The sequence below is a fragment of the Mauremys reevesii genome, linkage group 9, assembly GCF_016161935.1.
Source record: "Mauremys reevesii isolate NIE-2019 linkage group 9, ASM1616193v1, whole genome shotgun sequence".
Lineage (NCBI taxonomy): Eukaryota > Metazoa > Chordata > Testudines > Geoemydidae > Mauremys > Mauremys reevesii.
In genome coordinates this window covers 46,001,021-46,108,893 of record NC_052631.1, presented here as the reverse complement: position 1 = coordinate 46,108,893, position 107,873 = coordinate 46,001,021, and the positions used below count along the sequence as shown (strand labels likewise).

Here is a 107,873-nt window from a genome sequence, read left to right as displayed (position 1 = left end):
TCCTCTTGCTTCTAATGTATTTGTAGAATGTTTTCTTGTTTCCTTTTATGTCCCTAGCTAGTTTGATTTCGTTTTGTGCCTTGGCTTTTCTAATTTTGTTCCTACATACTTGTGTTATTTGTTTATATTCATCCTTTGTAATTTGATTGAGTTTCTGCTTTTTGTAGGACTCTTTTTTGAGTTTTAGATAATTGAAAATCTCCTGGTTAAGCCACGGTGGTCTCTTGCCATACTTCCTAAATTTCTTACGCAGTGGGATAGTTTGCTCTTGTGCCCTTAATAATGTCTCTTTGAAAAACTGCCAACTGTCATCACTTGTTTTTCCCTTTAGACTTGCTTCCCATGGGATTTTACATATCAACTCCCTGAGTTTGCTAAAGTCTGCCTTCTTGAAATCCATTTTCTTTATTGTGCTGTTCTCCCTTCTACCATTCCTTAGAATCATGAACTCTACCATTTCATGATTGCTTTCACCCAAGTTGCCTTCCATTTTCAAATTCTCAACCAGTTCCTCCCTATTTGTCAAAATCAAATCTAGAACAGCCTCCCCCATAGTGGCTTTCTCCACCTTCTGAAATTAAAAATTGTGTCCAATACATTCCAATAACTTGTTGGATAATCTGAGCCCTGCTGTGTTATTTTCCCAACAGATGTCTGGGTAGTTGAAGTCCCCCATCACCACCAAGTCCTGTGCTTTGGATGATTTTGTTAGTTGTTTAAAAAAAGCCTCATCCATCTCTTCTTAATCTTCTTAGAACTCTCATAAGTAAAACAATCATGTTATATAAATCAGATTTTTCTTTTTGGTTTCATAACCTTCACCCTAGATTCCCAAAGGAAGTATTGGAGGTTCATCAGATTTATGTTTTATAGTTGATGTGGCTTACAGACTGCCCAAAGTAAAGGACTTTGCATAGGCCTGTATTGCAAGGTGGTCTGATAACTCCTACTGCAGTTAAGGCTATGTCTACACTACCGTGGTAAGTCGACCTAAGATTCGCAACTCCAGCTACGTGAATAACATAGCTGGAGTCAACATAGCTTAGGTGGACTCACCAAGGGGTCCACACTACGCGATGTTGACAGGAGACATTCTCCCTTCGACTTACCTTACTCTTCTCATTTGGGGTAGAATACCGGACTCGACTGGAGAGCGATCTGCAGTCGATTTGGTGGGTCTTCACCAGACCCGCTAAATCGACCCCGTGGCATCGATCCTGGAGCATCCATCCAAGGGGTAGTGTAGACGTAGCCTCAGTATTACTGTATTAAATAACCACACTCTTTGGCAGTCTGCTCTAATGAAGGTTCTGATACTTTGTGTAAATACTGTAGGCGGTGAGGTGGCTGTTTCCCTAGCTGCTAACTTTGCTACCCAGCAAACAGACTCCATACATAAAATAAATGTTTTGGGCTTTATTCTTCCCCGCAGCTATCCAAGTGCTGTGCTCATTGACTTTTAAAGAAGTTGCACCTGTGTATCAGAGAGTGGAATTTGCTCTTAGCATCTGGAATTGGCTGAGACATACAGCCAGCTTGGTTTCCTCTCTGTTATGTTCCCTAAGGGATCTGTGAAAACATTATAAATGGGGGGAGAATACAGGTTTGAGTTCAGTAGAGCAGCTATTCAAAGAGTGAAATGTTTGTATTCTGAAATGCTTCCTAGGAGACTTAGCTCCTTATCTTAGTATTCATTAATTTACCTTCAGATAAAACATCTGCTAGAGAGGCAAATGGGATCCTTCTGCATGGCAGAGCTTGGTTGAACAGTGCTGTCCTCACCCAGCACTGATGAGGAAAGTTAGGGCCTTTGGGTCAGAACCAATGTGGCTCACCCAGCCAGCACTTCCTCCCTCTGCTACAGGGTAGATTGAGAGGAGTAGCAGCTTGGGGAGCTACTGCAACCCAGAGGTCATGTTAACGGTTGTGAGATGAGGAAAAAGATTGTCTGTCTCCCCTCCTCAAAAAACTTCTTCAGCATACTTCATGATGATCATCATCATCATCGGTGATCCCTCGATTCGAGGGTAATCTCTACCATGGATTTACACATGGGTCCTGAGGTGACTCAGGAATCCGATTCTGGAGCCACAGATCTGACTGCAGTAGATACAGACATTTCCTGGCAGGTCAGCTGCCTGCTGGGAGAAAGTTCTTTCTTTTTTCTTCCTTCTCTCTCTCTTTTCAGTTTTGAGGGCAAGGCACTTCTCCTTGAAGCGGGTCACTGTCTGATGGAGGATGTGGTGCCATTGGGATTGGTTGGTGGCTTGCGCCTCCCAGCTGGTGGTATACACATCAGTTTTCTTGAGATAAGCTTTCAGTGTGTCTTTGTAGCATTTCCTCTTTCCACCATGTGATCTCTGACCATGAGTGAGCTGAGAGTAGAGGACTTGTTTTGGGAGGCAGGAGTCTGGCACCCACACACAATGTCCAGCCCAGCAGAGTTGGTGCATGAGGATCATTGCTTCAATGCTGGTGACATTGACTTTAGTGAGGATGCTGGCATTACTGCAGTGATCTTCTCACTTGATGCGAAGGATCTTCTGAAGGCGTCGTTGGTGGTACCTCTTCAGATTCTCTAGGTGCTGTCGATAGGTCATCCTGGTTTCGCATCCATAAAGGAGTGTAGGAATAACAATTGTCTTATAGACCTGGATCTTGGTGTCCTGTCATAGGTCATGGTGCGTGAAAATGCATCGGAGCAATTTCCCAAAGGAAGCACTTGTACATTGAATCCTGTGTTGGAGCTCACTGATTTTTGCAGTTTGAGAAAGTTGGCTACCAAAGTAGCAGAAGTGCTCACTGTCTCCAAGGTCTGTCCCTCAATGGTGATTTGTCAGAGCTGCATATTTTCACCACTACTTTATAGTGCAGAATACTGGGGAATGAGAAAGTATGACATGTCCAAACTTTCTTCATTCCATACAATCTGTCTCAGAAAAATCCTCTGTATCTTTTGGCCCAGAACAATCTCAAAACAAGACTTATTCACACAGTGCAGCCAAGAAGATATGAGCACCGTCATTACCAGGAGGCATAGATGGATTGGCCATGTGCTTCAAATGGAAACTGATTCCATCACCAGAGTAGCAATAAGATGGACACCTGAAAGCAAGCGAAAATGAGGCCGCCTGAAAACAACATGGTGAAGAGCTGTGGAAGCCCGAGCTGAAAAACCCGGGGCACAGCTGGGGAACCATTGAAAGACTTGCCAGAAACAGACAGGAGAGGAGAAGCTTCACCACTGCCCTGAACGCCAGAGGTGTAATAGGAACATGATCATGATGATGATGACTGATGATGTGCAAGGCCTGAAGCAGGCTGATGGAGCACTTTAGCATACAGCGTGTTTACATAGGAAGTTGACAGAGTCTGGAATTGGGGCATTAATAATGACTAAGAGTAAGAGCCCCCAATGTAAGTTTGGCATAAAGGATAATGATTCTGTTCTTTGTGACTAGAGGGCTTATCTTTACATGGTGCAGCATATTGCTGAGATGTAAAAATCCTTAATGCGTCACCACGAAAGAACCACGCCCTGAAGCAAACGTCTGCGCACAGGTCTAATGCATGAAGGGGGTGCTGTGGCACAGCTGGGATTTTCCCAAAGTAACTGTGCTTCGGATACTGATTTAGGAATTAATCTGTAAAATCCCGTGAACTGTCCTACCACATCAGCCTCTCATGATACTAGTGCATCAGACCTTAATATCAACACTATTTACTTTTTACATTACTGTAGGGCCTGCAGGCCCCAACTGAGATCTGAGGCCCATTTTGCTAGGGGCTGTACACACACACCATAAGAGGCTGTCCCTGCCCCAAACAGCATGCGACCTAAATAGACAGGACAAAGATTGGGAGAAAAGAAGCGTTATCCCTATTCTATAGGTGGCTAAGGGAAGCACAGAGAGATTAATGATACATCTACGCTGCAAAAAAAGCGCCCCCGGCAGCGAGTCTCACAGCTGAGGTCTATAGACTAGGGCTCAGGGGGCTCATGCTACAGCGCTAAAAACAGCAGTGTAAACGTTCCCCCTCAGGCTGGAGACTTGGCTCTAAAATTCACCGCCTTTGCTGGGCTTCAGAGCCTGACTGAGAACATCTACACCCCTGTTTTTAGCACCATAGCAAGAGACCTACGAGCCTAAGTCTGGAGACCCAGGGTTTGGATATGTCTACACTGCTGGCCTGGGTCAGCTGATGTGGGTTCATGGGGCTTGGGCTGCAGAGCTATAAAACTGAAGTGTAGACATTTGGGCTCAGGCTGGAGCTCAAACTCTGAGACCCTGCGAGAGGGGAGGGGTCCAAATGTCTCAGCTCCAGGCTGAGTCTGAGTGTCTACACTGCTATTTTATAATCCTACAGCCTGAGCCCAAACCCAAGTCAGGTGACCCAGGTCAGCTGCGGGTCTTTTATTGCAGTGTAGACATAGCCTCTGAGACTCACTACTGGTTGTTTTTGTTTGTTTTTTCCAGTATAAACTTTCTGTTAGTGACCCTTTTCAAGGTCAAACAGGGAGTCTGTGGCAGAGCCAGGAATTTGGACCCAGGTCTCCTGAGTGCAAATTAAGTGCCTCCTTGTAAATGATACCTACCTATTGCAGGAGGATGGTTGGCCATTCTTGCATGTATCGGTTTCTGCTGGGTGGGCAGTGGCTCTGCCATGGGAAATAAAGCAGATTCTTTCCTCTCTCCTCCATTATTGTAATTGCTGGGTTTTAGTTCCAGGGTAACTGTCTGGTGAGTGACACACTAATGAAAAAACACAACTGATATAAAAATGGGAATAAGTTAATTGTATACATTTGGCTCCCATTTCTGAAATATGAACAGAATGACACAACAGCAACATCCAAGATGCTTAAGAAATATACATTTTTATTTAAGTACTGTATTCATTAGGGAATGTGGGGCCATGTGGAGTATGAGGTTTTGTGAACTTCTCAAACTACTGGTGTAGGGGATGCTAAACTAGTTTAAATGTGCAAACCTTTTGTCCTACAATTTAAACGAGGTTTGATGTTATTTAGGTCCCTGTGCTTTAAATCACTGATTTTAATTTTGTTTTGCATTTTGTACTTTTTAGTTATTTTCCTTAAGAGAAGTTGATTCTCGTTGGTTAGTAACCATTTAAATATGTTGCTTTTGCAACTGAACATAGTCTTTACACTAAAAGTGGTGGTACTTTTGCTAATCAGGACAATATACTATATTTATATACATTTATTTAAGCAGTTCCATATCTTAACATACACTTATTCAGATACTTAATTTTTGTATTTTTGTAGGAAATGGTGAATGATATACTTATTAGATTAATTGTTTACAAGAAGTTATATTTGGATGGAAAATGGAATTCAAATAAAAATGCTCAAAAACAGCATTTTAAAACTTGCTTTTATTAGTTAAATATGCAGCACATTTTAAGGTAGTTTTTTCTTATGTACGTTTAGTAAAACATGTTTTGCATTTAAAATTAACGGATTTATTAAACAAAGGAAGTATTATCTGTAGTCTGTGAATTGAACTGATTGTTTCTGGTCACCATCCTTCAAAATTTCAGAAGCATTAGACCTCATCCTATCAGGCCTAATTTTTATTCATAGATTAGAAGAAGAAAACAAACTTTCCTGCTTTTTCAACTCCAGTCAGTTTTTCAGCTTCAAATGAACTTAGACATTGAATTTCTTGAACTTGTTGAAGAAACTGAAATGAAGAAAATATTCTCTCTGCACCTGTAGAAAAGACTACTGCTGTCAAAAGCTGGTTTAGAACTTCAACAACTCTGGTTTCAGGTGCTTAGCTAGTGATTTCCATCACTTGAGTGACTTGAATTTCTTTAAAACCTCAGCAGAAAACATGTACTGCTTGGATATTATTCTTTGTTTAATTTTAATAGATTATAATAAATTTAGTCCTTAATATTAGGTGGTTGTCATTTCAAATTTTAGACTTAAATAGGCTTGTTTTTTAAAAAAGAACAAAGTATTAACATTTAATAACAAATCCAATTTAAATAAAAACATCTGATTTTAAATAAAAAATCAATTTTAACAATCTTTTTTTTATCCTCCCTGCCCAAAGGTATTTTGAATTTGATCTAGCACCTACCATGATGTTGACTGAAGGTGCATCTTAATACAAATAATATTTAGACCAGCTTCACTCATCTATCAGCTTCTGCTGCCAAAGTAACTGGCATTAACAGATTTTTGAGGTCAGTGGCTCATCTGGATCTCCTCATTTTGTAGTTCCTTTTTCCACGCTGCTCTCTAACCCTACATCAGCCATCCTAGAGGAAAAGGGCCCACATTCCCTACCAAGGCATGGCTTCAGCAGTGGTAAATCAACTGTTTTATTCAAAATAAGACTAGAAAAGGGTTGACTGAATGTTTGAAGTTTGAACCTTAACTCAATCCAGAAAAAGTTAAATGGAAAACACTGTTAGGAGGTATACATTTTGCAATGCCAACCTACTGGTGAAGGGCATGATGGTGTAATGAACTCTGCTGTGCTCAAAGGTCCACCTGCATGGAGCTCATTGAAGGACTGGGTCTGAAAATAACAGGAAGGATGGCGCAGTGGTTTGGGCTGTAGCATGGGAATTTGAGACCACGTTCATCTCCCCACTCCACCAGACTTTCTGTGCGACCTTGGGCAAATCCTTCAGTCTTGCTGAACCTTGGCTTCCCATCTGTGAAATGGGATAATAGCACTGCCCTACCTCAGAGGAGGGTTGTGAGGGTAAATACGACAGACTGTGAAGAGCTCAGATACTACAATGATGGGCGCTGTAGAAATACCCGTGGCAGAGAGATGAAATAATTAAACCACCAGGTATCAAAACATTACAGATATGATGTAAATGAATTACAAGAAAAACAGCCTCTTCCATACTCCAGAATATATTCCTTAATTTATGTGAAATTAATTTTTGCACAGAAGTGTTTACATTGGATTAATGAACCAACATAAAGCAACTATAGAAGAGTCCAGCAGATCAATAAAAATTACTTGTCTTTTTATGAAACAGACACAGTTTAAACTCCAGGAGTTAACAGATAACACAGTTAAACATATGTACAAAGAAAAGAGACATTTAATCTCACAACCCATTGTAACAAAAGGATTTCTTGCTAGCTCAGCTTGTTTTAAATAAATCTCACTTTGCTGTCTTTTCTCAAGTAAGCAAGCAAGCTTGTGGTTTTTGGACTAAATCAAACCTATTGTAAGCAGCTGCAATTCCAGTAGCTTTAATGGAGATGTCGTCTTATACCAGAAATGAATGTGTTATTTATTTGTATTATATCAGGTTAAAGCCTCCAACCAAAATTAGGACCCTGTTTTGCTAGGCAGTGTACGTATGCAATGTATGAAAGAGAGGCAGTTTCTGCCTGAAGAGTATACAATCTAAATAGACAAGACAGACAAAAGGTGAGAGGGAAAACTGAGGCACACGCCTGTGTTCCGCCAATCTGCCCTATGGGGGTTTACACTTTGTCTGCTTGGAAGTTTCAATGGCACAGCATGTGTCTGCCTACTCAGTAAGTGGTTATTCCCCACAGGGCACAGGCTATAGCTGTCATCTTTGATCCCTAATGACTTCCAGGGCATTTTTAGATGTGAGTTTTTAAGTCTGCCTAGTCATAAATGGCTTTGGTATCTGGAGAGAGACTGCTTGTGTGATATTTTGGTGGCGAAGCAAGCAGCCCTCCAATTTAAATAATAGAATGCTAGAGGTAGGACTCTTTCAATGAGCAGAACTTGACTCTGAAACAGCTTTCTCCAGTATGGCCACCAATAAGGGTAGTAGAACTTGCTGAGCTTCAGCTCAAATTACCAGGCTTATATATTTGTCCAGGCTTTCTCTGGGGACAGAGGTGGGGTACTGAATAGACAGCTGCAGCAGCACAGGAGTCAGCAAACAGAGCTGTAAACAGGGGAGTTTCAGTGAGAGTTTGCAAGGGGAGTTTGTGAGGGAGACTAAGAGAGCTAGGCAGTGGAATAGACAGGCTAGTGAAGGGAGTGTTCTGCCAGTGTCCTAGTGCCCGTTGGGGGTTTGTTTTGCTGTGGGTGGTGGTGGTTTGGTTTGTGTTTCCTGGACTAACAGGTTTTAGGTGGGAAGGCTATGACCGATACAGAGGCAGCAGTGGAAGTCACAATGAAGATGACTGGATGTGGAAGCTGCGGCATGTACATGATCCTGGAGGAGGTACCTGATAAGAGTTTCGTCTGCATGAAGTGCCGCCTGATAGAGCTGATGGAAGAAAAGATCCAAGGATTGGAGATGCAGGTGGAAACTCTGAGTTTAGAAGGGGGTTCAAGCAGATGATGGAACAAAGACATGAGGAGGCTGAAGGGAAAAGCTCAGACTTGCAGATGGAAGCAGGACCAAAGAATTCTGAGGGGAGACTGCTGGGTGAGGAAAGTGGACGGTGGAAGCATGTGACTAAGAGAACTAGGCAGAGGAAAAGATGGGCTAGTGAAGGAGAAATAGAGCCCAGGAACAGATTTGCAGAGTTGGAAAATGAAGAAGAGGCACAGTAGATGGTCGCTGAAGATGAGAGGGCAAGGAAGAAGAGAAGATCAGCTAGTCCTATAGGAAGAGGGGAAGAGTCAATGGAGATAACACCACCAAATATGAGCCACAGGAGGATATGGGATGGGTTGCAGAAGATTGCAAGGGGCAATAGAAATCAAGAGGACTTGCAGCCAGAGGGAACAGGGGATAGACCGGAGAATCAAACTGTCACCAGGAAAAGGCAGGTCTACGTGATTGGGGACTCCTTAGTGAGAAGAATAGATAGGCCTGTAACTAGAGCTGTTCCGGAGAACAGAAGGGTGTGCTGTCTGCCGGGTGCTAAGATACGGGATGTGGACCTGAGGCTGAAAAGGATCCTAATGGGAGTGGGAAAGAATCCGCTGATTGTTCTTCATGTAGGAACAAATGATACAGCTAGATTCTCGCTGGAACGTATCAAGGGAGACTATTCCAGGCTGGGGAAGATGCTTAAGGAAATCGAGGCTCAGGTGATCTTCAGTGGGATTCTTCCTATTCCTAGAGAAGGGTGACAAAGGTGTAACAAGATTTTGGCGATCAACAGATGACTCAGGAAGTGGTGCTAAAAGGAGGGCTTTGGGATGTATGGCCACTGGGAAGCATTCATGGACAGAGGACTGTTCTCTCGGGATGGACTTCACCTGAGTAGGGAGGGAAATAGCCTTCTAGGATGGAGGCTGGCACAACTGATTAAGAGAGCTTTAAACTAGGAATTTGGGGGAGATGGTTGGGAGATGTCCAGGTAATCTCCACGCCGGAATTTAACATTGAGAGGGAAGAAAACAAAGTAAGAAAGGATACAGCCGTCGGTAGGAGAATGGACATAAGGAGGAAGTGTAGTGTAGATACCAGTCTAATAGGTGATACTGGTGGTAGAATGTCTGTGCCTAATCGGGTAAAGAATGTCAGTGAAGCCAATCGGCAAAAATTAAGATGTTTGTACAGTAATGTGAGGAGCCTAGGTAACAAAATGGAGGAACTAGAGCTACTGGTGCAGGAAGTGAAACCGGATATTATAGGGATAACAGAAACATGGTGGAATAGTAGTCATGACTGGAGTACAGGTATTAAAGGCTATGTGCTGTTTAGGAAAGACAGAAATAAAGGCAAAGGTGGTGGAGTAGCATTATATATCAATGATGAGGTAAACTGTAAAGAAATAAGAAGTGATGGAATGGATAAGACAGAGTCTGTCTGGGCAAAAATCACATTGGGAAAGAAAGCTACTAGAGCCTCCCCTGAGATAGTGCTTGGGGTGTGCTACAGACTGCCGGGATCCAATTTGGATATGGATAGAGACCTCTTTAATGTTTTTAATGAAGTAAACACTACTGGGAATTGTGTGATCATGGGAGACTTTAACTTCCCAGATATAGACTGGAGGACAAGTGCTAGTAATAATAATTGTAATCCTTCTGCCCCTCTGAGTTGGCAGCAACAAGGGCCGGGTTCAGTATCCAGGGGTTCTGTTTCAATAACACAATGCAAAACCGTCTCGAGCCCCCACCCAGTGACCTGGGACAATTACCTACCACCCCCCCGGGCGCCTCTAGGAGGCAATACTTCCCCACTCGCAAGCACAGAGTCCGAGTGTAGCAAAATCCTTTTAATAAAGGAGGGAAACAATGCAGCATCACGTTGGAGAGACACCACAAACAGGACTATACACAAACCATAAGCAAAAAAACCCACCTCCAAGTACATTTGGCACTGTCCTTTCCCCCTTAGAGTCTTAAGTCCAATCATCCCAAAGTCCAACAACCCAAGAGTCTCTGTCTCTGGTCAGTGCCACCTCAGAGTTCAAAAGTTTATCTGCAGAGTTTTACCACCCCCCCGCCAGCCTGGGTGGAAATGGGGGGGGGCACACGCAGGGTGTTAAGGGACACCTTACGTGGGCCAGGGCCGACTGCCCCGCTTCTCCGTGGAATTCTGCTGCAGCCTTCACCACGACTGGCTCCACTCCATCAGCTGTGCCGCTCCTCCAGCCAACCCGTGAACCGCATCAGCAGTCCCCGCAAACCGCTCCACACTGCTCACTGTTCCACGGGCTGCGCCAACGTGCTGCAGACTGCTCCGCTCTGTCAGCTGCTTAGCGATTGATCTTCAGGCTCCCCCACTCAGTGATCTCAGCTCAGTAAGCTTAGCTCTTTTAGTGATTTCAGCTCTTAGTGGTTTCAACTTGTAGTAGAGGAGCCCCAGTGCCACCTTGGCCCAACGTGAATTCAGGTCAGCAGCCTCCAGATGGACTCCTAAAGGATTCAAAATCAGCTCTGCTCTTTAACAGTGGAGAGAGGAGGATGTGCAATTGGTGTTCCAGGCCCTCAAAAGGGGCCCATACCATCAGGTTCACACACCAGTCCCCAGCCTCTCTCCCTTCACTGGGTTTTGGAACCCATGTCCCTTGTCTAGCAAGTACTATTTAATGTAGGTTGAGACATTTCTGTCATAAAGCAGTCTCATAGTTCCTCATTCACATAATTAAGGTAACAGCACTTTTTTTCCTTCCTGCCCCAATAACAAAGAAATTGGGGATTCCACAGTGTGAAAATAACCATCCCATGCTGCTGTGTGTTATGCCAAGTGGAGTGGGTTTACCAATACAAATGCACATTCCTAAAATTCCTTTGCCCACTCCTCATAATGTACCACCAGATGTCAGGGTAGATCTCATCCTGACTCTGCTTACATAATAATAATACTAGGGCTCAGATTTTCCTGGATGCGATAGCTGATGGATTCCTTCACCAAGTAGTTGAAGAACCAACAAGAGGGGATGCCATTTTAGATTTGGTTTTGGTGAGTAGTGAGGATCTCATAGAAGAAATGGTTCTAGGGGACAACCTTGGTTTGAATGATCATGAGCTAATTCAGTTCAAACTAGATGGAAGGATAAACAAAAATAGATCTGGGACTAGGGTTTTTGATTTCAAAAGGGCTAACTTTAAAGAATTAAGGAAATTAGTTAGGGAAGTGGATTGGACTGAAGAACTTGTGGATCTAAAGGCAGAGGAGGCCTGGAATTACTTCAAGTCAAAGTTGCAGAAACTATCAGAAGCCTGCATCCCAAGAAAGGGGGGAAAATGCATATGCAGGAGTTGTAGACCAAGCTAGATGAGCAAGAATCTCAGAGAGGTGATTAAGAAAATGCAGAAAGCCTATAAGGAGTGGAAGATGGGAGGGATTAGCGAGGAAAGCTACCTTATTGAGGTTAGAACATGTAGGGATAAAGTGAGAAAGGCCAAAAGCCATGTAGACTTGGACCTGCAAAGGGAATTAAAACCAATATAAAAGGTTCTATAGCCATATAAATAAGAAGAAAACAAAGAAAGAAGAAGTGGGACCGCTAAACACTGAGGATGGAGTGGAGGTTAAGGATAATCTAAGCATGGCCCAATATCTAAACAAATACTTTGCCTCAGTCTTTAATGAGGCTAATGAGGAGCTTAGGGATAATGGTAGGATGACAAATGGGAATGAGGATATGGAAGTAGATATTACCACATCCGAGGTAGAAGCCAAACTCGAACAGCTTAATGGAACTAAATTGAGGAGCCCAGATAATCTTCATCCAAGAATATTAAAGGAACTGGCACATGAAATTGCAAGCCCATTAGCAAGTATTTTTAATGAATCAGTAAACTCAGGAGTTGTACCGTATGACTGGAGAATTGCTAACATAGTTCCTATTTTTAAGAAAGGAAAAAAAAGTGATCCGAGTAACTATAGGCCTGTTAGTTTTACATCTGTAGTATGCAAGGTCTTGGAAAAAATTTTGAAGGAGAAAATAGTTAAGGACATTGAGGTCAATGGTAATTGGGACAAAATACAACATGGTTTTACAAAAGGTAGATCGTGCCAAACCAACCTGATCTCCTTCTTTGAGAAGGTAACAGATTTTCTAGACAAAGGAAATGCAGTGGATCTAATTTACCTCGATTTCAGTAAGGCATTTGATATGGTTCCATATGGGGAATTATTAGCTAAATTGGAAAAGATGGGGATCAATATGAAAATTGAAAGGTGGATAAGGAACTGGTTAAAGGGGAGACTACAATGGGTCATACTCAAAGGTGAACTGTCAGGCTGGAAGGAGATTACTAGTGAAGTTCCTCAGGGACTGGTTTTGGGACCAATCTTATTTAATCTTTTTATTACTGACCTTAGCACAAAAAGTGGGAATGTGCTAATAAAGTTTGCAGATGACACAAAGCTGGGATGTATTGCTAACACAGAGAAGGACCGGGATATCATACAGGAAGATCTGGATGACCTTGTAAACTGGAGTAATAGTAATAGGATGAAATTTAATAGTGAAAAGTGCAAGATCATGCATTTAGGGATTAATAACAAGAATTTTGGTTATAAATTGGGGACACATCAGTTGGAAGTAACAGAGGAGGAGAAGGACCTTGGAGTATTGGTTGATCATAGGATGACTATGAGCCACCAATGTGATAAGGCTGTTAAAGAAGCTAATGCGGTCCTGAGATGCATCAGGCGAGGTATTTCCAGTAAAGATAAGGAGGTGTTAGTACCGTTATACAAGGCACTGGTGAGACCTCATCTGGAATACTGTGTGCAGTTCTGGTCTTCCATGTTTAAGAAGGATGAATTCAAACTGGAACAGGTACAGAGAAGGGCTACTAGGATGATCCGAGGAATGGAAAACCTGTCTTATGAAAGGAGACTCAAAGAGCTTGGCTTGTTTAGGCTAACCAAAAGAAGGCAGAGGGGAGATATGATTGCTCTTTATAAATATATCAGAGGGATAAATATCAGGGAGGGAGAGGAATTATTTAAGCTTAGTACCAATGTGGACACAAGAACAAATGGATATAAACTGGCCATCAGGAAATTTAGACTTGAAATTAGATGAAGGTTTCTAACCATCAGAGGAGTGAAGTTCTGGAACAGTCTTCCAAGGGGAGTAGTGGGGGCAAAAGACATATCTGGCTTTAAGACTAAGCTTGATAAGTTTATGGAGGGGATGGTATGATGGGATAGCATAATTATGGCAATTAATTCATCTTTGATTATTAGCAGGTAAATATTCCCAATGGTCTGTGATGGGATATTAGATGGGACGGGATCTGAGTTACTGCAGAGAATTCTTTCCTGGGTGCTGGCTGGTGAGTCTTGCCCACATGCTCAGGGTTTAACTGATCACCATATTTGGGGTCAGGAAGGAATTTTCCTCCAGGGCAGATTGGCAGAGGCCCTGGAAGTTTTTCGTCTTCCTCTGCAGCGTGGGGCACAAGTCACTTGCTGGAGGATTCTCTGCACCTTGAGGTCTTTAAACCATGGAGGGAGGGATATCTCAGTGGTTTGAGCATTGGCCTGCTAAAGCCAGGGTGGTGAGCTCAATCCTTGAGGGGGCCACTTAGGGAACTGGGGTAAAAATCTGTCTGGGGATTGGTCCTGCTTTGAGCAGAGGGGTTGGACTAAATGATCTCCTGAGGTCCCTTCCAACCTTGATATTCTATGATTTGAGGACTTCAATAACTCAGACATAAGTTAGGGGTTTATTACAGGAGTGGGTGGGTGAGATTCTGTGGCCTGCATTGTGCAGGTCAGACTAGATGATCATAATGGTCCCTTCTGACCTTAAAGTCTATGAAATGGGTGATGTGGAGAGTCTTCAACCCTCTTCCTGTAAACAGTTAAGCATATGTTTAATTTTATTCACACAAACAGTCCCATTGTCTGTGTTAAATGGGACTGCTCACACCAGCAAAGCTATGCATGGTTTCCTGGATCAGGGACTTAGTCTGGGTGGTATTCAGGGAGGGTTTCAGTTCTGGACACTGGTCCAATATGTATGTTGTATGGATTTCATTTATACATGTGCCCAGGTATGTATGTTAGGTAACTCTGAATAAATATATAACAGTTTAGACGGTGAGCATGATAGAAACTCTGTTCAGAACTTAAAACTATAACCTTGAAGAAGTCATGATTTTAGGCATATGAGGCATTTTTATTAGCTAAGACTTACATTTCTTTCATCAGCAGATGTTACTTGCTATAGAAAACTGTGCTGAATTATGTACATTGTTTGTGTGATGGGAGATAACTGCTATCTACATGGGGCTGACGTGGCAGCATTTAGTTCCCTTCTCAAAGGAGCTTGAAAGCGTGGTTCCAAAGCAGAGAGTCTAAGGAGCGGCTAATTTGCTAAATTGGTTTCTTTTATCAATGTTCCTTTTCTGATATTCCACCAGGATCCAATATCAACAAGGGAAATCCGCAGCTCACCAGTGGGAGGGTGTTGCAGATTTAGGGAGTCTTTTGATTTTACTGTAATGTGTGGTGGATTTGGTTATGATTTTGGTTAAGATTCTTTCCTCATCTTCCTGGCTGTGAAGAGACTCTTCAGTTTAATTGAAGTGCATTGCTGACCTATTCAGCCACAGAGATGGTAACCCACACTCCTGAAAAGATATATGAAGTACAATGAGTTGTGATTGTACTCACATTACAAACCCAGATAGGAATTTGGCTTTTAATTATTAGACTCATACCTAGAAACCCCAGTTAAGATCAGGATCCCATTGAGATAAGCAACTGTACAGATGTAAGAGACGGTTTCTGCCTTGAAGAGTTTATACTTTAAATAGACCAGAAAAAGTGTAGAAGAAATGCAGTTTTATTATCCTCATTTTGCAGATGGAGAACTGACTAATTTTAAAAAGAAACATGAGAGAGGAGATTTTAGTCTGCTTTTTCTTTTTGAATTTAGATATTGCTCAGTAGGACTGAAAGTCAAACCACAAGATCATTGTAGCAGTGCATGAGAGATGGAAATGAAACAGAATATGAAACCAACCAATCTATTATTATTACTATTACAGTAATGTTACGGTAACACTTAAACATGAAAGCTAGTCTACAGGGATAAGGGATTAGCTGAGAATAATGGCACAGAGTGGGCCAGATCCTTGTCTCCCCCGCTATGCCCACACCCTACTCCTGCAGCACGAGTTGACAAAGCAACAGGGGATTCCTTCAGCGTGTGGGAAACCCCAGCTGATGCAGAGTGGGGTGTGCTGGTTCTATGCGGTCCCCTCCAGGTACAGGAGGTGCAGTGGGAAGGGGCATGGCTGAAGTGTTCTGGGCTCTGGAGATCCTTAGTTGCCTGGTCAGCCCCTTGCGAGCAGTTGACAGTCAATGTAAGTTAGAGACATTGTTCTAATGTATGCTGGGGAGTGAACTGACCATGGCTGTTCTCAGGTTGTGGGAAGCACTAAGGTGTCTGTATGAAACCTTTGCTCACAAACTTTGCGTCCTGCACTTCACATACACACAGAACAACCGGACCTCATCTCCACCTTCTTACTTCCTTTGCCTTATCTGATGCAATTCCCCATGCCAGCCATTAGGTGTCACCAGCAGTCATCATAACACTACATGTCATGAACATCTGTATTTTAGAGGCTTACATGGACAAAACTTGAGATGTTCATCCATCACTTGTTTGTTTGCCGCTGCCTTCTTAACTTCAGGGTGGCAGCATCTGTGAACCTGCTTATTTTCTATCTGCCGCAAGCCCCCCAATAAATATGCTGTTACTTCCTAGAAGGGTTTGCACCTGTTAATCTCCGAATGAGTGGTTCTCACAGCCTTCCTCACATGGACAGTCTGCAGAAAATAGGCTCGGGATTCTGCTGACATGGGTGGGAAATGTAGACATAGCTGGGGACAGCAGAAATCCTACTTGGTAGGAAGTAGCAGAAAAGAGCTAATGCTAACCAAAGGCTATAATTATAATGGGGCAGGGACACCAGCAAAATATCCGTATCTTTGGAGAGGGTGAATTATTGCATGTGCTGATTTATCCTCAAGGACTGCATCCATCCCTGTGTTGATATACATTATACACCCTTAAAAAACATTTCAGGGGTGATAACCATGCAAACTCTGTTTAACCCGTTCACTCACCACAACAAAGAATGTTGGTTTGCTTCTTTCTGTACCACCTGCACCGCTATCTCCTAATTCTTAAGCAGTGGAAACATCAGAGGCAATTAAAGTCAATGGCAAAACTTCCATTGACTGCAATAAGGTCACATCTGGTGTCTTTGTACGTATGTCTTTCTCCATCTCTGTTTTATCCTGCTTTTGGGTCATCACTACTGCATTGCATATCTCTTGGGTATCCTTGTCCATCATAGGCAATTTTGAGGCTCTCAGCCTTGTACTAGGTAAGCCATTTGTTCTGATGTACAGTCTCAGATAATACTTAACAATACCACTTGTGATGTGTGAAAATCGGTTTTCACTTAAGTTACAAAGAGATAATTACACTGCTGCTGTAAAAATGCTAATTGGTTAGTGTAATATCCCATTTTCCCTGGAGCTGAAAATACTGACATGATAATTTCACATTTGTTTCAGAGATGTTCTGCAGGCGAATAACTTACAGCGAATCCCTTCGAACATACAATGCAGAAATGCAGCAATTGGAATTGCTGACCTTTCACTCCCCAATCAAAATAGGTACAATTACATCAATTACCATTTTAAAATGGTGCTAAGCTGCCAGACCTGCCGACTGATACAAACATGAGTTGGCAGGAGCCAATTAAAGCAATTGTGTAATTAGAAATGCATCGGTTATTGCTGTCAGTAATTGTATGCTTGGAACTGTATGTGTTGATGTGAGTTCATTTAAATTTATTGAAATAATAATTCTGATTATATCATTTATTTAGCCTTGTGGAATTTGCTTGCATTTTCAAGGCCCTGCCATTCTAACTATAAACAATTAAACATTAAATAGAAACTGGTGAGGTTGGTAGACTACAGAACTCACTGCCAGTGTGTGTTTGGGTTGCAGGTGATACATGAGCATGCTGTTTCCCATCTTGTTTTGTTGGTTTGCTCCTCTCTTGTTAGCAGGCAATACATAGACATGTATCAAAATGATACACTGAGAATTCTGAGAATTTAAAATTGTGGTGTTGTACTACTAATTATGTGGTATGGTACCAAGAGCCTTGTATGTGGAGTCTTTTTATTATTTAAAGTTAAATAACCCCTGCCCCCAACTCCCATTCAAGTCAATGGAAAGACTTCCTTTGACTTCAGTGGAAGTGAAAGTGATCTGAAATTCTGGTCACAAGAATGCCACAGACATGCATAATGTAGGAAGAAGATGGTCTTGTGCTTAAGGGACTGGTCTGGGATTCAGGAAATCTGTCTGTTATCTCTTTGCATTCCAGTAAGTTAGGTTCCTCCATCTCTTGGGCACTAGCAGCCGGAGCTTTGTGAATCCAGAACAGACAGTCTCTCTGCAGTCACTTTACGTACCCAGTGCTGTAGCAGCAATTGCGGGGAAAGGGCTGCTCAGCTCTTGCAGAACTTGGGCTGGAGCATGCTTAACGCAGGCGGGCTCTCCTGGTAATTTAGCTGCCAAAACCAAACAAGTCTCTACTGAGCATGTGCAAACTGCTGTTTCACAGAAGCTTATAACTCTGCATATTTGGACAGATTGTCATGGGGCAGAAAAAAGCATAGCCCCGACACTAGGGTATCCTGCTGACAAATTTCAAGTCCCAGCTCCAAAACATGGGCGTACTAGAGCTTCTCAATGAAGCAGTTGTAAGAATTTTTTAACTTGGGCAAAATAATGTATTTTTCTCTGACCTCATTCTAAGAAACAGCTGATCTGTTTTTACTGAAATGTTTGAAAAAAATCAGCCTAAGGCAGACACATGGCATGGGAAATTTCAGTCCAAATGGTTGAAATTTGGCAAAGTTATAAGCAACTGAAAACAGGGTCTTATAATGGAAAGTGTTAACTAATCTTTATAGGTGGCACCGGCACAACCATCTATATTGTATTATTGAGGGGGGAAACTTTCAATGGCACAAAGGGGATTTAGGTGTCTAACTGCTTTGGATGTGAAATGAAACTCTACCAAGCTACCTCCCAGACTTTTTTAAATATGAGTTGGATGTCAAACTCTCTGCTGTGCCTTTGAACATAGCTCCCAATAATGGCTAGTATCTGGGGAGATCAAGAGTCAGGCTGCTAAAGAGTTATCTTCTACTGAGTATCTGTCATTAGGTCGGACATCTTGGTCCTTTACAAGACACAGAAGTTGATGTATGCACTGGGTCTATGACCATCTCCTGGCAAATTCCCCCAAATAAGCCTAAATATGCATTTTGAAGGACAAACAAATGTGCACACAAAGTATGCAATTATGAATGTGTAACCCACTGGTCAGTGCGTGGTGTTGCCCTCCTGCCTGAACCACAGAGGCTATGCATTGCTGAACAGCTGAAGCAGTAGATACTCATGGTTTTGAGTATGAGGTCCTTGGTTAATTCCCTGGTGTATTGACCAAGACTGCAGTGATCACATATACAATTCTTTGTTTGAATCCACATGCATATTTTGCATGAGCTACTGAGAAGCCTCTCTTGGAAAATGTGCTCTTATGTCGTCTTGGTTAAGAGACTCCTAAAAAGACTAACAAAAAAGCCTAGATCTGACAAGTGCTGTTGCATACAAATCAGTATGAAGAAAAGAGTCCAGTTCGGTATTCCCTGACTGTTCAAGGAGTTTTGTGGCATGTTAGTAGTGTAGCTCCCATCTGTCAGTGGAAGTAGCTCAGCTAAATCCCTACTTGCAACTTTGAATATGGTCCCAAGGGCTTAAATGATGATGACCGACCAACTGCCAGAGTATAAGCAAATCTGGGCCCTGCCACCACATTTCCCACAATCAAGTGGACTTTGGGGGCTGAGTGAGAACAGGTTGGATGAATCCTGTCACCTATTTTAAGTGTAGAGTGAGGAGCATTGCTGCCATGTTCTGTGAGGCTTCTCACAGATGAGTGTCACTGATTTTCCCCAAGCATCCTGCCCTGAACAGTGGAGGCTCTAGCACTTGGATCTGAACAGGACTTGGCAGCTGTGGCAGGTGGGTTCTGGAGGATGGCTGGAGGAGGGACAGTTGGATGGGGAGTATGTGGGGAATCTTTGTGTAGCTAGGTGGCAGGTGGCTGAGGGGTACTGTGGATGGCTGGAGGCTGTCTGAGGAGGTAATTGATTGCTGGGCAGAAGCTGATGGGACAGTAATGGGTGTCTGTGCGATGGGTGAAGTTCCTGTGCGGTGTGTAGGGGCTGGATGAGATCTAGCTTGGTATTTGAAGGTTGTTTAGGGAGGTAACTGATTGGGGGCTGCTCCAGGAGAGCTGAGGTCGGGGTGCTGGGTGGCAGGCAGCTGGGAGAGGGAGCCTGAGACCAGAGTTGGACTCCTCACCTGTCCCTGGGTTCTGCTTGCTGCTGCTTCCTCTTCCGGATCCATCGGGGGAGCAGCAAGTAGGGAGGCACGGGTCTGCCTGACCTGTGTTCTGTGTAGGATCAGAGTGGATGGGTGTGGGGTACAAATTTATGCCACTTTTACAACCCCTGACTAGGAGCAGTGGAAGTGCCCTAAAAATGGAGAGTCCATAGGTGCTCGAACCATGGCCCTGCCCCCCCTGCTCACCACAGCCCCTGCCCTCGCACCACCTCTTCTCCCCAAGCCCCTGCCCTTGAGCCTCCCCGTCTCCCTGAGCCCCCTGCTCATGCACTGCACATCCCCCCCCGAATCCTGCTCATGCACCTCCTCTTACAAGTGAAGGGGCCTGGTAGGATTTCCAGGTATTCGGTTTTTGACCGGAAAATCTGGTCAAAAGGGGACCTGTGCACTGTCCGGTCAGTACTGCTGACTGGACACCAAAAGTCCAGTTACCGCAGTAACTGCAGTTGGCAACTTCCGCTGGGAGGGCAAGAAGAGCAGCTGCTGCTGAAGGAGCTCAGGTGATGGAGAGAAGCTTAGTCTGAGGAACTGGCTCTGGCAGAGAGGTAGGTACTGGCCCCAGCCAGGGGAGGGATCCTGACAATGTGTGGCATTTGAGGAGTGGGGCTGGTGGCCGGGCTTACTGCCTGTGCTGCCCCATCCTGCCTTCTCTGATTCCCAGGGCCCCAGCTCTCTCTGGCCCTTCAGTCCAGGGACCAACTCCTGCTTCTGCCCTACTGTGCCACGATTGGGCAGGCGGGCAGGCTTCATGTTAGCTTGTACCAGCCCAGCTCTGGAAGTGGCAGGTGAGCCCTGGGGGAGAGGAAAGTGCGTGATTGGAGAGGGGGAAGAGACACACTGGGAGGCCTGTAGTGTCTGGTTTGAAAAATTGGAAAGTTGGTAACCCTACCCCTGGTCCCCCTGTTCCAGTGCCCGTTACATCCCCTAGGACTAGGTAGGGGCTGGTTTGCTCCTGGCACAAGTTAGAGTTGCTTCAGGGCTGCTCTGACACTAAAGGGGCCAATACAGCAGCAAGGGCTAGTTAGGGCACAAACCTGTGTGCATACCCCCCTGGGGCATGCCCCCTATATCTGGGGCTGCCTTGGAATCAATTGCATGGGTAGGGCAGATTTACAGCCTTTGTGCATTGCTGGAGTTGTACAAATGGGCTATAGCCAGGGCCAGGATCTGACTCATTGCATACAATCATGTACATAAACATCCTTTAAAAAAGGCAGCCTGTTCCCCACCCTTTGAATCTCAGAATTCTTGGCCAGGCAGGGCCCTCTGAATATTCCACGGGATCTTTGATCTGTAAATTTTGGCCGTGGGTAGGCTTTCTGATGTTTCAGTGTGTGGTCAATTTATACTGTAAAAGTGAAGATAAGCCATAGGGAAAAATAGTTTCCTGCTATTAAATCAGACATTAGCACACTTTATTTCTGATACTCCATTTTCATTTATCTTCAGTTTTCAATTTATTCTGTTAATGCACATTTGTTCATTGTCATGGCAGTCATGCACTGAGATCTATATGCAAAGCAGAGTGTAAATGATTTGCTTACCAACATCAAAGTGCAAAAAAAATGTATTCTTGATATTATATTTCTTGCTATTGAGTTACATATCTGTACATTCCTCTCCTGCAAAACCATTCACATTGCTGTACTTTTGGGAGGTAAGTCATTTCTGCATTAAAATCGGTGTGTAAAATACAGTTGATGGTAGATTTTCCTTCCAAAAGTCAGTGAAATTCAGTATTTGGTAATACTGAAATCAAGGTCAGAAAACTTCAGTTCTTTTGGTAGCTTTTCTACAAACACAAGAAATGTATTGTGTGATAATTATTATAGCTCTAAAAAGCATTGAGACACATAATTTATCATTGTGCAGACTGGGCCGGATCCATCCCAGAGTCAATGCCACTGGCAGCCATAGGGACTGTTTTGGCCCACTGTTACTATAAGCGAGTGTGTGAATGAAAAAAAGTGGCTTCACATTTGTTATTTGAGTTAGCTAGATTCAGGCTACCTTGGGTAGGTCTACACATGCTGCAGCCATACCTCTGATTGCACCGTAGACATGCCTTGGGTCAGGAGACATTGATTCTCTTCCTGGCTCTGCCACTGACCTGCTGTATGACTTTGGGCAAGTCAGCTACCTCTCTGTGCTTGTTTCCCCTCCCGCCCTTTTCTGTCTTGTCTACTGGTTTATATTGTAAGCTCTTTACGGCAGGGACTCTCTCGCATATGTATCAGTGTCTAACAGTGAGGCTCTGATCTCAGCTTACACCTTTAGTTGCTATTATAATACAACTACAGGCTTGTCGACACTCACACTTAGTTTGCCGCAGGCTGGGTGTATCTCTACCCCACACTAACCTGTCATATACTTGGTGTCTGTGTGGACCCTGCTGCCGCACACTAAAAGCTCAGTAGTGTGCTTTAATCTATGCCAGTTTCAGGGCAGGGTAGATCAAAGTGCATTATGGAGCTTTTAGTGCATGGCAGGCTAGTGTATATTTATAGCTCAGTTTGCTGCAAACTAAATGTATAGACAGGCCCTTAGAGCTGCTGCTACAGCATGTGCTGCTTGGAAGGAATTTTCTCTGCAGTGCAGGCCTTTGTGTTCTCTCCAGTACAGACCATGGCTTAAAAGTCACAATCTGTCTCTTCCGTTGCATCAGTGTTTCCATTGAAAACTCCCATTTTGGGTGGTGGTTATGATCATAATGAGTTACATCTGTATAGTGGCTTTCATCCAGCAAGAGGCCAGCAGAGAAACAAAGAGACGACTATGTATGATCTTTGAGTTTTCTTTTTGGTCTTTGAAAAAAAAATGTAATTAGAACGAACATAAAATTCTCAGCCTCTCATTTCACAGGGCTGAAGATATATTTTCCCTTTAAATAGCACGAACCACATAGGAGTAGATGTATCACAGGTTTACCATTTTGGAGATTGTTTTTAATCTAGGGACCATCCAAAAGATAGACAAGGTAGTTAGGTGCCTCAGTTTGCATTCAGCTGCTTATAGGTGGCACTGGTAACTGGCTAATTTAGTCTAATAATTTCCATGATAAGCCCTGTTTCAGTTGTTTATAATTTTGCCAAACTTTGACTCTTCAAGCGGTATTTTCTGTGCGGGGTGTCTGCCTTTTTTTGGAAAGTTTCAGCTAAAACTGTTCAGCTGCTCCCTAGAACAGGATTATAAACCTCTGAAAAAATGCAGCTCACATTTGCTCAGGTGAGACTTGTTAGAGGCTGCATTATTTTCAAAGATTGCATCTGCAGTGAACATACTCCAACACCACACGGCTCCCACATGCTGACGAGAAGGCACACGTGTCATCTCCACAGAGCAATGGAGCATGCTTCATTCGGGGGCTGAGCAGGACATCTCCTGCAAATATGCTGTTGCCAGTGCCAGGGGCTTGTGTGGTGCTAGGTACCAGAACCGAGAGCAGGGTGTCCCTTTGTTAGTGCCCAGGCATCATGGAGAAGGAGAAAGCAGCCTGATCTGAATGCAAAGGAGTGAAGAGAGGGCAAGGGGGAGACTGGGAACTGTCAGGGATAAGGAGCAGAGGGGAGAGGGAATGGCTGGGGATATAGGGACAAAAGGGTCTCTAACCACTAGAGAGATCACTCCTTTCCAGAACCTGGAATTGAACCCAAGATTCCAGAATCTCAGTATTCCTCTGAGGTCAGCAAATTGCCAGTGAGTTTTACAGCTAAGTGTCATCTCCCACTAATGGTTAGTCCTCATGGAGGATATCGGCCTACTACTATAATCAGTTGTTCTGTTAACTCAAGGGGTAGAGGTCTGTGCTGAGGAACTGAGGGTCCCAACTTTGCTAATAAGCCATGTGAGGATTACCATGTGTGGTAATAAAGCACATGATGGATTTAAAAAAAAGCTTTACAATATATTTAGGCCATTACATCCACACCAGAGAAGGACATTGAGTGATTTATCCACTTAAAAAGTGAATTAACTCAAATACTTACAACGTGCTTCACTTCAGCTGTTGGGACGGAAAGTCTTGTTTTTCTTGAGCGTTGTGTGGAATGCAATCTCCTTTTGCAGCTGCACTATCTGAAGTATGGAAGCTGTGCAGCCGGACTAAAGCACCTGGAAGGTAAGCGTGTCAGCCCTAAACCGTCACAACTTAAATCCCTTTCAAAAGCAAGCAGCTGTTTCTTTCTCTGGACAACGTCTGCCAAGTGTTTCCATTACTAAGACTCTCTTCTGTTTTCTCAGAAATTTCTCAATTTTGGGGCTGAAAATTTCCCAGCCAAATCCCTGTGCAAAGGTGAATTAAAAACCTGGGTGAAAAGATTCATCCTGTAACTTTTTGCATTGAATATTTTTTTTTCAAAAACATATATGAATAAAGTACCTAAGAGGAACATTTAGTGATGTGTACAATCAAGGTTGCATAAACCCTTTAATTTTAAGAGGTCACTTTTCAGCTGCTTAAGTGTTTCAATTACTTGTAAGGCTGAAATTTGGCAGGCTCAATCTCAGTCCAGGAGTAGCATTGCTGGGAAAGCTTGAGCAAAACTGGTTCATCCATTTTTGAAAACAGGGCAAAAATACTCTTTTCCTGCTGTAGAAGAAAAAATCAACTTCTGTTTAACAGCTATCATACCTCAGCAGTTTGAGGTAGAAACTTGGAGTTTGTCAGAAAGACACATCTTTGACGAAAGAACCTCCCTTCAGAGTCCTGGAGAAAATAGACTGTGATTTGTTAAAGATGCAAGAGTTTAAAAAGAAGTCTAGGATGCTCACTGAGGTTTGTAATGTGATCTCTTAATGGTCTGCCAATAACTCAGTTCTGTTTCCTTCTCTTGGATTATTGTGGGTGTGTTTGTTTCTATGGCTAGAGGGACATCAGCAACTTAAAAATCTCACTTCTGTTTTAAATATTTTGCCTATTACAGGAAACAATGAGGATTATCACTGAGAGGCTAGAAATAATTTTTTTTCAGTTTTACTTTGCGCATTTGACAACACTTGTGTTCAGTTCATTGTTGCCCCATCTAGTTAGTCAGTCTCCCCTGGTTTGTGTAGGTTGTTCTCACAGCAGTTGATTTTAAAAAGAGGAATATTGATTATAAAACCACACAATTTGTTGGGGACTCAGTGGCAGGTATGACACCTGAAATTCCTCTTAGCATATTTTGAAAACATCTAGATTTCGAGCTGATATAAGACATGGCCGCAGGCTAAGCCACTACCAACACATAAGTCAAAACTGCCTGCTTGAGTTCAGTGACTACGGTACTCGCTAGGCAGCATATATGTATTGTAATGAACCTGCTGGCTCATTCCTGGGCACTATTAACTCTCAGTTCAACAGCCAGGCAGTGGCAGGCTCCAGAACATCTGGAGTACAGGGAAGGGAGCAAACTTGAGAGGGAGATGGAGACTGTGTGAGAAGAGGAGAAGCAGCAGAGCAGAGAAGGCAGCAGATGGGAGCTTACAGTGGAAGAAGTTGGGTATAGGACAGTCTAGGAAGTGGGGCTGAAAGGTCTGAGATCTGGGCGGAGATGCATGCTGTTTATAGCCTGGGGCCAGCAGTAGCTATAGCTACAGAACACTGGTCTGCAGACAGGACAGTGCAGATGACTGGAAGGGCCCTAGGGGCTGGATTAGGAACTCCTTTGTCATAACTAGTAAAGTACCTGTACCTGGGGTATTTGCAGCGTTTATTTCTGGCAGCCCCAGCGAAGGAATCCTCAGTTATGCAAAACGTGTGAATGTTTTTGGGAACCCAGAGAGGGTTAGAGGCTGCAAAGGGTTTGGAGGGTACCGTTGCTGGGAGTGCTCTCATAGTGGCATGCTTAGCTCCCAGAGAGGACATGTCTTGTGTCACTTCAACAGCAACACTTCCTGCTAGCCCAAGAGCAGATTAAATAAGCATCAAACACAGCTCCAGGCTGAAGCGTTATGGAAGTGAAACTCCTGTGGGTTAAGAGGTTTCAGATGGGCTATTTGTGAAGAGATGCAGATGCTATTTTGCTGCACCACGGTTACCACCTGCCCTGTAGTCACTGGATCTTGCTCTCCTTTTGTAGAGTGGGACAAAGCAAACTGCCCGAGGTGTGGGAGCACTGTGCACACTGCTGGGTCCCTCTCCTGCAGCACTTCTTGTCCATGTTACTCAGCTCTTTGCTTGTGTGTATCATGCAGAGCAGGCAGACGAACAAGGCACTGAACCAGCAGAGCCAGTGCATTGGGGGCACGTTGCTGTCATGTTGTCTGGCTGATGCACAAAGGAAGGTGAATTGAGGGGGTTCAGGTGGTAGAGACACTGGCTGAGGATCTGCCTGCAGGGAGGGAGGAGTAGCATCAGACTACGCAAGCTCTCAGTCCAGGCAATATTTGTAGAGCAGCCCTCCAAGGTATATTTGGGGTAGCACACCAGCCCACCAGCGGTCTAGACAGGTGAACCTGACCAGTCATATTTATGCATGGGTAGGAATGGGCCAGCAATAGGGATTAGTATGCCAGGCAAATGGTTGCTTGTCGGGCCCATTTCAGGCCTGGGTAGGAGGCAGGTAGTTGGCTGGCAGATGTACAGAGGAGAGAAGTGGCTGTGGGGTTGTGGGGTGGCGGCCCGGTCTAGAAAAACTAAAAGGAATCCATTTAAAAATATGCGTTTAATAAACGTTACTGGCCCTAATTTTCTGTTGCCCTGTCCCTTGTCCAGTCATATACAGCAGTGCAAAATGTGCTCAAAACACAACTAAAATAAGCAAGGTAATGATTCACTGTTCACTGGAATAACTGACTGCACAAGAGTCAGGGAAATGGGGAATTTGTCCTGTAGACTTGAATTGTATTTTGTCTTTTTGTACTTTATATTTTTAATTTTTTTATTCTATTGAAGCAGCATCAAGCTTAGACATCAAGTTTTGCATTTCTTCTGGATGCCTTTTCTGCTGGAGAAGCCCTGTAATAACTTGACACTACATCTTCTCCCAGTTACAGTAAGCTGGCTGAGCTTTTATGGGCACAGTTTTTCAAAAATTTACTTCTGTTTTCCTGTAGTTTTACTCACAGCTTGTGGATTCTTAGTACTTGTGCCCATTTGCAAGATGTCCTCTTTGAGCATGTGTTAAATTTGCCCAAGAACTGAATAGACACTTGGCACTTAAGTTGTGGGCATGAAACAATAGTTCCCTAATGTACAAAGGTGAGAACCCCAGCAATAAAGGCACTGTCAGTGATATTTATTTAAAGGCATTTAGGCTGGAATACATTGCTCTGCAGGGACCTAAAAACGGAATGATTCTGAATATTTTCAATTGGAATGGAATCCATGTGCATTTGGAGGACAAAGGGAAAAGGATATTTGTCATACTGAAAGCTTGTGCAGTGGACATTTTTTATAAAAGACACAACTTCTATTAAAGTTTATCCTGACCTCACTTTTATCTACAATGCACTGCTTGCTGAATTGTGCTTCTATTGTTGTGAGCACTGAGATGAGGAAGAGTCAAGTTATAAGTAATTTAAGTATGAAAATTTCCTTGCAAGAAATAATGGGATCTAAGTGCAGTGCTACCCCATGGTGATGGGCTGGGATTAATTCAAGGCGTATTATGGAACATAGGCTGTAATTACTTTGCAAAGACTTTGAAGGGAAAGTGATCAGATGGCTGTAATCTACGAAGTGCCTTTGTAATTAAAGCACCAATCAACAATGGTGAATTGGAAGGATCACCAAATGTACAGGTTAGGGCTGTCAAGCAATTAAAAAAATTAACTGTGATTAATCGTGCCATTTAAATGCCTGTTCTCCCTTTCAGGTGACATTGTAAATAAGAAGTGGGCAGCATTATCTCCCATAAAGTAAACAAACTTGTTTGTCTTAGGGATTGGCTGAACAAGTAGTAGGACTGAGTGGACTTGTCAGCTCTAAAGTATGTAATAAAAAGACCCTACGCTTGTAAGTTGCACTTTGACAATAAAGAGATTGCACTACAGTACTTGTATGAGGTGAATTGAAAAATACTATTTCTTTTGTTTTCAAATATTTGCACTGTAAAAAGATAATCGGAAATAATAATATAAAGTGAGCACTGTACACTTTGTATTCTATGTTATATTTGAAACCAATATATTTGAAAATGTAAAAAAAAACCCTAAATACTTATAAATTTAAATTGGTATTCTGTTATTGTTTAACAGTGTGCTTAAAACTGCAATTAATCACCAATTAATTTAATTGAGTTAACTTGAGTTAACTGCGATTAATTGACAGTCCTAGTAGAATTATACAGAAACAAGATATGGCCTGGTGGGTAAGGCATTGGACTGGGACTCAGGAGATCTGGGGTTGCTTCACAGCTCTGCCAGAGACATACTGTATGATCTTGGGCAAGTCACTTATCTTCTCTGCCTTGGTGTAATAATAGGGTAATACTGCCTTTCTCCCATCCCTAGTCTGCCATGTCTTTTAGATTGAGATCTTTGGGTGTGCACAGCAGCTAGCACTGTGGTGGTCTTGATCTCATTTGAGGCTGCTAGTTGGTATTGTGACACAAAAATGGTAAGTAAAGTTGGAACTTTACTTCTTCTTCGAGTGCTTGCTCACATCGATTCCAATTAGGGGTGCGCGCGCCGCGTGCACGTTCGTCGGAAGATTTTTACCCTAGCAACACTCGGTGGGTCGGCTGGGCGCCCCCTGGAGTGGCGCCGCTATGGCACCAGATATATACCCCTGCCAAACCATCCGACCCTCAGTTCCTTCTTACCGCCCTTGTCGGTCGTTGGAACGGTGGAGCGCAGCTTAGCTGACCTCCACTTCCCTAGCTACTCATAGTTCTCTCGTTCCTTGTTGTGTATATAGTTAAAAACTTTTTATATAGTTCACTTTAGTTTATTACTTTATAGTATATTTAGTATAATAATAGTTAAGAGGGGTTTGGGGAATAGCTCCTTCCCCACACCCGGTGCCAGGGCCCATGCCCGGTTCACCAGGTTTCAAACCATGCTCGGCCTGCCGCAGGCCGATGCCAACAGGAGACCCGCACGACTCCTGTCTGAAGTGCCTCGGGGAGTCACACCTGAGAGCTAGTGCCAAATTTGCAAGGCTTTTAAGCCAAGAACAAAAAAGGAGTGGAACATTAGGCTAAAGCAGCTCCTCATGGAGGCGGCTCTCACCCCTCAGCCTTTGGCACTGAGCGCTGGTCACTCTTCGAACAGAAGCACCTCCTCGGCACCGGACCGCGCCGGTACGGCCAAGGCTCCTCAGCACCACCCGTCGCTGGCACCGAGGCCGGATCGACACCGCTCCCTGTCCCCGAGGTCGAGAAAGACTAAGACTCCTGCTGCTTCCGTGCCACCTGCACCGCAGCCAGAGAGCTCGTCCAAGTCGGACCGCCCGGCGCCGACACCCGCTGCGGCACCGACGACGTCTGCACCATCGATTCCGGTCCCACAAGGGCCGTCAAGGCCGGTGCCTGTCAGCTCCCCGGCTAGACCCGTGGTAGAGCTTAATATCCCGTCCACGCTGGAGATGTTCTCAACGGCGAGGGATCTGATTTTGATGACAGAGTCGATGCTGCCTCCGCCCCCGGCACCGCCGGTGCGGGCGATACAGTCTATAGGCAAGCCGGCCTTGATTCGGCCACCCTCTGTCGGCACAGTAGACTGGCACCGTTCTAGATCACGGTCCCGCAGACGTTCCAGGTCACGACGGCGCTCCCGCTCCCGTCGCCGCTCGCAGTCCCAGCACTGTTCTCCTCTGCGGTACCGGTTGCACTCGCGGCTCCGGTCGGCATCCCGGTTGCCGGCCCGATATTCTCGGCACCGCTCCAGCTCCCGGCACCGCTCCAGGCACCGTGACTCCCATAGCCGCTCCCGACGCCGAGCCTCGAGATCGCGGTCGACCTCCCGGTACCGTTCCGGTCGCAGGTCCCGATCTTGTTCCTGGTACTGGTATGCCTCCCGGTATTGGTATCCGGTGCCGAGTAGAGCTAGGCCTGCTAGAGACATGGACTCTGCTCAGGGCCTCTCCGCTCCTCCATGGCCTTCCAGGCATGCTTCAGAGTCGTCCCGTGCGGACAGCTATTATGTGCAGGACCGCGAGTCTGATGTGCTCACCGGGGTCTTCCAAGAGGCACAGGCCCAGGACCTAGGCCCACACCAGTGGTCCTTCTGGATGCCTTGGGCGTACCACCAGGCCCAAGGGGCACCAGTAATCCCATCCCGCTCGGCACCATCAGAGCACCGGGTGCCAGAGGCGACAGTCAGCCGTCCGCCTCCCGCGGGTACGGAGGAAGCTCCAGTCCACCCACCGGACTCCCCAGTCCCACTGGAGCAGGAGGTTGCTCAGGAGCAAGAGGCCACGCAGGACCCTCTCATCCCAGGTGTCTCCTCTTCCTCTTCTCCAGACGAGGCGGTGGCAGGGACATCTTCCTCGGGCCCTCCTCCAATCGACCTGAGGGCCCACCAGGACCTCCTCAGGAGGGTAGCACTCAACATGAACCTCCAGGTAGAGGAGGTCCCAGAGGTGGAGGACCCGGTGGTGAGCATTCTGTCGGCTGATGCTCCCACCAGAGTGGCCATACCGTTTATTCGTACCATCCAAGCCAATGCAGACACTATATGGCAATCGCCGGCCTCCATCCCACCTACGGCCAGGGGAGTCGAGCGTAAATATATGGTGCCCTCTAGGGGGTATGAGTATTTATATGTCCATCCTCCTCCCTGCTCACTGGTCGTTCAGTCAGTTAATGAGAGGGAACGCCATGGCCAGCAGGCGACAGCTCCAAAATCTAAGGAGGCTAGGCGAATGGACCTGCTCGGCCGTAAGGTGTACTCGGCGGGCGCCTTACAGTTCCAGGTGGCGAATCAACAAGCCCTCTTCAGCCGCTATAATTACAACACATGGGTGGAGGTGGGGAGATTTACGGAGCTACTCCCTCAGGATTCCCACCAGGAGTTCGCGGCCTTCTTAGAGGAAGGAAAAAAGGTGGCCAGAACTTCCCTCCAAGCCTCGCTCGATGCAGCCGACTCAGCAGCCAGGACTCTGGCCTCAGGTGTTGCCATGAGGCGTATCTCATGGCTTCAGGTTTCCAACCTCCCACCCGAGTTGCAGTACACCATCCAGGACTTGCCGTTCGATGGTAAAGGCCTCTTCTCGGAGAAGACTGACCCTGGGCTGCAAAGCCTGAAAGACAATAGGGTCATAATGCGTTCGCTAGGCATGCACACGCCAGTGACCCAACGCAGACCCTTCCGCCCCCAACCTCCCCGTCCGTATTTTGTGCCTAGAAACAGGCAGGACTTTGACAGGCGGCGCAGCTGAGGTGGGCGTAGACGCCAATCAGGACCCCAAAGGGGCCAAAATCAAGGTCCCTCGAAACCACCAGCGGGACCAAAATCTAACTTTTGAAGGTGTGCCCGAGGACAGCGTACCAATTACAGACCAGGATCTTTCTCCTCCCTTCTCCAACTGTCTCTCCTATTTCCTCCCGGCGTGGTCCCAGTTAACCTCGGATCTCTGGGTCCTACGCACGGTGGAATATGGATACCACCTCCAATTTGTTTCAACCCCGCCCTCCCACCCTCCCACCCCATCCCTCTTCAGGAACCCCTCTCACGAGCAATTCCTCTTTCAAGAGGTGCGGTCGCTCCTCGCCATGGGGGCTATAGAGCAGGTGCCAAAGAACGAAAAGGGCAAGGGGTTTTACTCCCGTTATTTCCTAATCCCCAAGTCAAAGGGTGGTCTCAGACCCATCCTAGACCTGCGAGGACTCAACTAGTTTATGGTAAAGTTGAAGTTCCGTATGGTATCCCTGGGGACCATTATCCCGTCCTTGGATCCTGGAGATTGGTACGCCGCCCTCGATATGAAGGACGCATATTTTCATATTGCCATTTTTCCTCCGCACAGGAGGTACCTCTGTTTCGTAGCCGACCATCAGCACTTCCAGTTCACAGTCCTGCCCTTTGGCCTTTCCACAGCCCCAAGGGTATTCACAAAGTGCATGGCCATGGTCGCTGCATATCTCCGCCGACGTCGGATACACGTGTTTCTGTATCTGGACGATTGGCTCCTCCGGGGGACCTCCGAGACACAAGTCGCCCAGCATGTGGGCGTCGTCAGGGACCTATTCACTCGTCTAGGCCTGGTGATCAATATAGAGAAGTCCTCTCTAGTTCCCACACAGAGGTTAGACTTCATAGGAGCGACCCTAGACTCCAATCTCGCCAGTGCCTGCTTATCACAGCTGCGGTTTCAAGCAATGGCAACAATCATCCGCGGTCTGCAGAATTTCCCGACGACCTCGGTTCGCACTTGTCTCGGTCTCTTGGGCCACATGGCAGCATGCACGTTCGTAACCAAGCACGCCAGGCTCTGCCTCCGTCCGTTACAAACTTGGCTCAACTCGGTATACCGCCCGAGCAGGGACTCAATAGACACAATAGTCACCATTCCCCCGAGCACTCTAGGCTCTTTAGACTGGTGGCTGACTCCCTCCCTGGTGTGTGCAGGGCTACCGTTCCATCTGCCTCAGCCCTCAGTGTCCCTGACGACGGATGCGTCTTCTCTCGGCTGGGGCGTGCACCTCGGGAGCCTTCGTACGCAAGGTCTTTGGTCATCTCAGGAGCTGACACTTCACATAAATGTCCGAGAACTGAGAGCAGTCCGCCTAGCGTGCCAGGCGTTCCTGCAACATTTACAAGGCCGCGGTGTCTCAGTGTTTACGGACAACACAACGGCCATGTACTATATAAACAAACAGGGAGGGACTCGATCTTCCCCCCTTTGTCAGGAGACCATCAGACTCTGGGACTTTTGCATAGCCCACTCGATAGACCTAGTAGCGTCCTTTCTCCCGGGGGTTCGGAACATTCTGGCGGATCGACTGAGCAGGTCATTCCTCTGCCATGAGTGGTCGATACGCCCGGATGTTATTCATTCGGTTTTCCAGAGGTGGGGATTTCCCCACAGAGACCTGTTTGCTTCCCGCGAGAACAGGAAATGCCAGATGTTCTGCTCCTTCCAAGGCCTCTCACCGGGGTCGATCTCGGACGCATTCCTGATGCCGTGGATGAACCGGCTGCTTTATGCCTTCCCGCCATTTCCGCTGGTTCACAAGGTCCTGCTGAAACTCCACAGGGACAGAGCGCACCTAATCTTGATCGCTCCAGCGTGGCCCAGGCAGCACTGGTACACCATGCTACTCCATCTGTCACTAGCCAACCCGATTACCCTGCCACTCCACCCAGACCTTATAACGCAGGACCACGGCAGTCTTTGCCATCCAGACCTGCAGGCCCTTCACCTCAAGGCATGGCTGCTGCATGGCTAAACCAGTCAGAGTTGCATTGTTCTGCCTCATTACAGCAAGTACTCCTGGGTAGCAGGAAGCCTTCCACCCGGTCAACGTATCTGGCCAAATGGAAGCGTTTCTCCTGCTGCTGCAGGACACACAGTGTTACCTCCACTGAGGCCTCAATCCCAACCATCTTGGATTACCTCTGGTCCCTCAAACAGGAGGGCCTGGCGGTATCTTCGTTGCGGGTACACTTGGCGGCCATCTCTACCTTCCATCCAGGGGGGAGTGGCCGCTCCGTGTTCTCACACCCTATGGTCTCTAGATTTCTTAAGGGCCTGGAGCGCCTATACCCACAAGTACGACGCCCCGCCCCAACATGGGACCTCAGCCTGGTTCTAACCAGACTTATGTTTCCCTCATTTGAGCCGTTGGCAACATGCTCCTTGCTATACCTGTCCTGGAAGACAGCTTTTCTCGTAGCCATTACATTGGCTAGGCGAGTCTCTGAGCTTCGGGCTCTCACGGTGGACCCACCGTATAGTGTGTTCCACAAGGACAAGGTGCAGTTACATCCACACCAGGGGCGGCTCTAGGATTTCTGCTGCCCCAAGCAGGGCGGCACGCCGCGGGGGGCGCTCTAGCGGTTGCCGGTCCCGCGGCTCCGGTGGACCTCCTGCAGACGTGCCTGTGGAGGGTCCGCTGGCCCCGCGGCTCCGGTGAACCTTCCGCAGGCATGCCCGTGGATGCTCCACCGGAGCCGCGGGACCAGCGGCCCCTCCGCAGGCACGTCTGCAGGAGGTCTACCGGAGCTGCGGTCCCAGCGGACCTTCCGCAGGCATGCCTGCAGGAGGTCCGCCGGAGCTGCCTGCCACCCTCCCGCTGGGATGCCGCCCCAAGCGCATGCTTGGCGCGCTGGGGTCTGGAGCCGGCCCCCCGGTCCACACCCAGCATTCCTCCCTAAAGTGGTATCGGCATTCCATGTCAACCAGGATATCTTCCTTCCGGTCTTCTTCCCGAAGCCGCACTCATCACGATGGGAGCAACAATTGCACTCCCTGGACGTCCGTAGAATGCTCGCATTTTATATCGAGCGGACAAAATCATTTTGTAAAACGCCCCAGCTCTTCGTCGCAGTGGCAGACCAAATGAAGGGTCTACCTGTCTCATCCCAGAGGATCTCATCGTGGGTAATGGCATGTATCCGTACTTGTTACGACTTGGCTCATGTACCCTCGAGCCACCTCACCGCACATTCTACCAGGGCTCAGGCTTCATCTGCCACCTTCCTGTCTCGTGTACCTATCCAGGAGATATGTTGTGCGGCTACCTGGTCTTCGGTCCACACCTTTGCTTCACATTATGCTCTGGTCCAACATTCCAGAGATGATGCAGTCTTTGGCTCAGAAGTTTTGCATTCTGCGACATCTCACTCCGACCCCACCGCCTAGGTAAGGCTTGGGAATCACCTAATTGGAATTGATATGAGCAAGCACTTGAAGAAGAAAAGACGGTTACTCACCTTTGTAACTGTTGTTCTTCGAGATGGGTGAGATTCTCTGGCCTGCATTGTGCAGGAGGTCAGACTAGATGACCATAATGGTCCCTTCTGACCTTAAGTCTATGAGTCTATGAGATGTGTTGCTCATATCCATTCCAAACCCGCCCTCCTTCCCCACTGTCGGAGTAGCCGGCAAGAAGGAACTGAGGGGCGGATGGGTCGGCAGGGGTATATATCCGGTGCCATAGCGGCGCCACTCCAGGGGGCGCCCAACCAACCCACCGAGTGTTGCTAGGGTAAAAGTCTTCCGACGAACGTGCACGCGGCGCGCGCACACCTAATTGGAATCGATATGAGCAACACATCTCGAAGAACAACAGTTACAAAGGTGAGTAACCGTCTTTTTCCCCTTTTGTAGCTCACATGTACATATAGCTTTATGCCCTCTTTCAGATGAAAGGGTAGCCTGTCTAATAGCAAACATGGACTTTTTCCACTGATGTGGTTGTTTATTTTCCTCTAAGCTTTTCCCTTCCCCCTTGCTTTCGATGTTTGCATTTGGCTGCCCTTAGTTAGGGCAGTGGTTTCCAAACTTGTTCTGCCACTTGTGCAGGGAAAGCCCCTGGTGGGCCGGGTAGGTTTGTTTACCTGCCACGTCTGCAGGTTCGGCCGATCGTGGCTCCCAGTGGCCGCAGTTTGCTGCTCCAGGCCAATGGGAGATTCTGGAAGCAGCGGCAAGTACATCCCTCGGCCCGCGCCGCTTCCAGCAGCTCCCATTGGCATGGAGCAGCGAGCCGTGATCGGCCGGACCTGCGGATGTGGCAGGTAAACAAACTGGCCCGGCCCACCAGGGGCTTTCCCTGCACAAGCGGCAGAGCAAGTTTGGGAACCACTGAATTAGGGTATAGAGCTGCATTTGCAATGCAAGAGCTAAAGATTGTTTCAGCATTTCAGGGTGTTATGATCACTTTACTGTAAAAAGCCCCTGCAGGCTGATTCTCAGCCTGGAAGGGAATTTTATTATAAAACTGAAAGATGAAGAAAAAAATCAGTTTTGTTTTGTTTTGTTTTTTTAAATCAGCCAAGAGGAACAAATAGCTATATTTGGCTCCAGATTTTTTTTTTGCTTGTGTCTGGAGGAAAAATGACTGATTTCTACAAGCTGGCTTTTCCCAGGCACTAATTCTTTAGCCCTCTTAGCACCACACTTATTGCGCAGTCTTGGGGTTACATTTTCCACTCACATGGCAAGAAACTAAAGTGGAACAATCCATATGTGGTGTCCGTTCACATGCTATACGGATGCTGCTACTCTGGGCAAATGCTCTTCATTAGCTATGAAAGGTTTATCTTGACTGCTGGCTAGTATCTAACAAGTTTTCTTGACAGGAAAAGAGAAGTGCATATTGTAAATAAAACTGGTTGAAAATTTGAATTTGAAAAATATGATTTTGGTGAAAACAAGTTTTTGTAGAAAAATGTAGCTTTTATTACATCTTTGAAGGTAGATTTTAAACCAAAATTAAAATGTTAATTTGTTTCATTTTGAATTCAAATTGTCACTTTTTTAAGCCATAATGTTCAAAATTTCAAATTTTAATTTCTCACATTCCCCTCTCTTTTTGGCACTGAATAATGTCCAGGGATTTTTCACTTTTTCCATTGAAATGTTTCCTAAATTGGAGAAATTCTGAAAAATTAGAGTGGCAAAAGGGAAAATGAAAGTGTAAAATTTTTACCATTCTCTAAGGCTATGTCTACACTACAGCTTAGGAAGGAGTACTGTGGAAAGGGATCTGGGGATCATTGGGAATTACAAAGTAAATATGAATCAACAGCGTTACACTGTTGCAAAAAAAAGGCAAACATTATTCTGGAATGTATTAGTAGGAGTGTTGTAAGTAAGACACAAGAAGTAATTCTGCTCAACTCTGTGTTGATTAGGCCTCAACTGGAATGTTGTGTCCAGTTCTGGGCACCACATTTCAGGAAAGATGTGGACAAATTGGAGAAAGGCCAGACAAGAGCAACAAAAATGATTAAAGGTCTAGAAAACATGACCTATGAGAGAAGATTGAAAAAAATGGGTTTATTTAGTCTGGAGAAGAGAAGACTGAGAGGGGACGTGATAACAGTTTTCAAGTACATATAAGGTGGTCACAAGGAGGAGGGAGAAAAATTGTTCTTCTTACCTCTGAGGACAGGACAAGAAGCAACGGGATTAAATTGCAGCAAGGGAGGTTTAGGTTGGACATTAGGAAAAACTTCCTGTCAGGGTGGTTAAACACTGGAATAAATTGCCTAGGGAGGTTGTGGAATCTCCATCACTGAAGATTTTTAAGAGCAGGTTAGACAAACACCTGTCAGGGATGGTCTAGATCAGGGGTCACTGACACACAGAAAAAATCAGTTGTGGGCCACACACAGCCCTGAGGGGTTGCAGAGGTTCAGGGCTTCCGCCCGCAGCAGGGCAAGCTGGTGCTAGCGGCGCCAGCCCTGTGGGGGGGGGGCACAGAGGCGCAGGGCTTCCCCTAGGCTCTGGGGTGGGGCCATAAATGAGGGGTTCAGTGTGTGGGATGGGGCACCAGGCTGGGGCAGGGACGGGGAGTTGGGGTGCAGAAGCGGGTGTGGGGTCTAGCTGGGGGTGTGGGCTCTGGGGTGGGACTGGAGATGAGGGGTTTGGGGTACAGGGGGCTCTGGGCTGGGGCAGGGGGGTTGGGTGTGGGTAGGGGTGCGGGCTATGGGAGGGAGTTAGGGTGAGGGAGGGGGTTCCGACCTGGGACAGGGTGTACAGGGTCCAGCCGGGCAGCGCTTATCTCAGGCGGCTCCCAGTCTGTGGTGCAGCAGGGCTAAGGCAGACTCCCTGTCTGCCCTGCTACGTGCTGCTCCCAGAAGCGGCCGCCATGTTCAGCTCCTAGGCAAAGGGGCTGGGGGCTCTGTGTGGTGCATGCTGCCTGCAGGCCCTGCCCCCGCAGCTCCCACTGGCCAGGGTTCCCCAGCTTCCCTGATCACCCCTGCGCCTAGGGCCCACCAGGGACATGCCAGTCGCTTCCAGTTGCAAATAGGAGTGGAATGTGTATAATGTCATAGCAGTTGCAAATGGTAGCAGAGATACTGTAATTTGTATTTCAGTAACACCTATTCATCACGTTTATTATGGCAGTGCCTAAGGGCCAACCAAGAATGTGGCCCCATCAAGCTAGGCACTGCACAGACAGTAATAGATGGGCTGATAATCTAAATAGACCAGATACACAAAGAGCAGGGGAAATGATGGAACCTACAAGCAGAGTGAAAAATGGGATGGCAGAAAATGTTGTGTAAGTTCCATGATTTTTTGGTGGGTTTACTTTGGAGAGTAAGAGGGGTAGATACGGAGTGAAGCAGAGGTGAAGAGATGGTCAGGGAAGGAGAGGGCTGTAACAAACAATCGATTAGCACAGGCCAGAGAAAATCAAGTCAAAATGGTAGAAAGTTGTCTGAATGAATGTCCAGAAGTCCCTGCTTTGGCTGCTTCTGCTCCTATGGGCTGGAGTCTCTGGCTAGCTGCTCCCTGCAGTCCTCCCCCGCTGCCCCTGGCTTTATGGTGATGATGATGGTGGGGGATGAGTCACCAAGACAAGGGAAGGGTGGCAGCTAAGCGCAGGTCTCCCCAGGCCCAGTCCAGTGCCTTACCATAAGATGATCGGTCTTCATGATTGCTGTACGGAATTAGTACCGCAAACAAATACAACTCATTCTTCAATATGGAAATCTTCTGAAGATCACTCCACCACTTATCTGTTCTGTATGGTCACTGTACAGCAGAAAACAGTGGCTTTCTTGCTAAGAGAGGCATGATCTTGTGGTTAAAACACAGGGCATTTGTATTTGTGAAAGAAAGCAGGTTGGCTTACTAATAGCAGATAGATTGAATTAATATAATTCCTTTGTTTCCCCACAGAACAAATATAGCATAAGGAGCAGCAATGCAAGATTCCACCAATATGCCTCAGACTGCAGAGGAATTTGAGGATTTCATTCATTAGTCTCTGAGGCCTTGCAAGAAAAGTTGCAATTTGGATACAGCTTTTAGTGACGTGGCCATTTGTCTAACAGGAATTAGAATGAACCCCCTTCCCTGACTGTTTCACATAGAGCACCACTCAGTAGTAGATCACAACTGAGACACTTCATATCCACTTGGACTGCATTGAAGGTAAGCAGATCTTGTCACATTTTACTTTCCAGTAAGTTTAGTGCCCTGTGCATTTTCACTTCATCTGCCTGCTTAGTACGGTAATCAGTTATGTACCATCCTTCTGCTTAGATTCAGTTCCTCCCAGCAGGGTTCAATCATTCACCTGGGATTTCGCCCAGACAAAACCTCAAACTGCTAGGAACTGTGACTTTTTCAATGTAATCCTTATTACTTATAATGTCAAGAAAGGGCAAAAAGCCTTCTGCAGTTGGGAGTTTTACTACAAAAAGTCTTAGACTATAGTTATAAAACGTTGCCTTTAAATCCAAGTGCAGCTTGGGTGTACTTTTTCCTGTTTGATCGATTTTTGAATTAACTTTCTTTCCTTCCCTCCCCCTTTCTGTACAAAGATGACAGAATATAAAGTTAATTCTAGCTCGATGGGAATCTATGTTTAATGTCATCCTGTATTCATGGACTCTAGTGTATTCCCACTGTATAGGTTAATTCAGATTAGCTCAACAGTTCCAGACACTGATGTTCACAAGTAGGCAAATCTAATTCAGATAGCGTGGTGCAGTTCTATTAGTGCAACTAGTCAAGCATTAAATAACCCCCAACCCCAGTTTAAAAAAAAAAAAAGCCTGTGGCTAAAAAATGCCTAGAAACCAAGTATTGGCTTTTCTATGTAGAGATTCAAAATGTACAAAACCAGTATTCGCTTTATCTCACCTATTTCCCCCTCTTCTGGTACATAAACCTGCAAGTTACATGGGAAAATGCAACATACCTGGAACTTTTGTTTCCTAACAATAGGATCTCAGGAAGGTGAATGAAATCGTGGGTACTTTTTAATTTACAGCCAGTATGGGGAAGATTTTGGAATACAAGCCCCCATTGAAAATCACTAGGACTGTGCCTCTAAATCACAAATGCTCCTCTTAAATTAAGATGGAGAATTAAAATACTGCAGATTTGTTCATGTTAGTCTCTGATGCAGTCTCTGATGCAGTTTGATGCTTTGTGCATGCTTGTAGGGCAATTAGGCTTTAATAGATATCACGGCAAAGTAATTTTTATATTAACTCTTGACCACCCGCACTGAGGGCACACAGCACAGATTTCTATCCCAGACTCCCTTCAGATTATGATTTGGGCCCTGCATGATGGTTAGTGGGCTAGATCCTGAACTCCTGGTGGACAAGATCATACTGCAATGTGAAAGTACTGGCTAGGACCAGGAAAGAAGAGGTTAAATAGTTTTCTCCATTTGTTACATTAACTTTTAAAAATGTTTTGTAAAGCTTTCTGGCACTTAGTGACCCGGTTAGCACTCTGGAGTTGGCAGGCTCAGGCTGGCACATGTGGGGCAGGGTGGGTAATCAGGAGTCCCTGCTAGCCTGCAAACACAACTCAGTGCAGGCTGAAGCTGTTCTAACTTGTGCTGTGTGCCCTCTGTGGTGTGGAATCCCCCTGCCTTTTTAGGGGAAATGGGTCTGCCCTCTGCCTCCTCCATGGGAGGGCACCTCCACCTCTTACTTGATAGAAGACTTCAGAGTTGAAATCTATAGTTTCCTCTCCTTTGGGTGGAGTATTTCCACCTGGGGGCACCCCTGTGATAATTGGGCCTATGAATTTACTCTCCTAATATAACTCATGGCATGAGTGTGTTAAAATCATGCCTGGTAAACAAGAAAATGTGGGTCCAGAAATTAATGAGCCAAAAGGGATGTGTCGGATATTAGGGCCAGTTGGTGAACCTGATAATGAGGGGATGGGCTATTCCACCCATCACTCCCTTTTTGGGTCCTTAAAGGAAGAGATTTTACGGGGAGGGGGGAGGGAGGAGGGGAATACTGAAACAGATGGAGTCTGCTGGAGTGAGCTTCACTATCATGGCTGCCACTCTCACCTTTCCTGGGATGCTGGGCCTCACTCATCCTGACTGTGAGGGGTGTCCTCACCAGACTGGGCTGGTTAGAGTGACGCAGATGACATCACCACCCCAGCGGCTCCAGCTGAATCCCAGACACTGCCTGAGATGAAATGGGATTGGACTTTAGCAACAGCTCCAGCCCATCTCAACTAACTTCTCTCTTTCCCCAAGGATGCTTATTGCTATCTCTGATGCCATCTAAGAGATTTGTTAAAATGAAAGCCTTAATTAATACTTTATATTTCAAATGCTTTAACTTGTTTCCCTCCTTTCCTGTATCTTTACTAAAAGGTTAAAAGGATTTTTAATAGGATGTTTGCCATGGTACTAAGTAGGTGGAGATCTTTCTATACCAAACCCCAAAACTTGCTTGTTGGACAGTAACTGGATTATGTGAATATCTTTGGCCCATTTATTCCATCTAAATGAATACAACAGACAATAAGGCCTACAGCTATTTGAGTCCTGTGTAGCTTAACCCCTGCATGAAGCTTCAATGACTTCAATAAAACTTTGTGGAGGAGCAAGATTTGTTAGCAAGGATGTTCTTCAAGGATTGGGGCCTATGCTTCTCTGGCTACATATGGAGATATGAGTTATCAGACCATACTGCAGTTTTTCCCTTGAACTCTTCTGCAAATATTAGTTGGGTTAAAAACAAACTGAGTGCAACTTCATATGCTGCTTTTGTTACTTTTTCACTAAAAAAGGACTAATTGACTTGAACAAAATTTTATAAATAAAATTTGACCGGCACATAGAGACAAATTCTGCCTGTGGATGCATGCACATATCTTCAAATCAAGTTAGCCACGTGCATGCATCAGAGGGCAAAATTTTCCCTTTAGGGACTTGACCTATATAACTTGGAAAATCAACCCTTGTGCAGGCACACAAAGGAATTGTTGTCAGTAGTGGAGGGTGGAAAAAGGTGGAGAGGCGCAAAATCCATAGGTGGAATGTCAGCTACAGCATTTTATTCTAGCCGTGAATATAAATGGTTGTAATTTCCTCTAACTAGGAGCTGTGACTTGTACAGAGCTGGAGGCAAGTAGGATTTGGCCCTAGGAGATTTACATTTTGATGCTTCTGTTAATACAATATGACCTGGAATGATGAGAAATATGAAATAGCATCTGTCCAGTTTAAATATATTATTCAAAATCCCATGGAGTTCATTATGAATTTGCATAGTAGTATTTCTATGGCATGTTTTCCCAACTTAGGCTAAAGCTTGTTTGTGCAGAACTTTCTTGGGGGGTAGTTCAAGACTGTGGAACAAACTCCGACAAGACCTAAGAGCTCCCACAAACCTTATCACCTTCCTCTCGAAGTCCAAGTTTCACTTCTTCAACTAAGTGTTGCTAATATAAACAGTATAGGTAATATAGGACACTACAGTTTCCAAATGACTTCCCCTGAGGTGATGAAGAGAATCACACTTGATAGGTACTAGTCACATGGCTTAGTGCACTTCTGCGGTGCTCTCAAACTACAGTGCTGGAGGCTGTACAAGAACCTGAATAGAACAGGGTTAAATTCTGCTCTGACTCAAATTGTGTACCACCCAAATGAAAATCTGGACAAGGTTTGGTCATTATTTGCTCCTAATAAAGGAAACTAATATAAAAATGCCAACTCTGATAATCACTGCTCTACAGCCAAAATGCTTCTGAAATAAATGAAGTCCAACTTTACTAATTCTGGGTCACTGAGAACGAAAATGATGCTTAAAATTGTTGATTGGCTCTAGTTTTCAATATATGCTATTGGGTCAGTATATACGACCCCTGACTTGGGAATAGCGGAGGATAAGTGAGGTATAAAGGGAAGGGATCTCAATTTAAACCAGAAATGACTAAAATACATCTTTGACTGGATCTATGAATAAATCTATGACTGGGTTTGGACAGTACTTGCTTTTTAGGCAAAACAATGAATGATGCAATCTGAAGCTGGTATTGCGTCATACATTATATGAATTGCATCGTGTTATTCCTAGAATAACGAATGGATGATGCAATCATAACGAAGCTTACATCACTCTGCTGAACAGATTGCCCTGTATCAGCTCTAGAAATCATACAGTGTCATGCTCTCTTATTTGTCAGTGTTTGATTTTGCAAAGGGACACATTTCTGTTTAGCCAAAGTGAGCAGAGATGCCTCGTACTTGTGTGAACAGTGCAGATAACTTCTGCTATGTTTGTGGTGAAGTGACTTTTGCATCACAAAAGCACAGTATAACCACTATGGTTAAGAAAGCCTATCACCTTTATTTTGGCTGCAAAACTGGAGATCAGGACAAGAGGTGTGCCCCACACATATGCTGCAACACTTGTGCAACAAATCTTCGCCAGTGGTTGAACAGGAAAAGGAAATCTATGCCTTTTGCAGTGCCAATGATTTGGAGAGAGCCAACAGATCATACCAGCAATTGTTACTTCTGCATGGTGCCTCCAGTTGGGAAAGGTGTGTCAAAGAAGAAAAAGTGGACTGTGCATTATCCAAACATTCCATCAGCTATACGCCCAGTACCCCACGGAGAAGGGCTGCTGGTTCCTGATGCACCAGAATCATTCTCACTTGAGTCAGACGAGGAAGAGGATGAAACTTCTGGTCCTGAACCATCAATGTCACAGGACCCACATTTTCTCCCATCCTCCTCCTCTGAACTACACCTCATAACACAAGGTGAACTGAATGACCTTGTCAGGGATTTGGAACTACCCAAGAGTAAGGCAGAGCTGTTGGGCTCCAGACTACAGCAGTGGAATCTCCTGGCAGGTGATGTTAGGGTTTCCATGTTCCGTGACCGTCAAAAGGATCTTGTCCCATTCTTCTTCATGGAAGGTGATCTTGTAGCCTGCAACAACATCAATGGTGTGATGGCAGCCCTCAACATCGTTCACGATCCAGATGAGTGGAGACTGTTCATTGATTCATCGAAGACGAGTCTTAAAGCTGTTTTACTGCATAATGGCAATGTTTTGCCATCAATTCCAGTTGGTCATGCAGTCCATATGAAGGAAACCTATGACAACATGAAACAACTTTTGAGGTGCATAAACTATGACCAACATCAGTGGCAGCTTTGTGGCGATTTGAAGGTTGTTGCTCTCTTGCTTGGTCTGCAGACTGGATACACAAAGTACTGCTGTTTTCTCTGCGAATGGGATAGTCGTGCAAGAGATTCTCACTACATCAAGAAAGATTGGCCACTCTGACAGTCATTGGAGCCTGGGAGGAAAAGTGTTCAGCATCTACCACTTGTTGAATCAAGGAAGATTTTGTTACCACCCTTACACATCAAGCTGGGTCTGATGAAGAACTTTGTCAAGGCCATTGACAAAACACAAGCAGCTTTCAAGTACCTCCATGGAAAATTTCCAAGGTTAAGTGAAGCTAAGATAAAGGAAGGTGTCTTTGTTGGTCCTCAGATTCGTGAACTTCTTCGAGATGATGCATTTGACCATGCACTGCGTGGCAAGGAAAAGACTGCATGGAAAGCCTTCCAGTTAGTGGCAATAAATTTTCTCTGAAACAACAAGGCAGACAACTACAGGTTGTTGGTGGAAAACCTCCTCAAGGCATACAAAAGCCTTGGTTGCAACATGTCACTAAAGATACATTTTTTGCACTCTCATCTAGATTTTTTTCCACCGAACTGCAGAGCAGTGAGCGACGAGCACGGCGAGCGATTTCACCAGGACATTGCAACAATGGAGAAACGCTATCAGGGCAAATGGAGCCCATCAATGCTTGCAGACTATTGCTGGACAGTGACAAGAGATGCTCCATTTAATGAATACAAGAGACAAGCCAAGAAGCGCCGAGTAGACACTGAATAGGACTAAACTATGTACATAATAGTTTTTTGCCTTTTGTTTCATAATAAATTTTATTTATATAACCCTTTTGCTGATTTTTAAAGTGTTACATAAACAGGACAGGTGAAATATTATCATGTAAAGCAACCATAAACACATGAAAAGACCTAGGTTTACAATTTATGATTAAAACTCTACTATCTACACAATATACATAGACATAAAATGTAAAAACTTAAATATATTAGAAACAGTAGCCAATCAGTTGTTTTAATTGTCATATTTGAATTCAGCACATCAAAATACATAATAAATAGCACATTTTATCTCTGAAGCAGACGACTTCTCAAAAATTGTAGACCAGTGTAATGTGATGGGGTCCTGGTTAATGAATAGGACTCTGAGGCACTATAGTAATACAAATATTAAATATTAACTATAATGACTCATTGGAGAATAAGCCTGACTCATATTGCTCTAAACGTCACTTCTTGTGACCTCTAACATCAAAGTGTTTGCATGGGGATTGTAGTGGGGTGGACTGCCCCACTCCCTGTGAGAGTGGGCTGCGGCAGGCCAGGGTGCCTGCACAGACAGGGAGCCAATCAAAGAAGGGCTTATTGTGAGCCAATCAGGGCCCAGTTTGGAGACAGCCAATCAGGGCCAGGCTCAGACATATAGAAAGGCTGCTCAGGAAGGGAGCAGTCAGTCTGTCCCAGGCCTTCGAGAGGGGAAGGTCAGTCTCCAAGGGTGGAGACTAGCACCGCGAACAGCGCAGTGCTGGCCAGGGCTCGGGGAGGCTAGAGAGCTTGAGCCCATAGCCGCCAGGCTGCAGGCCCTGAAGGGAAGGGCTTAGCGGGTGCAAGGGGCCGTAGGGGAAGCGGCCCAGGGAAGCAGACAGAGGAGGAGAGAGAAGGAAGACAGCGAGGCTGATGCCAGAGGGTCCCTGGGCCGGGAGCCAGAGTACAGGGTGGGCCTGAGTCCTCCTCTTCCTCCTTGCAGTACACCCAGCCAGTGGCCCTAGGGAGCGGCCATTATACTACGCCAGATCCCCGACAAGAGGGACTGGACTCAGAGGGTGGTTGGACATAGTGGCTGGGGCATAGGACTGCTGATCACCGACCCCCGGAAGGGGGTGCAGATGGACTAAGGGGCACTGCCGGAGGGCAGTGGCCTCGAAGAGGATGCCGCCGAGCAGGCAGCAACGTGGGTCCAGAGACAGCAAGAGAGGGCAGAATGACGGATGGGACACCACCAGGAGGGGGCGCTCCACTGGACAGACCTAATTCCCGGCGTCACCAGCAGGAGGTGCCAGGCGGTGAGTCCCACCCCATTACAGGGATTTAAGCCAATGCAGAACTTGTCCCATCATATATAAGTTCTGCTGTCCTCATGTGCCAAGCCCAGGGCATAAAAAGGGAGTGTTTGCTGCCCCCTCTCAATTTCTTCTTACCACACATGGTGAGAGTTGGAGTACTTGTTGCTTTTTAGCTTCAGTTCGCCCGCTTTTTAAACATTTGTATTGTGGGTAGTTGTAGATAGTTTAGTCTTAGTGTAAGTTAATGAAGTTAGTTTAGTTTCTGTAATTTCAAGAGAGTAGGGGATTTAGGATGAAAAAAATCACCAGGGTTTTAGCAGGGTGCCATGAGCAGCACCGTTATCCCAGTCACAGCTAGGCATAAAAGCTGCTTAATTTGTCTTTGGGAAGGGCATGTGAGGGACAAGTGTTCTATTTGTACCTCCTTCCCTACCAGAACTAAGAAATTGAGGGATTTCCACCTCAAAGTCCACCTTATGGAGGAAACAATGCATCCCTCTTTTGAATTGGATTCCAGTAATGAGACGACTGACTCTGTGTCAACAAGGAGTGTCTCTCTGACTGCTCCAGCTTCTAAGCACAAATCCAGGGGGGAAACACCATTCTTCGTCCTCCCCAGCAGCCTCCTCAAAGTGCTCATCCAACTCTGACAGGCAATGGAAATCCTGATCTTCCCTTTTATAAGAAAGCTTCCAGAAAGTCCTCCCGTGCTGAGTCAAGGTCTAGTCATAGACATAGATGCTCAAGTGTCTCCCTTGCTGCCAGTATCCTCTCCCTAGAGACTGGAGATTGGTGTGCTGTCCATGATTTGCACGATGCTTATTTTCACGTGGCAATACATCCTGACTACAGGAAGTGTCTTCGGTTCAAAGCAGGCTACAACTACAACCAAATCCCTTTGGTTTATTGTTGGCTCCAAGGGTATTCACCAAATGTATGGTGGTAGTAGCAGCCCATCTGTACTGTCTTGCGTCCAAATATTTTCTTACCTGGATGATTGGCTAGTTCATGGAAGATCAAGCACTCAAGTCCAGAACAGCAACCTTGTCACCTTATCAGCTGTTCTCTCATCTGGGCCTGAAACTAAATGTAGACAAATTGAAGTTACAATCGGTGCAAAAGATGCAGATGTCAGTGCCACAACCACCCTGGTGTACCTCCCTATCCACAGGTTTCAGTCCATAATCTCTCTGTCCAAAAGCCTCAAGTCCAACCCATGGACAACAACTCACTCCTGTCTACAACTACTGGGTTACATGGCCTCATGTACGTACATGACTTTACATGCCAGACTTCACCTCTGCTGTCTGTGGGCCTGGCCCCACTTGATATATTGACTGAACAGGCATTCACTCGACATGCTGATTTGCATACCTAGCCAAGACTATATTGGTTCATGGAACCTACATCGGCTCTCCATCTGGTCACCTATAATTTTACCCCTAGTTGAGGCTCTCCTGTCTCAAAACCACAGCAAGTCTCTGCATCCCAACCTCCAAACTCTCCACTTCACTGCACAGAAGATGTCTGGTTCCATACTCACAATAATTATGCTCCCGTGATGGTCAAGCCATCTTGGTAAACAGCAGAAAGAATCCATCAGACCCACATATGCAGCAAAGTGGAAAAAGTTTTTGGTCTGGGTGCAGGGCCGGTGCAAGGATGTTTTGCGCCCTAGGCGAAACTTCCACCTTGCACCCTCCCCCACCCCACGCCCCACCCTGAGGCGCCCCCCCCGCAGCAGCTCCCCCCGTCCACCCTGAGGCGCCCCCTTGTGGCAGCTGCCCACCCTCTGCCCTGAGGCACCCCCCCCGTCCCAGCTCACCCCTGCTCCATGCATGAGCACGAGCACCCCGAGCATGCCGTGGCTGCTTCACTTCTCCCACCTCCCAGGCTTGCGGTGCCTAAGCTGATTGGTGCCGCAAACCTGAGAGGCGGGAGAAGTGAAGCAGCTCACCCCTGCCCTGCCTCCTCCCCGAGCACGCCGTGGTCGCTTCACTTCTCCCACCTCCCAGGCTTGCAGTGCCAATCAGCTTAGGCACTGCAAGCCTGGGAGGTGGGAGAAGTGAAGCGGCAATGGCGTGCTCGGGGAGGAGGTGGGGCGGGGTGAGCTGGGGCGGGGAGTTCCCCTGTGTGCTGCCCCCCCCACCTTACTTGCTGCAGGCGGCCCTCCCTGCTCTCCCTTGCCCCAGCTCCCTCCGCCTAAATGCCAGCGGCGACTGGGGCAGCCGAAGATCTGATCGCTGCGGTCGCTGCCGAAGAAAATGGCGCCCCCCCAAATGCCGGCGCCCCCCAAATGCCAGTGCCCTAGGCGACCGCCTAGGTCGCCTAAATGGTTGCACCGTCCCTGTCTGGGTGGAATCTCAATGGTTAACACCAAATCACACTGAGGTTTGACACATACTGGACTACCTATTGCATCTGAAATCCTCTGTCTTTCATTTAGTTCTCTGACAGTCCACTTGGCTTCCATCTCTCCAGTACATCCACCAGTGGATGGTTTTTCTGTCTTTTTTCACCCCTGATCTCCAAATTTCTAAACAGCTTCATTGATGTCTACCCACCTTTGTGACTGATCTGGTACTTTCATGGATCTAAGTCTTACCCTATCCTGGTTAATGGATTCCCGCTTAGAATCTCTGGCAACAACTTCTCTGCCACTACTAACTAAGAAGACTGCATTCTTAGTTACAATCACTTCTGCAAGGAGAGTTTCATGGCTTCAGGCTCTTCTAATGGATCCTCCTTTCACAGTCTTCATAAAGACAAAGTTTCTCTTAGACGGTACCCTAAATTTATGCCAAAGGTAATGTCAGCTTTCCACCTGAATCAAACCATCCACCTTCCTGTAGTTTTCTCAAAGCCCCACCCTTCCAAAGCTGAAAAAAACTCCACACCTTAGATGTTCACAGAGCTTTACCTGGGCTGCACAAAGTCCTTCAGAGCCTCTCCCAGACTCTTTGTCGCCTATGCTGAGAGAATCAAAGATCAACCACTAACAGCTCAGCACATTTCATTTTGGATTTCTGACTGCATTAAGCTGTGCTATGACATTGCTCAAGTCTCTCCTTCCCCAAGGATAACCGCTCACTCATCAGGGCTCAGTCCACTTCCATCAGTTTTCCTGAGCAATAGCCCTGTAGTGGTTATCTGCAAAGCATCAATGCTGTCATCTGAACACACCTTTTGCAGATATTACTCTATTACTCAAGCCTCCCGAAATGATGGCAACTTTGGCAAGTCAGTGTTAGTCTTTTGTCAAATAACCTGAAGTCCTATCGCCCGTAAGGAAACTGCTCGTGAGTCACCTCCCATGAAATGTATATGTGCACAATCACTTGAAGGAGGAAAAAATGGTTACTTACCTGTACAGTAACTGTTGTTCTTTGAGATGCATGATGCACACATACATGCTATGACCCTTCCTCCTTCCCTGCTACTTTGGACATTAGCTAGACATTGGTGTGAAGGAACGAAGTGGGAGGCAGCGGCCACATTGCTCTGGATCGGTGCATGAGGCGTGCTGGGCCACATGTGCTGCCTAGTGGTATTTCTAGCAAAAGTCTCTGACTTGAGTGCAGTGGGACTGCATACGCCTACTGTAGCATGTATGTGTGCACAGCATGAGACACCTGGAATGTCTATGCACAAAGGGTGAGTGAAGAACAGAATGGCAACCTCACTTCTGATTCTCCTTGATTTTTATTAGCATTAGGATCTTGACTCAAACGGCCTTAATGAAGGCTTTTTTTGGCCTTTAATAATTCTCTACCTTCATGTCTTGGAGTCAGTAGCACTCTTGTAATAAAGTAAATTGAGAGAGAGAATGAGAAGATCCAATTGATTTCTCAGATGTAGGGCTAAATCCCTCCCGTGTTTAATTATTCCTCTGATAATAAAACTGCCACTGTGTTTTTCTTCTAATTTTCTTTGAATGAAGATGGCTTTATTGAGATGTTTCAGACAAAATCTTGCCCCCAGTTCTCAGTTTACCTTGGAGACTTGGTTAATCACTGGAGCATTCCAGCTGCCTGTGCAGCAAAGGGAACGCTATAAGCTGATTAGAGAGAGTGCAGAAAATTAATGTTCTTTTAAAGTTCTGAATCGAGATAAGGGCATCCTGAAGATATGCTGTGCTGTGATGTTCTTTCCTAGCCCTATCAAGCTGATGCTGTATCTGCCTCTTCTATACTGAACTCTGATGTAATCATGCTTTGCTTGGAATGAAATTTGAGCTGTTGACTCAGTTTTACACAAAATTCTTTAGTATTTATTTCCTAGAACAATCATCATTTCAAGGGAAAAAAAAGAGCTGGTTGATTTGATCAGATTTTAGCAGAGTACCTTTTGTTATTCCCAGGCAAAAGGCTTCATTAAATTGAAGTTAAGCATGTTAATATGTATCAATAAGTTAAGGGCTTTTAAAGTCTAGCTGCTTAGACTTTAGAAAGTGATGGAATTCATGAGCCAGTCCCCTTAGTATAATTTACTGTTTATATTACAGTAGTACCTAAGGCTACGTTCTGCAGTGCGGACTACAGGGATGTGAATTGCAGACTAGACTGCAGGACTACATTAACACAAACTAGGTATCTTTTAGTTTGCACCAGCAGTGTCCGCATGGGGCAGTTAGAGCACAACAGGTGTGCTCTGCATTCAGACCCTCTATAGTCTACACTGCAGCACAGTGTAGACAAGCCCAAAGAGACCCTAGTTGAGCTGGGTGGGCCCTACTGTACTAGGTGATGTACAAAGAGTTAGGTCCTGCCAAGAGAGCGTGCAATCTACATGGACAACATAAAGCTGGGAAGGGAAACGGAGGCAAAGTGACACACAAAGTCTCACAGCAAGTCAGTGGCAAACTGGAAATAGAAGCCAGGCCTCCTGAATTGTAGTCCAATCCCCTGTCCCTTAGACCGTGCTCTGTGTTTTTCTGCCTGTTTCATGTTATCTCCGAAGGGACCTTAATAAAGGGGACTGGAAGAATGCCGCATTCTGTCCTAAAACAAGATACTGCAGGACTCTCAAAAGGTGACAGAATAACAAAAGGTGTCAATGTGAATCATGTGACATTAAGAGAGAATTGATATAGTTGAGGGGCAGACTTTTATTTCTTGCACTGTGCTATAGGGTTGATTGCTCAGGCACTAAAGGAGATACAGGATTATGTTGGGGTGTCCACCTCACAGAAGGCAGAACAGGTAAAATTGGGTCCATTAACCTTATAGGCTGCACCTCCAGGAGAGCCAGGGCTCAGTGAAGCCTAATGGAAGATGAAATTCAGCTGGGAGGGGGAAGTTGGGTCTATATAAATGGATGAAGCTACAAGCAGATAGGGGTTGTAGTCTTTCCCTGCCGTTTCTCCATTCTCCTTGTAAAGTTTGGTATTCATAAGCTGGGACCAGGGGCGGCTCTAGACATTTCGCCGTCCCAAGCAGGGCGGCATGCCTCAGGGGGCGCTCTGCAGGTCGCCGGTCCCGTGGCTCCGGTGGACCTCCTGCAGGCGTGCCTGTGGAGGGTCCGCTGGTCCTGCACGGCTTCGGGAGGTCCACCGAAGCCTGTGGGAGGTCCACTGGAGCCGCGGGACCAGCGGACCCTCTGCAGGCACGCCTGCGGGAGGTCCACCGGAGCCGCCTGCCGCCCTCCCAGTGACCGGCAGAGCGCCCCCCTGTAGCATGCCACCCCAAGCACGCGCTTGGCATGCTGGGTTCTGGAGCCGCCCCTGGCTGGGACAGTCAGATACCATACAACCTCATCCTTTTCTTCCCCAATACTATTTATAGTGTTTCCCCTTGTCCTGACAGGAGTCCAGTTTTGAAACCAGCACTGTTACTCTGCTGAGCAGTAGCAGAATTCTGAAGCATTGCAGGCTGGCTTCTGAGCAGAAGAGACTGCAGTGATGTGGGGGTGTGGGTATGTTGTAAGTGTAACTCATTCTATTCACACACATGCCTCAGTCTGGGAACAGAGATGGTCAAACAACATGGAGGTAAATCCTTTTTTCAGGAAAGTCAGCCCAACACTAATGCCCAGTTCCCAGGAAGCTGCCTGCCTAAAAAATGGGCTCTACTATGGTTTCTGATGAGAGAACAAACTCGTGCTGCATGCACAACAGTCTCTAGGGACCACTACTACTACACAGCTTCATGCATATAAAAAGCCAGCAGAGCATGTCTTCTCAAGACTGACCATTTTGTTCACATGCTAAGGAAAGAGATCATGGAAGACTGTAACAATGCCACCTGGTGATACCTGCCATAACAGCTCAGGTAAACTACTAAGTTGTAGGACATACCACTACTATGGTGGCTTATGTTCTTGCACATTACCTCAGTACCTGCACCAAAGTCACTGCAATGGAGATTGCGGTTCCCTTTGCTGCAGCTGTGTTGGCAAAACAACTTTTCAAAGCAGTATTAGTGGTAACAACTGTTTACAGTGCCAAGGAAGAAGGGGGTTGTTTAGGAGAGTAGAAGAGATATAAAGGGGATAATAGGAAAAGGAAAATAATTCTTCTTGACATAAATGCCTGCTGGAATTTCTCCAGGAGTCATGCAACCTTAATTCATGTGATCTGGGTGTGTCAGGCTGCCGCACTCTTCTGGACAAGGGTGATGGAAAGCATTCACTTTGCATTCAATTCACATCTAACACCTAGTATATCAAATGGAAATCTCGGAAGCTCATCACAACCATTCATGATCTTGACACACACAAAAAATGACTTGTTAGAGCTACTTTGTCAGCCACAGAGCTAATATTAACAACACAGAAAGCCAACGAGACACCTTAAACTAAATACATATGAGTGGTTACAGTAGCCTTCTAAGTATGAAGAGCCTGAACTCTCACTAAACTCAGCACCCCTTACAGTACTGGTCCCCAGGTATGTGTAGTGTGTTGCTGGTGGTTTTACCATCCCCTAGGGGATAAAGCGTCCATAATTTAGTGATACGGCATATGATCTCATTTTGAATGTGGGTTGGCATGGCAGGCTAAAGAACCACCTATTCATATGCATGGTCACTGAATGTGACTACTTGTGTGATTGGGCCCACACATTGTATTAGCCTATTGCTTCCCTTTCCTGTCCCTTCCTACATGATTGGTTTTCACCTCTCCAGCTCATAGCAGTGCAGTATGCAGGATATCTTCTTGCGAATAGTCCTTTATTGCCTCACCGGTTACTTGCAGTGTGGTGAAGCGGTGTAACAGGCTGCATCTCTGTTCTCAGCAGCCCTAAGAGGCATAGTGCTTGTCCGATACGTAATGTCTCCCAGAGCTACTTTTGGGGTGATGCACCTCTGCACTATTCCTGTGTGAGGCTTTGCCTTAAGGGTGGAGTCAAGCAATTTGAGGCTGAACTGGGCACCAAAAGTCCACCACTTGCCAGAGCATGTGAGATTGCTGGTAAGTGGTACAAGGAGTTGCAGCATAAATGTGGTTATAATTACTGGCCCCCACATTCTAATAAATACATTGAGGGGATTCATGTGACAACTTATTGGCAACAAATTCGATCAACTCTATACTTGATTCAGGATTACTGTTTGGTTTAACACACCTGCTTAATAATAAACTCCTCTCTAAGGCCACCATTATACCATGAAACAATCAGACAGCAAGGATAGCTCTAGGGATCTGACACATTGTGATCTCCCCTCCACAAGTGGTTTCCTTTTAAAATCACCTTTTAATATTTACTAGTCCAGGGACAATTGAACTGGAAGCGATCTTACAAAGTACTGATTTTTGTCCTCTTTATTCTTTAGGGGCAGTAATAGCTCTGAGCTGGGGTACTTAGGGTACTGTCTACTGAAAGGGGATTGGGGGAGTGGTTTTTTCTCCAGTTTAGTTTACTTTCATTCCAGTTCAGAGCTGTTTATTTAGCAGATTAGTTGGTGCAGTTACAGGATCCACATGCAGCATGTTTTGAGTCATGCTGTGTAGCACACTTCCAATAGGAGTCGTTAGTGGGACTTCATGGAACAGCCACAGCAGAGGAATGAGGGGTATTTTCACCACTACCTTGAATGAATGAACTGGAGAAGAAGCACTAGTGTTCCCTCTTTCACCCAGATGAAGAAAAGAGCCCATCATATGTAGCCCTGGTACTTAGTTGCATATGTCTTTGTTAATTACAATTGCCTACCTCACAGAGCTGTGATGAGGATTTACTAATCTCTCCATGAAGCGCTGTGCAAACATAAAGTGCTGTATCATAGAATCATAGAATATCAGGGTTGGAAGGGACCTCAGGAGGTATCTAGTCCACCCCCCTGCTGTAGCATGGATAGGTAATATAAATACTCTAAGAATACTTACGATTTAACTATGTGTAACAGATTTTATCTTAGAGACTAATGTCTGATCTGAATCTGCTGTTGGCTGCAGGGCTTACTTGTGAATTTCTCTAGTGTTAGAAACTTGGGGCTAAATTCATCCCTAGGAACTCCATTGAGTCAGGAGTTAGCAAAAGGGACTTGTGGCCTTGAGTCCAAGACACATGGACAAGCCCTTGCTCTGGTTTAGAAAATAGTTCTAGCTTAAATCGTGAGATGGATTGTTGCTGCAAAATTTGAAGTTCATTCTTCCTTGTCTTTTCAGGCAGTAAGTTACAGGTCACTCAAAGAAAATTACCTAATTTGAAATTGCCTTTTGCCTATTATTTGTCACCCTCTAACTCAACATCTTGTCACTGCCAGCAGTGTGGAACCCTAAAGATATTTTTAGAAATGTAACGTTGTGCACCAGCTATGTCGGAAGATGGATTGTAACTAAAGTTAAAAAATTCTTAGTGTTGGTTTTGAGGCCCTGACCTGCTCTTATTGGTGCCCATTGCGCACATGCTCAGTGAGAGCAGGACTTGGATCTGCTAGTGAATAGGATTCCCCATGGGCCTGCACTAACCAATCCTGATAGAGAACAGGGGACTCTGAGTAAGCAAAGTAGGCCACTATATGCTGACTGCATCTTAAATAACATAAAACTATTTGTATAGGGAACACAGATCTTCCCTTAGCTCAAGTGATAGAGGCTTGTCTCTTTGGAGCTAGAGGACAAAAGTGCTGGCAAAACAAAGCAGCCATAGATCCAACTGAACTGGTCAGTCTGCGTATGTTCTGCGTATGTGGCTGCTTTGTTTAACCAGGGCAGTAAAATGCAGCCAGAGCATACCAGCAAATCTGGCCCTGAGTTTCAAAAATGGGTTAAGGTGCTAAGTGAGGAAATTAAGTTTTATTCAGATTTTTTAATGTTTGAACCAAGGACCCTGATCTTGCAACTGACTATGTAGCGGTGGACTGCTGTGTCTATATGGAGCCCCCCTGTCTTTTCTGTGCCTTAATATGCTCTGAGAGTCCAGTGCTTTTGCCCAGCTATGCTCTGTCAATGGCAGGGTCAGGGCCCAAATCCTTCCATTAGCTAAAACCCTGGACTGCTTTAAAAACTCAAACAAATCACCTCTTATGAATGAGATCCTCTACAGGATACAGTGCCATTTATAAAAAACAACCAAAACCAAACACTGCAAGCAATCTCTATGCAGTACACTCTCCTACCCCCTAAAAAACGTTTCGTTAAAGGAGTAAACCATTAAACATATTTACCATAATAAAGCATCAATTGCTAGAATAATGAGGCTTGAAGGGTTTTTATTTTGCTAGTTATGAGCTTTCTGCTTCTGAAAAGATAACAGCTTTTTTTCTTTTTGCTGAGCAGAATTAACTGAATGTTAATGTTTACATTCCTGGTATCAGTGGATCATTATGTCCGGCAGCAATAGACTAAACAGGGCACTCAAAATCAATGTCCTAAATAAAATGTGCCTTTTATTTACACATTTGACAAACAGAGCAGATAAAACAGCATCAAACTACAATCCCCATTTTTTCCCCCAGCATCAGTGATTTTGCTTTTATTTTTTATGTATCAGAGGGGTAGCCGTGTTAGTCTGGTTCTGTAAAAGCAGCAAAGAATCCTGTGGCACCTTATAGACTAACAGACGTTTTGCAGCATGAGCTTTCGTGGGTGAATACCCACTTCTTCGGATGCAAGACTTGCATCCGAAGAAGTGGGTATTCACCCACGAAAGCTCATGCTGCAAAACGTCTGTTAGTCTATAAGGTGCCACAGGATTCTTTGCTGCTTTTATTTTTTGACTTCAGAACTATTTTGAAATGTCAGATGACTCACTTTTACAAGATTAAAGCAAACTTTGTAATAATAAAATTGGACGCCTATTGGCACTTTGCCTGCACTATACTTTTCTCAACAATCTTTCTACTCACAGCTTTGCTGGTTTGGGGGCATATAACCCCTTTGCTATTCCAATCTGGGACTTTTCTGTGCAAAACTAATTCTGCAAATGTTACAAACTCAATGATTCGCTTTTACTTGTGGTCAGAGCCAGAATTTGAACCTTGGTCTGCACAGGCAAAGCATTTGTGCTCTTTAGGGCAGGAGCTGCCCTTTTTGTTCTGTGTTTGTGCAGCACTTGCACAATGGGGTCCTGGGCTATGACTTAGGGCTCCTAGGTGCTACAACTAATAGATCATCTTATTTGCCTGCTGCCCCAGAAAGATCACTGCTCTAGCGACTTTCAGAGATGTTTTTGAGGTTGCAGGGTTGATTGGATAATGCTGACCCACAGTGTCTGGGCTAGTAGTTCAAACCCAGGCCTGATGGGCCCTAACTTGAAGTGACTAAAACATGCTGCTCTAGGTGAAATTGGTGATCTTAGTTCCATTCAGTGGGACCTGTTCTGTGACTGTAATTGGCAGTCACAATAGCAAGGTCAAGGATTCAGTATTGTTGGTGGTGGTTGTTTTCTGGGTTTCAACACACTGGTAGAGCTCAGTTTGGACCCTTATCTCCTGTTAATGTATGAATTAATACAGTTTTTGTCTTTAGAAGCATTCTCAATGGCTCTCCATGTCAGTGAAGATTGGGGATGTTGATGCTTAGGTTGAATACTAGTTATACTACATAACGTCACATTGAAGTTTATACCAATCTGTTCTACCTGCATCTCCCTAAAGATCAATCAGTTAAAATTGTGTTTTGTTGGCAAAATAAAATAGCAATTGGGACTAAGAACCATTTTCCCTACATTCTTCCCCTCCAAATTATGTTTAAAGTATGTAAATAAGGAAGAATGCTGTTTTAATTGGTCTTCTGATGTCTCCATACTGCCAGAATCTATTGCATACTCTTCTGAGAATGTAGGTGAGAGGGAAATGGGAATTGCAAACAAATGGAGAGGAACTTGACTTACAATAAAACAAATACTTGCCCATGTCATGGAGACCTTTGGTAATCTGCATATGTGCCGGTCATCTAAGTAACAGCTGTCTAGGGGCATCTGAGATTCTTGAACAATTTTTCAGTGTTCAGCTTCTAAGTATTCATGCAGCTTGTACAAAATGGGCAGGTCAGCTTGGTTTGATTCTCTGTGGATGCTTAACCATTGGCGATACAATTTACACTAACTTGTCTACACGAGAAAGTTGCATTGGTATGACTTAAATCTGCTTTTAAAGTGATACATAGCAAGCATAGGTGCTGGAACAAGGGGTGCTGGAATTTGCTTGAAGTGGTTACCATCATATACAGGATTTTCAGTTTGGTTCAGTGGCTCTCAGTACCTCCACTATACAAATAGTTCCAGCTCCCCCTGGTAGCAAGACATGTTCAAACAACCTTTTTGCTCCAGTGTAACTAGAAGAATGCTTACTTTACTTTATCTGAACTGTTCTTAATAGATTTAAGCTAAACTACAGTAAGCCCCTCTTTAAAAAATGTTCACTCAGCCTTTTACTCTAGTTTATATCAGTTGAAATTCTCACCTTAAATTTTATAAAGCTCTCATTTATAAAAACCCTTTGTGCAACTACATTCTGAAAACTGAGGGCCAGATCCTACTCACTTCAGCAGAAGTGAGGAGTAACTCAGAAGTCCAGTGTGGAAAAAAAAAAAAAGAATCCAATCTTAATTCTGTAGCAATCTCTTAGAAGGTACTGTCTTCCTGATCACATTTGATCAGTTTAAAAGTACAGATTTTCCCCAACTGCCTGTTCTGCAACCAATCAGTTGTGTTGGGCTCATTCGTTCTTATGCACTTGGAGGCAAATTCTGCTCTCAGTCACAGTTATACCCACTGCTGTCAGTATGCCTACTAGGTAAGTGTCACTGAGGGCAGAACTAGTGTTGCAAATTCTTTTACTCATGATGATTATGCATGGGAAATTAACAACCCTACTCAACTATGAACCAAGCAGGCTAGGAGGACTGAGAAGTTGCTGAGATCTGAGAATGTCTTTGCAGGGAGACTCCGGATCCAGACAAGGTAGCAGAGATGGCCAATAGGTGGTTAATCAAGAGAGTTAGGGGGAGAGGTACTTCTACACTGTATTTGCAGTTTATTGTGAAGTGCACCAATGGGGGCTGACTTTGCAGGGCTGGAGGCTTGGGGAAGAGTTGTTTTTGGTGCTTATGAATGTAATCATTAGTGCTTATAAGAGGAAAGACATAACCTCACCTGAAGGCAGAGTTACCCTGCACCCTCATGCGCCACCACCCTCTACACAACAATTGGGAGTGCCCAGCCCAGTCCCCTGTAAATCATCTCTCCATTGCACTTTCTCATACTTCACTGTTTCACTGACTCTCCAAGGAGAAGAAAGGAGACCTGTGGTGCTCCCGAGGGGAGGAGGAAGGCCCTGCTGCTGCTGTTGAGACAGACTCAGCCTAGAAATAAGGTGCAGGTTTTACAGTGAGGGTAATTAGCCATTGTGGTAGCTACTTAGAAACTTGGTGAATTCTCCATCAGTCAGCGTCTTTAAGTCAAGATAGGATGTGTTTCTGAAAGACCTGCTCTAGCTCAGGTAAAAGTTACAGACTTGATGGAGGAATCACTGGCTGTGTTATTCAGGGGGTCAGATTAGATGATCATAATCGTCCCTTCTAGCCCTAAAATCGATTAGCCTATGCACTAGGGTAAACTTCTGAAACTTGAACAAGCACCTGAGCCTAGCCTAAACCAGAGCAAACTTCTGAGCTATAGCAACCTACAAAGCTGGAGATGGCTTCTGAGCTGTGCCACGGTGTTAGGCTCAAGAAAGCCCTTGAGCTCTACTGAAAACCTGGATTGGAATGCGCTCCTCTGAACTCTGGTTAGAACCTACAGATTTATAACTATCCGCTCTCTCCACCTGCTTGAAAAAGACAAATGCTGTGGGCTCTCCCAGCTACCAAAAAAACATTCTGATACCCCAAGATAACTTTACCCAGATCCCTATTTGTTCTTTCTTCTCCCCTCTTGGGACGCCCTATGGAATTGCAATACAGAACACGTCCCTCTAACGATTTCACAAGCCTACCCTTGGGCCTTTTCACATGCTGATGTATTGCTCCATCATGTATGGTGATGCACCAGATACAAAGTTGTCCCTAGAGGGCAATGCTGGTCAGCTGTTTAACAATTCTCTCCTTGTTTTATCTCAGATACAATACTCCTTATAGGTATTGTGTCTCTACGGGCTCTTGTGAGGGTTAGTGGCAGTGAAGTGATATTTAAAACAGCACATGGGAGGTGCTTTCTAAGTGCAGAACACTGCTGTGACTAGAAAGGATCACTTCGAGTTTTGTGGTGCATTAGTTTGATACAGCACCCAACATGAAATAGGGCAAAAAAGAGCAGACTGTCAATGGTTTGAACCGTAATAGCTGGGGAGGGGGAAGTCTGCGTTGCAGTGTAATTGTGGCACATTGAAGGGGACTTCAGGTTTGTTTCCGGCTTCCGCCAAACAGCTGGCTGTGCTAGGTTTCTGGTACCATCTGAATTTCCAAGCATGATGAAATAATTTTGAAGTATGTCAAAGTTGTCTCTAAGCCCTCTGCTTGCACACTTAATACTTGGCTGATGTCAAAACATTGCCATCTGTTTCCATCAGTGAGTGCACAGAACTGTTTGGGTAAAAATGTCATGCTCTGCTTCTGTTCAGCTTATCCAATCACCTTGACATAGAACAGCTGAGACGTTGCACCTCACTAATCATCCTAATCCCACTCCACAAGCTAGGGAGGTTTATGCCTCGAAATGTCTGTGTAGACCCCCTCTCTAGGATGTTTTATGCATTTGCCATAGGAGTAGAAATGCTAGGTTGGTAAGACATGAGTATCAGCTTCACATTGTTCAATGGCAGGAGCCCACAAGCCATGAGCATCCCTTCCAGCGCAAACCACTTTGCACATGTACATTGGCGACACAGTGTCAGAAAAATGGAGGACTTTAAAAGAAGCCAGGGGTGTTAAGAATGAGAGTATTAGGAAAACTGGTGTCCTTTCATCAATGTGATCAAACACAAAGAGCAAGTGCAGGAACACAAAATGCTGTTTATCTGCATTTTAGTTTTATTTAACATTTGGGAATGTGCCTATATCATGCCTACCACCGTGAAGTTCTGATCCTTGATTAGGGTTCCTAGACCCCACCAGATATTAAATACATGGTGCGAAGAAATATGTCCTTTCTGGCCTCAGACTCCCTTGGCTTCACCTGCTCCGCAAAGTCTCATAAGAAGTGATTTACTAGTTAGTCATATTTTTCTATGGTTTTTCTTCCACGGGATCCAAGAGCACTCTGCGAAGGACTTTAATTAAATAAGGTGATATCTCTCTCTCTCTCTCTCTCTCTCATTGAGCCCAGAGCAGCATGGCCTCAGCACTGCTCTGTTGGTGCAAAGTTGCTATACAATCTGGTTTAACTGGCTGCTTCAGGATTTCCCTGATGCATAAGGGCTCCTCAAGTGCAAAAGAGCAACTGTGGAGGCCTCTATTTTGCTCCCTCTCTCACCTTGCCACTGCAGGTCATGTGGCCAAGGAAAAGATTTTGCTTGGGTGTTCCTATACCTAGCTATGCTACACTGCTAGAATGTCCCTGGGGAGGTTGTCAGTGGATTGCTGTTCTAATGCTGGGAGTCTGTCCAGTGTCTGGAGGGTCCCAGGACTGGGGAAAGTAACAGTGGCTTAAAGCCATCTTCAGTGTCTCCTTGCACGAAGCACAATGTGGTTCACCAGAGAATCCAACCCGTCTTGCCCTGAAGTTTGAGATCAAAGAGATTTTATGGAGAGTAAGTTTGAGAAGAGCCTCCTGCTAGGCACTTATTTTCTCTAGTGAACTTTAGCTATACATGCTAAAGATTGGCGTGCTGAGAAGGTATGCGCTCCCTCCTAACTAGGTGCATGCTTTCCTAGTACCATCCTATGATCATGTTTTTAAGGGGTCAAAGTGAACTCCACTCATGTCAAAATCAGCTCATTCAATATGCAAAATGCATAGGTGTCAGCTGCCATCAAATTGATGAAAAATGCCTTTCGTTCAATTCACGTTCAGTGCTTGCTAGGAAGCAGGTCAGAGTGAAAACTAGTAACTAGTCCCTGGTTTAGTAAAACAAAGTGTGTGTGTGCAGGGCAAGAGAAATGGTGGAAGCAAAAATATGAGTTGGAATTTAAATGCATTGGTTTTGGGGTACAGTGTTTGGCTTCAGTGGGCGGCAATTGGAATTTATGGAAACATGCTGCCTTGAAAGGAACTCTTCTCCTCCTTTCCACATAAATGTATTGGTTTGAATGTGCATATGGTGGCTGCAGTCGTAATGTAATTCATTCAGTGAAGCTATTTTTCTTGCATAGGTGTCCCACTCTAGTACCAAAGTGCATTGCATTGGGGAAATTGAGTAGGCACGAATCAGGTGATGTCTTAAATCTATTTACTAGATCTCACATTAATAATGTAAACACAGAATAAAGAGGATCTGATTATTTTATGTTTTATTTATGGCAAAAGATTTTTCTGGAAATAGACTGACACTGCCAGTTCAGTACCCATTTGTGTCTGTCTTGGACTGGGAGCTCTCTGGGGCCTGGATTTCTTATGTGTTTGGAGGACCCCTCTACTTCAATACCAAGAATAATGTGTGGCCTTTGCAATTGCTCAATAGTAGGCAAATTGGGGTCAGGTTTTTCACTGCATATGTTTGCCAGTGTAACTATTATTTCAGGGGAGTTGCATGTAAAACTGCAGTCTGATAGTTGTGAAACAGGCGCTGGGTGTTGTGTACAGATTGTTTTTATGTACTGCACTTCTAAAATAGACCTGTAGGCCAGAGGGCAGGTCTATCAGAGGATATTGAAAATTTAAATACCATGGAAAATGTCATTTTTGGGGGTGTTCCTTTAAAATAAAAAATAAAAGTAATCTAGGCAAAGTACATGTTTTGCTCTGGGTAAGGGTGACATTGAGAACAGTACTGTGTATATTTGAGGATTGTTGGCTTTCAAAGGCACAGAACAGAAGTGTTTTCACTGTAGCAATAAATTAATATTTTGCTCTTAACTTCTACCATTTAAAATTCTCAGTTCGCCCTGGAAACTGATTAACTGAAGAGATGCTGTCAGGTTAATTTGGGCTCAAAATTAAATAGATACATCAAGGACAAGAACGACTCCTGATGCAAGTTATTTTGGTTGAAAAGATGATTTCTCTGGGTGGCAAATCCTCATACATACAGAGAGGGAATAAAATTAGCAATAAACACAGTCAGCTGGTGGTAAACAGCATGATGTCAATCGCTGGAATCCAAACATTTCCAAAGCTCTAGAACTTTGCAGCACTTAGCTCCGTCTTATGATGGATTTGTGAACAGTCAAGGGATTGACATAGGCCTGGGACTCTTACCTTTAAACAATAGTGTCAGTCTGGAGCAGGCATCTATAGCAACTCCTAAACTGGACAAGGGTCCTAGTGTTGCTTATGAGTCCTGAATCCCAGCACACTGAACATGTGTGGTTTTTTTTTATCAGAACACTCCCACAGCTAGACATCTTCCAGACAGACCAGAGACGTATAGCCCCTGCACTCAGCCTAGTCTGCAGTTAGATAATCCTGGGCAGCGAGTGACGCCCTCCTTTGGGGAGGCAAGTCTCCCTTCCCCCCGGCCCCCAGCTGCTGGAGGAGCCCTGGACTAACCAGAGCCCTTGCAGCTGTGCTGCGCTGCACCTTCCCTCCGGAGACCCCAAGCCGGCCCATGGGAAACGCTCGTTTCTTCCCAAAGAACCTGAGCTTTTGATATGCACCATGCAGATTCTGGGGAAGCTGAGGAGGCAGTATGTGCTACTCAGCTTCCTGGGTTCATCAGTAATCTTCCTGGTGTCCTGCTGCCAAAGCTATTGCCCCTCATTGGGGGTGGTTTTATTTTGTCTGCAGGAGAGTTCTTTCCTGCCGACAAATTGCAGCTACACTGTAGCAGCTACAAATTGCAGCTACAATAGCAAGACCTTAGTGGCACAGTTATGCCATTGTAAGCTGTGCAGTGTAGACATAAGCTTTGATTCCCTGCTCTTGGAATCAGATGACTAGTTGAGAATCTTCGCTTTCATCTACAAAAATTGCTAGCCCTTACACTTGCAGAGAAGAGCTTGACAAGGTGACCTGAGAGCACCCTAAAGGTTCAAACCCAAGAGGCCAGTGAAAAAAAAACATGATTTTTTAATACATGATTTTAAACCAATCCCATAACTTTTTGACTCGTAGCTTTGGAATGCTTGAGGTTGGCAGTACTGGAACAGATTGCAAGCTAAGGCCTCGGTCCCACAGTCAGATCAGTGTAGGTGCCACTTGTACCCAAAGATCAAGTTTCAGGATAGACGCCTTAGTTTACAAAGAATAATTTGCTTTGTGACTGGTCTCACTCCCTTGCCAGCTCTGCTGTCTGTGCTTTGTGTTACCGCAGGATGGGAAATAGGATTGCTGTGCTTAAAATGGGGGGAGGGCACATAAGAGCAGCCATACTGGGTCAGACCAAAGGTCCATCTAGCCCAGTATCCTGTCTTCTGACAGTGGCCAATGCGAGGTGCCCCAGAGGGAATGAACAGAACAGGTAAATCATCAAGTGATCCATCCCCTGTCAGCCATTCCCAGCTTCTGGCAAACAGAGGCTAGGGACACCATCCCTGCCCATCCTGGCTAATAGCCATTGATGGACCTGTCCTCCATCAATTTATCTAGTTCTTTTTTGAACCCTGTTATAGTTTTGGCCTTCACAACATCCTCTAACAAAGAGTTCCACAGGTTGACTCTGCATTATTTGAAGAAATACTTCCTTTTGATTGTTTTAAACCTGCTGCCTATTTATTTCATTTGGTGACCTCTAGTTCTTGTGTTATGAGAAGAAGTAAATAACATTTCCTTATTTACCTTCTCCACACCAGTCATGATTTTATAGACCTCTATCATTTCCCCCCCCTTAGTTGTCTCTTTTCCAAGCTGAGAAGTCCCAGTCTTATTAGTTTATCCTCATACGGCAGCCGTTCTATACCCCTAATCATTTTTGTTGCCCTTTTCTGAACCTTTTCCAATTCCAATATATCTTTTTTGAGATGAGGTGACCACATCTGCATGCAGTGTTTAAGATGTGGGCGTGCCATGGATTTATATAGGGGCAATGTGATATTTTCCATCTTATTATCTATACCTTTCTTAATGATTCCCAACATTCTGTCTGCTTTTTTGACTGCTGCTGCACCTTAAGTGGATGTTTTCAAAGATCTTTCTTGAGTGGTAACAGGTTATTTAGACCCCATCATTTTATATGTGTAATTGGGATTATGTTTTCCAATGTGCATTACTTTGCATTTGTTAACACTGAATTTGATCTGCCATTTTGTTGCCCAGTCACCCAGTTTTGAGAGATCTTTGCAGTCTGCCTGCGACTTAACTATCTTGAGTAGTTTTGGATCATCTGCAAATTTTGCCACCTCACTGTTTACCCCTTTTTTTCCCAGATCATTTATGAATATATTGAAAAGGACTGATCTCAGTAAAGACCCTTTGGGGACACCACTATTCACCTCTCTCCATTCTGAAAACAGACCGTTTATTCCAACCTTTTGTTTCCTATCTTTTAACCAGTCACCAATCCATGAGAGGACCTGCCCTCTTATCCCATGACAGCTTACTTTGCTTAAGAACCTTTGATGAGGGACCTTGTCAAAAGCTTTCTGAAAATCTAAGTACACTATATCCACTGGATCCCCCTTGTCCAACATGCTTGTTAACCCCCTCAAAAGAATTCTAGTAGATTGGTGAGGCACGATTTCTCTTAACAAAAAACATGTTGACACTTCCCCAACAAGTTATGTTCATCTATGTGTCTGACAATTTTCTTCTTTACTATAGTTTCAACCAGTTTGCCTGGTACTGAAGTCAGGCTTACCGGCCTGTAATTGCCAGGATCACCTTTGGAGCCTTTTTTTAAAAATTGCCGTCACATTAGCTATCCTCCAGTCATTTGGTACAGAAACTGATTTAAATGATAGGTTACAGAGTACAGTTAAGTATCAGAGGGGTAGCCGTGTTAGTCTGGATCTGTAAAAGCAGCAAAGAATCCTGTGGCACCTTATAGACTAACAGACGTTTTGGAGCATGAGCTTTCGTGGGTGAATACCCACTTCGTCGGATGCAAGAGTACAGTTAGTAGTTTTGCAATTTCACATTTGAGTTCCTTCAGAACTGATGAGTGAATACCATCTGATCCTGGTGACTTATTGCTGTTTAGTTTATCAATTTGTTCCAAGGTAGCCAGGAGCCCAATTATTTTAAACCTCTGCACCATTTGTGTTATGAAGTGACTTGTTACTGCTAATAAGGTAACCTTTTTAGAACACGTAAACAGGATTATTTCTTAAAACGGTTCTATTTCCCTGTAGATCTTATGCCTCAAACTCCTTGCCATAGATTTAAAGAAACATCATGCCCCTTAAGAACAGGCAAGCACTTAATTTTAATGAGGCAAAGACAAGGATCTACACTCACTTATAGCTGCTGTGCATTGCTATGGATTGCTGCTGTGTAGCTGCCTAGCTCAATGTTCTTTTGCATCACATTTGTGTTTTTGCTTCTCTACATACAGCAGAGGGAACATGTAGCCCAGAGAAAATGAAAAATGGCTCCTGTTTTTGAATCCTCCATTTTTGGGTGTCCACTCTGAGACACTTTGTCCCTGATATTAAGAGGTGCTGAGCACCTACATTTTGCAATTCAGGGTTAGCATAAGAGATTCGCCCCAGGTATCAGACCAAGACAGTGATAGGGCCAGGAACAGAATCCAGAAGTCCTATCTTCCAGTCCCCTGTTGTAACCAATTAGAACCCATTGATTCTCATTGACCACCAGTGACATTGCTGCATTAGCAGTAAAGAAGCTTCTCCAGAAGCTCCATTACTAAGATGGAGAGGTTCACCTGTTAACTGTGAGGCAGAGGTCTTCTTTGTTGCGTTTATACAGAACCCAGAACAGTGGGATCTGGAGCTGTGACTCGGGCTCCTACATGCTACTGAAATACCAAGACATAGTTTTTAAGTCCAGGAAATCTTATGCCACAATAAGCACCATTCACTCTTAAATACAATTTTACTGTAGTAATATTCCACTAATTTATTATGAGTTGAGTAAACAAGGAGATTTGTTTTGAAGACTTTTGACTTTCCTGTGACAAATTCATTAAATATTTAGGGCCCAATCTTTTGTTCAGATCGATGGACACAATCTCTTTGGCTTCAATAGGAGTATTGCCTGTTGGACTGTGAAGTTGAGGCCACAGGGTAAATTTGGTGTGTGTGTCAGGGTGGCATTGACCCATGGTCTACACTTGACATTTGGGACACTTGATTACATCAAGCATACTATTACCTCACTGGTTATCTTAAATGGCCAAAGTATGTACAATAGCTCCTTGCCTTCCCACACAGTCTGACTTACACACAATCTTTAAAAGTTTACTTTACTCTGGCAGCTAGAGCATATCAAGCAAAGCTCAATACCTTTCTGAAATCAGTTAGGCTGGAAGTAAAACAAAATTGAATTCCAATCCATACATTTTTCTTCAAACCAATGATTTAACAAAATCCATGCATATAAAAACAGCTGATACTTTATTTTCATATATAAAACTTTATTTAGGAAAGATTGGTTTTTGCAAGTTTACATCACTAGTCTGCTGTATTTTCATCAAAAACCAATGTTATCTTTAAACCTGATACATCAGGTCAGACTACTACACTAGCAAAATCCAGTATTTAAACCTTTCTCATTGTATTTCTTCTGCATTCATACGCACAGCATATCAGCAGATATATATTTATCTACGCTACTCTCATTTAGTTTGAATTCAAATTGAATACATAGAGTGTGTGACTTTTTAAATTGAAATAGTGCTTTAAATGTTGTTGCCTTTGTTAAAACATGACAACTTTAGGACGTAACTAGACTTCAGCCAATTTATAGTTTGATACAGAGAGGTTCATGTCAACATGGTAAATTGAGCAATATAATCAAATCAAGTCACTCCAACTTCCATCAGGGCTCACAATGCAAGGGCAAGTAACTGATATGTTCTGTGTAGAGCAGGGGGTTCTCAAACTTCATTGCCCTGCAACCCCCTTCTGACAACAAAAATTACTACACGACCCCAGGAGGTGGGACTGAACCCTGAGCCTGCCAGAGCCCCGTTGCTCCAGCAGAGGGGCCAAAGCCCCAAGGACTTCAGCCATGGGCGGGGGGGGGGGGGCAGGGGAGCTGTAACCTGAGACCCACTAACCAGGGATAAAGCAGAAGCCTGAGTTCTGTCACCTATGACTGAAGCCTTAGGGCTTTGGCCCCAGGCAGTGGGGCTTGGGTTTCAGCCCCAGTCCCCAGCAAGTCTAACACCAGCCCTGGCGACCCTATTAAGATGGGGTCATGATCCACTTTGGGGTCCCAACCCACAGTTTGAAACCGCTGATCTAGAGGAAAGGGTGAGTTTCCTCTAGAAAGGAGAGGCAGTGACAGTATTGCCAGCCAAGAGCCCAAGAAGATGGGACAGGCTCTCAAAAAGAATGGTTGTTTTTTTTTTTTTTAAAGTGTGTCACTTTCAGGTTTTTTAGCCTTTTGAGGTTTGACTCAGAGAAATGTAGGACTGGAAGGGACCTCAAGAGGTCATCTAGTCCAGTCCCCTGCACTGAGGCAGGACAAAGTATTATCTAGACTATCAGTGACAGTTGTTTGTCTAACCTGTTCTTAAAAAGCTCCAATGACAGTGATTCCACAACCTCCCTAGGTAACTTGTTCCAGTGCTTAACTACTCTGACAGTTAAGAAGTTTTTTTCCGAATGTCTAACCTAAATCTCCCTTCCTACAATTTAAGCTATTACTCCTTGTTCTGTCCTCAGTGGAGAAGGAGAACAATTTATCACCCTCCTCTTTATAACAACCTTTTACATATTTGAAGACAGTTATGTTTCCCCCTTCAGTTGTCTTCTCTCCACACTAAATAAACCCAATTTTTTCAATCTTTCCTCGTAGGTCACGTTTTCTAGACCTTTCATCATTTTTGTTGCTGTCCTCTGGGCTTTCCTCAGTTTGTCTCCATCTTTCCCAAAGTGTGGTGCCAGAACTGAACACAGTACTGCAGTTGAGGCCTTATCAGTGCTGAATAGAGTGGAAGAATTACTGCTCATGTCTTGCTTACAACACTCCTGATATATACATCCCAGAATAGTGTTCGCGCTGTGTGTGTGTATAAATTTTTGCAACAATATTTCATTGACTCATTTAGTTTGTGATCCATTATAACTCCCAGATTCACTTCTGCAGTACTCCTTGCTAGGCAGTCATTTCCCATTTTATATTTGTGCAAATGATTATTTCTTCTTGTGGAATATTTTGCATTTGTCCTTATTGAATTTCATGCTATTTATCTCAGATAATTTCTCCAGTTTTTGTCAAGATAATTTTGAATTCTAATCCTGTCCTCCAAAGCACTTGCAACCCCTTCCAGCTTAGTATTGTCCAGAAACTTTATGTGTACTCTTTACGCTGTTATCCAAATCATTTATGAAGCTATTGAATAGAAATAGACGAAGGACAGATCCCTGTTGGACCCAACTCGATGTGCTCTTCCAGCTTGACTATGAACCATTGAGAACTACCTTCTGAATATGGTTTTCTAATCCATTGTGCACCCACTTTATAGTAGGTTTGTCTAGGTTATATTTTCCTAGTTTGCTTATGAGAAGGTCATGTGAGACAGTATCAAAAGCCTTACTAAAGTTGGGATATCTCAAGTCTTGTTACCCTGTCAAAGAAGGTTAAGTTGGATTGACATGATTTGTTCTTGACAAATCCATGTTGACTGTTACTTGTCACTTATCTTCTAGGTGCTTACAAATTGATGGCTTATTTGGTCCATAATCTTTCTGAGTATAAAGTTAAGATGACTGGGCTATAATTTTATGAGTTGTTCTTATAGTACTTATCTATAAAAAGTGGAATATTTGCCCTTTTCCAGTCCTCTGGGATCTCTTCTGTCTTCCATGGGTTCTCAAAGATATTTGCTAATGGCACAGATCTCTTCAGCCAGTTCTGTAAGTATTCTAGGATGTATTTCATCAGGCCCTGCCAATCTGAAGACACACAACTTTTCTAAGGGCAGGACTATGCTTAAAACGCTGCATCAGTGCAGCTGCAACACTTAACTGAAGATGTACCTATACCAACAGGAGAGCTTCTCCCAGTGGCGTAGTTAATCCACCTCTGCCAGTGGCGGTAGCTATATCAGTGGGAGACGCTCACCCACGACATAGTGCTGTCTACACGGGGTGTTAGGTTGCTATAACTTTGTTGCTCAGGGGTGTGGTTTTTTCACACCCCCGAGTGATATAGTTCTACTGATAGAAGTCTGTAGTGTAGATGTAGTGTAAACCTGGCCTATATAATTCTTAACTTGTTCTTTTCCTTATTTTAGCCTCAGATCCTACTCCATTTACACTGATGTTCACTGTATTTGTCATCTGATCACTGTTAACCTTTTTGGTGAAAACTGAAACAAAGGGCATTTAACACATTAGCCATCACTGCATTCTGTTATTGTCTTTCCCTTCTCTTTGAATAACAGGCCTACCTGTCCTTGGTCTTTCTCTTGTTACTACTGTATTAGTAAAATGTTTTCTTGTTAATCTTGTTTTGTGCCTGGTCTACACTACAGAGTTAGGTTGACATAAGGCAGCTTACATTGACCTAACTGTGTAAGTGTCTACACTACAAAGTTCTTCCCGCCAATTTAACTCACTCACTATGCTGACTTAACTCCACCTCTTTGAGAGGCATAGTGCTTAAGTTGATGTGGTTAGGTCAATGCAGTGTCTATGTAGACAATGAGTTGCTTACATTGCCTGTTGCTGCTGCTGACCGCTGGAGTCGTGTCTCCTTCCCGCCCCCACCTCCCGTACCAGCCCTGGGGCTGACAGCTTGAGCTTTTGCTGTTAATGGCCCAGTGCCCCACTTAAGCCAGTGCAAGCACTCCTGATGAGGACATGCACTGCTGATAGAAGGACCAGTGTGGACACAAAGAGCTGATTTAATTACTGTGGTGGCTATAGGTCGACCTAACTTAAGTTGACTTAATTTTGTAGTGTAGACATGCCCTTAGTTTTCCAAGGCTTGGGTTTTCTTTTCAATTTCAGTGGCTTTCCATTAACTTTAATGGTCCACCACTGTCTTTCTCTAGGTTGTACTATGCTAGGTGCTTGGAGTTAGATTCATGTAAACAACTAGCTTGGGGAGTGCCCCTTCCTGCCTGATTATTCACCCTCTGTTGTGACATGATGCCTTAGTTGTTGCATCCTAGTTCAGTGACAATGTTCTACACACACACACACACACACACACACACACACACACACACAGCCATAATCTATATACAGACCTCATCAAGGCCAGAACATTACCAGTTTTCATAAAAGACCTTACTTGACATATTTATACACAATAACATTGTATATAATCAGTTGATTTAATTGCTCATTCTTTGGGTTCATTGTGTCAATTTCCTCTTGTTGCTACTATGACTCCCCAAGTTCTTCCCCTCCCCCCAATTCCAACCCTTCACCCAGGTCTCCATGTTCTGGATTTACCTCTGGCTTCTCTGCTAACAGAAGGGCTAGAAAGTTATTTTGAAAGGTGAGATTCACATAACTTCAGGGGGTGGGGCATTAGGAGAAACTCCAAACATCATAAGATTTTCAATATAGGCTATGTCTATGTCTGGAGCTATAACTTCCAGCTTGGGTAGATATACATGCAGTAGCTTTGTTTGAGCAATTGCACTAAAAATGGCAGTGAGGACATGGCTGCATGGGCATACAGTCTCGTCCGAGACCCTAGGTATGTAATCAGGTAGCTGGTGTGTGTGGACACCTCTGCTGCCATGGCTACACTATCTTTAGCATGCTTGCACAATCAAACTAGTGTATATGTGTCTACATGAGCTGGACATTACATCTCCAGGTACAGCATAGATCTACCCAGAGTCTGGTTCCTATCATCTCCTGGTTTCCATCATTGGCCCTATCTAACTTAGGTGGAGCCAAGAGGTAGACTCTTCACCTAACGCTAATAACTCAGACGTTATCTCTTACCTGAGAAGTGTTTACCATGGAGTGCTCTATCTTGAGCCACTTCCCCTTCCTGCTTGTTTTCACAACAGCTATGTTGATTTAACTCACTATAGTCCTACAGTGAATATCCCCCAAACAAGGTCATAATGCGGCATTAATAAATTACACAGCAGGGTGCTCACATCTTCTGGAGGCATTCAACACCTTAGAGCAGTGGTGCCCAAACGCTTCCTGTGCCCCCCACTTACCAGTAGTGGAATCTGTTCATGCCCCTTCTCCATTACTGCACAGTTGGCTCAGCAGAGGAGCTTGGGCTGAAGGTGGAGCTGTGGGTTGAACTGGAGACTGGGAAAAGAGCTGGGGCTAGAGGAAGAATTGGCCTGGGCATGCAAAGGGAACGAGGGTGAAGCTGTGGCTGGCTGGAGCTCCCTCCCCACCCCTTGTGGGGGCTGGCCCAAACCCTGCCATGTGCCCCTCGAAATGTTCCTAAGCCCACACCCACCCATTCAGGAAACAGTGTGGAAACAGGGCCGGCCGACAACATTTTGGCACGTGAGATGGAGCGCTCGAATGATGCCCCCATGCTCCCTCGCTTGGGCCAAAACTTTGAAAGGTTTCAATTCTGCCTTCCTGTTCAACTCCTCTCATGGTACTGCTCTGCTACCTACCCCAATAAAGGAGAACTAACATCTTAAAATGCCTTGTTCAAAGATGTTAAGTAACACTTACATTTGCTGTTCAGGTGTTTAAAAGTTAACTTTTCTTGTCTGCATAGTAAACACTGGCATTTTTATCTGTTTGAATAATCACAGTGGTGCTTTCCGTGCCTTCTTGGTTGCAAAGATTTGAACTGCTTTCTGAAGGTCCACAGTCTGGGCCAGCTCATGCTCTATTGAGATGGTTGCAAGGCCGACCAGCCTCTCCTGTGTCATTGTGGAGCGTAGATGTATTTTTATTAACTTCAGCTTGGAGAAGCTGCATTCTCCACTGGCAACTGTTACAGGAAGTGTTAGAAGTATGCGCCGAGCAACAAAAGCATTTGGAAAGAGGGTGGTTGTAGTGAGGCGGCCTGGCTCCCAACTGTACCGGAGGGGGCCGAACCAGCACAGCCGCCGAAGTGGGCGGAGTCACCGCCGCCTGTCCCCATCCCCCGGAAGTCAAGGGGCGGGACAGGAAGTATAAAGGCCCGGCCCCAACGCTCAGTTGCGGCCCGGCCGCTGGAGAGGACAGACGCTGGTGCCCAAGCTCCTGCTGAACCAAGCCTGCCCCGAGCCCGGTACCCAGAGGAGGACTGGCCGAGCCTGCCCCGAGCCCGGTATCCAGAGGAGTCGAGCCCACCTGTGCACCCATCTCCTGAGGAGCCAATGCTGGTGGACCCCCTTGCCGAATCCACGACGATACAGGTACCAACGGAGGGGGAGATTGGAAGTGGCCCGGGGATAGCCAACCCCAGTCTGGCTGTAGCCGACACTGAGCCTATGTCAGTGTGTTGCGGCCAGGATCCCCACTGACTGCAGCGGATCCCCGCCGCTGCTAGGGCCCCGGGCTGGGACGCGGTGGAGTGGGTGGGCCCGCATCCCCCCCCTGCCACCCCCCTCATGGGTGGCAGTCTCCCCCTCAACCCCAACGCTCAGGCTTAGAAGCCTGAACTTACCTGTTTGTTGCTCAGCCCCTGCCTGAGGGTCTGAGCCCTGTATCTGTGTTGCTGCCCCGCCCTGAGCTAGGGCTTGGGCTTTACAGACTGAACTGCTGCTCAGCCCCTGCCTGAGGGTCTGAGCCCTGTATCTGTGTTGCTGCCCCGCCCTGAGCTAGGGCTTGGGCTTTACAGACTGAACTGCTGCACAGCCCTGCCTGAGGGTCTGAGCCCTGTACCTGTTGCTGCCCCACCCTGAGCTAGGGCTTAGGCTTTGATAAACTGAACTGCTGTATGTTTGTTCAGCCCCTACCTGAGGGTCTGAGCCCAGGACTACTGCCTGTTGCCCCGCCCTGATCTAGGGTGTGGACTGTAAGCCACACTAAACACGTATCTAAAATAATAATCTCTGTGCCTAATATAGGTGTGTGTGAGAAGAACCACCTGCTCTGTGGTCAGAGCCCAGAAATTATCTGTATGCTATTCACAGGGTCCCCCACTGTGATGAATTAATAAAGAGAATGCAGGAAATAGACACACTGACTTGTTTGAGTGGAAGAGTGGAAGGCAGCCAGCAGCTGCTCTGTGAGATAGACAAGACATTAAGACAGTGTGTGGAGAGAGAGCCAGCCCAGCATCCCTGCAGTCCAGGCAACTGAAATCTCTCTTTACATGAAGGGTGGGGGGGATGGAGCTCAGCCCCCCCCCTGTATGATGAGGATGGTTTACCAGCCATATTGCACCATCATCCCACCAGAAAAATTAGTGTTTTGTCCATCTCAGCAAGCTGATCATGAGGGATAGATTTCATCATTTTTTTGTACGATCAGCTTATGCTGATGATGAGCTATCTGCAGCATCACTTGACCCCCTAGAGCATTTGGAGCTCAGCCAAGAATGCAAATAATTTTAGGAGGCTGCAGGAACTGTGGGATAGCTTCAGTCCTCAGTCCATGCGCATCATTTGATTCTTTTGGCTTTTCGTTCGCTTTGTCACGCTGCAGTGCGCTGAGTCCCTGCTGCTTTTTTTTTTTTTTGATTTGACTCGCCACCCGTGCTGATGCTGATGGGAGCGCCACGCTGGCAAACAAATAAAAAAAAAAAAGCGGGCTTTTTCTGTTTACCTGACCACTGCATCCGAGTTCAGATTGCGGTAGACCAGGCTTAAGACTGAACTGCTACTCAGCCTCCTGTAGTGAGGCGGCCTGGTTCCCAGGCGCCCCCAAGTCGAAGAGCAACCCCTCACCTGACAAGGGGACCCGTACATGGACCCTTACAGTGGTCATCTTATTTGTGCACATATATTCCAGAACAGCCTTTGGAGTTGATCCTGCTGAAATGTATCTTGAAAGGGCTTTCAGACCATCACCTAAATCACTTGCATCAATATCGTGCATGTCATCATGTGTCAACACTGTCTCTAGTGCCCTGCTTTGCTGGTGTCGGTCTTCTTCAGATATAGTGAGGAGTTTTGGAATATCATACAACATCCCAAATATACTGCTGTGTTCCTTGAGCTGCATGAAACGTTCTTCAACTGACTGTCTTGCACAATCTAGCACCTGGTTAAAGAATTCAACTTTGAATTGTTGTTTGGGGTCTCTTATGGGATTATCCCGTGCCTCGTAATCAAAATGTCGTCTTCTTCAGTGACTCTTGTATTCTTGAATGGGTGGGAAAATAGCTTCAGTGTGAAGTTCCTCTGCCAACTTCTGTGCACTCTTCAGAACATTTTGAAATCCCTCATCTGACTGGTAATACTGTAGGTCTGACTTTGCTTTGTCCAGTTGTTCCATTGCTCCAGATTATCAAGGTCAACACCTTGGAGTCTCTTGCTTACAACATTTATTTCAAACTGTATGTCATGCCACAACACTAAGCCACACAGAAATTTGAAGTTATGTATGTTTCTGGTGATTCCATTTTCCCCTGCCACTGTTCTCCCACAAACAGTTCCTATCATAGCACTATCCTCCATAATGGCAACTATGGCATCATCTATCTTCCCAATTTGGTGAGTGGAGACGATAAAACCTATCAAACGACTTTCCCATTGTGTGGCACTCAGTGGTTTCAGTGTCAGAGGATGTTCCCAGATGTTGCTTCAAAATTTGCCATCGATGAGTTGATGCAGAGAAAAATACATAGATGCTTTGAATTACATTAAATTCAGCAGCCTCACTAGAAGCTGATGCTGCATCACTGACCACCAAGTTCAATGAATGAGAACTGCATGGGACAAAAAAAGCTCGAGGGTTTAACTCGCAGATCCGTATTTGCACTCCTCTGTTCTTTCCTCTCATGTTGGCATCATTATCATAGCCCTGACCTCTTATGTCAGCTATCACAATTCCCATATCTTCCAGCGTTTTAAGAAGCACATTTGTCATACCAGCTCCTGTAGTATCATCAGTGTCAATAAATTCTAGAAATGCTCTTGGATAGTCACCATTGCAGGGACATTTTCACTAGCTTCTGCTGTTGTTACAAAACGCACCATTAAAGTCATTTGTTCCATATAGCTGATGTCAAGTGTGCAGTCGAGAATAACAGAGTAATATCTTGCTGACTTCAGATCTGCCACAATCTTCTGTTTGACTTTTGTTGCCAGTAACTGTATGATCTCATTCTCACAATGGCAATGAGCCTTTTTAGAACACTTTGCCAGTAAAGAGACTCTGATCCAATCTTCTCTTGATGCTGATCATCTATGGTGGCCTTTAACCTTAGTCTCATCTCAAGCTCTTTCCACCTATGGAATGTTCTCTGGTGATTTGCTGCATTCTCATGGAATGCCAGATTTCTAGCCAGATTTTTCCAGTCCTTTGTTCCTGTAAAACCCAATGTGGCTGGAACATTAGACTGGAAGAGTTTGCAACAAAAACAGTATGCAGCATTCAGGATTTTTGAGTACATAAGCCATGGCCTCTCCACTTTGCCACCATTGGGATTTCACACCAGTAATTTGCTGGATGGAAACTTCTATTTTCATTGTCTTTGGGGAACATGAAGTTTTTCACTTGCTGTGGCCCATGCAGTACAAGGAAGTCCCTCAGGCTACTGCTCAAGTGGGTCAACAGTGCTGGATCATCTAGACTTAAGGAACTAAGCTCAGCAGCAGCTGTTTCGTGCGCCTCCACCACACTCTTCTCTGATCTACGCTTTTCTTCAGGAATGTGCATGGTTACGTCCATTTGAGATGGAGATATGGATGCTGCAGTAGCTGCCAGGTCACGTGCACTCTGACTAACTGGAAGATCAGGCATCTCCTCACCACTCACATCTTCACTGGGGCTGGAAGGCTCACTGTGAACATTGTGTCTATGTAGCTCAGGAGAGCTCCTTCCTGCTTAGATAGAAAAGCTTCCTTTGCTTTCTTTCTTTTTCTGAATGCTGCCCCAGAGGGATGTTTTCTTCTTTCACTCATGACTGCTGTTCTGTGCCAGCTATAGTGGCTTTCAACACTCAATTGAAGGGGACAAATAAGCAGGCTGGTAGCAGGGCCTGAGTCAGGGGCGGCTCTAGGAATTTTGCCGCCCCAAGCATGGGACGCAGGCACGCCTGCAGGAGGTCCGCTGAAGCCGCGGGACCACCGGATCCTCTGCAGGCAAGCCGCCGAGGGCAGCCTGCCTGCCGCCCTCGCGGCGACCGGCAGAGCGCCCCTCACAGTTTGCCGCCCCAAGCATGCGCTTGGCGTGCTGGGGCCTGGAGCCGCCCCTGGCCTGAGTGAGGGAAGATATCAGCGTCTTAAGGGCCTGACTGGCTCCTACTACTTCAGTTGACTGCCTGTTCTCCTCAAGTGGGTTCAGGGAAGCAGCAGGAAACAGGAAGCTCCCTGGGAAGCTGGTGTTAATCAGTCCCGACTCCTGGGGGTGCTAGAGAGGTACATTAGAGGCTCCTCCTCCTCTCTCTCTCCCCACAGCTCCTTCTGCTTTCTGTTATTCCCTCTCACCTTTTCTCCTGCCTGCCTGTTATGTCTCTTGTGCCCTCCTTTATCCAGCACAGCACTCCACCATCTCTGTGCATATAGAGCAGAGAGAATACCTATGCACCAGTAGCAGACACAATTTTCTACACTCTGGGTCCTAGTGGCATCCCCCCGCACAGTCTGGCACCTGAGATGGCCGCCTTAGTTCGCCTCATGATAGGCCAGCCCTGTGTGGAAATGAGAAATTGTCATGGATCTCTGTTACAGATCATATTGACAGGAATGACTCACTTTGGTTGGAGCAGCAACTTTGAGTTGTATTGTGTTAAATGTGATTGAATAAATGGGCCTAAAGAGTCAAAGGTGTTAATGTCACCCAGTCATTGTACAACACTAACCAGGCAATATGGTTTGGGATTTTGAGGTCTAGTCCCATGGCAAACACCATTGGAATCTTTTAAATCTTTTTTTCCTATTAACACTTTCATTATTTTTAAACATTATACAGACACACAAAGAGAAAAAAACCATATATAAACATCTCATAATGAATAAACATCTCAACTATTTGCTATCTAACCTTATCTATACTATAAATATTTAATTATATATATGAATTGTTAAAATATAAATCATTTTTAATACACATTTACAAACAAAAACTGGAATATAAAAATCCAACTAGTTAAAGAAAAGATAGAATAGAAGCAAAATTCAGAGGAGGGGAATAGAGACTGGGAGGGAAGGGGTGGGAAGAGAGGCAGGGGAGGTGAATAAAGGTACAGAAAAGAAGGAAACAGTTAAAGCATTTGAAATGCAAATTATTGAGGTTTTTATTTTAACAATATCCATTCTTTCCATTTAACTTCAGATAATTTTTATATGGGGGAAAAGCCACACCCTGTTTGTCAGGTTTTTTAGATGGCATTAAAGATGGTGATGACTGTCCTTTTCAGGGGAAAAGATAAGTTGTTGTTGTTAAAGTCTTATCCCATTTCCTAGAAGACAAAAGAAGACACACACACAAAAAGGGAAAGAAAAGACCGGCTGTGACGGGTTCGGTCACTGAGACCCCCTTGGGACTGTCACCTGATGTGCTGAAATTACCTCTGAGCCCATTTTCCCCTGCCAGCTTGGGACTCCAGAACCCTGTCTTTTTGAGCCAGACCCGCTATTCCTGATGTAACACAGATCCAGGTCTGAACCGTGCCCCCAGAGCTGCAGGCTTTAACTGAAAACCACTTAGCAGGTTACCTATCTCCAGCACCCCATTCCCAATGGGATCCAAACCCCAAATAAATGTTTTACTCTGTATAAAGCTTATACAGGGTAAACTCATAAATTGTCCGCCCTCTATAACACTGATAGAGAGATATGTACAGCTGTTTGCTCCCCCAGATATTAATCACTTACTCTGGGTTTACTAATAAACAAAAGTGATTTTATTAAGTATAAAAAGTAGGATTTAAGTGGTTTTAGGTAATAACGGACAGAACAAAGTAAGTTAGGAAGTAAAAGAAAACAAAACATGCAAGTCTAAGCCTAATACATTAAGAAACTGAATACAGGTAAATCTCACCTTCAGAGATGTTCCAATAAACTTCTTTCACAGACTAGACTCCTTCTTAGTCTGGGCCCAATCCTTTCCCCTGATAAAGTTCTTGTTAGTTCCAGCTCAGGTGGTAACTAGGGAATTTCTCAGGACTGTTCTACTCCCTTTTATATCTTTGGCCTAAGGCGGGAATCTTTTGTCTCTCTGGGTCCCCACCTCTCCTTCTAAAGAGAAAAGCACCAGGTTTAAGATGGATTCCAGTATCGTGACCTGGTCACATGTCCTGTGAGACCTCATTCTTCCTTACCCACTTCACATACACAGGAAGGCTTGCAGGTAAAAAAAGCCATTTACAGCCAATTATCCTAGTCAATGGGTGCCATCAAGATTCTAAACCACCATTAATGGCCCATACTTTGCATAATTACAATAGGACCTCAGAGTTAACTTCATATTTCTAGTTTTAGATACAAGAATGATACAGTCATACAAATAAGATGAACACACTCAGTAGATTATAAGCTTTGTAATGATACCGTTACAAGAGACCTTTTGCATAAAGCATATTCCAGTTACATTATATTCACATTCCAAGCATATTTTCATAAAGCATATGGAGTGCAAGTCACACCTGCAAAGAGGAAATGCAGCTTCTGTCTCTGACACTTAGGGCACTGATTTTCAAACTTTTTTTTCTCACAACCTGCAACTTCTGACTAGAGTTTTCATAAAATCACAATGAAGGGCAATACATGCTAGCTTTAACCACTTCAAGTGAAGTGATAACTAAAATTGTACATTGATGTTACTTGTAAAACATTTTTAAACACAAAATAAATACAGTAAAAAAGACTATCAGGTTGTGTTTCACTTACTTAATATGAAGAGTGGGCTTGCCTATTGTTCATGATCTCGTTCTATTCTGGATCACAAGATGAAAGCGCTTCCTGCATATCAGGTGCTTTGAATCTGTTTCTTTCTTTTTGTTTTAGCCTTGTCAAAGTCAAAAATCCCAGTTCGTACATGTAGGTTGTTGCGAACCATAGCAACAATGGAATGCTAATCTTACTTAGCAGTGGATATTCTTCGAAAACACTTATCCAAAATGATGACAAACTTAATGACTTGTGGCATGTTTTGAGTGTGCTATCACAGGGGAGTTGCAGCAGCTCTTATCTTGCTCAGGCATCAAGTTTAGCTCCATTATTGATTCGTAATTTTCAAAAGCAAAAAGATCACCCACTGCTTTTCCTTCAAATTTTCAAATCCCTGTGCAAGGAAGTAGTGACTAAAATTGCCAGACAGAGCAGCAAGCTGTAATTGTATGACACTTTTCATTTTGCTCATTTTTTCTTCACTGATGCTGTTCTTTCAGGGTACGTCTTCACTACCCGCCGGATCGGCGGGTAGCAATCGATTTCTCGGAGTTCGATATATCACGTCTCATCTAGACGCGATATATCGAACCCCGAACGCACTCCCGTCGACTCCGGAACTCCACCAGAGCAAGTGGCGGTAGTGGAGTCGACGGGGGAGCCGCGGACGTCAATCCCGCGCCGTGAGGACGGGTAAGTAATTCGAGCTAAGGTACTTCGACTTCAGCTACGCTATTCATGTAGCTGAAGTTGCGTACCTTAGATCAACCCCTCCCCCCCCCCCCCCCGCCAGTGTAGACCTGGCCTCAGTGTGTGATAATGGTGTTGGGAACATGTAGTAGCTCAGACAATCACTTTTCAGTCATGCTTGCCAGGGTGCTAAACTTTTGGAATACTTGTATCTGTTCAGTGTTGAAACAAATCCTTGCCTCTTCCTTGTAACTTCAAGTTCAGTGTGTTTAAAATTGAGATGTCATCCAAATATGACAACTTTGCCGAGTTAGACTTTCACTACCAGAAAAATGTGAATCTCCTTCCTGAGTTCGTACGCTCTTGTAAGCACCCTGCCCTGCGACAGCCACCGTACTTCACTCATTTACCAGAGGGGTAGCCATGTTAGTCTGGATCTGTAAAAAGCAACAAAGAGTCCTGTGCCACAGGACTCTGTTGCTTTTCACTCATTTACAGTTTCACACTGTAATCTGCTCCCATTCTAACCCTTCAAAAAGTCTGCTGTTCAATGAGCTTCCTTTAATGAAATTAACAGTTTTCACTACTTCCTTCAGTACAGCCATAAGATCAGGGGAAATGCCTTTGGACCGCAGAACTTCACAGTGAATGAAACAGTGATTCCAAACAAGATTACCATACTAGCTGTCTCAGATATTTTTTTCACAACTGCTATGTCTACCTGTCATATTTGCTGCACCATGACTTTGTAGTTCCTTTGCAATTAGCCCAGTCCAATTTGTATTTTTCAACTATGCAATCATGAGGTGCTTCAAATATGCTACTGTTGTATTTGTTGCTAAAATCAGACAATGCAGCAAATCTTCTGTAAAGTTAATCATGCCATACATACCTCCCATAAACTAACAGTGTTGCATAATTTGAAATATCAGTACTTTCATCAAGTTGGATAGCAAAATCCCTGGCTGACGGTAACCAAGTAATAAGCTTCCATATGATCTGTAATATCACATATTTGCCAAAACATTGTGTTATCACTGGGAAGAATACTTCTCAATTTTTCAGCAGCTTTCTCATTGAAAATTGTATGCACCATAGTCAGAGATGCTGGAAGAATAAGTTTTTCAGCAACTGTATGGGCCATTTTCTCTGTTGCTACCCATTATGCAACCATATATGATGCAAGTTGTGCCTTATCATTCAAAGTAGTTGACCGACTAAGAACTTGCACTGATAACTTTAATTTCATTTGCTTCCTTTGAAAATATTCAAGAGGCTTATCAATGAATTCCCCAGGTTTTATTTCTAGATGTCTCTTTAACTTTGTTTTTAAACTTTCTCATTTGCAAGCACCTTGCTGCAAATAACATACTGAGGCTTTGGATCTTGGTTTGCATTAGCACCAATGAAACCATATTTCAAAAAAGCATCACTCCACTGCCTCATCCACGATTTGGTTTTCCTTTTAGTAGGTTGTTCAGACGAGGTCAACATGGCAGAAGTCTGTCTGTTACTAGAACTTTCTGTTGCAGATGATGAACTTACACTTGATTTTTAGATGTAGATGGATTTGATGACTTTTTCCAAACTTCATTTAAAAAACAATCCATTCTTCAGGATGAAGGTTTGTTGATTAAGTCTCAAAGCTTGAGTCTCCACAGCATTAACAAAACTGCAGAAAACAGTCTTGTTAGGTGATTACATTCAAAATGGCTACATTGCATACACGTGGTGAATAGCAAACTCTCAGCAAATTAATCTCTTACTAGAAATAAGTAAAATGTCCAACATTTAAATGCTTGTAGTGTGTTAAAACTAACAAAAGACATTTTTTAAATTTGCAAGTGACCCAGTGCCTAATTCTGTGACCCAGTACTAAGTTGCGACCTGTACTTTGAAAACCACTGTCTTAGTGTATGTCCACCCTGCAACATAAGTCTGTGCTACAGCCCAGGCTCAAGCCTAACGTCCTTTGCATCTACACTGCAATTGTGCTAACCTGGGGTCCCAGGACCCTGTAGGGCTGGAAGGTCTGAGCTCAGGTTAAGTTGGGACCCAGGGTACAAGCCCTATTGCTTTGCATTGTAGATGCAGCCCTGCTTGACTCAGGTCCTAGAAGTGAGCCAGAAGTATCCCACAATTCCACAGGACCAATTCCTTAGTCCTTTCTAGCTGAACAACCTGCAATCTACTCTGTTGAAAAGGGAAGCCACTCCCCACTTTGTGAATGGTAGCAGCTCAGGTCAACGTTAACCCGTTCTTTTCTGATCACCGATCTGCAAACACTGTCATAGAGAGCCTCCTGGGTTTGCAATGCAGAGCCAACTGATCAAGCCTTTTCACAAAGCAAGGTGCTTCAAACTTCCTGTAACATGCAGAGTGGGCAGTAAAATTACCCCCCAGTGTACCACGTGTCTAGGACTAGAGTGGCCACTTCTTTTGGAGGAGGTGGGGAAACGCTAGGGACTTTTGGAATGGTTACTCGGAGTCAGGTTTGCATGCTCCAGTGAGGATGCCAGAGGTCTAGGTTTGAGCATGGCTTAGAAAAACCTTAACGTAGTGTTAACCTACCATGTAGATGCTTAAGCCCAGACTTCCCTAACATGGTACAGCTGGCTTGAGTCCCACTAACCCTGGCCTTACACTGCAGTGTAGACATACCCTTACTTGCATCCTCACTGCTGGAGATGCACAGGGACAGCACATGGTCTGATCAGCCACTCTGAAACCTGGCAAACTGGTACCAGTATTGGGCTGTGTAAGATACTGCTTTTAGCGACCTCTTTTGTCACGGGCTTGCAGCAATGTTATGAAAGACACAGTCTTGGCTGGCTAAACCAGACTCTTATTAAACAGAAGGCAAAAAGAGAGGTAGGAAAGAAAAGAAATAAGTTGGGGGGAAGGATGAGGGGACGCAAAGGAGTGGGTCACAACAGGAACTAAAATCTTATATCCTACGTAGTTTGGGACTACACTACCCAGAGTTGGTGGAAGTGGCAATCTCATCTGTGCCCCTCTCTGGCCTGGTCTGGTCAGGACATCGCTCAGAATCAGAATGACAAAGGCCCACTGGTGTCATGGTGGATCCTGGGATCCCAGGAATGGTGGAGTGGCAGCCATGATGGTAAAGCTCACTCCTTTCCGTCCATCCATCTACCAAAGGGAGTGATGGGTGGAATAGCCCATCACCTCATCATTTGTCAACCAACTAGGACTAATTTCCAAAGCACCAGTTTTGATTCATTGACTTCTGGTCCCACATTCCTTGTTTACCAGCCATGATCTCAGTGCAGGCCTTGAATTATGTCAAGAGGCCTTTTTTCATTTGGACTGACGCAATCTGTCTGCTTTATGTATCTTTCTGATTAACATTTTTTGTTATAGGTGATTGGAACACTTTGGAAACTGTTATCCACTTGCTCACACTTGAACTCGCTACTGGAGGAGGCCTGTCATGCCCCAGTTATTACAACAGATGGCACCAACCATTTTTACTAATATCTAGAGGGGTCTTCACATTTCTGCCATTGCACAAAATCCTCAGTCACAGCAGAGCCTGTTTAGCTTGGAGTATTGTCACTGATATTCTGATTAGTGAACAATTTGTATAGGGAGAATATTTCCCTCATTCCCACAGCTGAAGAAAAAATATTGTCCTTCTTCAGTGTGTTTTTTTTTTCTTTTCTTTTCTTTTTGGCCAAATAGTATTGTCTCTGAATGAAGCTGTTTGGCTGGTCAGTGCCTGGGAAATCTGACAGTCTCTCCTGTCTTCAGTTCAGCATGTGGTAAGCCCAGTCTGCATATAATAATTCCCCTAATGAGTCCCATTTCAAGAGCTTAGGCAGTCATTTCTCAAAAAACAGAGCAGGGTCATTGCTTTGACCACCAGTAAAGCCAGGGTTCTCTCTTAGTTTTGCAGCCCTGGCTAGAAAATCACTGAAAATTACTTCTGTTTCCTACCATTGTTTCCCCAAATTACATTGGTTTGCTGCTTTCCACTTTTTGACCTGCTTTGGAGGCATACAATTTTATGCAAGATGGTATTGCAGTTTTTAGTATCCTCATACATTGTTTATGTAATTTAGACAAGCCCTCTTTAAAGGGTGCTGCAATAATGATCCCACATTAGGCTAATATTAGATACTACCCACTTCCTCCTCATTATGAAGAGCAATGTTGGGTCTGCCAACTGCCAGATTAGAATGTCATGGTTAGATTGTACTTGTAGAATGAAGTAGCATTTTTAATGTAAATCCTAATGTTCTGAAGTGTTACATGGCTTGCCGCTCTTTGAACTAATCTGACCCAATAAGATCTCTTAATATCTGAATTTACAAAATTGCAAAAATCCCCAGAGACCAGCTGTCATGAATTGAACTGGATCAGTTACCAAGCTCTGTCTGCAGCCATTATAATTGTGATGCTGTTCCATGCACCAGACTAAATTCACTGTTCAGATTTGGGTACTATTTAATACCTAACAGTTTGTTTCTATTATCTGAAACAATAGGGGCTATGGGTAGTTCTATTGTTCATGCAGGTAGCAGAACTAAGTTCCTGCATGCTTCTATGTACAGTAGTTATCAAAACAGCAATGAAGTTGCCACAACAATGCAAACTGATGGTTATTCAGCTAACAGTCTATACTCTAGCCACCAGGAACGAGAGTATTAAATCCGTTTGTGCATATTACTATAAATGCCTATTAGGAACAGGGCTCCTTAAATAAATACACTGACACCCTGTGATGGGATCTTTAACCATTTCCAGGAAAGCGTGGGGTGATGAAGACTAAGAAGGGGGCTAATTAACCCAACAAGCCACAGCTGAGGGGGACCAAATGGCCAAGTAATCATCTGAGTGAGGGAACCCAGTTACGGAGGGGTGAGCTGGGCTGGGACTATAAAGACAGGAAGTTGGAAGCAGAAGGGGGCTGCTGGGGAAGTCTGCAGTCAGTCCCTGGGAGAAGAGAGATGTGTTTGGAGGCTACAGGGACAGGTAGCCCACATTTACTCCCTGGGAGTGGGGAGTTAGGAGGCTGGCAAACCTAGAGATGGGGGGGGGGTTGCCAGATGGCAGGAGAGGGCTCAGGGAAAGGAAATAAGATCTAAAAGAGAACAGACCTTGACTGCTGGCTAGAGAGTCACTGAGCTGGAACCTGGACTAGAGGGCCGCCCTTGGTTTCCCTGGCAGTCACTGAGGGAGTGGCACTTTGGGGCAGTGAGCAGGAAGGCTGCCCATAATTGTTGAAGGAGACTTTGATACCCTGGAAGGGTGAAACGTGGATAGTGACTTGGCTGGAGGGCTGAGTCATGAAGAGATGGCAGCAGCAGCAGCTTGTAGAAGTGAGAGAACGATTCTGTGGATTTTTTTTTTAACACCCTTAACGTAAACTTTTGAGGTAGGGGTTTTTTTTTCAGTGTAATTGTCTTGGATCTGGTCTGTCTCCTCCTTCTGGCAGTTGACCAGACTGCTGCAAGAGGGAGTAGTCCCCAAACTGTGTACTCTAAGCTTCCCTGGGTCTCAGCTGGCTGCAGCCCTGCTTCCTCCTTTGGTCTTGCTGGTTCAATTCCTGGGCACTGGCTCTGTGTCCCCCTCTCAGAAATGGGGCCCTGCACTCCTTGTGCCCTAAGCCCCCAAGACCCATGGTAACCACAAGATACCTCAGTAACTCCAAACACATCCTCTCCTAGAGCCCCACCCAAAGGTGTCAGCCTTCTGGGTTACCTCGTGGAGGGGCCATGTGGTAGGTGTAGCACATAGCAGAGGCATTTGGCACAGAAGCTTAATATACTACTGCCATTTATGTAAATACAGAGCTACAGGTAACAAACCCCACACATGTTTACCTGTCTCCATTTCATCACGACTCCGGGACTGACCTAGGGAGAAGACTGCTTCTTTTGAGTTTGGCTGGTCTGTGCCTTTCCTCCCTCCTGCCCAAATGTCCTGTGCCTCTCACCTCGAATCTGTTTATATAGCACTCTATAAACCAACACCCTGGCTGCTTTCTTTTGTATTTGGTGGTAACTTTCCATTCTCTCAATGGCAGCCCCCTGCAGAGGGAAGGTGGAGAGAACAGGTTTCCCCTAGGATGCAGTTACTTTTTTTCTTCTCCCCACATAAGACCTGTTGATATAGTGATAATCCTTTAGTGTCCCTGGTCTGGCAGAGACATGGCACAACCCTGCCAGCTCATGGTGGATACACATACAGAGGGGCATTCAAGATACAATAATTTTCATAATAACAACTTCATCATGTCAACCAGGATTCATAACTTATACACCCAGACCCCTAATGTAGTAGAGAAAACTAGCACTCTGAGAGCTAGGGGGAAGAGAAGGTCTTGTGGTTAAGGTGACTGAGTGGGACTCAGGCATCTGAGTTCAGTCCTTAGCTCTGCCACAGATTTCCTGTGAGACACTCAATTTGTACCTCGTTTGTTTTAAACTTTTAGATGGGGAAAACAATCCTTTTCTCTCTCCCGCCCCCGTCACTGTCTTTGTTTAGACAGGTAGTTCTCACCACAGACAGTTTGGTGTAAGTATCTCACTAGCCCTGAGGTCATCTGGGGCCACTTTGTACTACCCCAATATAAACAACCCACAAAGGAGGCTATTGCTGCATCCCTGTTTCTTCTCAGAGAAGGCTCATCTATAGCTTTGACTTTTTAAAGCTGTGATGTTAATTGAGCCAGTATATCAAATTCTACACAAGCCTACCATACATGTCCTTCTGGTTGGCAGTCCTAGATATTTATCAGACTGCAGTTCAAGGCAATGCAATTATACCTCCACGGTAAAACAGAAGGTGGTGAAAGACATTCCCTTATATCAGTCACCAACGTATGTTGAAAGGTGTATGGTGCTTTCACCCGGTAAGAGCACTTCTGTCTGGTCTGGGTGGCCTCTGGCCTAGGGGAAAAAATGACATCGATTCAGCACAACTGGTTGCACAGGTACACTGTCAAATTCCAGAATGGCTACTAAATGGTTGCCTTAGCAACCAGCACCTTATCAGCATTCTTTCCTCAATATGAGGAAGGGTTTTATTTTCTGTAGAGAAGTAAAATTTCCCCCACTCAATGGGAGCAGTCTGAGGACTTGGCTTTTAGATTCAGGTGCTGCATTGTGTATATATATTTTTTTCATTTTGGTCCAACTGTGGTATATTGTACAAGAGACTAGATCAATTGTAGGTAGCCAGGGAATCCCCCAAGCTAGGGGAAAGTCTCGGGTGCACTTTCAGTGCAAATGAAAATAAAAAAGCCTGGCCCTTAACACTGAAGAAAGAAACCTGGCTTCTTCCACACAAAGAGGTGAGAGCACAAATCTGTTTGTGCAACTTGATGAATTTGGCATATACTTAACATGTTCAGGGATTTGATGAGGACTACAGCAGTCAATCACTGTGGTTTAGGATTATATTTTTGCTTTTATTTCATGGCCTTGATTGTAAGTGCAGTTCTTTGCTTTTCTTAATGCTTATCAAGCAAATATACGGACCAGTCCTTCAAGCACTAGTGTCCTTTTTTAATCCCATTCTGCTGAAAAATCTGTATTATCCACCTCTATTTCCTACAGAAATGTTCAGCATAGTGTCTTGGTGCAACAGGCCCTGCTCCAAGTTTTCCTAATTATCTTGCAGTGTTTCATAGGAATTGTTTTTATATGTTTATTAAATAACAAAAACAGTCTCTTAACCACTTTTGAATGCAATATGTGACTGAGCCCTGTGAAACTTGAAAGCATTCAGTACATCTGTCAGTACAGATTGGTTTGGCACAGTTTTCTTTTAGAGTGTTGAACTTTTGCTATTTTAGATGTGAGTTGCAAGCACAACTCATAGACTAAATCTGGGTGGATTGCTGCTGCATCCATGGGTTGTCACTCATGATGGAAATGGAAATTGCCATTTTACAGCTTCAGCATATCAGGAAGAGGAGACAGAACTGTGAAAGGTTCCTACATCTTCTCTCTGCAGAAACCATTCTTCAGATGACGTGTACAAATAAGACTGAATCAAATGATTATCATGCACCTAGATGTTCGTCTAGAGTGACTGTTATAGCGACTAGTTAATGGGCACTTACATTTTGATAGATAAAATTGCCAAGGTTGAATGTTTGTTCTAGTAGGTTTCACTTCCCCGACCTCTCAAAATCGGCATTTCCCTCAAACAAAGCACAAAGGAGAACACTGAAATAAGGGGTTTCCTTAGATGTGAGCACAATGGGACTGGCAGTGTCTAGGAATAACATCCTTGTAGCCGGACAGTCCAGTATATTGAAATATACAAGAATCATGCTCTCTGAATCATTTGAAAAGTGTGTGTGTGTGTGTGCTTTGCTGCTCCTGAGAACAGGGCATGCAGGCAGAGGGGTGGAGAAGGGACTACATGAGCTCATGCAATGGCCCATAAACCAAAACACAGCTGGTAGGTCTAATTTTAGTCTGACCATCCTTAACAATGGCCTGTTAAACTGGCAGTCTTTTATGCCAATGCAAACAATGAGACAGAGGCAGCTTCTTGCTGGAAGATGATATACAAGCTTAGCTCTGGAATTCTGCTCTTGACAGTTTTTAAGCCTTATCCATCCTTATGGTTCGTCTTCTCACCAGCAGAGGATTTAAAATGATAAAAGGCTGATTAAGCTGCTGGGTCTGCTCTTCATCGTACTTAGTATTTGAAACAAATGAACCAATGAGTGTGTGGAAGCTTCTGAGCTAGACTTCAGCCATGAAGGTATTGGCAGATTCCTCCCTTCTGCTGTGGAAAGCTTGAAATGAAAATTGGCCAGGACTTGTCATTTTAGATTTCTCAGACAAATTTTTAGATACAGTTGTGGCATATCAGGCGCTTCAAAGGAAGCCTTTCTAGAGTATTGCAGCTATGGAGAAAAGCAGGCTTGAAAAGTAGAAGGTGATGAGTTAAGGATAAAGTTTTAAAGGAACTATGGTTGCAGTTTTCACGCTAGTTTGTATTACCCCAAAGTAACTCCATTGATTTGAGCTATTCCTTATTTACACTGGTATAGCCAAAGTCAGGCCTAGTTTGTTGAAAGTCTGTAATTTCAGAGTTATTTTGGTTCTCCAGGTCCCAGAATGTATCTCTCCTGTCTGAAATACAGCTTAGGGGTTAGCTCTGCAGGTAGAGCTACTTAAAAACTTTAGAAAAACATCCCAATGAACAGTAATGTTAGACATTTTCATTCAATTTCTTCCCTTTTTTTCCTTTTAAGCTCTAGTGTGGCTCTGGCTAGAGGGGTGAAACATTATCTAAGTTGTATCTGCTCTCGGCATAGTTAAGGCTGAAATCACTGTTCCAGTGTAAGGCTGATTTTTCTTATTCCATTTTCCTTGTAACTTTATTAAAATCCACATCATTTCCAAATTTTAAGGATAGGTGTCATTGACTAAAACATTGTAAATTCTCAGGAGTGTAAGATTTAAATTGCTCCTTTCAAATTTTTGCAGTGTCTAATGTTTGAGGCAAATTGACAAACAAAACATTACTCCACCACTTGAGACGTGATAAAATTGGCTTAAGCAAGAGTCCTTTCAATGTCAAAGCAGGAAAATGAAGTGTTTAAGCGAGTGTGACAATCCACTTCTGTCAGTGAAGCAAACAGGTCAACACAGCAATGGAGAATATTGCATCTTTTACTTCAAACAGCCCTAAGCTACTCTGCGAAAGTGAAACTGAACTCCAAAATGTGTCTCTCCCCCCCCTCCCCCCTCCCCACCTATGAAAAATATGCACAATTTCATCTTTCTGATGTATAATGGGGAAACAGTTAGAACTGACTTGCTGAAAATGCTATAGGATGTTTGTGGAAGCACTGTCAACACGCTCCGATCTGATTCTGAGGTAGTAAACAGTCTTGTAATAGACCACAGTGCCTCATACAAATTTTCAGAACGTTGTACTTAGTAAGGGTGACTCTAAAGTCAGCCTGATAATATTTGTGCCTTTGCAGAACTCTCTGAAATCTGCAGCTGAACAGAGGCCGAGTGGAAATAATTAGCTGTTTTTCTCAGCTGAAAATTATAAGGTGAAGAGAAAGTCAGGGGCTCTGCTAGCATGCACTGTGGCCATGTGTATTGCGCAATGATTTTATGAACAAGAGGCCTTAAGAAGCTGTCATTTTTCAGAACTCTTGTCATTCGTTGGAGTAAAGGTAGGCGGTGCTGAAAGAGCTTGATTTTAATTAAGACAAGGGGTTATTCCTGATCCCGCCTACAGCCACCTGTGAAAAGCAAAGCCAATGGTACTTTGATTTTTGGGAAGATGAGTTTGTATCTGGCAATGCTGCCACAAGGTCTCTCTCAGCTGGTTTGTCTCCTTTAGGGCCCTAAAGAGAGACTTTCCATTGACTTCAGTAGGCTTTGCACCAGATCCTTACTCAACAGCCCATAACCTGGGGGAAGGAGTGTGACACTTCCCAGGGTTATGAGGAACCAGGGGCGGCTCTCGCCATTTCGCCGCCCCAAGCACGGTGGCACGCCGTGGGGGGCGCTCTGCCAGTCGCCGGTCCCGCGGCTCCGGGGGACCTCCCGCAGATGTACCTGCGGAGGGTCCGCTGGTCCCTCGGCTTCGGTGGAGCATCTGCAGGCATGCCTGCGGGAGGTCCACAGGAGCCGCGGGACCAGCGGACCCTCCGCAGATACGTCTGTGGGAGGTCCACCAGAGCTGCCTGCCGCCCTCCTGGCGACCGGCAGAGCGCCCCCCGTGGCATGCCGCCCCAAGCACGCGCTTGGCGTGCTGGGGCCTGGAGCCGCCCCTGTGAGGAACCTTCCTACCACCTGTCCTTAGGGTGAAGATGCTTTGTATGTGCCTGCCAGAGGTCAGCAACCTGACTCTCCCAGTCACAGGCAACACAAGCACTCCTCTATCAGGCCCCCTGGGCTTTGCTGTCCCTCCTGCAGTCTAGTGATTGGCTCACTCTACCGCCCCCTTTCCCCCCACGAGTCCTCTGAGCATCCCTCAGCCATGTCCAGCCCTTGATCCATTGGATGCTCACAGAATTACTGGAGCAACAGTTCCCAAAGGAACAGTACACCACAGTTGACTAGTTACACCTTAAAACACAGCTTAGCTTAACACCCAACACTTATATTTGCAAGTCAGCAAAGCTTATTTAACAAATAATTTTGATACAACTGGAGACAATGGGTTACATGTCAAATCCTACCACACATGCTAGAGCAGAGGTTCTCAAACTTTTGTACTGGTGACCCCTTTCACATAGCAAGCCTCTGAGTGTGACCCCGCCCCCCTATAAATTAAAAACACCTTTTTAAATATTTAACACCATTACAAATGTTGGAGGCAAAGCAGGGTTTGGGGTGGGGGCTGACAGCTCACGACCGCCCATGTAATAACCTCGTGACACCCTGAGGGGTCCCACCCCCGAGTTTGAGAACCCTGTGCTTGAGCCTACACTCCATTTACAAGCCGCCTCTTGTCTGCTTTCCCCAAAGTCCTTCTCACAGTGTCTTCCAACTGGGATGGTTGACACCCTCCTTTCATGAGATCAAGCCCGTGGGCAGCTGGCCTCCCCTGATGAACTGTGTCAGGGGTTCTTTCTGGACCCCCAAATATACCAGCTCAGACCTTTTGATCTTCATGTGTAAACAGGGCCCTCCCTCTCCACCCCCACTATTTCATGTTAATTTTCCTCCTGAAGTCCCTGAAAGCTCTTTATTAGCAGTTGACTCACTATACTAATAGACTTCAATTGTAAGAGACACCATACACAATGGTCAGCGAGGAAAATAATTGTCTCCTGCCTCCTGTCTGGAGGAGTCTGTCTCAAGGCACACTACCTCTGAGTGACCTGCCTTTAATGGCAAGGACTTAAGAACACGCTTTCCTATATACACACATCTCTCCTTCCATATTGTTCACATTTCCATTTTGCAGTGATGATGATGACCAGTGTGCCACAGACTTTCAGTAGAAACCTTCCATGACACTCCTTAGTGAACTAAAATGTAAATTCCAGGCCGTGGCGCTCCCTGTACCCCATATCCCCCCAGTGTCCTCTGCCAGTTGGCATTAAGAGGTCCTTGGGTCACAGTGGATTTTAATTGCCAGAGTCAATGCATAGGTGCTAAGCCTCCCCACAGGCCTTCAGAGATCCACAGTCTCCAGGGATCACCACCTTGTTCTTTCCACAGGAGTCAAACCCGACAGATCATCCTGGTAGAAAGTCCCAGGGATGAATCATATTTTTCCTCTTGAGATTTTTCTGTAGCAGGGGAGTAGTCCCCCACTGTGACGTTCCCAGGGGTACCCAGGCTAGTGAGGGATCTTGTTACCACCTGCCATTAGTGTGAGGAAGCCCTGTCTGTGCCTGCCATGGGGCAGCTCCTCAATTCTGCCAGCCATGGGTAACACCAGCACTCCTCGCTAGGCCTCACAGATCCTACTGTCACTCTGCAGCTTAGTGATAGGCCCCCTCCAACCCCTGAGCCCTTAGAGCATCTTCCTGGAGCATTCAGCCCTTGGTCCACTGGACACTTGCAAATGTAGCTGCTTCCAAAGAAACAGCACAGCTTACTGGTTCCACCTCACTGCTCTACTTAACTCACAGCACTTAGATATATTTATAGTAAAAGCAAGTACAAGTTTATGTAACAAAGCAGAGAGATTAAAGTAGTAGCAAGAAGTAGTGTTGGCAACAAATGGTTACATGTAAAATCATAAGATGCATTTTAGAGCCTAGACTTAATTAAATAAGATACTCTCAGGTCTTGTAGAGTATTGTTCACCCATGATCCTTACACCGCTTTAAAGTCAGGCTGGCTGTGAGCCTGCTTTCACAAGACGAGCATGCTGTCAGATTGCCTTGTAGGTGAAGGTTTCAGTGCGTTCCTTTGCATTCCCACATATACTAGACCAGAGATCGGCTTCCTGCTGCCCCCATTGGCCTGGAGCAGCAAACTGTGGCCAGTGGGAGCCTTGATTGGCCGAACCTGGGGACGGGGCAGGTAAACAAACCGGCCTGGTGGGCTGCATGCCAAAGGTTGCTGATGCCTGTACTAAACCAAGCCTTTATCTTTATTCCTAAGCAGGATACCCCATGCTGTTGCCAAAATCTACCAGAGAGAAAATCTACCAGAAGAAACAATCTCTTAATTAACATCTGGTTCAGTATGCAAATAGGCATACAGTCTGAGGTGTACGATACCCAAATGGGCAGACAGGGAGATAGGTGTCAGTTACCTCCTGCCTGAAAGGAACATTGCGGAGGTATGTCACCTCCTGAGGACCTTCCTCAACTCCCAGACCTTAAGAACAGTATAGATACATAACTCTCTACATATTATCTATACAGACTTTTTCCAATGATTATGACCTCTTGGCCACTGGATTTTGGTAGAGACCTCACATGCCCCCTTTGTTGAACTCTTATGCAGATATCCAACCCAGGGGATCCCTGTAAAAAACCCATGTACTCCTCTGTGTCCTCTACTAGTTGGCAGCAACAACATGCCTGGGTAACCCAGCACTTTACACAAATTGATTCTGCCAAGATATTTATGTCTGTAAAATAGTAAAACAATGGTTTTTTAAAGGCACAAACTTAAGGGAAAGTTACATAACTTCTTGTTGGATTTAGAAAAATGCTAGAGGGAACGATTAAGTGAAAGAGGGAAAATGAACTGGAGTCCAGTGTCTCCCTGACTTATAGCATTTAGCTGTGCAGAAACTATAAAAACTGGGGATATAAATGGTAGTTTCAGAAAAGTCCATTCAGAGCAGACGTAGGAAAGTACTGTGTAACGGGGAATTTAACATATGTTGGCAGTGCTGTAGCACACTGTCAAGCAAAGTGGCTGTGGCAAAGACTCTGGATCAATGCAAGAAACAATTAGTTGCCAACCTTTGGAGTGATGTGTAATAAAAAAGGTAGGTGGGAGAGGCTTGATCATTCAGATTGGTTTATCACTCACTGCTTCTATAGTCTCAGTTTCTTTTATAAAGGCATTTTCCAGCTCTTCATTTGAATCCCTTATCCAGCCCTCTGTTGTTCATCTGTTGGAAAAATGTTAAAACCCAGATATGCCAAAAGGTATCAGACTAATGAGCGCTCCTTTCAATTCTCCTCCCCTTGTAGCTTTTCCCTTCACTATCTGCTTGGGATTATTATCTGATGCTCATTTTACTAGTTATGCTACAGTTCTGATTACATGTTCTCGCACAAGATAGCAAAGCATCTGAGTAAAAATATTCATGCTCAGGACAGGGACTGGAGGAACTATAGATGCTGGAATCTTATTCCTAGAGAGAAAAAAGTCACGATAGAAGTGGCAAGACAGATTAATACAATATTAAATTTAATAGAAGTATTAGTGCAAATGCTATGTTTACACTCTGACACCCTTAACAGGTCATAAAATTAATTTTCCGTAGCAACAGTATCCTTACTGCCTTGTTGGTGTGCATATAGGGCCAGAGGCCCGAATCCCATTCTTACTCACTCACTCATTCTATAAGTAGCCCCTCTGAAGTCAACTGGCCTATTTGTGAAGCAAGGTTCTACTCTGAGCACAAAGGGCTCACAATCTGGCCCATACTCACAGCACCAGCAACCTGTGCCCTAGGCTGGCCAATAAAGGGGCGGGGGGGGGGGGGGCAGGCTGGGCGCCAGTGCTGCGCCTGGTCGAGGGTCCATGGAGTCGACGGACGACCCGACTGCCAGGCATGAGGGCGACGCGCGGAGTCCGCGCTCCCGGTGGAGCTCCTCCGTGCTGCTGCCGCGGCAGGTCCTCGCTCGAGGCTCCGGTGGTGGACCCTGCTCGAGCGAGAACCGCGGAGAGGAGGGGACCCGCCAGCGGGACGGGAAGAAGGCGGCGCAGCACACCGCGCTGCCTGGGGCAGCCTATTTTCTAGAGCCGCCCCTGCCCATACTCTTGCTATATTAGCAGTAGGTAGTGTGCAGTACTAGTTGGTTGACATGGACACTGATCCTGGGATCTGATACACACAGATGAACCCCTGAGCTGTGTGGAGACCCAGTGAGTGGACAGTCTTGAGGTTAAGGCCCTGGACTGGTCAAGAGATCTGGATTCATGCCCCACAACTGCCAGACTTCCATGCACCCGATGTGCAAGTCATTGTGCCTCAGCTCCCCCTCTGGAAAGTGTCAGGTACTTTGTCAACCTCATTCCCATTGTTATCCCCTTTGGGGCCATCCACCATTTTCTCTGTCTGCTCTGATAAATGGCTAGCTGGCATCAAGATATAATACACACAGTGATGGGTTAAGGCACAGGGCAAGCACAGGGATCATGAACCACGTAACTTGTCTGTTGGGATGCTATAATCCTTTCTTATGTGTAAAGGAAGAGCCACCATGGCCATAACTGTAGCACTACAGGAAGATTGGTGGTAATCATTAATGGTGGATCCTATTTACATGGGGTGAATGATTGTGTTAAGGTTAATCAGACATACTTAAAAGGAAGTAAGGACACTCAGAAACACGAGAGCTAACGTGATTACATGTGGGGGTCGATCTGATATGTACCGTGTGTGCTAGTGGTTGGAGACTAGTCAGCTGCTCAAGGGATGAGATTTACATCTTTGCAGTTAAAGTTGGAGTAATTAATCAGACTGTTTGTGATAATTTACTATAAATTAGCCAGTCACAAGCTTGAAGAGCTGTCATGCAAGGCAGTGTCACTCACTTTAGACTATATCTGGGAAGCACAGGTGCTGTGCTGTTTTATCAACCAGGCAAGGTACTAACAAACTTCAACAGGACTTTATTTTTAAAATGGAAAGCTCTTTGCCAAGCTGTTGCTGCACCCTCTGTAACTCTCACTCTGCCTCCTCAACTCCTCCCCCCTCCTTCCCATTTCCTGTCCTTTCAGACTCCCAACAGCCAGTGCTCCCAGTTCTAATAATTTCAAGCAACATGTAAACACCACATTCCTTTCTCTCTTAAGAAATTCTCCCAATTAAAATAAACGTTGTTGTTCTAACCACAGAAACAAATAGGAAACAAGACACTATACCATTGGCAGAAATATTACACTGAAAACACTGTAGATACTACATAACATAGTCTCTAGTCCAGACAGGTGGTCATCTGGGTCTGACAGGCTCTCTCTCAAGCCCCGGTTCCAATGCAATGTCTTGTTGTGTTGATACTATGGTGAAGTCATCCAATGCAGACAGGGTGTTGGCATAATCTCCTCTTGGTGCATAGGCAGGTGCAAGATAAGAAGCATTCCATACCGGCCTATCAGAAAGTTGATAGGTGTAAGGTCCCTTCTTCTCTATGATTTTAAGAGGAGCTGTGAATTTATGGTCCCCTTTGCGTAAAATTCCAGGTTTTCGTATTCTAACGAAGGAAGCACACTCAAACTTTGGTTCCTTAGCACCCGCTGCTTGTCTGTGAAAACCTTATACTTTGCTTGGTTCTGTTCAACTATTTTTCTCACGTTATCCTTGGTTGGGGCCTCAGGTTGTGCTTTTAACAATCCAGCAATGTTCAGTTTAGTATTCATCTCTTTCCCATGCAGTAACTCTGCAGGTGATCTTTGCATTGTGGCATGTTGTGTAGCCCGGTATGCTTGCAAGAAATCAGTAGTGAAGGGTATCCACAATCATCCTTCCAGTTTAGCCATTTGCAAACTCTTTCAAACTTCTCTTAAACTGTTTGATTTCCCCATTGGCTTGAGGGTAAAATCTTCCTCTCTGCTAGAAAAGTTTCAAACTCCAAGGAAGTAAATTGACTACCATTATCTGAAACCAGTTCTTTGGGGTTACCTTCCCTGCAAAAAACTGAAGAGAGGAACTTAATTACTGTAGCAGAAGAGATTTATGATGTAAATGCTACCTCAGGCCATTTATTGAAATAGTGGTGGCATAATGACAGTCAATTGGAGCAGTATCAAAGGGTCCTACAATGTCAATCAGCACTTTTTCCCATGCAGATTCAGGAAGAGGAACAGGCTGTAATGGAGGGGTACATGTCACTGCTGTCTTATCATGCATTTGGCAAGTGACACAGGATTTTAGGAGTGCTTCAGTTTGAGAGTCCATCCCTGGCCACCAACACAGATCCCGTAGTCATTGTTTGGTTCTGACAATTCCTTGATGAGTATCGTGTGCCAGGTGTATGAGTTTTGACTGTAATTCTTCTGGAACAAGTAACCGGTGTGTACCCGTAGCACACAGCCATTGAGCAAAGAAAGTTCATCCCGAACTCTAAAATAAGGCAGCAAAACTGGCTCAAGGTTTTTAGGGTTACTGGGCCATCTCTTTGTCAGAAATTCCCATAGTTTTTGTTGAATTGGACACGCTGAACAAGCAGCTTGAAATTGTTCTTTTGTAACTGTAATAAGAGTGCTTGTAATAAGCACAACTACTACATCCTCATCCTCCGGTGGACCATCTGGTGAAGGCAAAGGCAGGCGAGAAAGGCAATCTGCTACCAAATTTTTGCTTCCAGGCTTATATTCCAGTTCATAATTTAAAGAGTAGTCTGGCAGACCATCTAGCAATACAATATCCTGCTCTTCCCAGTCCTTTCGTGGTGAGCAATGTCGTCAAAGGGCTGTGGTCTGTGCGGCCCCACAGGTAAGTTCTCCATTTTTCAGTAGCCCAGACGCAAGCAACTGCTTCTTTTTTGACTGTGGAATATTTTTTCTCAGCATTACTTAGTGTCCTTGAAGCAAATGCAACAGTCCTCTCTGTGTTGTCCTCATGAAGTTGTGTGAGGACAGCCCCAAGTCTATAATCAGAAGCATCAGTAGTTACAATTGTGGGCAATGCAGGACTGAATAGTGCAAGTACTGGACTATGTACAATCAAGTCTTTCACCGTTTCGAAACTAGCTTGTGCATCCGTTGTCCACACTAAGGTTGAACTTCTCAGTAGTAATTCTCGTAATGGTTCAATGACAGAAGCATAATTGGGAATGAATTTTGCATACCAGGAGGTAAGACCCAAGAAGGAACGTAAGGTTTGCAAATCTGTTGGAGGAGGAGCATTTGAAATTGCCAGGATATGATCTGGATCAGGTTTTGGTCCAGCCTGTGAAATTGTATGCCCCAGAAAGGAGAGTTCAGTTTGTCTGAATTTGCATTTGGACCTATTGAGCTTGAGGCCTGCTTTGCTGATGCAGTTTAGTACAGACTGCAGGTTATTGTCATGCTCCTCAGTAGTATTTCCAAACACAATAATATCATCCAAATAGCACTGAACTCCATGTTGATTCTTCAGAAACAATTACATCATTTTTGGAAGGTACTCGGGGCTGATATGAGACCGTATGGAACATGTTTAAAACGAAATAGTCCCTCATGTGTAGTAAATGCTGTGAGGTCTCTGCTATCTTCATGCAACATAACCTGGTGGTATGCGCTCTGCAAATCAAGAGTAGAAAACATCTTTGCTCCACGGAGTTCTGCAAATACTTCTTCTATGTGAAGAAGAGGATGGCTGTCAATCATAATAGCTTTATTTGGCTCCCTTAAGTCCACACAAAGGCGAATGCCTCCACCCTTCTTCTGCATCACTACTATAGGTACTATAGGTTAATCTCTTCAATAATGTCCTTTTGAACAAGTTTTCTAAGTTCGTCTGAAACAGCTTCCCTGACTGAAAATGGTAAGCGCCATAATTTCTGTCGTACAGGCATCACATTATTCCGCATTTTAACTTTATGCAGAAACCCATAAGCACAGCTGAGTTTCTCCTCAACCTGGTGTTGGATCCCAGCTGAAACTGGTGTGTGTACCGCAAGAGTGCTTTGCTGAGGAAGATCAATTCGTCCATTAACTACCGTGAGATTTAAAGCAGCCAATAAATCTCTGCCAAGGATAGGAGTGCCTTTGTGGACAGCGTAGAACTCTGAAGTTACACAGCAGTCACCAAAAGTAATTATTGGCAGCCATGTACTGGAATATGGTTTTTCAAATAGCACACCAACTGAAGTTTGGGTGCAGTAAGAGGCACATCTTTAAAGTAATGCAAATAGATGGAATCAGGTAGTATAGATACTGCTGAGCCAGTATCCAACATTAGCTGAATAGAATGTGATTTGCCTGAGGGTATGGCGGAAACATTTACAATGCACTTTATCTGTTCTGGAATATGTGCAGTAGTGGTTTTGTCCATGCTCAGCACAGTCTGGTATTGTAACTGCATGCACCTTTTGATCGAACTGGCTTCTGTGACATACTTTAGCAAAATGCCCAATCTTTTTGCAATGATTTCACTGAGCTACTTTTGCTGGACATCCTGTGTAGCTTGCAAGGTGTTGTGGGGATCAACAGCGAAAGCATGCTTTTATTGTATTTTGAATTTGCAGATTCAGTGGCTTTTCATTAGTTTTCCTCCTGCAATTGTTTGTCTGCAGTGATAGTGAACTTTTCTGCAAAGGAGTCACAGCCTGGACTGTGCCTCCTGTATCCCTGCTCATTATTTTGGCTTCAGCTGTAGCTGACTCAATCTGACTAGCAATGGTTATTGCTTTTTCTAGTGTAAGTTGTGGTTCTAGAAGTGAGCGTTCTCTTACAAGAAGCATGGTTGTTTTCTCAATGAGCTGGTCTCTAATCATCTCATCTGCCATATTCCCAAAGTCCCAAGTTACAATCAGACACCCCAGGGAAGCAATATACTGCATTATAGTCTCCCCTGGTTTCTGCTCATGCTGGTTAAATCTGTAGTGATTAGCTACTACATTCACTTTGGGCACAAAAAAGTTCTTTAATGCAGTGAGTGCAGTCTCATAACTATCATCTGCAAGGGGAAAAGTGTAAAATATATGCTGCCCTTCTGCTCCAAGGCAGTGGATTAGCAGAGCATGCTTTCTTACTTCAGATATCTCTGTAGCACTGATTGCAAGCAGATAAGTCTCAAACAAACTTGTGACCTGGCCAGTGGGTGGAGCTGCGAAAAGGACAGACCACCACAGAGTGGTGCTATAGTGAGAAAGGGGAAATGCCCTGGGGAAAGAACCTGCCACACTCAGGTTCCCCTTCATGCTGACATTTGAATTTGACATGGCCAGCATCTTCAGGGAACTCTGCTGTAATGTCAGCCCTAGCTATAATAGTCTGTGACCCACTGAAATTTCAAACAGACATAACCCAAATTAACTAGAGCAAAATGGACTGCCACGACTTCTCCTCTGCAAACTTACTGTTTCTTGGTGGCAAATATGTAAATGACATACACTTACCTTTACTTTTGAAAACTCTTATTTTTCATACATCTGTATGTACTTCAACAGAATAAAGATGTCATTTCCTGATAATTCTGGAAATTTTTAAATACCCTGGGCTACACCCTCAGCTGACTGACTTCAGTGGAGCTATGCTAATTTATGAACAATGCTGTTTTACATCAGTCAAGGATCTGGCGCCATAACTGGCAGCCTTTAGTGCGCTTATGCTGAAAAATTAGCAATTGCACAGTGGAAATCTACTGCAGTTGTGTGTCATATCTTAGAGGATGAATACTGGTTTTAACTTCTGCATAGGCAAGATTTTTGCCCTTAGTACAAGTAATTGAATATATTACAAAATTAGATTTTGCATCCCCCACAAAAGCTCTGAGCAAAATCCGTGGTTTGGTGGCTTAGATTCAAATTATAATTAAGTTCCCACTTATTAAAATGTTAGTGACTGACTTTGGGATGTTGCTGACTGAAAAGAGAGTGTGATAATTTGAAGACATGAAAAGAGGAAGAAATATCAGCAGATTACACCAAAGACTCCAGCCAGTAGGAGCACCTGCAGAAGCAGCCAAAGGAGGGACCTCTGGCCATTCAGAGAACTTTCTACAGTTTTGACTGGATTTCTCCTGCACTGACTGGCTGTTTGCTCCAACCCTCCCTCATTCTCCCCTTCCCTTTCCTCACAGGGTATTTCTACACAGCCAAGAAAAACCAACGGCTGGCATGAGCCAGCCAACTCGGGCTCGTGGGGCTTGGGCTGTGGGGCTGTTTCATCACTCAATAGACTTCTGGGGTTGGGCTGGAGCCTGGGCTCTAGAACACTCCCATCCAACAGAGTACCAGACCCTGGTCTCCAGCCCACGCCCAGAAGTCTATTTGGCAATGAAACAGCCCTGTGAGCCCGAGTTGTCTAGCATGGGTGAGCCACAGGTGTCTAGTGGCTGTGTAGACACACCCACAATATCTTCAACTTTACTTCATTCCACCCTTGTCCCTTACTCCCCTTCCCTCTTCTTTCCATTTAGCTAATCACCTCTGAACTAACACCCCGCCCCCGCAAATGTAATGGCACTAACATGATGTTTGTTGCCATCTCATGAGCCTTCTACTGGTCTGTTATACCCCTTCCCCACCACACCTGTCTGTCTTGTCTACTTAAATTGGAAGCTCGTTGAAGCAGGGACTGTCTGTTTCTCTGTTTGGTCCTTAGGCACTAATGTAATAAACATGATTGATAATTAAGAGGGCAGGGTGCTGTTTGGAGGTATGGTTGGGCTGTGTTCCTACCCTCATCTCAACAGAAGACAAACCCCAAATTGATGTCTAAGCCCCCTCCCTTCTGAGATTGGTTTATACTGAGAACTCACAGCATGGTTTTTACTGATAATTCCCAGCAAGCCTCAGCCTAATCCTCTTCCCTGAGCTTGCCTGTCCCTAAAGTTTGCCTACAGGACTCTGTCTGACTTCCTTCTAGAGAACAGCGGTGAACTGCGGAGGCTAACAGAGGGAGTTTGCCTGGGATCTGTCCGAGAGGAGGTACGCTAAGTGCTGCATTAGGGGGGCTGTGTTGGTGAGTATCTGAGTGTCTGCTGCGGGGACAGTTTGTCAGTTTGACCGTGTGCTTGATTGTTTGTTTGAAAAGTGTGAATTGAGAGTGCTTTGTTCCAGGTGGGCCTTGAGTGGGCCTGACTGTTATAAAAAGGCAGTCAGCAGCGAACCAGCTGAGCGGCGAACAGCGGAGGCTAACAGAATGATTTCGCCTGGGGATAGCCCACTGAGGCTTTCATCTTGTGGGCTTCTGTGAGTTGCTGCAACAGCTGAGGAAGCTCTTAGAAGGAAGAAATTATGGAAGGTTAGCATTCAGTTGTTGTAACCTGCACAGGTTGTGCCATGTTTGTCTTTCTTCCACAGGACAGAAGCGACTTTGTCTGTACAAAGTGCAAGCTGGTCTCCATATTGGAAGAGAAGATTTGAAGTCTGGAGAAACAAGTATCGACCCTGTGTTGCATAGGAGAAAATGAAGATTTCCTGGACAGACGTCAGGATATGCTTCTACGGGCACAACGTTCTGAAGAATTGGAGCAGACTGCGCAGAGGGGACAGAGAAGAAATTTGGCAGCATGTGACCTCCAGAAGAAGAAAGAGGAGCGTCGATGTACCAGCAATGGAGATACAAGTGAGCAACCGTTTTCATGTTCTCCCCACAGGTACTAATGCAGAGAGTGGACTAGATGATACATCTGAGGGAAGGGAGCAGAAGGAGACTCCACCAATTGGAAGGCATGAGATGCACTGTCCTAGGAATGGGGGTTCCACGACCACCGCTCCCAAGAGAAGGAGGTGGGTGGTGGTGGTCGGGGACTCCCCCCTCAGGGGACCGAGTTATCTATCTGCCGCCCTGACCAAGAAAACCAAGAGGTCTGCTGCTTGCCAGGAGCTAGGATTCATGATGTGACGGAGAGACTGCCGAGACTCATCAAGCCCTCGGATCGCTACCCCTTCCGGCTTCTCCAGATGGGCACCAATGATACTGCCAAGAATCACCTTGAGCAGATCACTGCAGACTACGTGGCTCTGGGAAGAAGGATAAAGGAGTTTGAGATGCAAGTGGTGGTCTCGTCCATCCTCCCTGTGCAGGGAAAAGGCCTGGGTAGAGACCGTCGAATTCTGGAAGTCAACGAATGGCTACGTAGGTGGTGTCGGAGAGAAGGCTTTGGATTCTTTGACCATGGGATGGTATTCCAAGAAGGAGGAGTTCTAGGCAGAGACGGGCTCTAACTAACGAAGAGAGGGTAGCAGGGCCGGCTCCAGGCCCCAGCACGCCAAGTGTGTGCTTGGGGCGGCATGCCGCGGGGGGCACTCTCCCGGTCGCCGGGAGGGCGGCAGGCGGCTCCAGTGGACCTCCCGCAGGCGTGCCTGCGGAGGGTCCGCTGGTCCCGCGGCTCCGGTGGACCTCCCACAGGCATGCCTGCGGATGCACCACCGGAGCCGCGGGACCAGCGGACCCTCCGGAGGCACGTCTGCGGGAGGTCCACCGGAGCCGTGGGACCGGCGACCGGCAGAGCGCCCCCCCGCGGCGTGCCGCCGTGCTTGGGGCGGCGAAATTGCTAGAGCCGCCCCTGGAGGGAAGAGCATCTTCACAAGCAGGCTGGCTAACCTAGTGAGAAAGGCTTTAAACTAGGTTCACCGGGGGAAGGAGACCAAAGCCCTGAGGTAAATGGGGAAATGGGATACCGGGAGGAAGCACAAACAGGAGAGTGCAAGAGGGGAGGACTCCTGTCTCAGACCGAGAAAGCGGGACAATCAGCAAGTTATCTTAAGTGCCTATACACAAATGCAAGAAGCCTGGGAAACAAGCAAGGAGAACTGGAAGTCCTGGCACAGTCGAGGAACTATGATGTAATTGGAATAACAAAGATTTGGTGGGATAACTCACATGACTGGAATACTGTCATGGATGGATATAAACTGTTCAGGAAGGACAGGCAGGGCAGAAAAGGTAGGGGAGTTGTATTGTATGTAATAGAGGAGTATGACTGCTCAGAGCTCCGGTATGAAACTGCAGAAAAACCCGAGAGTCTCTGGATTAAATTTAGAAGTGTGAGCAACAAGGGTGATGTCGTGGTGGGAGTCTGCTACAGACCACCAGACCAGGGAGATGAGGTGGACGAGGCTTTCTTCCGGCAACTAGCAGAAGTTACTAGATCACAGGCCTTGGTTCTCATGGGAGACTTTAATCACCCTGATATCTGCTGGGAGAGCAATACAGCGGTGCACAGGCAATCCAGGAAGTTTTTGGAAAGTGTAGGGGACAATTTCCTGGTGCAAGTGCTGGAGGAACCAACTAGGGGCAGAGCTCTTCTAGACCTGCTGCTCACAAGCCAGGAAGAATTAGTAGGGGAAGCAAAAGCGGATGGGAACGTGGAAGGCAGTGACCATGAGATGGTCGAGTTCAGGATCCTGACAAAAGGAAGAAAGGAGAGCAAAAGAATACGGATCCTGGACTTCAGAAAAGCAGACTTTGACTCCTTCAGGGAACTGATGGGCAGGATCCCCTGGGAGAATAACATGAGGGGGAAAGGAGTCCAGGAGAGCTTGCTGTATTTTAAAGAATCCTTATTGAGGTTGCAGGAAAAAACCATCCCAATGTGTAGAAAGAATAGTAAATACGGCAGGAGACCAGCTTGCCTTAACAGTGAAATCCTTGCTGATCTTAAACGCAAAAAAGAAGCTTACAAGAAGTGGAAGATCGGACAAATGACCAGGGAGGAGTATAAAAATATTGCTCAGGCATGCAGGAGTGAAATCAGGAAGGCCAAATCACACTTGGAGTTGCAGCTAACAAGAGATGCTAAGAGTAACAAGAAGGGTTTCTTCAGGTATGTTAGCAACAAGAAGAAAGTGTGAGCCCCTTACTCAATGAGGGAGGCAACCTAGTGACAGAGGATGTGGAAAAAGCTAATATACTCAATGCTTTTTTTGCCTCTGTCGTCACAAAGAAGGTCAGCTCCCAGACTCAGGGCCGCCCCAAGTGAGGGGGCAAGTGGGGCAATTTGCCCCAGGCCCTGGGCCCCGCAGGGGCCCCCATGAGAGTTTTTCGGGGCCCTGGAGCAGGGTCCTTCACTCACTTCAGGGGCCCCGGAAAACTCTCGAGGGCCCGGCCTCCCGGAGTTTCTTCCGCTACCGGTCTTCGCCGGCGGGGGGTCCTTCCGCTCCGGCTGCCGAAGTGGGACCTGCCGCCAAAGTGCAGCCGGGTCTTCAACGATAGTTCGGCGGCAGGGGGCTCCCGCCACGGGTCTTCGGGGCCCTTCGGCGGCGGGTCCCGGAGGGGAAGGACCCCCCGCCGCCGAATTACTGCCGAAGCGGGGTCCCCCCACCGCCGAAGACCCCAGGCCCCCAGAATCCTCTGGGCGGCCCTGCCCAGACTACTGCACTGGGCAGCACAGTATGGGGAGGAGGTGACCAGCCCTCTGTGGAGAAAGAAGTGGTTCGGGACCATTTAGAAAAACTGGACAAGCACAAGTCCATGGGGCCGGATGTGCTGCATCCGAGGGTGCTAAAGGAGTTGGCGGATGTGATTGTAGAGCCATGGGCCATTATCTTTGAAAACTCATGGCAATCAGAGGAGGTCCCGGATGACTGGAAAAAGGCTAATGTAGTTCCTATCTTTAAAAAAGGGAAGAAGGAGGATCTGGGGGAACTACAGGCTAGTCGGCCTCACCTCAATCCCTGGAAAAATCCTTGAACAGATCCTCAAGGAATCAATTCTGAAGCACTTAGAGGAGAGGAAAGTGATCAGGAACAGTCAGCATGGATTCACCAAGGGCAAGTTATGCCTGACTAACCTAATTGCCTTCTATGAGGAGATAACTGGGTCTGTGGATGAGGGAAAAGCAGTGGATGTGCTATTCCTTGACTTTAGCAAAGCTTTTGATATGATCTCCCACAGTATTCTTGCCAGCAAGTTAAAGTAGTATGGGCTGGATGAATGGACTATAAGGTGGATAGAAAGCTGGCTAGATTGTCGGGCTCAATGGGTAGTGATCAATGGCTCCGCGTCTAGTTGGCAGCCGGTTTCAAGCGGAGTGCCCCAAGGGTTGGTCCTGGGGCTGGTTTTGTTCAATATCTTCATTAATGATCTGGAGGATGGCGTGGACTGCACTCTCAGCAAGTTTGCAGATGACACTAAACTGGGAGGAGTGGTAGATAACGCTGGAGGGTAGGGATAGGATACAGAGGGACCTAGACAAATTAGAGGATTGGGCCAAAAGAAACCTGATGAGGTTCAACAAGGACAAGTGCAGAATCCTGCACTTAGGATGGAAGAATCCCATTCACTGTTACAGACTAAGGACCAAATTGCTAGGAAGCAGTTCTGCAGGAAAGGACCTAGGGGTTAGAGTGGACAAGAATCTGGATATGAGTCTACAGTGTGCCCTTGTTGCCAAGAAGGCTTAACAGCATTTTGGGCTGTATAAGTAAGGGCATTGCCAGCAGATTGAGGGACCTGATCATTCCCCTCTATTCAATATTGATGAAACCTAATCTGGAGTACCATGTCCAGTTTTGGGCCCCACACTACAAGAAGGATGTGGAAAAATTGGACAGAGTCCAGCAGAGGGCAACAAAAATGATTAGGGGGATGGATCACATGACTTATGAGGAGAGGCTGAGGGAACTGGGATTGTTTAGTCTGCAGAAGAGAAGAATGGGGCGGGGGGGTTGATAACTACTTTCAACTACCTGAAGGGGGGTTCCAAAGAGGATGGATCTAGACTGTTCTCAGTGGTAGCAGATGACAGAACAAGGAGTAATGGTCTCAAGTTGCAGTGGGGGAGGTTTAGGTTGGATATTAGGAAAGGCTTTTTCATTAGAAGGGTGGTGAAGCACTGGAATGGGTTACCTAGGGAGGTGGTGGAATCTCCTTCCTTAGAGGTTTTTAAGGCCAGACTTGAGAAAGGCCTGGCTGGGATGATTTAGTTGGGAATTGGTCCTGCTTTGAGCAGGGGGTTGGACTTAATGACCTTCTGAGGTTCCTTCCAACCCTGATATTCTATGATTCTATGATCCACTGCTCCTCACTGAGGATGGAGTTAATGAACTATATCTGCCATGAGTGAAAACTTCAGCATTATGATGCAGGGTTCTGACACCTGCAAACAGGTTGGGTCAAGAGGAAAGCTCTGCTACCTCTTTATGTGAGACATGCAGAACAGTGGCACAACACAATCTATTCCCATGATTTAATCAAATTAGCACATACTCCAGCTGAAGGAGTACCTCCCACCAGTTGATGTGCGCAGATATGGGCATCAGTTTGTCAAGGTCACTTACAGTATTCTGTCTAGGTCAGGGGATGGCAAACTACGGCCTGTGGGCTGAATGTGGCCCATCAGGGCTTTCAATTCGGCCCACGGGATTGCCAGCCCCATGGCGCAGCAGGGCTAAGGCAGGCTCCCTGCCTGCCCTGGCCCCGCGCTGCTCCCAGAAGCTACCGGCACCACATCCCTTTGGCCCCTGGCGGGGGAGAGGTAGAGGGCTCCCTGCTCTGCCCTCTACTGCAGGCACCACCCATTGGCTGGGAATGGGGAACCACGGCCAATGGGAGTTTCGGGGGTGGTAGCCACAGGTTAGGGCAGTGTGTGGTGGAGCCGCCTGCCTCACCCCACCCGCAGGAGCCACTGCTGGACATGCTGGTCACTTCCAGGAATGGTGCAGGGCCAGAGCAGGCAGGGAGCCTGCCTTAGCCCCGCTGCGCACTGCTGCCACCCCAGAACCACTCGAGGTAAGTGGTGCTGGGCTGGAGCCTGCACCCCTAATCACTGCCCTGAGTCCCCTGCTGCACCCTCCTGCACCCAACTCCTTGCCCTGAGCCACCCCTCCCACACCCTGCACTCCCTCCCACATCCCAACCCCCTGCCCCAGCCCTACATTCATGGCCCTGCATACAATTTCCTCACCCAGATGTGGCCCTCAGGCCAAAAAGTTTGCCCACCCCTGGTCTAGGCAAATGGGTCAGAGCCTGAGCTGGAGCCATCTGTAAGAAAATTCAAGAAAAATACAAGGTTCTGGATTGAAGGG

General features: G+C 45.3%; 1 long non-coding RNA gene across 3 annotated transcripts; it reads right to left on the bottom strand.

Annotated features, from left to right (window-relative positions):
• Window positions 1-14,627: 14,627 nt before the first annotated feature.
• LOC120371701 lies at window positions 14,628-87,052 on the bottom strand. 3 transcript variants are annotated; one of them, XR_005584532.1, is made up of 4 exons: window positions 86,812-87,052; window positions 46,907-47,000; window positions 23,863-23,986; window positions 14,628-14,993 (listed from the first exon to the last, which is right to left on the bottom strand). It is a non-coding gene; the product is annotated as an uncharacterized LOC120371701 (long non-coding RNA). The 3 variants fall into 3 exon arrangements; XR_005584530.1 differs by lacking the exon at window positions 14,628-14,993 and adding an exon at window positions 21,305-21,668; XR_005584531.1 differs by lacking the exons at window positions 14,628-14,993; window positions 23,863-23,986; window positions 46,907-47,000 and adding exons at window positions 81,384-81,758; window positions 85,936-86,142.
• Window positions 87,053-107,873: the final 20,821 nt, after the last annotated feature.